This window comes from Molothrus ater, chromosome 2, assembly GCF_012460135.2.
Source record: "Molothrus ater isolate BHLD 08-10-18 breed brown headed cowbird chromosome 2, BPBGC_Mater_1.1, whole genome shotgun sequence".
Taxonomy (NCBI): Eukaryota; Metazoa; Chordata; class Aves; order Passeriformes; family Icteridae; genus Molothrus; species Molothrus ater.
In genome coordinates this window covers 89,292,916-89,412,253 of record NC_050479.2, presented here as the reverse complement: position 1 = coordinate 89,412,253, position 119,338 = coordinate 89,292,916, and the positions used below count along the sequence as shown (strand labels likewise).

The window sequence follows — 119,338 nt, the reverse complement described above, 5'->3', positions numbered from 1 at the left end:
CAAAACACTCCCTCCTACAATATATACAAACCTTAATAAAGTACATTGTCCCAGCAACCACTTGAGTCTTAAATACTATGGCTGTAAAGACACCACAGTTCATGCTTGCCCGGCTTTCAAACTGTGGCTTCACCTGTAAAAGAAAGGGGAAAATGATTGGCAGGTTGGTACTTAGGGATTTCTTTCATATATACCACTCCAATTTTCATCCTTCCACACATACTCCCTTAATGAAACTCCAAAAAGTGACTGAGGGTGCTCTCAAACCCTTTGTCCAAATCATCAGTAAAGATATTAAACAGGACTGGCCCCAACACTGAGCCCTGGGTGCACCACCTCTGACCAGCCAGATATAACCACCTCTCCCTGGGCCCAGCCATCCAGCCAGTTTTTTCACCCAGTGAGCAGTGCACCTGTCCAGGCTCCTTCAGTGGAATGCTGCAGGAACTGGAGTCATAGGCTTTGCTGAGGTCCAGGGAGACAACATCCATAGCCTTTCCCTCATCCACTAGGCAGGTCATGGAAAGGGATCACGTTGGTCAAGCAGAACCTGCCTTGCATGAACCCATCCTGGCTGGGCTTGAATCCCTGGTTGCCCTGCACATGCTGTGTGATGGGACTCAGGATGAGCTGTACCTTGACCTTCCCTGGCACTGAGGTCAGCCTGACAGGTCTGTAGTTCCCTGGATCCTCCTTCCTACCATTCTTGTAGATGTTCTTTTAGAGGGGCATCAAAATTAGCCAAACTCCAGTTGTGTGAGACCTCCCTGGTTCACCAGGACCACTGGTAAATCATGGACAGTGGCTTGGAGAGCTCTTCCATGAGCTCCCTCAGTAGCTTCAGGCGGATTCCATCCAGCCCCACAGATTTGCACATGTTTAAGTGGAGAAGCAGGTTACTGCTTCCTGCTGGATTGTGGGAGCTTCTTTGTGTTCCTTGTCTCTGTGTTACAGCTCAGGGAGCTGGTAGGAAAACAGGTCTGACTATTAATGACTGAGATTTAAAAGCCTTCAAGTACTCATCCTTTTCTGTATTTTTTTGTGGCAATGATTTCCTCAACATCCAGCAAATTATGGAGATTCTCCTTAGCCCTCTTTTTGTTGCTTATATATTCATAAGAACACTTTCTGTCATTGCTTTTGGCAGTCACCAGAGTTAAGGTCTAACAGGGCTTTTGCCTTTCTGACTTTCTGCATAACCTCACAACACCTTTGTTATCCTCCTGAATTGCCTGCCCCATCTTCCAAAGCTTATAAACTCTATTTTTTACCCGGGGTTCCAGCCAAAACCCTCTGTTCAGCCAGTCTTCTTCCCCACCAGCTTGTCTTTTGGCACATGGGGACACCCTGCTCTTGCACCTTTAGGATTTCCTTCTTGAAGAATGCCCAGCCTTCTTGGATCTCTCTGCCCTTCAGGACTTCCTCCCAAGGGACTCTTTCAACCAGTCTGCCAAACAGGTCAAAGTCTTCCCTCCAGAAGTCCAAGGCAGTGGTTTTGCTGTTGCCCTTCCTTACTTCTCCAAGAAATAAAAACTATCCTATTTCATGATGGCTGCATGACCACCACACAGAAAGCAGAGACACTCTCTGAGGCTGGGTGACGTGGTGCCCCTCTGCACATGACAGCCACAGCTGGTGACCAAATGCCTTACTGAGTTTGGGCAGAGGAGCAGTGTCAGTGTCAGTGCCAGCCTGCTCAGGCTGCCCTGGGCTGGGCCAGCAGCACCTCAGTGCTTCTCACCACCCACCTGTTTCACAGGAACCCACTGAATTAATTAACTTTCCTAGTATAAGCATCTACAGCTGGCTGCCACTCCCATGACATTCCTTCCTAGCAGGAAGGTCACAGAAAGCACCCAAGGAACATCCAGATCGTTTCCAAAGAGCCAGAAATTATCATCCTGTTCAGCTTCCTCATGATTTCTCACCCTGCTCTTCTGCTGAGTACCTTCCACAGGGTTTCTATCCCCAGGAACAGACAACTATTCTTTCAGCTGAGGAGCTGCTAACTCTGGCAAACCAGGGAAATTTTAATTCCCAACAACCTTCCAGCTGACAGGGGCAGGGGCCTCCTAGAATGCTCCTAAGTGGCAACTATTGGTGCATGATATTCCTCCCTCGGAACAAAACAAAACAAAGCCACTTCTCTCCAGTTTTGCTCTCTCTCCTCTGGCCACTATATTCCCCCATTTGTCATTTACAGACTGAGCCTTCAGTAAAATCAAGAAGGCAAACAGCTCCTTAATCCTCGAGTGAAAAAATTAACATTCCTAAGCTCTTATCTAAAGCATCCTAAACCCAAAACATTCCTCAGTTTTGGGCAACAGCTGTAAAACAGGGAGACCAAATAACTAACATTCCTCAGCTCACTAATTATGGCTAGAGACAAGGCACAGGTGTAAGTAAATAATTATATAATCCCATGAGCAGACAGACCTTGAGCATCCCAAGTTTTGCAAACGCTCTTCACAGCTTCACTGAAATGATAGGAGTTGCTTCTCTGCTCACCAGAGCATTAAAGCCCCCAGAATTGCTTTATGAAAGGGTGACACTTATGCTGGAAGGATAGCAGGATTTCCCCAACATAAGATTTCCATAACAATATTTTCCTTAGAGAACTATACCAAACTCTCTGCAAAGGGGGAAAGGATCAGGAAACGTTCTCTTTCCTGCTCTCAGCACAGAGCAGAAATTTCACCTTGCAGAAAATAAAGAACAAAGAACAATCTGTTTTCATTTTCCTGATGCTACTGAGAACAAAAGAACACTAAAATTAGAATCAGTCCTTTTCTGGAATCAAACAGAAACTTTGCACTATTCACATTTCAGATTCCCTGTGTGCCCTGTACTGTGGGAGCATTAGCATTGCCTGAAACCAGCATTCACATTTTCAAGTGCCTGTTCACTCACAGACACTCAAGTGCTGTGGTTTCACCTCCAATACACACTGCAAGACTTCTGATGACCCATAAATAACACAGCCCAGCATTGAAAACGAAGCTCAGTATCTGGTATAGTGCTCAAGGCATTTCACAGACTCATTAATTAAATTTCACAGCTCTCAGCTGGCCCCATCTTAAACATGAGGAAACAAGAATGGCAAATACACAAAGGTGCTACAAATCCCTTCCTAGGGTCTCCCCTCCATAGGTAAAAGGGAATTTCTGATCTCTGCAAGTGCTGCTCCTTCAAACATTCCTGCCAAAATAGAAGGAACAGTGGTACTGCTTCCAAGTAATTCAGTCAGTGCCCCCCAAACAACTGTAAATCATCCATTTCTCTTTCTGCTCTGCAGTAAATCATCTCTGACTAACCTGTTACCCCAGACTCCAGCCCTCCCTCATGTACATGTCCCCAGCTCTGGTGACCCCAGCTGTGACTGACCAATAAAGCCCTATAATGGAAGAAGGCTCAGAGGAACAGGGGCGCGTGACGTTCCACCCATGAGACTCGGAGAATAATGCAGGGTGTGACTGACCACAGCCTTTGCAAATAAGCTGACTATCTCAACACAAAGGCTGACCACAGGGTGGTTTTGATAAATACTCTGTCAGTGGAGGGGGTCACATGATGGTGCAACTCCCCCGAGTTCAGTAAGAGAAAGCGACACACCCTGAGTTAGCCAGACTAGCACGGGGGGAGTGAACACATGGCTCTGCCCAACCCTGAGTATAAAAACTAAACGGCTGGGCAAAAGAATTTTGAAGAAAACTGCTGGCTAGAGGTGACTTCAACCCACATCCCCCTTCCTAGTCACTGAGGATGCCCAGTGTGGTGACACAGAGGGTGTTGTACACCAGGAGTGCAGAACACCCCAGCATCCTCAGAGAACTGGGATTGCAGTCGCTACATTTTGCTAAGAGTAACTTAGACCTGTATCAATTTACCAGCATATTTGTATCAGTCTGCTAAATCAGACACCTCCTGTAACATGGAGTGTCTTCTAATCAGTAAACTGAATGTTAAAGTTATCCCCTCCACCAGTGGACTACAGAAAAGAGCCCTCCCAGAGTACTGGGCTGCCTGGTCTCAGCTGCAAGATCGCAGAAGCTGTGGAAGATGGTGGTGCAAACTCTGTCCTCGGTGGCACAGCAAAGAAGATACCCTGCACATCAGGTATAGCGAGCGTGCTGCAGTATTGGCCAATGCATTCAGCCCTGCTACTTCCTATTCTTGCTTCCTCAGAGTGCCGGAGTGCAATTGCCAAAGGGACAATAGCTCATCTTTCAGAGGCAGAAGGGTGGAAATGATTGGGTGGGTGGGAGCCCCTTTCATTCCTCGGGATGCATTTTATACTTTCTTTAAAAAGAGCTGCTGCACTGCAGGGCATTAGAGGATCTGCAGAGGTGCTGCTCACACAGCTGCTCTAGTTCAGGACCACTGCCTGTAACCAGCCACCTGGCAACTGGGCTCACTTAGTGGCCTGCCTTGTGCCAAGCTCATCTTGCCCCACCAGCAGCCCCTGTATCACAGCTGTGACTCTAGAAAACATATAATGCCAGCAGGAAACACAGAATTTAAAAGCTTTGTCCTGAGTACACAATTCTTTACTGCATACTAGCATGTGGTTTGTCCTGTGCAGTCCTTCACTGAGGAATGAACTCTACCTGGTACAACCTCTTCCCTTCCAGTATGCCACCTCTCGTTTCAAACAAGTGACCTCACTGCTGGCATAGCAGAGCTGGACTTGGAACTTCACACAGACATTAAGTGAAGGTAGCCAGTACCATGCCTGGCCATGGACAAAGAGGAGACACAGAAGTGGCTTTTCTCAGTCTCACCAAGGCACTTCCTACATAGAATGCTGAGAAAACACTGCCAGTCAAGGGAATTCCCACTTTTAGCATGAGCCTCTTCCAGTTTAAAACCTGGCTCAGTCTTCCAGGCTTTACACAAGCTTCAGGAATGGCCTCTTTGCACACAAGTAACTTAATCTAGAGAGGGGGTGCAACTCACCTGGTTAACAAGCTGCTGAACTTCTGGAGTAGCTGGCTTGGTGTCAGATAAGCCCCCAGGCATCATGGTGGCAGGTGACTTCTGTGAAATGATGAGTGGCTTTGAAGAGGGAAGTTCAGCGCAGTCTGAGCAGAGTCCCCAGGCATCTCACATATATACACACACACATGTGTCATGGAACCATGTGACCTGCAACACATGGAGCCTACCATTACTGAACAGGAGGAGACAAACGGGGAAAAGCAATGTAAAGCATTGGCAATATTATTAATAAATGTAAAAAGCACTTAAAGTAGTGCTTATGGTCTTCATATCCAAAAGAAAAGCAAACATCAGCCTCCAGTCACCCTCATCTTAAAGAGAGTTAGTTTGGGCTGCAGCTGGAACCTCTTGCCTCCCCACCCATGTGCAGATGACTAGGCTGAGCTCTTGGGAAACAGATCAGAGACACACCCAGTATTTCCCAACACCTTTACTGATCAGAGGAAAGGATGCAGCACTTTCCTTAGCATAGGTCCCGTTTAACTTGAAATTTTATTCTCTCAATATCCTTCTAAGTGGGGAAACTGAAGCAGATGGCATCTTACATTCAGTGACTTTCCTCTGCCTGACCAAATAGGTGGCAAGGTAAACACCAGCATCAGAAGTAGCAAATAATTCAATCCCAGATTCAAGTAACTACTGCAAATTAGGCATTTCTGCTTCTTTCCCATCAAACCAAGAGCATCATTCAAGCAATCGTAATAGCAACTGAATGTGCAATAAAATCTTTTTAACTTCAGTGCCAATTTCCTGGAAGACAAAGTACAATGAAAAAACACAAAAGCTGTCCCAATTTCAACGTACGCTGTTAAAACAGATCACATGAGAACATATAGCCAGAAGTATTCAATCTGCAGTTACAGTCACATGGCACAGTCACACTCATGAATGTGAATGTAAAAAGCTCAAATCCTACTGGGGGAAGGCTAATAACTGCTAGCAGCCTACATGGTAAGGGAGAACTAACACTTCAAGACCACAGAAAAAAATTAGTCCCTGTCAATATTTCTACCATCCCCCTCTCCAGCAAATAAGAGGAATTGTTCCAGAGCAATGACCAGAGAAGCAGAAACAGACCAGACACAATTTTTAGTCTGCAGGGGCAGGTACATGGGAGCAGGTGAAATGAGAATATATACTGCACACAGGCAATGGGCATTTCTGCTGGGATCAGCATTAGGGAATTTGCTAGGAAGAGCTGGGTTTATGGCCATAGCAACAAAATTATCTGTGTCCTATCCATACTACTGAACCTCCTCCTCACAGGTAACAAATGATGCAAGACGCTGTAAAAAGTACTTCAGATCTGACTTCAAGGCCTGGTTTTGGTACACAGCCCCTGAGATTGAGAAACTGGGGCTGCAGGGGCCCTACACTCAACAGTATTGATTAGTATTACAGCATGTTACTGAAAAAGATATTGCAGAATTTTCCAGACTTGAGCACCAGTGCTATGGAGGTGGACAAAAAGCATTTGAGGAAAAATCATTGTCCTGAGACAATATTTTTGTGAACAGAGAGAAAAATCCTTCCAGTTCTCAGGAATATAGGGAGTAACAGCTGTTAAAACTGGAATTCTGCCACTTTTACCAACTTCTCTCCAGATGAGGAGTTCCTCAGAGCCCTATTCATGGAGCTGATGACAACTCAAACCTTCTTTTGCATAAGACCCTGCTGATTCACTCAAATGCTGATCATGTTCCACCACCTGTGCCTTATTCATAGAGCAGGACAGATAAGTTAAGGAACTGGAAGAGCCAGTTCACCTTACTGAGGCCAGAAATCAGAGAATGTGTCCAACAACTGCACAGCACCAGTGCTAAAACAGGGTATTTTATAAACCTCTCCACTCACCAGGATACAGATCCTGCTAACTTCCTTGGGAAGGGATGTTAAGATTCCCCAGGGGAGCAGTACATTCCTGGAGAACCTTGATTCTGTCTAGCAACAAATACACTGAGCACAAAGTCTAGGAGGGTTCATTTATAGTCTTGGAAAGACTCTAGGTGTGAAACTAAAGATATTAATGTTGCATGGAAATCATTCACTGGACTCCATATTTCTGGGTTTGCTGGCTTTTCACTTTAAAGCATAACAACTTTTTTTTCCCCAGAATGCACAATTGTGCAGAAGGGGAAAAAAATCAAGACTAATTATCAGCAAGTTGATGCTGAAGTTCACAGAGGCAAATCAGACTGTTTCCTTTCCACGGCAGTGCTAATAGGCTGTCCCAAAATCCAATGATATTTCTAAGTCTGGGATGCAGTACTCATCCTGCACAAGTATTTCATTAAACCACTTTGAAGTGCTGACATTTCACAGACCTGTGATCAAAGATGACCAGAGGCAATTGATCAACCTTATCTGGGGCAATCCCCAACTCCACCCACCCCTCTCTACACTAAGTTTTGGATGTAATGAACCAGGATTTGGAACACTGCCTTGAAAAGAACAGCAAACCCCACGCTGACTCTTGCACAACAAGGTGAGTGTGCCCCCTGTGGTGATTGAGACGTGGCTGGTATCACGTCCCAGTCCACGCTCTCCATCAGCACAACTGGCAGCTTCCCCTCACATCACTGTGCTGCTGTTTCCTTGGAAAATCTGCTGGGACACCACCACTGGCATTTTGGACAGCTTTGAAGCTGAGTAACATCTTGCACCGTGTACCACTCCAACACAGAAGGAACAGATCTTTACCACTTGCAGGCCACTACTCCTTGGTCCTGTTTAAGCAATTTTAAGAGTGCCAAGTTATTGTTGATAAAAACACCAGTACAAAAAAAGCAGACATAATAACCTCCACCAAAATCCAAAACCCAGGGTTATGTATTTACAAGTAATTTTTAAACCAGGAATGAAGTCAGCTCTGTAGAAATGATTGTGAAAGCCAAGTCAGTAAGGTCAGTCTTCTGGTTTCACAGTAACATGTAATTGTGGCTGGGCAGGACATGTGGTCTGAATGTCTTTAAGAGTTTCTAGAGGAAAGCAGCCCTCCATGTACCAGCTGAAGATCTGTTTTCATCATCACAGGAACAACAGACTTGATTTTCAATGTGCTGGTCTGCAATAAGGGTTTCCCCTCCTGCTACCCATCCTGATTTTGAAAGATTTCTGACATTGTACATGAAAAAGGATCAACAGAAACCCGACCTTCAGCAGCACAAAGCTATCACAGCCCAGCCTATGCTGAGCCTCTTCCTCCCAGTCTGCTTCAAGACAACTGAAATCTACTGTTAAAAATATTCTATAAAGAAATTACCTGTTTCATCAGTCTTTCATGCCTACAGGCTGCAGAAGACAACAGCACTGAATGATAGAAAAAGTTCAAACAACACCTCTTTCTATTTCACAGAAGGAAAGATGCACAAGCTTGAGAGGACTTTCCAAGCATGCAGGATCTGCCCACCTCTATTCACCATTTGCAAGCAATGGGAAAGCCCCAGGAGTGGAGGCAAGGCACCCAGACTCTGGACACAGCCATCAGCTGTGCTCAAATGCCCTTACTTGCAGAAACAAAAGTTAAAACCAGGAAAAGGATGAAATTCTGCAGTTTGGAGGGTCCACTATTTGACCCCCATATGACAGCAAACAGCCCAGTAATTTTGTAACTACCTCAATGGTAACGTTGAAGCAAGGTTCAATCCCTGACTAAACCCTATCCTGGAATCCTGAGGGGACCCTAGACACAGAGTTTACCTGTGTGGCACACAGCTCACAGCGATGCCATTTGCACATGTGCCAGAACAACCCACTCCACACACACTCTGAGGCTCCCAGGAACAGCAGAGCCGTGTCCTCCTGCCCCGTGCCCCAAGCGTGGCATGCAATTCCATTTACTCACCATGTGCTCCATCGAGTTCAACAGCAACCTGAACGGCCTCTGAGCCACCTGACTGGCTGGGGACTACTGTAAGAGACACCCTCTGTGCTCAGAGCAAACCAAATAAAGCAACTCAATGTCTTCCTGCAACCCTCTGTATGCAAACATCCCAAGAAGGGATGCTGGGGGTTTGGGAGTCTTCTCAAGGTATCAGTTTTTCATACTCAGATTTGTATAGGACTACTTGCTTGGCCTTATATTCAAACTGAAAATAATTCTATGCTGGGCTGATTTTTTGGGGTTGTGGGTTTTGGGCTTTTTTAACATAGTTTCCTCATAAGTAATGCAAAAAAAAATCTGCGCATCACATCCATTTCACAGGTCATTTATCACAGCATCTGCTTAAGTGAAGAAGCTTTCCACAACAGCTGAGCAAACATCTGGATGGATAAAGGAAGACAATGATTAATTCTCGTTACAGTCTCTAGTTTATACAGAAATAAAAAATTATATTTCAAGACTATTGATCTAAGTCTATACACACATGTATCAGTTTCTATTGTAGAACTGGCTTAAAAAGAGAATTTGTCCTTGCAGTTGATCCAAGCCCTGGAGAGAGCAAATATTTTAGACACCTATACTAGAGGTCAATAATAAAGTACCAACTTTGAAATCAAAACTTACTGTTCTCAACATCTCATTAATTGACCATCATCTCCTGTTGAAATTTCATTAGTGCCAATTCAGCCCAGGTTGATGAGCATTATTTGATTTACAATGATGATGATGAACAATTATAAGAATTTAACAACTGAAGAACAAGAACAACATTTTCTGCTTTCAGAGTTGCAGAAAAACAATGAGAAATCTTCAAGAATGAGTGCTCCAACTCAAAGTTCTGCATAAAGCAGTTGCAGTATCTTGAGAAAAAAAGAGGGGAAAAAATGAAGTTTGAACATTAGGATTTATATCCTCAAAGACTTAAAATAAATTTCTACCTCATTCTCAAAAAAAGGTGAGACAAAATAACCCTGGTGCCTAAAATAAAGGCCTCCAAACAGTCTGAGTCTTTACTGCACAAACATCTATAAAACAGATGCTGCTGCACAGATCTTTGCCAGCTCTCAGTAACACAGGTACATTCCTTCATTTATTTATCCTGTTCCCTATATTTTCAAAGCTTTAGGGATTGGAGAGTATGTCCAGTAATTTCACTGCTGTTGCTGAATTCCCAAGTGTTTGCAAGACAGGGATTTTTAGGGCTCTGTTCAAGGTCAGTGGTTCTTAAGATCATCTCAGCTGGCAACCACACAGACCTTGTCACTTGACTGTCAGCCTGAGATAAATACAAAATAAAAAGTAAAAAGTAAAATACACAGTTGTAATTGCAGCAATTCAGCTTTCCTCCTACTCATCTGCCTTTAAATGCTGTGGTACTGCAGGGGTGCTGCATTCAAGCTTTCTAAACACAACATCATGGCCAGGATCAGCAGGATCAGGTATGCACAGCTGTTTCCTCAGCTCAAACACAACTCACCTTTAGAACTACTCTTAAATATTCAGAGGGAGGGACAAAAAAGGGTCCCTGGACAGTCTCATTCCCAAATGAGACACATCTTCAGCTCCAACCCAAAGTGGTTTAAATCGACACCATATTCCCTATATAAAGGAAAACTCCAGAACTTGGAAACACAGACCAAAGGGCAGTAAGCAACAGATGCTGCCTGTCAGCATTGCAGCAGCAATGGCAAACCTGTACCCACACACAGCTCTGAGCCACTGCTGCTCGTGTTGAGCAGTTCAGAACAAGGCTGGTAACTTCTTACTTTCAGAGATGCTGAACATACTACACTTGCTGATCAGTCTGCAATCTTTATTTCCTTTCAGACTTCAGCAGATTATTTCCACAAAAAGACCATGTTCACTGATATTTTAGCAGGCACCAGTTCAGGGAGAGCCTTCTCCTCCCTGCTCAGGATAGGTTTTACTCTTTCTTCCCCTCTGGGATCACTGAAGCTGTGGAAGTTCAAGAAAGATGCCAGTTTTGCATTCCGATTGAAAATTGTTTTAATACTATAAAACTCATTTGTTCACATATTTTGTACAAAAGATTAGTTGTTTTCTCTTAATTACAGGAGGATCATTTCAAGCTTGAGAATTCAGCTAAGTAGGTCCAAAACAAAACAAGACTGGGTTCTACTGGTTCTGGAGGGTCCCAATTCAGCTCACCCAAGGTCTCTTTCCAGTTTGGCTCTCACAGTTATGGACCACCTTGATGGAAAATGCCTCACATCATCATTGACTCTTCGGAGGCTTGTAGTGAATTCGGCACCTCTCATTAAATACCTGAGACACCAAAACAGAAGAGCAAAAGTGAATCAACCCCATCCAGGAAATGAGCAGAACTTCACAGACAGTTCAGGCAACTACCTCAACTACCTGGACACCCATCTCAATCTGCCCAGTTCTGAGGTATCAATAAATGATACTTACCAAGACATCCATCTCCATTCACCTTCACTCCTGGCTTTAGTAAATCCAAAGTTTGCAGCCTGATGTTGGGAGACTGCACAGCACTAAGTGTTCTCCCTCAGAAAATGCAGACTCTTAATCCTGGCAGGCTGTTATCATAAAAAATGCTGATGCCTTTTTGTTTTTAAAAGAGAGGGAAATAATCATGGGAAGGCTCCTGAATAGTTGTGTTCTGTTAGGTTCACTCTGGCATTCAAACCTGGGTGCTGTATTCCTGTCTTTCCTGAGCAGGCACATTTTACATTGGCATGACAGCCAAGAAGAGGGGCAAGGGCTCCTGAAAGCCAGGTACACACTTCCAGCACTCTGCCTGCCTGTGCCAATGCTGCCAGTACTCCCTGCAAAGGGCACAGCACTCCTGCCTCACTCACCTCTGACACCTTCTCTGGGTAAAATTTAGCCTCCAGAACTGGATACTGAGGATCATGTATATTTAGCTTGAACTGCCGCCAGCCTGCCCTAAGGAGGGCCAAGAAACGTGACTATGTAAAGTAAGGTAGCCTGAATCCAAAGCAAAACACACAGGCTCCCACCAAGGCTGCAAGTGCTCTTCACAAGCCATTTAGTTATTTATCAGTTTTTATCCCAACTTGTCCAGCACAAGTCCTGAAAGCAACACAAGCACCACCTGACACCAAGCTGAGGCTCTGGCAGGTGTTGGTTGTCCCACCAGCATTCCCACAAGAGCATATTTTGCCAAGCTGTCCAGGGATTTGGCAGACCCAAATGCCTGTGATCATCAGGATATGAAGCTTCATGAACTCTCCCATTGGCTTTATGTGCAGAGTGAGTGATCTTGTAATTTTGGGGAAGTTATCCAACACTTTATATAAATACACAATTTCAAGTTCTATCTTCCTAGAATCTTCTACAGCAGATCTTACTCACAGTTCAGAACCTATGGCAACTTCAGCAAAAGTGAAGCCTGGAGCACACATTAGTTACTGCATTGCTTTTCAATAATTTTGGAGCAATTTTCAACTACCTTTCAAATTTAATTTATTTAAAGAAATAGACATGGATTACAAACTGCTTCATACTGCAGAAACAAAAGCTGTGATATAGTTTCTTTCACACACAGAAATGTGCAGCCATTATGTTGCCACATGGAATGGACACCTCTGGAAGAGTTCAGCTGAGTTAAAGGTTTGAGATCAGTGACAGGAGAAATTAAGAGCAACAGCATCAAGTCCAATACAGAAACATTTTACTACTAAACAAATGGAACTGGTTTTTGTCCATCATCTGTTAATGACATTTTAATAGTATATATGTCTAAAAGAGTATATATGTCTAAAAGGGAAATACTCTCTAAAGCACTGCAAGGGTCTGTAGCATCAAACAATGCCAGCTTGCTTGCTATCATGCTAAATTTCAAATTATCTTCAACAGTAACTCCACAGCCTGTGGCAGGATGATCAACACTGCAGTCTTACTAACACTGCCTCCTACTTTTAGGATCATGGGCTCACAGATCTCAGTGTGTTACTCGGGCCACTTAAATCCACTGGTCTACCTATGAAGTGCTATTCTCATTTTTCACACATTTTTCAGGAAAAGCAATGGCTGAGAAACCTTAAAATTTATGTTACTAGTCAAAAGTTTAATTTTTCTGGCTTTTACGTATTTGTATAAACCACTCCAACAATAAATTCCAATTTGGAGGTGCCGGACAGAGACTAATGCAAGTGTCTTGTTTGAAAGTCAATTCCTTGTTTGGTATCATCCAAATTCCACATGCATTTCTCTAAAGTAGCATCCATCTGTATGCCACTATTGCTACAGTCAGCCAGTGTTTAAAAATCTGTTTCCTAATCAGATTTTTCCAATTAGTTTTTGGTTGTTCAGGATTAATGGAAATACACAAGTATACTTCCCAACCAGAAGTCTACAAAAGTAAAACACCAGCCTGCACACCAATAATCACTTCTATGTAACAAATTGCATTCAGTCTGCAACCATGACTGGCTCTAACTGACATTTTAACACGCAGCTAAAAGAGACATTTATTATTGTGAATATTCAGAGCACAGTACAGCAGAGCTGGAGATAAAACCCAGAAATATTTATCTCTTCAAGCTCCACTCTGAACATTGGCTGAGGAATACACTAGCAGGCTAAAGTACCCCTGCACCATGCATACCTCACTCTTTCTAAACTCTCCATCTTCAGGAAAAATAAGACAGTTCTGTCACCAGTAAAAGCTTAATGCAGCTACAAGAAACCTCTGGGATCATTACTAAATTTGGTGCTTCAGAATGAAGAGTAGGCTGGGGGCTGTTCCCCTGTAGCAGAGTTGCTGTGAAATATTTGCCCCTGGTGACCTGCAGGATGTTGCTGGTAAGGCTGTGGCATTGATTAGTCAGATCTGAGTGGGTTTAAAATTAAACTGAAGTGCATGCTTCGCTTTTTTGGGACAGTACAGAGGTGTGCTGATGGCAAAGCATATGCAGGAAACTGTAAATGCTCATTTCATCAGCCTGCACTGAGGTTACTGACAAACACCCAAGACATAAAGCTGCATTGGTTTTACACTGGTGCAATCTAGGGGACTAAAATCATGAAGTAGTGATTTAAAAGGAAGGTGCAGCTAGTACTGGCTATTTGCAAAATTCCTTTTTGCATTTAGAGAGGGAGAGAGGTTCTCTGCAGTATTGAAAGCTCTGAAAAGCTACATCAAACCAGAAAAGGATGCCAGGTGTGAAACGCTGCAGTGGCACAATACAGCCACCTCAGAATTTAAGCTCAGTGGACAGACTTCGGGCCATCAGTCCAGAGGGTGATCTGCACCCTCTGCTGACACAGGGAGAGCAACAGCAAGGCTGCCCTTTGCACCAGGGAGTGTCTGTTCAGGCCTGAAGAAACTCCATCAGGAAAAGGTTCAGCTTCTACAGCTTCACCCTCTCCTGAGCTCTGCTGAGTTGTGATCAGCACCAGATACAGGCAAATGTGAAAAACCCTTCTCTCTGACATTGTTAGAGGCCCTAAAAAGCTTTTCAGAGAAGTCACCACAGAAAAGCCTACAAAGTGCTCAGCCCCTAGCAAGGAGGAGAAAGGGACACAGGGAATAATCCACACTCCTTCCTCCATGCTAAATCAGATACTTTTCTTCCCCTGGCAGTGAAACTGAAAAGTTTTGATCTCTGCATCCAGAACTGGGAAAATGACTGACTTGAAGCATCTCCCCCAGCAGTGCCCTCATCTATTTCTAGTTAAGCTGCTTCACAAGGCACCAGTCCCACCCCTCCAGTGCAGGACTGTCTGTTGGGACAGAACATCATCACTATTAAATGACTGAGTACCTTCCAGCTTCTGTCGTTTACCACTTCTTCAACATTGAGCTCCGACTGCATCAGTTTCAACTGCAGAAAATAAGAGATACAAGGGTTATTGTCAAACAGGTCTCCCTGCAGCCTTCAGTATTTATTACAAGTGCAACTTTCCAGCTCCCAACCCCAGCACCAGGTGCACACCTCCTGTGATGGTGCAAACCAAAGGGCACGATATGTAATCACCCTGGGAGCCTGGCCCTTCTCAGGGCACACACAGGTCTGCAAGGGCACAGTGAAGGCAGACTCACAAAGCAAGCCTGGCAGTAGATCCTCATTACTCATGCTCTATTCCTAAATAATGCCCATCCAGATTTGCTAGTAATTAACTGATTAACACTGATGGCTTCACAGGCACAAATAACTGCACCTAATGCAAGCACTGAGCACAGGGAATTCCAGGGCTGGGGTTAGCTCTGCAGCCTTGAGTTACCACTCTTGCATTATTAGAGTCATATATGAAGCTGGCAGCAAAGCTAGGAATCCAGCTAGGATTCTGGATTTAAAACTGAGGTTATCTCTCTGCTTCATTTGCTATCTACTCAGTGCACTGACCAAAAAGGGTCTGCAGTCCGATCATGTGTTGTTCATGCCGTCTGAACCAGTTAATATTTCATGTCATCACTGCAGGACAAACCAGCTCTACACAGATGCAAAAGCTCTGGCAAGAACTACCACCAATACACAGTTCTTGAACACTCACTTGACCTGTGAGAAGAGTAAGATTCTCTCTGTTTCACACCTATTAGAAACCCCAAGGGCCAGGTGTGACAGTTGTGTTCGGGTAATTTGGTCCTGAGGCAATAGTAGGAGATTTAAGAACCATCTGCCATTTTGCCCAAATTTAGGATGTATTCTTGTTGGAGTCTTTAACACAACAGACAAAGAGTCAGAGTTTATGCATTTTCAATACATGGTTCCAATTAGAGGCCTGGTGAATAGGTGCAAGCCAAGACAGCAATCCCACTAAAAACCTTCCAAGTAAGATATCCAGGGACACAGAGTTGCTACAGCTGTTGGATGCACCTTCCCCAACTCAACAGGACTTCAATCTGTTTGAAATAAGAATCCAGCATCCAGAGTGACTGGATGACCAGGATAGTCTCTATAAAATAAACACTCAGAGGATCTTTAGTAGTTCAAAGAAAATACTACTCCAAGTTTTCTCATTCAGTGACCCAGAAGTAATAATTTTGCATGAACTCCTCCAAGTTGTACAACTAGCAGGATCAGAGAAACACACATAACAAGGGAAAAGAGATCTGTACTGCAAGCAAGTGAAGAGATATTTGAAATTCCCACTCTTAAAACTAGGATGTGCTCTGTCAAGATAGCTTTTCTGACTTGTAGAAAAAACATGACTCTCTGTGTTTTGGAGAGCCAACAAAAAAAAAAAAAAGCAGGGGGGATCACACCTCCTATGGTCCAAGTACAAATCTGAGGTGATCTCATAAAAAACTCTGAGATGTTTCTAAGTCAATGAATGCTTTCAACATTTGAAGTCACCCCCAATCATTAAACACTTTCATTGTGATCTTCCCAGTGTTTTCAGAGATAGATTTTGGTCTCAGTAACTAAATGATTTAAAGAACTGGCTCTGCTAACAAAATTTGTAGAAAATACTAAGCAACCACTCCAGTTTTCCAGACTAATATCCATGCTTGTTAGCAGCTCAGTAAGTGAGGCTTTAAGAATAAAACTGCTTGTCTGCCACATGCTTCTCTCAGTATCCTTTTCCTTACAAAAGGGGCCCTGGAAGTGAGGTGAGAACTTCAATGGGGCTCCTTTATCCGCTTCTGATACTCAATCCCCTCTGGTCACCTGTGGTAAAATATTTCCCACCGACAGGCCAGAAGGTTGAGAGGGCATTTGCACATTAGAATTCTGTATACAAACCCAGAAGTCTCTCTCTCACACCATCACAAGGTACTCCAAATATTAATCCAAGAAATACCAAACAGCAAAAAGGTTGTATAAGTGGAATTCAAGGTTGCCTGGGAGCATCTTGTAGAGAACAAACATCTTGTAGGAAAAGTTAAGCTGTGCTTCAGTGGTGTCAGTCAGTGAAGGTTAGAATCCACCATGGGAAAGAATATGTGTTTTTCTACAGCATTCATGTAGAAGAATCTCAGGAAATGCTCCAGTTGCAGGATAAAAGTAGCTCTCTGCCTTTGGGGAGACTTTGGGAAAATAATTCTCACAAGACCCAACGAGAACCTTGGAAAAGACTGCTTGACTCAGGATCCACTTCAGGTTCTCTCCATCACACTGGTCCTTCCTTTCCTATTTGGGAAAGATACCCACTTCTTCTTCCTCTATAAGTGATCTCTCAAAGGTTCCACCCACCACTCACCTTTGTCTGCTCTTTCCTGAGTTGCTTTAATAATGCTGCATCTTCATGGGCCTTTTCCCTCTCTTCTTTGAGGGTTTTCACTACAGCAGAAGTCTGAGAGATGCAGTTTTTGATGATTCTTTCTCTCTTGGTGTGAGCATCCATCAACTAAGTGGGGAGAAGAAGAAAGTCACAGTGACTCATCAGAGAATAAAAACCTCCCAGTTGTAAGTTTAAAGACTTTTCTAGAGTCATGGTATTGCTGTGCCAACAGAAATCCCTTTGAATTCATAACCTACATGTGGGAAACAACACTGCTTTGAGCAGCAGCTACTCTCAATTTAGACTATCCTGTCATCCTTGCTCTTACCAAGTTGATCAAAAGTCAAAGGTAAACATGACTAGTCTTGCAGAGCAGCAGGAAAAGCAAGCACCTTTTTTAAAAGATTCCCGAAGGATTGGTATTGCAGAACAAAGAACTCCAAGCAGTGCATGGAGATGTTGAGCAGGACAGCTAGGAATACACAAAGCAGGATCTACCAAGGCAGTGTCTTCCTCAGACCCTGAGGATGTTTCAGTGGCCACTGCACACAACAAAGCAGTGGGAAGGGAGCTGAAAGTGGAAGGTGAGCACACTCACAGACTCGTACAGCTCTTTACATGTCTGGCCAGGATCAACTTTCCCCACAAAGGAAGCTGTTGGAATCGTAGTGTTTAATTCATGAACAATTCTATCATCGATTGTCCTCATCACCCTGAGCAGCTCCTGTATTAAAAGAGAGAGAGAGATACTTGGTTATATCTCTCAGAAAAGCCTATGACAAAAAATTTGCATAGTCAAGCATTTTAATAGAAAGTAAATAGGATTCCTTACAAAGAGTGGGAAGTGCACCAAAGGAACAATCCCACATGCAGGAGTATGTGCTGCAAACCACGGAGTTTCCTTGGCAGCAAAGGCCAGAGCAGGGGTGAGTTACTGATGCCCCCTGAAGCCCCCTGGCCCTGCAGGCAGCATGGACAGGCTGAAGAGCCTCTGCCCAAGTCCCCGTCCCCACTTCCACACAGGAAACCGGGCACAACCTGCACCAAAACGGCAAACTTTGAATAAAACCCCCCATCATTCCGGGGGGCGTGAAGCTGAGCTGGGGGAGGTTTAGGTTGGGTTTCAAGAAAAAGTTTTTCTCACAGAGAGTGGCAGAGCACTGGAACAGGCTCCTCGGGGCAGCGGTCACAGCACCAGGCCCGACAAGTTCAAGATGTGTTTGGACAACACCCTCAGGCAGCTGGTGTGACCCTTGGGGTGTCCTGTGCAGGGTCGGGAGCTGGACTCGGTATTCCTGAGGGTCCCGAGCTACTCAGGATATTCTGGGATTCCGTGTTGGAGGCACCGGCCGGTTCCCACGGCCCCGCCGGCCTGGGCCCCGCTCGCAGCGCCGAAGACACGGGTGGCAGCCCCGCTCCCTCAAACGCCGCGGAGGCGCCCGCGGAGCTCCCGCCGCCCGCGTGGCTCCCGCGCCGCGAGCGCTCCGTCCCGGGAAGGGGACCTGCGGGGAAGGGGAGGTGTCCGGCCCCGCTGCTGCCGGAGGGAAGAGGGAAGGGGAAGGAAGGGGGGGGGGGGGAAGGCCGGACCCTGCTCCCTTCCCGCCGCATCCCGCCGGCCGCCAGGAGCGGGGTGACCTCGCGCGCGGGGCGCGCGCTCCCGCGGGGCCGTTCGCCGGGAGGCGGCGGGAGCGCGCGGGGCGCGGGAGGCGGCGGCGGTGGAGGCAGCGCCCGGCCCGGCCCGGCCCGGCCCGGCCCGGTCTGGCTCGGCCCCGCCCGCCCCGCGCGGCTCACCTGGAACTCGGCGAAGTCCTCGCAGCTCGCGGCTCCACTGGGCGCCGCCATCCTGGATCGGCCGAGGGAGCCGCGGCGCCCAATCCGGCGGGGAGCCGGGATGACGCGCGGGGCGGAGCGGGGCGGGACCCGCCGGAGCGCGGCCCCCGGCGCAGCGGCCCCCAGTCGGGCATCTCCACCGGCAGCGGCCTCGCGGCCCCTTCGCCTCCTGCAGCCGCTGCCAGAGCTCCGGCCGCCCCCACCGGAGGCGGTGCCGGCCCCGCGGGCCCCGGGCGCCCCGCGGCGCGGCTCCCTCCAATCGCGGGCCCGGGGCGGGGCCCAGCGGTGACATTGAGCGGCGCCCAGCGGGACCGAGGCAGCGCCATGTGGGGCCGCGCCGGTGAGTGAGGCGGGCAGGGAGAGACCCAGCCCCGCGGCCGGGCCCGGGCTGCCGCCGCTTCGCCGCCTCCCCGCCTCCCCGGGAGGCCGAGCGGCCGGGCCCGGAGCGCGGAGAGGCGGCCCCGGCCGGTGCTGCGGCGGGAGCGGAGCCGAGCGTGAGGGGCCGTGTCTGATGGACTGGCGTCCGAAACAGTACAAGAGCGGGGCTGTGCCCCGGGTTCTCCAAAGAGCTTGAAAAGGGGCCGGTTTCACTGGGGGTGTAGCCCGTAAATGTAAATTACTGGTTTTTCAGAGCGGGAGTGTATTATTCCTCGAAAGTAAAGGGCCGTAGGAGAGACATTTTCAGACAGTAAAACTAAGTAAAAAATAACTCATGTTAGGTTTTTTAAAGTGCCCCTTTTGCGTTTCTGAGTTAGTTTGGTTGGTTTTTTTTCCCCCGAACTTTTTCATTCTATTAATTAATGCATTGGAAGCGCCTTCTTTGAAGTATGTGTTCGTATATAAGTGCTCTTGCCTTTTCTAATGCGCTACAAAGTAGTTACCTCTCAGTGTAAATATTCTGCCTTCTTGACTTGACTCTGTCAATGCTTTTGGGATGTGACAAGGTTGGTAGAATGCTGATGTGCAGTCCTCGAAATAGCACCATCCTAAGTGTATCTAAAGCATATGTACAAATTAGTTTCTGGAAATTGTAATGTGTTTCAGAAATTGCTGGCAGGACATTATCTTGCTTTTGTTGTTTTTTTTTTTTTTTCCTAAATTAGTTTAATTGCATTCACATTTTTCTACATAAGATTACTGAGCAAGCTCAAGGCATACCTTATAATCAAGCTTTCATTTCTTTGGTGGGCTATTACAACTAAAACTGGTATTTCTTGGGTTCATTTTTACCTATTGGTTTTCTTTCTTTTTTTCCTCTTGTGTTAAAAAAAACCACCCTGAAATGCTTCCATTGCAAAGCTGGTTTCTACTGCTCTGAGTTAAATTTGGCCTCTTGGCTTCCTCTGTTTTCTCTCCCAGATAGGGCTGTTAAAGTGCTGGGAAGAAACATTCCCTTGGTTCTGAGGATGACTGAGGGAGTGGACCCACAGATAAGCAGAAGGCTGTGTGTTAAACCCCGGCAAGACCTTCAGACAAAGAGTAAGAGTCTTTGATAAAGTCATGGAATGCTTCATACTATGGAATACTCACATATCCATGCTGCAATCATCTGAACAGGAATTTGGCTGACACCGGTGGTCATATCCCTGATTTTGTAAGAGTTCTGGTCTCTAGACTGAAAAATGGAGCATTAAATTTGGTTGATTCTTGTTTTCTAACAAAAAGCCAGGGGTCAATGTTTCCACTTGTGGCGGTCACACAGCATTCACTTTGTAGCAGATCACCAGAGCCTTATCTAGTGCACACTCCTACACTGAGGCTCCTCAGCTCTGCTCTGGAACTACCTGTTCAGCCCCACTGTAAACTGTTCATGTTTAGGAATGTTGTGTGAGCTAAAAGACTTTTGCAGTTTTTCGGAGTGCAGCCAGCTCCAGCTGTTCCAAAAACTGAATGTGCCCTGCAGGGAAGAGTCTGAATTGTTCATGTTTAAGGGTGGAGCTGGTCAGGGAAAGCTCAGGCCATGAAACATTTTTTCACTATATTTGGGACAGTTTCTGTGCTCCTTGTATCACAGGTTCCTTATGGCCCACCCATGCAGGAGAAAAGGAGCACACAGATGTGAAGCATTTGGCAGGACTCTGTGTTAAACACATGGATCAGCTGCTCTGGGTAGGACAAAAGGTCTCCTTAAAAGTGTGATGTCTCCAGCAGGGACTAGTAAAGGAAGTCCCTTATGCTTTTGTGAAGTGGGAATGGTGACCTACAGCAAGAACCTAAGGAAGAGAATAGGAAGAGGATTCCTCTATACCACTGCCCCAGAGGTGGCATCTTGGTGTTTAATAATCCTCACTAGATTTTTTTTTCCCCCCACAAATTTGCCCAGTTTCCTGAAGCTGGATGTATTTTTAGCATCCACATTCTCTAAGAATGTGGATGTTAAAATTCCCTAAGAATTTCTTCTCTAAGAAATTCCTCAGCTACAGTCTTGTGTTTATTTTTTAACCCAATGTGCACTGTTTTATAATCTGATTTTCCTTTATTCAGTACCCCTTCCAAACCAAGACCTCATTATAATCCACACTCCCAATGCCTCTTGTAATGCCCTGCTGGGCTGAAGAGAGCTTCAGTCACTGCTTTCCAGGCCAAAGGGTCTCAGTCTGTGACACAGTTTCTTACATGGTGAGCATTCCATACCTGTGCCTGTTTCTATTTCAGCCCCCTCTAAGTCTTTCCCATGCCATTCAAAAAGCTGGAGTCACAGTTTTACACAGAGGCACAGTAATGCTGTTGTGTTGGCCTGAGTTCCTGCTGTTTTCCTTTCTGTCACTTGCCAAAACCACTGTGGAACCCCAAGGCCTTGCCCAGGCCTAGGTAATGATTTATAAGTGAGGGCAGAGTCTGTCACTTGTGTGTGAACTGGAATTGCTTCCTGTTTATGGACAAGGGAGTTCCCAGGCCAATTCATTCACTCTGGGTTCTAAAGCTCTGTGCATTTTGGGCTCAGCCCTCTTCTTTATGTTTTTGAATAACCCGGTGTTGTCAGCACACTGTATCCACCCCACTCCCTAGGTAATTCAGGAATCCATGAGGGAGAACATGGCCATACAGGATACTGCCTATTGTTTTAAAGGAAGAAGCTGTCAATCTTTGCACTTTGTTTCTTAGATTTTAATGGTGTGTTATATATGAAAAGCTTCCCCTGTTACATTATGAATATTTTGTTCCTGGCGTTTGAAAGACTGACCTGAAAATTCTGTGTCCAGTCTTTGCCTATGGTCATCTGTTTATTTATACCTTCAGATAACTTTTTCAGGCAATGTAAGTTTTTAACATTCTGTGATGCTACACTGGCTTTTATTGTTATTGTGCAGCATGTTGACTTTTCTATAGCTGTTCCATTTGATTTCTTTTTTTGTAACCTTTTTTAAATAAAATATAAAAACAGTACCTTAGGAACCTTAGATGCTGGAGCAGCTTTTGCATATTTAGACCTGCAGATACAGAGGTTTTGAGAAGGATTTGGCTTTCCTTACGTGGCTTCAGTTTCACCCATATTCACACGTTTGTTAATCTGTGATACAGTTTTCATTCTCTAACTACCTCTAGCAATCATATTTAGAGTTGTGCATTGCTCACCCTAACTGGTTTTGTTACAGCTCTGACCATCCAGCCTGACTGTTGTTTTTGGTGTTGTTTTGTTGTTGTGTCTTTGTGTGTTCTGTTGGGGATTTTTTAGGTCGATCTGCTTCGGGAGTGCCTGGACACAGGCCTACACCCTGGGAGAGAAGGTGTTTGTTGTGGGCAGGCCATTACAAAAAGCCAGAGGATATTCCAGAGACTGTCTCGTAAGTTTTGCTCTTGAAACTGTAAAAGAGACTTGCATGACTTCTGTCTATGCAGAAATAAGTTACTTGCATGCAACTCCAGAGTAACTTCTGTCTATGCAGAAATAAGTTACTTGCATGCAACTCCAGAGTAACTTCTCTAAAAAGGAATGGGTTTGCACAGCTGAAAAACCTTACCCTGCTGTGTTTGCTTTATCATCCTTGTAGATTAAATGACTTCAGCAATTCTCTTGTGCTAAGATAATGTATCCCTCTTGATTTTTTTTCCTTTTTTTGCAAAGGGTTGACCAGCATTTATCAGTTGTTTCATTAGAAAACCATGTCACATCATTTCATTTTTACTCTTCTCTCACAATTAGAAAGCTTTTTTCAAACATTAGGGTGAGCTTTTTCTAGTGTTTTTCATTATATGTCAGTCTCTTGTGGGAAACTTTCATATACGGCTATAAAATAACTGAAACTCGTTTAAGTACTTATTAATGAATACCTAAAGGGCATGGGCCAACTTCCTTTACTGTTGGAATTTAAACTAACAAACAGTGTTAAGGCTCCCTAACTATATATAGTCAAAATTTTCGTGTTGCTGCTGAGTTCAAATGTCAAAAGCTTTGTCCCGTGTGAAAAGCAGAAAATAAAATGTTTTGGTTTGCACACCAAAAATAAAGATCAAACTTATCAGCAATAGACAACTGTTAGTTTAAAAAACATTCCTAGTATAGTTATCTTTTAAAACATGCTCGTAATGGTTTTAAGTACATGTATTTATTTAAATTAAAAAGAAACAGTAAATCTTGCACTACTTGAGTAAGAAAATGATGTAGCTGCCCTCTTACATATTTTCTGTTTGTTTGGATGCACCATGTAGGAATTGAAAATCCACCCCTGTATCTGAATTTATCACAAGAATGAATTTTGTTAAAAGTGGAATCCTTCCATTTTGTATTGAATCATTTTTCTTAAAGCTACATTTGAAATACATACAGGAGTAAATTATTAAAACTTACTATCACTTCATATATTTTTGCATACCAAACACTTGTTATGAGTGTTTTTAAGAAAACAGAGTTAGCAGAGTGATTGTTTTCAGTAGTTTATTGAAAGGACAAACCAACTTCTGATAAAAGCTGACCATTTCTGCAAGTGCATAGGGAATTCTTTTTATTTAGACAAATAATTCAGCCAAATCTGAGAAGACAATTGAGAACTATAAAAGCACAAAAACTTGTTTTCCTGTTCTGAGATTAATTAATTAATCTGAGATTAATTATGTGTTGTAAGGACTTGTGCTATAACTCAGTAATCTCGTAAAATGTGGTGAAGCAACCCATTTATTAAACAAATGTTAAACTTAGCAACTGAACTGATTTAAAATGCAAGTTGTGTTGAGATATCTACCTTTTGCTCTTGTAAATTCTTAGCACATCTAAGTTATTTCCAAAATTAACTAGCAAACTTTTTAAAATCCTACTGCTGTGCATTTCAGCTTAATTGCAGCCTGCACTCAAGGCTTTCACTGCAGATTATTAGCAGAAGCAAATAACCTGGATGCTAAAATTAACCATTAGTTTCATTGTAGATGGATGTGTTTGTTCCCTATGATCAGAAATCTTGTACTCAAATCAATGCTCTGACAAAAACAAGAACAAAACTTCCCAGCTCTCAGGTCCTGTGTGATTTACCATGCTGAACTACCATGGATCCTGAAGTACCTTTTTTTTTCTTCCAAATGTAAGGATCAAAATGTAGTAAGATTCCATGTAATTTCCCAGTTCCATTAAATCCATTCTCCACATTAGTTTTGGGGTATAATTAACCTAGTTTGATGCATTTAGTCTTTTCATTACACAGTGTTGGTGCTTCTCCAGTCTTCTGGAATTTTGTCATGTGCCAAATATAATCAGTGTATCAGCCCTCCTTGAGAAGGGAGTTATCTGCCCTAAATTCTGCAAGGAGAGTTAAATATACAGGGTGTAGGTCTTTGGTTATTATGGACAGCACTTGTAAAAAGCATTAATGCTTCACTGGCCCTTCTTGCATTGTTCTCTCTAACACAGACTGAAAACCTGCTGTAACCAAGATGCCATTTGAGTAGAATGATCTTCAGAGTTAACTCAGGAAAATATGATCTTTTGTTTTTACTCTCTACACAGCTGGAAGGTGTCAATAGCTGCTACTCTTCTGGTGGAAGACTTCTGGTTTTTCAAACAGCAGAGTAGGCAACAGGTTTCCCAAAAGGATGGTATAGCTACTGGTGTGGCTAGCTAAGCCCCCTAAAATGAATAAAAAAAAAATTTAAAGAGTTCCTCTATCCAGAGCTGATGTAGGAAAGCTTACAATCCTCCACACCTCCTTTGTTTCTCAGGGAAGCAGATCACTTTAGGATTATTTACTCCAGCAGGAGTAGGGACCACTGGTCTTTTACAAAGTCGTGTTCAGAATTTCTGAGTGCTGCATTCAGCAGCTTGTGTGTCACTTATTGCACTTTCAAGTCCTGAAGCAGAGGAAGCACCTTGCTGGGAAATAAGACTGCATCATAAATGAAATCACTGAAGTTCAGGCAGAAGAAATTGCAAAGCTGTGCTAATGCTTCCCTCTGCCCAATGAACTCTCAACTGTTAAAACACCATGTTTTGGGTTTTACCAGACTTCTGCTATTGAGAGAAAAATTTGTGTTTTACTATGTTAAATACATCACAGTTATAACACAGCTGAGTTCTCCCTGGCTTTGCAGATATTGGAAGGTGGTAGTGAGCACAGAGGGAGCTGACAGTAAGAAAAGTACAGTATTGGTTAAACCATTCCTCTCTTTTCCCTGTTCTTTCCACAATGAACAAACACACCTAAATCCTGCAGCCTTCCTCCTTTGCACTGCAGTCAAGTGGTCTGCAAAGGCAGTATTTTAATAGTAGAAAAAGCTAAGATTAAAAAGTTGGGCTTGTTTCCAGCTTTGAGAGTAATGCCTCTGTTACCATGTATCTCTCAAGGTACTTAGAGATCATCAGCCTTTCCTGTTGGAAAACTTTTTTTCTGCACAGAGCCAAGTGCTGTTAGCATTCCACAAAACTACCAAGACAGCACACTAGAAGAAATTAAATAATTAGCCAAGTGAATTATTTGGGTCTCTGATAACAAGTGTGTTCTTTTGTTCTTTCTTGAGGCTTGACACAGTGAGAGCAGCACAGACCACCCTGCGTGTGAAGTTCAGCTATGTCATGATTGCCTTGACAATAGTGGGATGCATCATCATGGTGATCAGAGGGAAGCAGGTAAGCACAGAATTTGGGCTGATGAGGGCAAATAAACCTTCATTTAAACAACTTAGCTCCTCTAGGGATTTTTAGTACTGTCTAGCTTTGGGGGTTTGAAGTTTTTTGTTTGTTTTGGGGTTTTTTGTCATTTTATCACCAAACAAAATTTTACTAAGTCCTCCTGGTTCCCCAGAAGTGACCCTCATTGACTAATTCTCCTCAGAAAAGGATGATGTCGCCATTAAGATGCTTCCTTTAAACAAAAAACCCTGAGCTTGAAGTGTCTGCGTGGCAGAAGAGCCTTACTTGCTATGCTGCCTCTCTTCTGATGACAATGCTCAGGTCTGGTTTCTATGGACTGCTGTGTTCTAGAGAAACCTTACAAGTAGTGACAGTCTTAACCCCAGCACTGTGAGCTACTGAGTGTCACCTGACATTTTCTATCAGAATTTGTCTATTACAATGAAAAAGATGCAGCACTCTGAAATGAAACAGTGGGAGGATTTTTTCCTGGCTTTAACAGCAGAGATCAAACACTGATGATTCCCAGAGCATTTTCCTTTGTACTGGAGAAGTATGAATGCAAGTACCAGGAAGAGAGGACAGCTACTTTGGAATCCTTGTTTTCAAAGCAGCTGGAATTATTTATGTTTCCTGAGATGAGCTCAGTTGGCCAGAGAATGGTGCTAATAATGCCAAGATTATAAGTTTGATCCCCCAGTGCGCCATTCAGTGAAGAGCTGGAATTGATGATCCAAGTGGTCCCTTCCATCTCAAAATATTCTGTGAGTCTGTGATTATGTTTAACTTTTGATTTGTTTCTCTGTCTCATGAAAATCAGATCAGTATTAAATACTGACCAGAAGCACAGAATATATCTCCTAGTGCCTTGAAAAAAGGTTTAATTTATTCCCAGAGAAGTAATTACCTTCAGCCAAAATAACCTCTCAATATTTTATTTTAACCCTCTTGGCTTCCTGGCATTAAAGCTGACAGAACTGTGCCTTGGTAAGGATAGGTCAGGTAAGTTATTGATTCAAGTTTCAACTCTGTGGTCCTTCAGGTGATGACTGATGATGTTATTACATTGTAGGCTATGAAAAGACATGAATCTCTTACAACCATAAACCTGGAGAAGAAAGCCAAGTTGAGAGAAGAAGGTGCATCTGCTAAACCATAGAGGAGGAAATGAAGAGATCAAGGCCTGGGGTAGAAAGGCAAAGACCCTTTCAGCACTGACAGGAGGATATCATCACATCTGTCCTGTATATTAGTTCTGTACACCCGTGTCCAAGAAAGAATGAATATGCTGGCTGTAGTCAATAAAACCAGAAATACCTATTTGCTTTTCCTTATAACGGGTCCTTTCTTCCAAACTCTTTTCTTCACAGTTAGTGGGACAGGACACATGAGCACAGTGGATAAGCAATGTAATTGTTTCCCACATGCTGTGCACCAGAGCATCTTTTGAAGTACTGCAGGACCTGTACCTGCATTCTTGGTACCAAACCCTTGCATGAAGTCTCATGTTCTTACTTACCACTTACAGAAAGGTAACTGTAACACAAAAGAAGGGTCCATTTGGTTTCCACTTGCACAAACAAAATACCTTCACTAGCCATCAGGTTTCCTCAGCAAGAATGGAACTGTATTTATTCTGTATTGGTACTGGCTACTTCAAGTAATCCACATGTTCCTCTTTGTGCAAGACAGAACAATTATTAAGGGAGCCCTTGAGCCAAAACTGCATGTCTGACCTGCATTGACATCAGCAAAATGATCCTAAGGTACTAGAAAGCCTAATTCCCTGGTCCAGGTCCTGTTATTCTGCCTGAATTTGTTTAAGTGAGGGGTAACTTCCTGTGAAGAGTTGCCTGTCTTCAAGAAAATGAGGAAGGAGATGAAGAGTGAAATAGCATTCCAGAGAACCACACAGTGTGGCAGCTGACACCTAAGAGTGGTCCAAGCAGAGCTGTGAAAATGAGGAAACAGAGATGACTGTTTTGAGGAATACTGAGCAACTGCTTCAACCTCTACTGTAAGATTTACTATTTAGAGGCACACGAGTATGACAAAATCAATCAGGCATTCTTGCTCTCTGCTACTAAGCTCTTTATGAATCTTTAGATTTATATGGATTTTGCTCTTTTGCATTGTTGTCTGTGCTTTCATCATACTAGGCCCTCCTAGAGATCACCTGCCTCAAGAGTCCTATTTCTGGCATTGAGCCCAGTCACACGCTATTCATGTTGAAGAGCCCACAGCAACCCAGGGAAGTATTTTCCTCCCTCCTTTACCTTCATCTGGAAGGAAATGTAGATTGGAAGTGTCAGGACTGATCAAAATGTCACTGCCCTGCTGACTGGCCCTGGGGACTCCAAAACCAAAAGAGACATACCAGCATAACAAAATTAGTTTGTGAACTTTCTCAGAGTGAGAGGGAGATTATTTTTGTTACATCCCTAAAAATTAGCAGTATTGCCAAATAATTAAAAGCCCTACAGAAATGCAGGGTAAATCTTCACTAGCAGATGCAGTTCCATCTATGAATTGCATTTCTGAGTACCACAGTGAGATGTAACCTATCAGAAAAGCTGTGTAGTCAATTCCATCACAGAAGTCACAACCTTCAGGTGATACAATGACCTGTCATCAGATTCTCTGGATGGAAATGATCATAAGTACACTGTCAATTAAGCAGAGCAGGATTGTACAGATTTGTCCACTTAATTAGCACTGAATGCAAGGCATATTTAATTTCACTGCAGGTATGTGAACAGATTTTCCATGACAATTCTGGTCCTTTGCCACACCAGCAGGCACACAGGTGGCAACCAAAACAAAATCTTGCCCAATTACATGCCTGTGGTCATGTATGTACTAAATGACACCAGAAAAGAGAACGTGCATTTCAGGTTTCCTTGTGATTTATGCTTGGTGATGGCAAAGCCTAAAACTGTGCATCTCAAAAATATCACCCTTTCAACACACCTCTGAGTGCACTTTGTGAACAGAACTGGCAGGTACCTCTCCTAGTTTTGGAAATAAAACTATTTGGACTCATCCAGCTGGTAAAGTACTTCAAATATAAAAATATGCAAAACACCACTTCAAAAGCAACACTTCAGAGCATCAACAGTAACCAGTTTTTCATTTTACTTAAATTTCTATAAGCTTTATGCCATTTACACAAAAACTGAAGTCTGGTCTAGTGGTTTGACAAAAGCTCCACATATCCTTCTGTGACCCTGCTATCTCCACCATTTCAAAATCTGGCATAAAGACTCCGCATCACTGCCCAACTTGGTGTTTTCTTTCAGCTTCTGCATAGGCTCAAGTCTCAAACCAAAGCCCAGGACAACGCGTGTTGTATGGTCTCCAGCTTGCTCCCAACCACTGCACTGTTTTCTTTGCAAGTAGCTGGGCACTATAAAATGATGGAAATCTTTCTCAGCAAGGCAGTGAAAGGAACCACCTCTTCCCTGGTGTGATGGCTTCCAAGAAGCACTTCTGAACAGGGACAGTGGTTAGAAAACCAACACACCTTTCTGGCCAAAGCAGCCAGTCCTGCTGACAGGAGAACTTAACACCCCTCAGATCACTGAGAGCTCACAGCTTCAGCCCAAAGCCTTTCAAGAGTGCACAATGGAAGGAACATACTAAGCCTGAAATGGTACCTCATTTTCTTTCTTGGGCTTGGTCTGTAACACCATTCCCATTTATCCAGAAGAGTCCAGTTTATCAATCCCATACCGTTTGCCTTATTGCTGTACCTGGTCCAGAGGCAACTGAAGCTTCCCAAGGCAGCAATCACCTGACAACTCCAACACTGCTTCAGTGGAACATGCAGGAGGCACAGCAGGACACGGCCATAGCAGTACACAAAGAGGTCTTGCTTACTTTTCTAAGACTCAGGCACCTGAAGAAAGACCTTCACAAGTCTAAAACAGGCATGGCAGAGTACCAATGGTGCGTTGTGCCAATTTCCAGAAGCAAAAAAAAAAAAAAAACATACCGGAAGAGATGCGGATTTACTTTAAGCTGACATAGAGATCAAAGTGCACAGAGGTAAGACAGCTGTTGTGGAAGACCCCAGAGAAGCAGAGATGTGTATTGCCAGGAGCACTGTCACACGTAGGACCATGTGGTGAAATCTAATCCTTCAACAGTCTTGGGTGCTGACAGTAAAAAAAACAAAAGCAGGTCCAAGAACATGTAGGTCCAGGGTCATTGCCTTCTTCCCTTCTTCTAACATTAGGCAAAGGGTCTTGAACCACCTGTGTTTGGTTGGCATCAAGGAACAAACAGGAACGGGCTGAAGTCTCTAGGCAGCAGTTCCCTCAAATGATTGTGTGATACCTTCCCAGGAGCCCCAAGTGCTGGCCCTGGCTTAGTTACTGAGCTTTCAGTAACCTGCTCCATCATCCTTTGTACCCTCCTGAGTCCAAGACACTGACCTTGCCTGCCATGTTCCACTGGGAATTTTACCAACAGAAAGAATGATGGCTCCTGTTTGCTGCCCAAACAAAACCACAACTTTAATGGCATTACAGATCAGATCTGCTGGACTGCTAGATAGCAATTCCAGGCAGTCCTGCATCTTCCTTTCTCTAACACCCAGTTTAAAACAGACATTGTTAAAATCTCAGTGCAGTGCTTCCACCTCCTTCCTGATGTTTCAAAAAAAAAGCAATGAATTCTCATTACCAGCCTGTGGGGCTTTTGGAAGACGCTTAGATGGGATCTCCACAAGCAGACAGAAACCAATGCGTGTATTTTAATTTTGAAGAAAATATGAGACACTTTTCTAGTGTTACATGCTGCCTGACAAAGCTAAGAGAAGAACACAAGAATTCCAAAAACTCCCTCACCTACCCTCTACATGAGACCATGCTGCCTCTTATTTAGACACAAAACAACAACAGATCATTCAAAACACAGCGTGACCTTCACAAAAGTGGCAGCTAGAGGCATTCTCTGAGATGGTCCCTATCTGAGCACATCCTTCAGGAGAGCAGAGAATTCAATGCTTCTAGCAGGGGACACAGCCAACAGAACTGCGTTAGGAAGCAGTGTTCAAGCAATATGATATAATGATCCTCAAACTTTCACTGGCACTTTCCTCCAAAACAGAGTCCTTCATCTGTGGCCTGACTGTTAGTTATTAGATGGTAACGTTACACTACATGTTTGGCTCTGTTAAATGCAGGTAGTTTACTTGCCCTTGGCTTAGCAAGTAATTCTGGTCAGTCTGTATCAGTGAGCTTTTCCTTTTATAATTCACAAGTCTGATCTCCCTTCTGTACCTATTTAATGTGCAGCCTTTGTTCAAAGTAGATTTTGTTTCTTTTCAACCTATTAATAAGGCTAAGTAAAGCAATGCCAAGAACTGGTTGCTGGAAGATCCTGATGGAAATACACTCAATTAAGCACCATTTAAAATTACATTGAGACCTATGAGTTAGCCGCATTTTAATCCATTTAATGTGTGCCATGTTGATTCTTCTAGTGGTGTGGTTTTCACTCAAAATATTATGCAGTACCAGTCAAATGCCTTACACAGTCTAAGTATTTAGGACAACAATATTACCTGCGTCAACCAGGCCTGTCATTTCAAACAAACATACCAAGTTTAAAGATTTATACTTATCTGCTCTGAATTCACATATCCACGGCAAAAGTAACAAATACTGGCCAGGCTCCTTACACAGGAAGGCACACCAGTCAGCTTAAATGGACTCTTTTTTAATTCACTCATTTAGAGGCAATTGTCATTACTTTCTTGGGGGGCAGGGGAGGGAAACGCCAATGCACCACATTGTTTTCACTAGCCTGGAAGAGAAAACACTAATATATATAGATATATAGGTATGTATATATATACACACACTTTATGCGTGTGTGTATATATATGTGTGTGTGTATATATGTATATATACACGCTAGTGTATATATACACAGAATATACATATATGAATATACAGAATATATGCACACACACTTTGCTCAGATTTGTTTACAAAATATGTAGCATTTTTATACCATCCAATAAGAGGTACATGGTTTTAAACAAATCTTATAGAAATGACATGTTATTGGAAATTTACACGTAAAAAAATCCAGCACAAAAAAATCCAAAAGCTAAAACAAGATTTTGCTACTAATCAGTGCTTCTATCACCCTTCAAGAAAAGAGAAACACAGTTATTTATATGTGATGTAAAGGCAACATTGAGGGGTTTTTTTGCTTTTTTAAATTAACCACCAAATTTAACCCCCTAAAATTACAAAGAATTGAAGTCCATTTACAGATCAAGTGCAGTAAACTAAATGTTCCTTCAGCACAAAGCAGCACTAGAGAAAATAACTGGGAGATGGAAAGTGGAGGCCAACTGGCTTAGCTAGGGAGGCAGCAGGTGGCTGCTGCAGTGGCCACACAGGTCAGAGTCTCCATCCTGAAGCAGAGACAGAAGACTTTATTTAAATAATGGTCACACAGAGCTGATGTTCAGGCCTTTGCCTAGCTTCTTTCAGCAGTATGACAAGTGACTTATGTGTTTTTATAACTCTGTATCCAATGGGCTGGTTTTGCTTTTGCAGTGGCTTATCACTGAGAGGAGTCATGAGGATCTTGAAGACAGTTCTGCCACAAACATTTACCACAGCTACGTGACGCTGCAGTTGCCAGTGGCGATTTTGAAATGTTTACACTGGACAAATGTGTGTTCCAAGCATCCAAAATGGCTTGAAAGAACATAGCCTGATGCAGGGGGGAGCGGACGGCCTAGGGAATCCATTGCATTCTCCAAAATGGAACTGCCACTTTGAATCAGGCGGCATCTCCCCAGATGTGTGAAGTTTGGTGCCAGTGTCAGCTGAACTCAGTGAGGAGTGGCTGGCCTTTGCATCAGAGGTTTGTGATCCAAGCAGGTTGCAGAGCCAAGAACATGCTGCTAGCAGAAGGGCAGTCTCCAGCTGTGCGGCAGCTGCCATGCAGTCAACGATGCCTTACAGATGTCATCTGGAGGAACCATGCGTTCCACGCTAATTCACCTGAAGTCTCATCAACAGCAAAAGGGAAAAGTGAAATGAGAAGGCCAGGTGGATCCAGATGTAATAGTACTATCCTGTGAATGTAGTGTCATTTTAGTTAAATAAGGGCCTTGGCCAGGAGGACTGTATTCCATCAGGTGAGCTGGAGAGGAAGCTCCTGTCTTGTGAAAATGAAAAGGAGATCTAACACTCCTTGTGCCAAGTTTTACAAATTAAGAATTCTGTATTCAGAAGTTAACTTTTCAGAAGACAAATCTGTTCAAGTCACGCTGTGTAAAAATGTAAAGAGGCAGACAGAGGAACTTTTCAGCCATAACTAGAATACCAGGGACCAGACTCTGGAGCATGGAGCCAGAAAGGGCTTGATCTTTAAGGAAGGCCCAGCTGGATCATACTGTGGCTGGCAAGCAGAAGTGGGGGCAGTTTCTCCATTCTAGAAGCTGTTTTGGAAAGTCATTTCTGGGGAGGTGTTAAGAGTAACCTATTCACAGGTTCTTTTTTTGTGGAGGGAGAGTTAAAACTGGAAAGGTATACAAATCTCCACAGTGGTCTGCAATCCAACTTGGGAGCTCAGTGTTGAGACAGGATGGGGCCAGATGTGTTCAGTATTCCCAAGAACCACAAAACATGTCCATTGCAGCCTGTTGTTGCAGGGGCCAGAGAACTTACTCCATTGTTTGTAACATGTTCCTCATGCCAATAACCCCAGCTGGCACATACAGCAAGGTAGATAGAACGTGTGTGAAGGTTTAACGCATCTCTCGCAGCCGTCCAAAGAGGCATCCAGGGGAGAACATGAGGGATGAATTCAGCTACGTTCTCAGAAAGGCTGAATGTCTCCCTGGACTGCAGGCACACTCTGCAGCAAATACAAGAGAAAGGCAGCCTTCTCTTGGATGCCAGAAGTGGGGGGCCAAGTGGAGGAGGGATTACTTTCCTGTAATAGGAACAGGGAATATCTCAAAGTATAGAAAGGTGCCTCAACTCCACAAAGATGACAGTGGAGAGATTCAGAATCTAGAGGAGAAGGGTGATTCTGGCGACCCCTTGCCAAGGAGGGGACATCCTGCCACGGAGAGCCAAAAGTTTTCCAGACGTATGTAAGAGCATGTGCACAAGGCAAGCGAATGAGCGCAAACAGGGTTATGGAAAACATTGAGAGAATCACTCCACGGGTGGCTTGTGGCTCGACAACAGGATTGGCTAGGTAGAGGAGCACACAGCACAGGGGCACCTCAAAGCTGGAAGCCTTCCATGGGAGCCTCACACTGCTGGAAGATGTATTGTTGCTGGTTGATATCCACTTGTGGGGCAATGCTGCTGTCTTCATCTTCTGTTCCAAAGTAGTGCTCAATCAGATCAAAGGCCTTCTGATAAATCTCTTGATTCTCATGGCTCTGCAGAAATTCAATCTTGTCCAGGCCTGCAGAGAAAAGCAGTACATAAAAGTTACAGCTCAGTCAAAGGATATGACCATGACAATTTTCAGTCTGTTTCATTATTCCCTCCCACCTTCAGAAAGAACAGGCTTCTCTATGGAGACCTGTATCCAACTTGTACTCTCCAGAACCAAGGAAAGCCAGTTTGAACTACAGAGATCTCTGTAACTGTGTTATGTGTTTCGTACCTTCTGTCTGCCTTTACCCTTTCACTCAAAAATTAAATCAACAAGCTTGAATGGGTAAAGAACAAGGCCTCAAACTCTAAGACTTTTAGGGCTGTATTTCCTAAAAGCATGTTTACAGTGCTTTCTTTATGAAGACTGTGACTACAGAATCACCTACGTGTAAGCTGAAATAAACTTCTGATAATCATCTGGTCCAACCTGCAGCCCATCCCAGCAGTACTAATCAACACCAGATAAGATCTGATGTTGTGTCTGGACAAGTGTTCCAAACTTCTAAGGATGGAGACTCCATTTCCTAACCTGTATAATATATATGTATACAATGCAGTTAAACTCAGACAACCAGTTTTTGGGCAGGCTTTAAAGGACACGGGCAAACTCAAGCCTTGAAGTCAGATACAAAGAAAAATAATACAGCAGGGAATGATGCTATAATGAAATCCAAATGTTAGCAATTCTAGTAAATCTCTACTGCTGGGAATTGTAGTGGTTTTCTTCTAACACCTTTTATTCTGTACGAATCAAGAAAAGAAGATCTGCACATTCTTCTCCAATCGATACACAGACAAAGATAATGTAGAAGATGGAATACTCTGTAGACGTATCAAAGAACAGATTATTTTCAGTCACAGTGATAAGGGAACTAACAGAACTGGGCTGCTGAGACTCCAGTGAGTTTGTGACCATGTCAGTATCCCCTGATTTCCCCAGGTGTTTTGCCCATACCATATGCTTCTTCAATAAGAGCGCAGTAAGGATTAATGCCACTGCCACTGCGTTTGGATTCCTGCTCTCCAAGCCTCAGGATGTTCTCCAGCCCATTCAGAGCTACTTGCACAATCTTGGAGTCCATTACTGTCAGGAGGTCACAGAGTGGTTTGATGCATCCCAGTTCTACTAAGTATCTGAAAAATATCACATGGAATCCAGTAAATTGTCTGCAAAATTATAATTGGTGTAGCCATTTAAGCACTTAGTATGAAGGTCAAACAAATCAAAACAATCAATCAGATGAAGTATCAACTTGACTGGAAAAATTAGAGAAATTAAAGACATCTATTTCTATCTAGTCAATTCTGTTGAAACAATGAAAATAACTTTAAAATCCTTTCTCTGTCTCACTCTCTCCATATAGCTCTGAAATAATAATTTATTTTTTGTACCATAAACTGTATTTCTATAATAGTAACTTCTAAATATTTTCTATAAGGAGCAATTATATTAATTTAACATGTTTGTAAAGCCTTTATTTTTATTTTATACAAAACTGCATATAAGCATAATGGACCAGTATAAGCAAAACAGGAGAAACAATGCATGTGATGCCATTGTCCAAGGAGCTGAGCTATTCCTCTCCAGACTGTTACTGCACTCTGTTACACACTACACCCCTCAGAAGTTAGTTTAAAAGCTGCATTTAGGTTTTTTTCACTTAAGACAAATGGTATAATTATGTAAATAAGTATTACAGCTGAAATACTTTTATGATTTCTCCCTGAAGGAATGAAAGGCCCATTCATAACAAGGACATGGTGACTCTGGATACAGCACTGAAAGCACAGTGAAAGCTTTCTCAGTTTCTAGGCTGATAGTTTGTTTTCTTGCACAAACACTAACTCAGTCTATTGCACTCAAAGATTTAAACCACTTCATACTTGATCTGTTCAGCAGAGCCTCCCGATGTTGCGTTTGTGATTGCCCAAGCAGCTTCCTTCCTTGTCCGAAACTCGGCCGTTTGCAAAATATTTATAAGAGCTGGGAAGATATGGGCGTCTATGACTGTCTGCAAAAACAAATGACATGGCAGGGTCATAATAAATATTAGAAATAACTTCTTTACCCTGAGTTAGTTAATGTGCATGCCCAGCACAACACATTAAACAATGAAATGTCACTTTATCAAACACCAAAACTGATAAATCAGTTTTCAGCTTTACATTCAAAACCTTAGTTATTGCTGTGGTCTGTTCTCATTCGAAATTCATTCAAGAACACATTCAGACTCTAGTGACTGCCATATCTAATGAGTTACTTAATCATCCCCTGACAACAAAAGAATGCCATCGTTTCTTTATTTTTCCAGGTAATAAACCTCTCAGCTATTAAGTCAGTAAAATATTAAGTCATTAAGATCCCTTAACTTCATAGGCCTCTGTGCCATTATACATTTCCAGTGCACAAGACAACAGAGCAAAGTTGCTCATGTAAGAACTGCTCAAAACAAGCAACCACCTGATGAAAAGACAAAGCACTGATGGTTTGGCAGTAGGGTTCTCCTGCTTAGCTCAACAAAGTGATAGAAGCCAAATGAACATTTGAGCAGCAACTTAAAGTTTCTGGTAACTCCTTCTGAAAAAAGCCTTTTGCAATAAGATGAAAATTAAACCAGTTTTGTTGCATACCTATGAAAAGGATTTGAAACATTTTGATAAGGATCATTCAACCAAGCAAGATCTCAGGATTACTTTTTTAATCTACCACTTTACAAAAAATCATCACAGAACTAACAAAGGGAAATCCAAAGAAAGCCAAAAAGATCCTTTGCACAAAGTTCTGCAGAAGAAAACAGATTACATACAGCAAAAAGCTACAGTCAATTCATAGTGTGAATGGCTAACCTGGTAAAAATAAAACAATAGTTTAATATTTCTTTTATCCTTCCTGTTTGTCTGAGTATCCACACTGCCTCGGCTTCATAAATCCATACAGCCTCTTAGTTGTACCACCCAACAGGCCCACGAACAGTCTCCTGTTCTAAAGAATCCCCACTTCTGATACAGAAAAGGAAAACTATTATCTCCATCACGCCACATTGTACTGCATTTGTACATTGCCAAGAATATTTGAAAAAGTATCCTTAACTGAAATTTTAGAACACGATGACTGAAAGTGATCGGTCATAAACAGGAGCCAGCTATTTTAAAAAATCAAAAAACATAAAAGGAAGTATCTTAAAAAAGAGATGCATTTTACCCCCTCATGTATTTTACTGCAAAAAAAACCCAGTTAATTTGTGAAATTATCACTGTAGGGTATTTGGAACATGAGAGCATCTGCTTCATTAAGGTTATCAGATCAAGGACCTTTCCAGCTCAAAGGCAGATACAAATAACAGGAAAGTAATAAATAAAACACACTGTGACACAAACCCGATAGACAAGGGATAAGGAAACAATCACAAAGAAGAAAAGGGTTCAGTCACTAATATGTCATTAAGAAACTAGAGGCAGAGAGCCAGCCTGGACTTTATAGCTGATGACAGGATCAAGTGCAACTGTGAAAAATTTAATAACAAATATTTCCTTAACTATTTTACCACATAACCACTCTCTCTGTCCCACCTGAGCACTGTAAAGGTTAGGTGAGCACGACTCACTTTGCGCCAGGAATTGGACCAGACCTCAGGAGAACCCCTTGTGTCTGTGGGGCCAGCAGCTGCAGTGGGTGGGGGTGTGTCAGCAGCAAAACGGGCCATGAAATCAGGTCCCATAAAACGTGAATTTGGGGGCAGCAACTGGTGTCAGGTCTTGGATGAAAGGGTCACCTGCAACTGGAGCAGGTGAAGGTCTCAGCATCAACCACTGGGGCAGGATCACAGCCCATAGGGTCCATGTAACTGGATGCCAGCTACTAGAGGGACTGGAGCAAAGCTTAATGAAGATCCCAGCACCTCAGCTGCAAAGGAACTGCAGGTCCCAGAACCCATTTGCCTGGGCACCTGCCCTGTGTGGTGAAGGAATTTATGTTATCCCCAAAAGCAGTGGTGGGTATGGAAGACCACAGTGTACTTAGATTGCTGGCAAACTGACTGAGTAGTAACTGGGAGGCCCAGGATCCAGGCATGGACAGAGGGTTTGTGCTGATATTCAATGGGTCTGCAAGCCTGGAGATGCCCAAGACAAACGTGTTCATTGGTTTGCCAGTGAGACTCAAGCTGAACCAGCCAGTGAGTCAAGAAAGCTCCTGATGCAGCCATGGACGGCAGCTGAGCAGAGAACCCACACTGGTACTTGGGATATCTGTGACTGTGCACCTAGAGAGTGAGAGCATAAGTGTTGTCACCAGTGAACTTCAGTTCTCATCAGATGGAGAGGAGAAAGGGGACTTGTCAGTCTACACTTTGCTTTATGTGAGTCCAGAGAATTCTATACAAGGGTGTTGTTGAGGCAGAAGCCCTAAGAAGAACAATGTGTTCCAGGAGGTCAAGCACTGCCTACTGAAAGATCTTGATACAGATCTAGGATAGGGATATTTGAGGGCATCAGGATTTTACTACTGTGGAAAAAAACAAGTAAAAAAAATCTCATTATCACTTCTTAAATCCTCTCCTCAAAACAATCCTTTTACAGGAGATTCATTTCCTTAAAAAGTGTATTCTCAAAACCAACTTCTATAATAAATACTAAAATCAGAGTATGTTACATGATAGTGTGCAACTACATCAGCACACTTTATCTGACAGGCAGTAACTAACACTTGAGTCTTCTTACTGCCAAAAAAAAAAAGTTACCTTAAAAGGTTTCAACTTAAAACTTGTAAAATAGTAAGACAATTCCAAAATAAAGGGAATTAGCAACAGGAGGGCATTTAAGTGGGAGAAACACAAAGATTGTTACTGTTTTTCTTCAGGCTCAATCAACTTTGAACTCTTTGCTTCAGTGTTTGAATGCTTCAGTTCAGTGGGTAAAATTACTTTTCTTAAGAGTGGTGAAATACACACTTGAAACTTCAGAAGAAGTTTCTGAACTTCTGAATCCAGATCTGAATCCAGATCTCACATCTCTTGGCTGAGTGCTCTTACCTCTATTTCTATTGCATAAAAGGCTATGGGGACCTTGCTTCATTTCTGCTCTACAATGAAATTGGCTATCTTTACCCAAGCAGAACAGGATAAAGCACCACAATGAAACACAGCCTCTCATAAGGCACTTCTCTGAAAGAGACTGACTCAAGAGAGGTGATTACCAGTCAATATACTTTTATGTTTTCTGCTGCCTGACAGGCAACATAAGTGTTGCCATCTCACCCTAGCAAGAGTCTGAGTGAAAGGTTCTCAACTCTCCCCTGTAACATCACAAAGCTTTTCCACTAGCACCCTCTCAAACAGTTGAAACTCTAAGAGCTCAGGTTTAAGGAAAAAAAACACATTAACTAGGTGAGAAAATGGTCTGCTTTAACCTTAACATCTTCACTAGATTTCAAAAGTCTAGTTAAGCTCAGCAAGGGCGGAAACAATAAAGTACCAATACAGAGTAAGTGCTAGGCAGCATCTATATTTACACCCTATGACTTGCAGCCTGCCCACAGCAGTTACTCTTGAAAGCACACTAGAATGCCTAAGGATTCCCATCTCTATGATATTTTATGTGGGAACAACAGTTACTGTGGAAACAGGTCATGTTTCCCTTTCAGGTAAACTTCTTTAGGTGATAAAACAGTAAATGCTAAAACAGGTGAGGGGGTTTTTAGTTGTGGGGGGGTTTTGTGGGGTAGTGAGGGGGTTTTTTGTTGTTGTTTTTTGGTTTCTTGTTTTTTAAGAAAAGCAAGACTCAGGCAGAGCAAAGCCCTAAAGAACTGTGGCAGGATGAGGCACTTAAAACTTCTAAGGACTTAGACTGGCTTAATTCAAATTACTTTACTATTTTAGCATTCCTATAATGTGTGTGCCTGATATGGAAGTGTGTTTAAGACTAAAGAAGTGTAGTGCATAGAAAATGCTCAAGATAAGTATAGCTTTCAAACAAAAGGAAGACAGTTAAGGGATTTCTGTTCAACAAGAATTCAAAAAACATGAAAGAAATAAAAATATTTTAGGCTGCCACTACTAGGCACAGAGGTGCTATCTACAAAATGCATTAGAAATCTCTTTTTTGCATAATAGGCAATCCAAAGCCCGTCCTTTAATACGTTAACCTAACACTGAAGTTTTTGCCCAGCTGCATCCATTGGTATTTGCTGGAACTGAACCCCATCTGGAGTCATAATTACAAGTCTTTCCGAAAACCAAAACTGATTTTTAACTGAAATTGAATTTTAATTGAAATATGGACTTTCAAACTTAATTTCTAATGCTCAGTACTTCAGCAAACCTGACCCTCACTTCTTAAGTGTCAACTTTTCTATGTTTGGTTTGGGGTGTGTATGTTGTTTTGGTTTGGGGTGGTTTTTTTAATAGTTGGTATCCCAGTGATATAGTCCTCTAGGAGGGTTGCATGTCTCTTGGAAACACTCCACCTATCTTATTTTAATCAAGTTTCTTCACTTCACAGGATTGGATTTTTAAAGAGTGAAGCCAGATTACAAAAATGAATTTTTCATTGCACCTGCATGGATGTTTAATCAAAATATGTTGTTAGTTGTTGTTAGGGAGGTCTTCAGCCCTAGTATATTAAATTCATATTTTGAGCCCTGTGAGAATCTGCTTCTCCCCCTTTGGGTTCCCACACCTAAATCACTTGTGATATGCAAACACACGCACACATTCAGCGTGCACATGCTGGCACCACATGCCCACATATCATTCAACACATAAATGTGAAAGCAAACAAGTCTTAGACTGTGATATTTTTCCTGCTCCTGCAACCTCTCACATTACCTTTAACAAATCAAAATAACAGTCACCATATAATTGGCAGCTGTAAATACAGCTCTACTGCTCTGATCTCCCCCTCCTAGCTGGAAATTTTAGTTCTCAGTGACTTCTTTTCCAGTTACCTTGTTTATTTATTCAATTTACAACTGCTTCATAAATAACTTAGCAAATATTTGTAAGCTGAAACTACTTCACACTATGGCATGGGTACAAAGAACACTGCCTTCCTAGAGTCAGAGAGGAAGCACTTCAGATCTCAGTTCTAATGAACCTTTATGTTGTTGACACAGACACCTAAGCCTACCCTCCAAACTGTTTGAAGCAAACTTCTAGCCAGTTTACACAAGGCTGTTATTGCCATCAGGAAGAACCTACAGTATAATGAGCAGCACCTTGTTGAGCTCTCTCCTGCTTTTGGGATCTGTCAATCTTAAAAAAACCACAACAAAGAAAGGAAAAACCAAACCGACCAACCAGCCTCCCAAAGGCAGTAACACACCACTGACTGCTGTGGGTTTCAGCCACAATACAGAAATTAAATGTACTCTAGCTCTGCTGCCCTCAATGTGGCATAAGGTATGCAGAAGCCTGAAAGCAGATTTTGTACTTAAATACAAAGTCAAACCTGAAAGAGATTAATCTTTGACTTTCTCTAGTCTGCAAACTAATATGACCTTGTCAGCAACGCTGTATTTTGCTCTTAATGAATATACTTCTTAAAGTTCTACTACCACAAACAGCATGGTAAGATTCTTAGGTTACTTATGCAAACTATGACATAAACTAAACACACTGTATATTTAAGCTAACTTGATGCCTGTATAAACCACAGCTCTGTGTGAATCATGTAACTTCTTTTCCATGTCCCCAGCACTGCTTTTGGAGTGGTCCCCAGTGGTCTTTTTGGAGAAGAGCCTCTGACAAATCTGAGCTTGTAACTTTCACCACATTTTGTAAAAATGCATTTCATTCCAGAGTTTTTACAACTGACACACAATATATCATTTGCCACATTTGCCCATGTCACTCTTCTGCAAGGTTAAGAAACTCTAGAGGAGGAAAAATATGGCACAGGTCCTGTGGCTACCATGCCTACCCATACTCAGACTTCCAGATGTTCTTGTGAAAATTTAAGGTATGTTAGAAAAGAAGTGAGAAGTTTCTTAACCTGTCAAGAGCAGAGAATTCCTATGATGTCTTCACTGTCAGACATGGAGGATTGTGTCTGAGTACTGCCCTCCATAGCTTTTCAACGGGTTGCGGAGTTAAGACACAGAACATTTTCTGAGGTATGTGATAGCCTTTCATACCCTTCAGAAGGGTCGACAGTCAGGATTAAGCTTCAGTTGTGCAGTTCTCCTTCTGACTCCCAGGAAGATGTAGTTCCCCTTCTCCCTGACTGGGGAAGCTATCCACTGAAGTACAGCAAAGCTGTATACAAACTAGGAAATTAACAAACAAAAACTATACTTAGTGACAATCACGACTGCATCAGGATATACACATCCACCCCAAACCTTGAAAGCACAGAAATAAAGAGGGGAAAGACTGCTGCATTCCACCACACTTTTCTGTTGCCTAGGCACTGTTGATAACACACTCTGAAAGGCTTTCACTTCCACCTTTGGTGGGGAAAAAACCCCATACTTCCTGTGCTTTAGTAAGAGCCACCAAAGAAAGTTCAGCACGCACTTTCACACGTTTCATGCATGTTATTTACATTGCCTTAACACTAGAAAGAGTTTACTTTTTGTGTTGGAGTGCAAATCTAATAGTGATAGGCTGCTGCTGCCTTATCTTTTAGAAGTGGCAGTGAAAGCCTTTGGAGTGTGCTACCAAACAGCATCGTAGGCAGTATGAAAGTGGAGATGAATATAAAAGTCCTTCCCTCTGACTTTATATTTCTATACTTTACAGTGGGTGGATGGAGGGAGTGTAACCCAATGCAATCTTAGACAACACTAAATATAGTTCTGTCTGTTAATACTGCTTAGGTAAAATACCTATTAGATTCATCAAAATATTTTAATGTCTTCATGGATTGCTAGATTATGGCTTGAGCACTACCCAAAGTTCCACAGCATTTTAACATCCCAACTGTTCTGAAGCAATAATCCACTAGTTGATCAGCTGGTAACTTGCAAAAATGTGGGTTACTATGCCAGGCAGATGTGAAAAAAATTATCATATGCTGAAATCATTCTTGCCTGATTTCTGGCTAAAGATTGTGCATGTTCAAAATCCAGTGAACACCACAGAGAGCGGAACAGATCTGCACCAGTTTATTACCTCTAGTAGTAACTATTGAGCAATTTATAGGGACTGAGAAGAAAGGAAAGTAAATAATTTAATTTAGAGCTGCATCTAGTATCTTAGCCTCTTAGAATTCCTACTATAAGGAAGACCAGTTCTCAAGAAGTAACGTTTTAATTCATCACAATGTGAAATTCATGTAGAGAAAGGGAAAAAAACCTACCTCAACTCACAGATGAAACAGGTTCACCCATGAACTTAATTAAATCAAGTATTCATCCGAGATGGGAATTAGCCTTTATCATCACAGAAATTAAAAACAGACTACACTTTTATTCTCCATTTTAGCATGTAACCATATTCAAGAAACATTTTACCAAACAGCATTTTTTAACTTCAGAAGTCCTTTTTTATTTAAGTGCTTTTCAGCTCAAATGTTTACAATGATTTTGCCAATAAATAGGAGTTGTCTGAAGTAATACCTCAAAGGCATTTTCAAAGAAATTCAGATTTATCAGCTCTGGAGCTGAAAGGAGGCTTCCTCACATCTTGTACCTCACACAACATTCTCCAGGTTGAGACTAGAAACTAAAGAATCAAGGGTCTTTCTGGAACTTGTTACACATCTGTGATGGTACTTTCCTTTCAACACAAGGTGATCATTGCAATCACACCTGCAATTGCCAATTTTACTTCCAAGAAACACTGACTTTGAGCTCTTCAATCAAGCATGTTGTTAGCACTCTCCACTGTGCTTTACTTCACAGCTTTCTCTAATGAGCCATTTTCTGCAGTTCCAAAAATCGAGGCCTCATGATGGACATGATTTGCAGTATGTCATCATTACCAGGATAGTTATATCCCACTCATAAGCAGAAACACTGGGTTTTAATTAATTTTTGTAACTGTCAGTATAGGGCATGCACTTAGGGCAGTCATTTTTTCACTACAGAGCAAGTGTGAGCTTGGAGTCTGAATGCAGATCAGTTACTCTGAATGGGGCCTGAGGGACTCCTAAAATACAGCTTTCACTTTTGAGAAAATGCTTCTTACATTATTTTTCCCTGGACCTGCATAACACATCAACACAGTTCCAACCTTGTCTGTGACATATCCTAAGGCAGCTACTTTTAAGCTGGATTCTTTTAAACCCACATGTATTCTAGTGATTTGTTTGACACATTTTTCTTCTTGATACAAGACTCCTGAGAAAGAGAACTTCTATGCAAATAATCACAAGTATTTTTCTATGCAGATTTAAAGGGCTTTTTTTGCACTTTTAGAGAGTCACTGCTAGAAATGAAGATGCAATACTAATGGCTCACAGCATTAATTTCCCTCTCCCTTCTGACCTCACCTTTTCAAGTCACCATGCAATTCTAATCTGTTCTCAATAGAAAGGCAGCTGATCTGTGATAAAATACCCCAAAATATTTTAAAACTGCTAAACACACACATGCATAGACTAATGATTTTGTTCAGGTAGATGAGGCAAATTCTGTTTTAACAAAGGAGAGGTTATTTTATCCTTACTCATTTTCAAACAAAGGCATGGTAACAGTTGAGAAGACCAAGGATTAGCAGGGATACAGATAAGACTCTTCAGCTAAAGCCTCACTTGTGCCTGAGTGAATACCAGGTGTATGAGTACTGAGCAAACAAGGACAGGCATCAACTCCTTCACTTGAAAACAGGACAATGTGGTACAGAGAAGTTACAAAGAAGTTACAGAAGTGAATACATTACTGAAATAGCTTCTGGTGCACTAGAATTCAAGTTACTTCTAGGACTCCTCATAACTGTATCTTCAGTAGATCAAGAATATGAAAAATAAGAGATCCCAAAGTTTTGAAAAAATGCTCTAACAACAAACTAGTTTCCATTGTCACTTCTGATATGTCATTATGGAATGAATTGTATAGGTACCTGGCTTCTTAAAGCTCTTCTTAAGTTTGGAACATCCCTATACAATTACACATCCTGAAGCAACCCTCCAACAGACTTGAGAAAAAACACAAACTTAAGACAATATATGTGGTTGAACTGTTCCTCAGAAAATACTATTAGACTTTGCAGAAAAAGCAAAAATGCCCTTCTAGAGAGAAAATACTGTATTTTGAAGGTGGGTGTTGAAGAGATAAAGAGCAAAGAAAGAAGAAGAAACACAAGAAATACAAAGGCAAAAACATTTTACCTTGGTATAAGCAGCAGTAACTACCTCCTGGGAACTGCTACTTGCACAGCCATTACAATTGCTGATGTGGGAAAAAAACCAGTGGTACAGTTGCTGATTTCACACAGCACCTTTTGTTAGAAATTCAGCTAATCCACAGATTAACACACAAACCACAATAAAAGCAGAATCAAAATTCTTGGAGCTCTACCAAGGTTAGATTGAGTAACCATATCATTCTCTGTATCTGACAAAAAACATGACCTCCAGCAGTAAAAACAAAATCCTGACCAAGAAAGCCAGAGCAAATACCACTGTAGGGGGTTCCTTTCCTCACAGTCCCACTTCCATCTTAGTCACTTCTTTACATCAAACAAGAAGGACCTACAGAGCTTTCCACCTTTCTAAGTTTTTGGGTTTTGCCTACTCATTTCCTAACATAAGGATCTCTGAATGTTAGATGAGCACTCACTCTCATTTTCAGGAATTTCAGGTATCTTATCGAAGACTGAACTATCTTTCACAAAGGTATTAACTTTATTTCCTATGCCTTCTGAGATGAAGCCCTTACTGAAGGTATTAAAGCTTTATGCTTGCCCCTTCAGCAGCTGAATGTTCTTTGCAAGGGAGAATGTAAACCAAAAAGATTCCAAGTGCCACCTGCAAAGGCTATAATACACTTATTCCTCAGGAAAATCATGCAGCCTTTTCATAGTCTTGTGCAAGTTTTCTGCAAAAAGATAAGTAGCTCCACCCCATAGGTGAAGAGAGTTAACCACTTCATGCTAATTCTGGTCACACAGAATAAATAATCCAGAGTCATCATTATAAGAGCAGCAATCAGGCTGCCTTCCAAGGGAAACAGAGACAACAAGTACACCTTGGCTACTTTTGCCAATATATTAAGAGGTTTGGTTCACTTTCTGTGTAAACATTGTTTCTTCCAGGTTATTAAATAATATTAAATTAATTTAATTAATTAATTAATTTAATTAAATAATTGTGTAAGACAAGTATTTCCAGAGTCTAATATTTCTGACATTTATTGCCATGCCTCAAAGAATAAATGTCTCCAGCCAGACCTTCATTTACCCTTTGCAATCTCTGAAAATACTTTATGTATCCAATGAGGGAAAAAAGAATTGAAAAACATAACCTCAGAACTAAGTTTGATTTATATGAGATTGTTATTCAACTGCCTTGATAGAAACACTTGTATTTATCAGATAAAGCCTGGTTTCAGGGCAGGTTGGATAGGGCCATGTGCAACTTGACCTGGTGAATGGCATCCCTGCCCACGGCAGAGGGGCTGAAACTAGATGATCTTTAAGGTCCCTTCCAAACTAAGCCTTCATGATTCTATTATTCACTACAATCTCTTTTCCCAACACCTCTGCAAAAGAGAAGGAATGAGGCAATACTCTTTGTATTGGGTGTGCATGGCAAGGTTTTGGCAGCAGTGGGAGGAGCTACAGGACCAGCTTCTGAGAAAAGCTGCAAGAAGCTTCCCCCCTGTCCGACAGAGCCAACGCCAGCTGGCTCCAAGATGGACCTGCAACTGGCCAAGGCTGAGCCCAGCAGAGACTGTAACAGCAGTTCTGTGATAACTCATTTAAGAGGGGAAAAAAATATTGGGCAAAAGTAATTGCAGCCAGAGAAGAGAGGAGTGTGAATATGTGAGAGAATCAGCCCTGCAGACACCAAGGTCAGTGCAGGAGGAAGGGCAGGAGGTGCTCCAGGTGCCAGAACACAGATTCCCCTGCAGACACCAAGGTTGGTGCAGAAGGAAGGGCAGGAGGTGCTCCAGGTGCCAGAACACAGATTCCCCTGCAGCCCCATGGTGCAGCCCATGGTGAGGCAGGACACTCCTGCAGCCCATGGAGGTCCATGGTGGAGCAGAGATGCACCTGCAGCCCATGGAGAACCTCAGGCTGAAGCAGGTGGATGCCTGATGGAGACTGTGACCCCATGGGAAGCCCACACCAGAGCAGAATCTTGGTTGGACTTGTGGCCCTGTGGAGAGAGAAGCCCACCCTGGAGCAGGTTTGCTGGTGGGACTGGTGACCCCAGAGGGAACCCATGCTGGAGCAGGCAAAGAACTTCCCTCCCCAAGGAGGAAGCAGCAGCAGAAACAACCTGTGAAGAACTGATTGTGTTCTGCACTGCCAAGGAGAGGAGGAAAAGAATCAGGGATAAAGTTAAGTCCAGAAAGGAGGGAGGGGTGGGGGAAAGGTGCTTTCAAGATTAGTTTTACTTCTCATTATCCCACTCTGATTTTGACTGGTAATAAATTCTAATAATTTCTCAAATTGAGTCTGAATTTGCCTATGACAGTAATCGGTGAGTGACCTCTCCCTGTCCTTAACCTCAACTCATGAAACTTCCCTTTTTTTTTCTCTCTCCTGACCAGTAGAGGAGTCACAGAGCAGCTTTGGGGGACACCTGACATCCCACCAGGTCAAACCACATCCCTTAAAAACAAGCAAAACATTCCCTAGTACAGCTGCTCTTGAACAAAACTTGATATTCAGGGAAAACAAAACATATTGAGCTGTTTCTTCTTCATCTAGCCAAAGACTTTTCTCTGAGGAAAAGATATTCCATCTCTCATTTATACCACCTGGAGACAAGGTCTGAGAATTCTTCCTGATGGCTGACACTCAGTCCAGACTCAGAACAATGATTTAATCTTCTGGAGCCTAATTGTAATGACTGACGTAAGGGAGTGGGACTCATTTGCTTCTGTGTGCTATCACTTAATATGAAGGGATTACAACATTTAGTGTAATCAGAAAGGACAAATCCCAGGACAACATGTTAGATAGCCCCCATTACTGTTCAGTTTTATAAACAGCAGATTTAGATTTGGTTAAGCACACATGCCTACAATGGGGTATTGTAAGGCCTATTTATGGAAATTATAAAAGGAATTATAAAGAAATATTAACAGAAATAAAGTACTTTCAAATGTATGTCTGTGTCCAATGGTGAAACCAAGAAATATGTGAAATTATTTGATTCTCAAAGTTTGTAGCCTATTCTTTTCATACTTGAGAATTTCTGTATCTTCGTGACTTTCAAAAGCACAAAGCAAATTATTTATGACAAAATTTTCTTGAGCTCAGCCACGTTTTGGCCTTTTCTACCATGACTGTCTTCTCCTCCCTTATAATGTGTAGAGGATTAGAAAATTAAATTATTTGAATTTGGAGATGACTGGGTCATTGAAATATTCTAATTACACACAGTAATATACTTCTTGTATGCAATTATGTATCTGTGACAATGCATTAACACAAATATGCACTTTATGCACAAAAAAATCACCCGTGTCCCTTCTAGTCTGCAGGACAAAAATTACTGATGATAGCTGAAAAGATTACCTGGATCTGGGCTTTGTTTCCAGCTGTTATATTAGATATTGTCCAGCATGCTTCCTTTTTGATAGATTCTTTGGGGCTGCTTAGCAAGTGCAGCAAACTCTGCAGAGCTGAACAATTCAGAATTACCTGAATACAACAGGAAAAACAAAACACATCATAGAAGAAATTTAGGATACAGAATCACAGGAACAAGGAGTACAATGTCTTGAAAATATAAAAAGCATACCCCATTAGATGATCAAAGTTTAAAAAAAAAAAAAAACAACACTAAATATACACATGCACCAAAAAAACCCACAGCAAGAATTAATAAATAAATTTTGCAGGAAAAACTACCAAGTTTTTCAGGTAAGAGATTACATCTTCATAATGATTTCAGTGTCATCTGAAAACAAGAAGATATTAAGCACATTATGACCAAAAAAAATTAAAATTATGGTATTTTCCTGTATTTTTGTACAGTTGTAAGCACCAACTACTTCTGTTTCCACATCTGCTGGCACTGTGGCGCAGAGTGTAATCAGAGTTGTATGCAGTGACATTACAAACAAACAACTCTTATTTAAAAATTTACAAAAATTGCAATAGCCCTACAATTTTACAGCGCAGAAAAATTGCAACAAAATTTCCTAAATGACCGAAGTACAACAGAAAATGCCCCAGAACTTGGATGTTACAAGACAGAACCCTTGATTATGTCATGTGTGATAGTGAAGGACTTTTTGACCTGCTAAAAGGGCATAATAAGATTCAAAAAACAAAAACAAACAATCTTTTTTTTTTTAATTCAATTCTAACTTCTAACGATGAAGCCAAAAACTGGGAGAGTACACCAAGAAGCACAGTATTTTGCCTTGTGTGGCAAAAGCAGCACCTTGGAAAGAACAGTGTGGTACAGAATTTTATGAGAAATACTCCAGTCAAGTTGAATTACGGTCATGACTTGTGATCATGGAATCTGAGGAATTAATTCCCTTGCTTGCATCTCCCCTGCTCCATACTCTTAAAACCTGTGTACTCCCCACTAAGATTAAAAAAGCAAAGATTATGGTCCAGGATTTTATCAGGTGTCTGCTGGGACAGAATTTTTTTTTCTTCTTGCATACTATCTATGGTTTTAGCTATGTTCAAGCACTGCCAATTGTCAATAGTAGAAAATGAAAGAAAAAGTAAAAGCAAGTTTGTGCCCCAAGGTTTTACAGAGACATTCTTGAAGAACCTGTACCTTGCATTCACATCCAGAAATGTATCAGCTTTCAAAGCTGGGCTTTTCTTTCTGATTACTGATTTTTACATGCATCCTGTATCATTTTTTAGCATACAGCACAATCTGCAGGCAGGACTATCAAACTATCCTACCTATATAGCTCTCTAGAATTTTAGGAAAGCTCATGGTATGCTCCTCAGAAAAAATCATGCACAACAAAAACATTTAAACTATTTTTTAATTAAAATCTAAGATTCATGCAATATTTAATAACCAGTATTGTATGGGAATTAGTGATCCCTTGTGGTTTTATCTTAAATGAAATTATGAAATCCCACCTCAATAATTCTTTATGACTGATCAGCAAAACAAATGCCACTGAAAAAAAACCACAACAATGCCTCTGCAATTCAGCTAAACAAAATATATTTTAACAATCAAAAAATCATGTTATCTTCCTCCTAGGAATAAGATACTGAAACAGTGCCCTGATGCTGCTAACTCATCTTTAACTCCGGTCTCAGAGTCACAGAACTACAGAAGCGTCCCAGTGACAACCTAGTGCCTCTGAAGCACAGTTTCCTGCCTTCCAGTTTATTCCAATACAGGGGTGGGAGTCACTGCCTCCTACCTATGCTTCTCTAAATAAATGCCCAGACACAGCTACACGTTACCCAAAATATGAGCAGACACTTGGTTTTCATCATAAATATGACATATTTTCATCATATATATGATAGATTCATCACAGATTGGCAACAGCACTGAATGTGACAGGCCTTTGATGGCAGTACCAGTCTACATCACGTAGCACAAAATTCAGCCTAAGAGACAGATTTGCTTGAAATAAATCAAAAACAGGGGTATTGCACAGCTGCCCACAAGTCCCAGACACAGCTACCTAAGAACCATCAGCAGTTCAGGACTGAACAGAAAAACGGAAAACCACCACACTTTGAAGCAATTAGTGTCATCAATCTTCACTTTCAAACTTCAAAAGGAACAAGAGGAGGTGCTTGTGAACAGGTTACCACAATTAACACAAAGATGAACTGCAGTACAACACAAGAGAAAGTTCATCCATACTTGGGTCTGGATATCATCTCCTGTAACGATGTTTCCCACAGCTCGTAAGGCAGGAGATACAACTTTGTAGTCATTGTGCCTAAAATTGACAAAGAAAAATGTTAAGTATTAACCTTCCCAAAGCACCTCCAGCTTCACATTCTCAAGGAAGGGGCATCTATGAGCCAGGGGAAAACTTCCCTGATAAATCTGACTTTCACTACATAAATAAACAATCTGATTTTAAACTAGTGGCAAGACTTTCTAGGGTTTCTAAATATTTAGACCTTTAGATCAGTCAGCAGCACAAAAATAAAATACTAAAAGAATAAAAGGACCTCAGAGTACTTCCAAGCATCCTTGGGAGGAAAAAGTAATTATCTTTAACTACAAAATACACTTAATGCAGCACGCACAAAGGCCATGAATGAGACAGAAGAACAGGGATAGAAGTTGTGTGTATAACCCATCAAACCCTGTTTATTATCTTCCATCATCATATGCATCCCTTCATCATCATTGTTAAATCAGAACTGGAATACGAAAGGTGAAGTAAGGAATGTTTTTCTCAAATCAAAACTTCTTTATAAAAAGCCACTTAGAGGCAATATGTTCCATTCATTAATCCAGCAACACATTTGCTGTAACATTAGAGGCCTTAATTGTCTTTTTATTTACATCACTGAAAACCATTATTCCTTGTTCTTAGGCCATGTCCTGAGCTTGGATGTGAAACAATGGCTTTGAACAAGGCTAGTCTCTGTGACCCCAACTCTCACAGCTACACTATTCTGACCGAAGTGTGCATCTACTCTTCTACAGTAAGGGTTGAAGAAATTACTTGTATTTCAAGCCCGTGGTACTGTCAATTCTAGTAAAATGAACTATTCCTTATATTTTTATCTTTGGTATCCTTTAGGTAATTTCCTTGTTAAGTAACTATAATATGGACTTCAATGACACAAGGAAAATTCCAATGTATGTTAGAGATTTTACAAAAATGTATCTCTTAGGTGCAGGAAAATATCTCAGGAAACAGCAAAATTAGTACAAGAAAAATTCCATTGCTTTTGTTACTCATGACAAATAGAGAACACTGAACAGACAAGTAAAATTAAAACTCAAATCTTGCTCTTTGGAAATCACAACATTTCAAGACCTATTTAATTAAACTCCTTATTGTTATAATCTTGATGTCAGGGAAAAGAGTGACGCTTGCTTGCAACAGATTTCTTACATCAGCAGTTCCACAAGTCTTCTGCAGACTCCTGCATCAATCACAGCCTGGATTTTATCATTGGGGCCATCAGACAAATAGGACAAAGCCCAGCAGGCATCAGCTAATACATCTGTATCATTGACAAAGAGCAGCCAGGAAAGCACACTAAGACAAGGTGAAACCTGTAAGACATTAAGAGCAGATACATAAAATTAAAATGGCCAGAAGATCTATTATTATGTCAGCTGATTTTGTATGTCATTATTGGATTTGGTACTGGCATCTTAAGATTCAATACTCAGATAATTTCAGACCTAGCTAGCACTTCTGTGCATGAGTGCAGCTATACAAGCATGGAGAAGCATGTCTCCAGAAAAGCAGCACAGCAACTCTTCAGCCTCTACAGAACAACGTCTGCCAATAAAACTCAGACTTGTCCACTAAGATGTTACTTGTTACTAAGATGTGCCAGGTGCTGCTCTACAGCAGCCAAGATGTGCAGAGTTTTCTTCTGCCATGGGACAGTCGTCTCCAGTATACAAACAGTGCAGCCATGTTAAAACAGTGGTTGTGCATGTCTGCCCAAAGGACTAAACAAAAACTTAAAAAAACTTCATCTGGAAGATGGCAATCAAATATTTCAGAATTTCTCTGATGAAGCATTCCTTCTGTTTAGTTTAAGTTTCACCACCTTAAACTAATAATTTGTTTATCACCACTTCACAATACATTTTCTTTCAAGCATCTCTTACCTTGGCAAAATCAGGAGGAGGATTTTTCCCTCTGCAGAGGTTGGACAGAGCCCATACAGCATTTCGGGTCATAGTGAGACGATTCTGTTTTGAAAGCAATCTAAAACAAACCAAGAAAAAAATAAAACCTTTGCTTTAAAAAAAATCAAAGCCAGGCAACCCTGTTAACTGTGTGAACCATCAAATCAAACTCTTTTTAACATACACCAGGGCAAAATATGATAGTTTTTTCCTATGAAAACACATCCTAAAGAAAATCATCCTTGATGGCTACTAATATACATGCTAGACACAGGAACCTAGTATCCCAACAAGAACAGTAAACATTACACTAAATTTCACTCAAATGCTTGGATACTGACGTGGCAAATTAACAGTCAAAAGAGGTGCAGGAATTGTGACAAAATTATTCTGAGGAGGACATGCAGGTAGTTTGAAGAGAATTCTTGTAGCCAAACTGCATTTTTATGTCAGTCTCAGACTATGAGTCCCACTTTGGCTGAAAGTCAAATGCAGAAAGTCAAGACCTAATCTTCCCACAAGCGTAACAATTCAGTTTCTTTTTCTCACAGCCATCTCCCACTGTACCAATGTCTTTATGAGAGTAATGGAGAATTCCCCTGCTGCAGACCACCACAAGTCTGCAAAGGACAGAGACTGAGTAATTGTAATTTGGACATGACAACACAAGATGGTGTCACTGGTTCAGCAATAATATGCTTCTTAAGCAGAGGATCACCAAGATAATTAGCAGACTACAGAAATGACACGCAGTGGGACGTCAGTGACCTGGATTTGCTCAGCCTTAGAAGGAGATGGTGCGAGAGGAGATACAACTGCTGCTAGCAGCACTTTAACAGGTGGATACAGAAAACAGGAAGGCAGATCCTTCTCAAAAATGCAAAGTGACAGGACAAGAGGCATTATCAGGAGGCAACACACAGAAAATTCTTATGAGGTACCAGAACACTGCGTTTCACCATGCCATGGTCAAATACTGCAACAGGTTACCCCGGGTAGTTACGGAATCTACTTTTGATGTTCCAAATTTGACTGGTTAAGTAGTTGAGCAATCTAATCTGATCTCACCTGCTATGAAGAAAGGCTTTGACTAGATGACCTCCAAAGGTGCCTTTCAATTTAAATTATTCTGTGACTCTAAAATAAGCCCAGACATCCACCCACACTGTAGAATAAAATAGTTCCAGCTTAGCTGCTTCTAAAACATGTTTGCATTTTAGCTTCATTAAAAAAGTAGCTCAGGAGTCCCCTTTAATAGCTGTGATTAGTCCACAGTAAAAGAAAACAGTATTATTATTCTTCAAGGCAAACCCCAAATTTCAGTCATATAAGGCACTCAAGCAAAATTCTGAAAAACATATTAAAACAAACTTACTGCAATAAAGGGGGCAAGATATTACAGTCCAAAACATAGTCTCTGCACATAGTGCTGTCTCCAGCAATGTTGCCAAGAGCCCATACTGCCTGCAAGGAAAAACAGAATAATAATTGCTTTTATTCTCAAAATTCTACCAGTTTAACATATGTATTAGAGTTGGGAGATAATCTGTTCTCTCTCTTAGGTCCCAGACAATGTACAGAAGGGAAATGCATTCTGATTGCATATTCCATGTATACAGCTCATTATATGATTCAGGAATATTTGTGGATATCTAAGAAGAACACCATAACAGCAAATATGTATGTCTCCAAAGATTGTGCAGGCAGACATACCTTTGCTCTGTCCACAATGTAAGAGATGAGCTCACCTCCACAGGCTTAGGAACATTCTAATTCTATCCTCCTTGTTCACACCTAATTTAAAACCAGATGTTTGTAGCACAGGTAAAGCCTGTACAAGTCTGTATCTACCCAAAAATGTTTGTGTGGAACAGCCACACATACTAGTATTTACTACAAAGTCATAATAATATTATATATATAATAATATTATATATATATATATATATATATATATATATATATATATATATATATATATATATATATATATATATACATATATATATATATATATATATACACATACATATATACATACTATAGAAATATAAAAATATATATTGTTTACACAGTCATAGATAAAAATGAGAATCTATGTTCAAGATAAGTCAATATTCAGAATCAAAGAGTTCAGGTGGGCCAGGACAAATTCTTTAAAATAAAACTATATGGACAGAACCAGTGTTGCTGATTAAGTCATATGCATGGCAAAATGTAATGGCTTGGGCATCAGTACTACCCCTAACTTCATTTTGAGAAGATCAAAAATACCAGAATTAAAGCAGCCTGAAATCCATCTTTTATAATATGATGAGAATAAAAGATTTAACTGGTTTTGATTTATACATTTGGGCCAAATGGTGTTTTATATAACACTGTCCACTAGTATGAGAGCTATAGACTTGAAATTAGAAATAGTCTATGTCAAGTATAAAAGCAATTTTATGAATTCCATGCAAATTACAATATTTTGTCACATAAGAAAGCTTATGAAGTTCACATTTGCCATTTACTTCAAGTTAGCAGAAGATTAAGTGTCATATCAAATAGATACATGTATCTGTTTATTTGGTTGGCTTATGGCTTTAGACACATATATCTACACAGCCACTGAAGTACTCCGAATTCTACATACAGAGGACAAAAGCAATGCTGTTTGTCATGGATAGCAGCTGAATGTCGTCCCCAAATTTCTCTTCAGTTGAAGGCTATGTATTTAGCTGCAGTAAAATGAGTTATATAGCGCATAACTATTTCTCCAATTGAACAACGCAAGTTCCTCACGCAAAATAAACATGTTCTTCCCTCTCTCTATACCTATTTAAAATAAAATGCTCCTCTAAAAAAACAGACAGAATTGCCAAATTTTTTACCTAAAGGAAATTTGTGGATAATCTGAAATAAACGTATTTATTCATTTTCAATATGGTGTCAATTAATTCAAGGCATTAGGTTTTTCCTTTAAGATGTTTTTAAATGGTGGCAAAAATATGCTACTTTAAAAAACAAGACTCCAACCACTCTAATGCACTGGCAAACCCTGCAAAATGAATACAGCTAAGACCACAGGTATATACTGAATGTCGATAGAGATGTCAGCTTGCTAGATACAAAATAAAAAGACTTCACCTCTGTACCAGTACTACCAACACCAGCATAGGATCAGAGCCATTAAACTGCAAGTTGTGAAGAGAGTAGGCGACTGTTCTGGGGAAGGATTAGTTTGCTTTGTTTTCTACTCTGTTCCAGGCTTCTGCTGTCAGCCACAGTCAGAGGCAGGGCACGAGACTTTACTGACCTGTGCCATGAAACAGCACGGCCATTATAACTACACAATGTTTTCCCAAAACTGATCATCATCATTTTTCATTCTATCTCTTATTCTTTTTACAACTATTGTGACAATAGTTTATCTAAAAAGTATAACTTTGATTTGGCAGCCTCTTGGACTCAACACACAGAAGAGAGCTACCAGAAGAATCTAGCTTAAGAGACAGAATATATGCCACCTCCTGCAAAATGTCACTCATGTCAGAACTTTAAGGAGCCACACCTGTTGTTCACTCCAATACTTGCATTTCTACAGCAAGGAGAAGCCTGAGGAATGAACCAAAGATTTCAGACAGTCATAAGTAAATTTGTGAATCTTCTGAAAACACTTGGGGGGGGGAGGGGGGGGGGAGGGGAGCGGGGAAGAATAATTCTCTTTCACTGAAGATGTGAGTGATTTTGTATGAAGGCACAGTTTCCTTGCCTGGACACCTTACACAGGTAAAAAAACAAGGAAGCCCTATTTCATTTGTCTGTGGTCTTTGTTTCTGCCATTATAGCAATATCTATTTTTAAGGTTGACAAGAGTGATAATCACTTAATCCAAGAATCCATTCTGACCCTGAATGACTGACTGGTTTTGCAACAGCAAATCTCACATCAAAAAGTCAGACCAGAGAAGTCAAATAGCACCTCTGCTTTCCCATTCTTCGTTGTTTTTAAGGCAGGGAAAGTCTGGCTGTGTAGTCTGGTGTCACAGGAGCTGGTAAGAGAAGATGTTGCAACAAATCCTTTTAATGCTAATCACTGATAGGACACAAGATGCCAATTAATTGAAATGTCCTGGGGTGACTTTGGAAAAATATGCAATGTTTCATTCAATAAGGAAGATGTCTCTCCTTAGGGAATTACTTTAGCTCTTCAGATAAGTAAGGAACAGAACTCAAGCTCATTTAAATTCTTCTCACCAAATACTGCCATAAATACAAAGCTCTGTCATGGTTTCCACAAACACATGAACAATGACAAGTTTCTTCAGGGTTTGTTTGTCAGAATAATGTTCAATGATTTCCATTTCTTCTTTTGTGCACTCCTCAAGATGCAAATATTTGCCACAACACTTTGGCTTTGGCTTCATTCTACACAACTTAAATGTTTTCATGTGCATTCCATTTTAGAGCTTATTCAATTAAAAAAATATTTCAGTAAAAAAATCCATTTCAGTACCTTCTACTATCTAAATCCCAACTTAAAGATTACATTAATTTTAAGATTTATAGCCTGATTTTTTTAACCCACATTTTAGGTAGAAAGCTGTGTGCAAGCTGGAAGTACAAATGTTGCCTTGTTAATTGACAGCACCTATTTTTACACTTGTATAAATTTCCATTTATTGCTAACAGCAGAGTAGGGTTTGCTGTAAATTTTCCATTTATTTTACTCATCACTGAGCTCATGTTTTTTCCTGCAGTGCTGGACAACTTCAGTAGTCAGTAAAAGTAAAGTGCAAGTCTTGTAGAGTACTGTTGAACCACATGGTACCTTCTGTGAATAATCCATGTGCTTTTTGACAACTCTCCACTATCCCCTGGATTCTGAAGATTCTCAGCAATTATTTCTTTGGGTATTTAAACTAAGTGCTTAACCAATCACCAAGAGTGTGCAGAGTTTGTCTCTCAGTGGAGAAGAAATATTACAAAGAATCACCCCTTCCTCGACATCTGGGTGCTGACTTGGGAAAAGGATCCAATGCTGAAATGAAGATGGTGAAGATTAGCTTGCATGCAAGTGTGATTGGCTAAGTAAACACAAGGAAGGATACCAGAAGGACACATTCCTAGGAGATGACTGCTACTATGTCCTAACACAGAAAACATCTTTCTTTCAGTGGCTGGGGTAGTTACAGCTCCTCCTTCTCATATCTCATCTGACAAACAGAGAAAGCAGCTCATCCTCACACCTTGACTGTTTGTCCTGATTTTGATTACCAAGCACTTATTAACAGGACTGCTGATGTAAAAGCCAAACAGAGCCTGGACAGCAGACTTACAGGTCAGCTCTGCCAAGCAAGTGATGGTTACCAAAAGGAACAGCAATACACCTAGAAATGGAAAAACACTGAGGGATAAACATACTGGTTGCCTCAGCTGAAAATGCAACTTTCCCAAAGGGGAACAGGGCAGCAGGGGATGCTCATGCCACCGTGTGTCCAGCAGAGCACAGTGACACACACCTGTCACTGTGAGACATTCACGATCCTCCTCGACAGGCAGCACAACGCCTTACATGGGTTTTGAAGGCAATTCCATGTCCATCAAGGAAACCCAAGCTGACATCTGGGTTTTAAGTACCACAGCAGGGAAAGTCAGGAAAGAACTGCAGCTAACACACTGCTGAAGCCACATCAACCTTAAGCATGTCATAAGGGCTTTGATGGAATCTTTCAATATAAATAATTTCAGGCAGGTAGATCAAAATTTCTAGATGTCTTTTGGAAGGAAAAAACTGTGATAAGTGGAAAAGGACTAGGACATATACCACTAACGAAACATAAAAATTAGTATGGAAATGAGGAGAGAAGGGAGATGTAGCCAATGTTTTTCCTAAATAATGCAGATGTAGATTCTGTGATAAATTCAATTTCTCTGATGGGAAAAATGTATGCTAAATGGTTTGACCACTGACCACAGAGGAAGACTGACACAATACAAGCAATGAAAGAGTTAAAGGACAGTGGCTAATTGAATGAGGCCTGCACAACTTAATGGGAAACAGATCTTGTAAAAAGATGTAAGGAATCATTTCATTAACATACATGTTATACATGTTGCTTATTAAATATAGCTATAAAGATTCCCTCACAGACTTCTATAAAACAGCTGATTTAGACTCTTCACTAGACTCAGAAACTAGCATATGCAAAGGAAAAAAGTGTAAAATTAAAACTGGCATATAGATATGAAAAATACATGGTGGGAACATTGTGATCAAAAGATAAGGTACACTGATATCTGTTCCTGAGCTATTGCTAAGAGAAGCTAGAAATAAAAGACAAAGTAAACACATAAATCTTTAAAATTGACTTCCCGTAAAACAAAAACAGTGGATAATGACTAGCCAATAAGTAAGATATTATACATATTTTTTGCTTATGCCATGCTACATATTCAAAATAATGTTATCACCTAACATTTCCTTCTAAAGAATTGCTATCTTAATTAGAACACAGCCTTCAATACTTCTTTCTCTCTTCATCTTATACTATATAATTACAGGGTTAGCTTCTGACCTCTGCCCTGAACACGTTGTTGTATTTTCTGTATTTTCCTGGATTTTTGTAATTTGTTGCAAATGCAGTTGCTTGAAAATAATAATCTTCACAGTACTACTGTGAGACATAATTAGGGTGATCATTTCAGGAGAAAATTGTAGCCAAATATCACCCAGTTTCAGAAGTCCAACTTGAGAACTCCAGGATCAGACCTGCTCAAAACACAGGCCTAACTATAAAAATCACTGCTGAGTTGTCCTCAACTACAAAATGAAAAAGAAATATTTCACCTAGAGCATTTAAAAACCCCAGAACAAGTATCCACTTACTGAAAACTGAGAGAAGGAAATCGTCCCACATCAGACACTAAGCAGTAGAAACATTTTTCTCACAAACCTACTATGGGGCTTAATTGTAAGAATTTCTTCCCTATTCTCCTCCATGCACTACAATTTGTTCCAACTTTAACAAACAGGGTCATAGAGTGACAAATAAAGGCCTCCTTTACTACCCACTCATCTGTTACCAGGGCAACAATCTGTGCATATACTGAATGAGACAAGAGTCATCTGGAAAAATACTATTCAATCGTGTACTACTGCTATCTTGTAATACAGAAGTACAGGAGCTAACTTCTCAGGGCTTATATGCTCCTAATTTTTGTTTCAGAGGATACTATGGTGAAGCACTTGGGGTTTTTTAAATCTGTTGGGTAAAAAAGCAGAATTCCTCTTTTGTTGGCTAGCATTAAACCCCATGTCAGCTGTGAGCAGGGCTGCAATCTCCAGAGCTGCAGCAGAGAAACCCATGATGAAACAGTGTAACACTTTGCCATGGTACATTTTCCTTCTTCAGCACAGCTTACTAGGGAGCAATTTGTAACTCGTACTTTGAGAATGCTAGAGAGAGATGGTGAATTTGGCAGCACTTGAACAGTATGGAAGTATTACTGAATATTTTTCAGTAATGACAACCAAGCCACTCTGCCTGCCTGCAATCTGAATTTTAATATGTCAGCAGTTTATTGGGAGGCAGGGAGGGGGGAAGGAGCCAGATAAACTACTTAACTGTGGCCCCTAAGCTCTTCCGTTAATTCACCCATTTAAAGATTGAAAGCTGCACAACTTAATCTAAACAGGTTTGCTCTTCCCACCTGCTCTCTGAACATCAGCAGGGATGATAACAACCTAACAAAGAAAGCAACTTAGCTCTTGCACAGAAGATCAATCATTAGGAGAAAAATAAGAAAAAGCAGCCTTGACTATATACAGAGCACCAATCATTCTGCAGGAACAGCACTCTTCAAGTGATGGCTGAATTTGGAAAGCAATGCTACCCAGCTCAACCCCCAAAATACAAATCTGAAAGGATCCATATAGCTAAGTCTGGATGGATTTTCACACAGGCAGAACACAGCATTTATCTGCCATTTTGGCAAGTTCCCTATCACATTTCTAATTTCTACAATGACAGCAGACTCAGCTCCTCAAAGCTAAAGTAATGGACAAAAAATACTTCGTATTTTATTTAACATTTTTTCAAACACCTGAATTCCATTCCTCTTTAAAAGCCTTCTCAACAATAATACAGTCTGAGACAGAACACTGAAAATGGAAAGATACAAAGTGGAGTAACTTGAAAGCTACAAGCAACTAAGAAAAAAATCTGTCTTGTGAAAAATGTTAGGCAACCTTAAGTACAGGTGGTAGATTCTGAGCCAGCTACAGAAAGAAAGGCAAGTTACACAAAGCAGTCCAATGTCTATGAGTTGGGACTCCTCCAATCATGCATCTCAATTCAGCCAAATGCAAGGTCAGATATCTAGGAACACAGAACAGAGGTTACACTTACAGGATGGAGAACTGAACCTGGAAGTCAATGACTCTAAAAAGAACAATGGATCATACTGGATAATCAGCTTAACCTGAGCTCACAGCCAGCTTCTGTGGCAAGGAGTCCACAAAGACACTGGATATTTACACATCAAAGTATTGAGCAAAAGTGAAAATGAGGCACTAACTCTGCAAACAACAGTGCTGAAAGAGTGCTACTGGAATAGCCAGTGCTTGTCATTTCATCACCACAAAAAGATACTGAAACTAAGAAATATTCAGAAAAAGGTTGCCAAAAAACAAACCAACCCCACAGAAACGTTCTCAAAATGAGAATTCAGTGCTTAATTTCATTTACTCAAGTAAAGCCTAAGCCATGGTCTGCAAGTAGCTATAGGAAAAAACACAGAGCTTAGTAATGGAGTAAAGAATGTAACAAAAGCAACACCTGACCCAAAGCTAGTCAAATTTGTATAGCAAAGGTACATACTTTCAAGGTAGGATTAATATTGGCTGAAACTAAATTTGTTAACATCATTAATATTTCATCACCCTAAGTCTTCAAAGCAAGATTATATGTCTGAAGTACATCCTTGTTTAAATACAGGTTACAGACTTCAAATGGAAACTACTGAATCAGATGTTTGGTCTGTGCTTTATACTGATCCCTGTGGGCCTTGAAGAATATTCATCTATGCCGTAAGGAGCTTGGAGAACAAACTATAATTTCTACTCATGCTTTAACTTCAGGAGAAACAGGCACGACTTTTCATATCTAAAGCAATTACTCAAACAAGACTCCCTGAATTCCTCAATAGACAGAAATATACCAACCTGTTAGAGAACAAAATTAATTACCTCATTAACTATGGTTAAGTATATAATTTCCAGAAAGAGAAAAATACAATACTTGCTTAGGTAACTTAACACATACTAAGCACAAAGCAACTGTTGTGTGTAATTTCCATATACTGCATTTTCTCTAAAGGCTTTCTTACAGGATAGCCTTGTTCCTTTCCAGAGAAGGGAAAAAAAAACCCCAACAAAACACCAAACAAACAAAACAAACAAAAAGTCAAACAAAAAAGCCTCCAATTCCATAAATTAACATGCACACAAAATTCAACATTGTTCTCAATCTTTACCTGTTCCTGTACATCTTCAAACTCTGAACTAAGCAGCTCTATGAAGATGGGGACAGCTCCTGCTTGGATCACTATTCGAGTCTGAAGGGAATTTCCCGAGGCAATATTTGTCAGCACCCACGCAGCTTCGAACTAGAAACAAAATAAAAGTCAGTTTACTAGGAGCTTTCTATGCCACATCAAACATGGACACTAAATGTCTTCTAAAACCAGAGAGATCTGGCAGATTTGGCATAGGGAAAACATGAGATATTACCAATTAACAGACAATTTGCAAAGAACCAGAATCATGTATTTAAGAGTTATCACTATCACTTGAAACAAAAATTTGCAGCATTTCCTTATGAGAACATTGAGTTTGCTGTGGCTTTTCAAATCTTTTTTTTTTTTTTTTGCTGTGCATTTATGTTACCTTTGCCTTTCTTACTGGCTAAGAACCTGTACACTAAACAATGTGCTTTCCCATGACATGACACCTGCATTCACTGAATCACCAGTGATATTCCTGAAGATGCAGAAGACATTGTTTGACAAAACTTCATGGATATGAAGCAAATAAATGATCTAAAAGAGAATTAAAAAACCCAAACAAATAAAAACAGATTTCTAAAAAACAACACAAAGAACTTCTCTCCAACTCTGGTGATCAGTACTGATGCCAAATGCTATTAGTGTATGGTGTTTTTATTCACAACTTAAAGAAAAAGTGAGATCCCAAACACTTTGCATTTTCAACTGTTTTTGTCATTTATTCTTTTAATGTCAACTTGCAAAAGCATTAACTTTTTAAGATGAAATGCAAATTTTAACCCTACCTGAGACCTCAGGCCTCAGAAAACACAGATTCCAGAAATCCATGTTTGAGTAGGTTTCTGCATGCCTTCAGCCCAAAGATTATTACACTACTCTAGCAAATTTACATCCTATTAGGTACATTCAGAATCTGTAGAATTAAGACTGCTAAAAGTTGAATGAAAAGTAAAAACGAACAAACAGTAAAAATGGAAAGTTGTAAGCTATAAATGAATGACTTTGATATTATCAAAAGATGCTGATCCAGCAGTATTCCAGTGGAAATACTGACATACCTTCAAAAACTGTCTGAAGAGATAGAACAAGGACTTATATTTAGGGTTTAGTTACAAAAACAACTCCTGCTAAGGAGTTGCACCAAATCCTGAAATGTGCCTGAAATAAGAACTCAAGAATTAAGCCTAGACTTCTAAGGCTTTTCATTTCTAAGTGCTGTTAAAGACTTTGGTTTTGAAAATACAATTAATTAATACAACTAATACAATACAATTAATCCTGCCCTTCTGATCAACTGAACATTCTAGTAAGATATGATCAGAATAAACAATTTCAAAATACAGCACTGCAATGCACAAGGAGTATGGGCTGCAAAATAAAGTAGAAACAGACAAAGTCAAAACTGCAAGATTCATCATTAATGAACAAGAAGCAAAGCAGTGTGACCAGAACCTAAGGCCAACATAAAATGTTGCTTTCCTATAATTCTCCTTTCTCTGAAGTGAGTATCCAGTGTTCTGGGGTACATTATAACATAACTGTTACTCATCTTTCTACCACAGAGGTCTCTTATCCATATATAAAGTTTGTCCTCCACCTTCCTGCTGGTACCACCAGCTTGAACAATTCTCAGCTTGGAGACTCACACGGTCTCCAGTGTAAGTCACAGAAAGGTTAGAGAGTGACAGTTTCTCTCCTCCTTCTTCTCTGTGGACACCTGATGCTCCAGGATGTATAAACTAAGGAACAGTCACACATTAATGGCAAAGACATCTTTGTGGTGCCATTCTTTTTCAAGATTCCTCTCTCCACATGAGAAAAATGTATTTGTTCATATACGGCTGAAGCAACCCTGGAGAACAGGGGAGATTTTAAAGTCTTCCATTTACCTTGAGTAAAAATAGGACAGAGGAATTCCTAACAAATTAGGCCTTCCTATCACTGATCTCAGAGGCCTAGATTTACAGGATATTCCATTGACAACACAAAAGAAGAACAGACCATAAATTCCCATTAAGTTCCAAGTTCATGAACATGGAAGTTGCCATATTCAATCCACCATACAAGCAGCTATAAATTATACTTCACTGTCTCAGAACGAGTTGAAAATCCTTTCCTTCTAGGCTAGGTTACAGTTAGAAACCCTAGAATGCCAAGCCCAAATGAATATTTTTGGAAACAATGAGAGAGCAAATAAAAACATTAGAAGGTGAGTTCCAGAGAACTTCTTAGCTGATCACAGCAAAAAATTCTACCTACAGAAACTAAATTGCCAAGCAGGCAGAGAGATTTGGCAAGATGGAGGAAAATTACCCAGGTAGAATGGAGTATTAAGAGCAACATGCTCAAGCTTTTATTTTCACTGCTTTCCTACAAACTCCTTAGGAAAAGCTTGCACATTTCCACTCTGACTGACTTTTCCCATTTCCATGTAAAAATCAATAAATGCCACAACCAATAGGGCCACAAGAATTGCTTCTATTTATCTGCCTGTCTTGGGTTTCTATGCATGACCCCAATAAGTAATAAAAGGTATTCTTTTTTTTTTTTTAACAACACATAGTTCATAAATATTCCACTGGAATTGCAAACCAACCAGCTTAAATCTGATACATACTCTCAGTTACTGCCCCCAGACTCCTGAAAAGAAGCTAACAGACCTCTGGAATTCTGTGGATAACAATCTGAAAAGCAATACCTGTAAATGCTTTCTCTAATGTGTAAAAAAACTAATTTTTTGCATATTTCCAGTCAACAAAATTTGGATTTCACATGACATTCACAAACCTGTTGTCTTATGCATTTTAAAAGAAAGAACACTGATTCTAATCTAAGTGTTGTATTTAATGTTACATGTTAACATATTTTTTCCTTAACCAGGTAATAGTTTTCCTTCACTTTTTATTAGCCAAGAAAGACTGACCAGAAAAATATACAGCTGAAAATAATACAAAGGTCAAGAAAAATTAACCATTGTAGCACATATAATTCCATTTTTTCAAACCACAGTAAGGTTTCCAGCTTTCTATGCTTCTCACTACAGATTGTATTTATTTCTAATTCCAAACTTTTTTTTTACTTTAATCAAAAATTTACATCCTAATTCTTAAGATTTAAAACTGCCTTCAATTTGTACAAAGAAGACAAACATCAAAGTTTTAATAGCTTCTCATCTGTTGAGCTCCAAATTTCAAACTCTGTATTTGCTGAAGTCTGAAAACCTCACCCTATCAGTCACTCAATGCATGTCAGACATCTCTCACTCTCTCTCTCTCTCTTTCTCCTGTCCTCCACCCAGAGGTCTTGCCAGAAATTCTGAAGATAAAATAGCTTTTTTAACACAGTGAAGAAAGAGAGGAAGTAGAGCTGAACAAATCACTAATTTTTTTCCTATCTAATTTGCATCACCAAATGCCTTCCTAAACTAGGAAGGCAGATACATTTATATTTTTATACCTGTAATGTACAGTTTTCTTTCCGTTTCAGGAACTCCACAAACCTGGCCACGACTCCTTGTGTGCTTATGACTTCATCTATTGGAGGATTTGGTTCTGTTTAAAATAAGAAGTTATGTTAGATACACTCATTTCTTTGTAAGGAAATTCTGAAATTACTGCATCAAAACAATATCCAGTGACATAATGACTGCTCTTTTCTTGGAGTGTGCTCTTTTTCTACAATACTTCACTAAAAGGCAATGGATTCCTATCTGTCAACATAAAAAAAACTCCAGAGTTTTGAGGTAATAAGATAACATGATTCAGAGCACTGATGCACTCAGTAGTTTAGGCAGGCTGATTTTGGAGCAGCAGTTCTGTGCAGTCACTCTGGCATGCACATGTGCAGAGGACCTTTGGTATATCAGCATGTTTGGGCCACAGAGACACTGCCTAAAACATGTGAACTTACAACCAAGAGGAGATCTCACATCTGCAACACTCAGTACACATTTCAAGAGAAGAAGTGACTATTACATACATCAAGCTGACATTGTGTTAAGCAGAGCTTTGACCCTGAAATTTCAGTGTGAAACTCAATTTTTATTGCTGTCAAAGTAAAACCACATGTTAGGGAGGCTTCCACATTTTTCTCTAAGTAATTTCAGCCCTTACCTTTAGAAAGCAGCTTTCGGAACTTCTGGGTGGCCGAGAGCTGCTGCTCTGGACTATTGGAGAAAATCATCTCAATCATATCAGCAGTGATGACTGCACTCTAGGATTTACATGGGGAAACAGAATGGGGGTGAGAGAGCAAAAGGGGAAAAAATCTGGAATTAGCAACATACAGGTTACATTCGCTAAACCAGTATAAAGTTTATTTCTTACTGAATAAAAACTTAGGTAAAACCATTATGGACAACATAGGAATCATTATATATGAACATCTACATAAGGCAGCATCATTCTCAAATGCAACTTTGCTCTACTGAAAGCCAAAATTCAAATTTTCCACAAGATATGGTAAGAAAATTCCTTTTCAGAATTTTTCACTGGTATTCTCTCCCTTCCTCTAAATTAAATGTAAAATTGTCTGCTTTAACAAAAAATAATTATGTTAGCATTTAGATTTCCCTAACATGTACATTTTGACTTACTCTCTTACACCAAAATGTATAGGACCTCTCATTTCTAGAAGAATCAACAAACTCTAATGCTTGTTATCAACCTCTAGTAGAGGTATTAAATTTTCCATAATACTGATGGTTTCCAATAATATGAATAAACTAAATCAGCAACCTTTCTTATGCTAGGTAAAATCTGACATTCTGTTCACCACACATGTACCCATGTAAAGAAGCATAAGGAAAGTCAGATTTTTTTTCCTCCACTTCTAATCTAATCTTCAGATCCATCTGAACCCAACCCTTAGACAGACAGGGAGACAGATGACAGTGCTGAAAATACTAAGTGTTGTCTGTAACAGCCAACAGCTCCAACTGTTAAGAGCCTGAAATTAATGGCATTTAACATAGCAAACTGTATAATGACACTATCTATCAATTAGGCAAAAGCCTTTCCTTAGTTTTATTCTCTATTTGTTTAATATAAGCTTCCACACAAATGATTAATGGTATTGAAGACTTGCCCAATATTTGAATACTATCTTGAAGAGTAAAACCATATATTCTATTATTGATCTACCACACTGTTTATAAGCATTTCTCTGTTTCCCAGTAATTTTCAAGGCTCATATAACCATCAATAGCTCAGCCTGATTTCTATGGAAACATCACTTGCATACTCTGAACACAGACACTGTGAAGATCAGCAAGACTTTTAAGTGAGAACTGCACTTTCCTTAAGCTTTTCTGTTGTAGAACTGAAACCTTTACCATTTTTCATTCCAGAGAGAAAGTAAAAAAGTCTAATTTCCACAAGAAGTATTCTTCTGTAGTTTTAAATTCTAGCACAGAAAGGGGTTCAAGGCCTCATGCAGACAGTTAAACTAGGTCTAGCAGGGTTTCCAATACTTAGGTTAAAAATTGTGCCACTTGAAAGTCTGCTAAGAAAGCTTTCCACTGAGCCCCTTATTAACTTTGTAAATTGCAATAACACACTGCCTGATTTGTATTTTTAGGCTTCAAGCAGTATGAATTTCAGATTATAAAAACTCTGGGCAACAGTTGATAGAATCACCCATAATGGTGAGCACTAAATCCAGGAAGTGATCAGCCTGCCAGGACAATGACATTTTATTTCATTTTCTTGAGCACATATCCTCTGAAAAAACACTTGCTATATATTCCTGGCATTTTTCTCTCAAGTAATCTGTTTCAGGGTGGTTCATTGACATGGGTGTTTCAGAGTTGTCCATCTCTGAATGCATTCTTCATATCATTCTGGAATTTCATTTCCATCATGTCACTGCACAACAGACTTGCCCAGCTTCAACCAACACTATTCATTTCTCATCACTTACAGAAGTCATCTCCATGTTGTTCATCTGAGCCTCATGGAAGCCCCCATCTGACATCACTTCTTCCTCTGCTTCTTCCTCAGCCGTTGCAACATTTCGGCGTTTAAACAACTAAAGAGAGAAAATATTTAACATATATATAAAATATTTAACATATATATGTATATTTAATATATATTATACAGCCAATATATACACAGCATATTGCATCAAGCTGCTATAAAAACTACACATGCTATCACCTGAGAGAAGGCAGTACACTGGCTACAGAACTTCAACTGACAGCACATGGAGAAAGCTCAGCCATGGAGTAAATGAAAACAGCAATGTGCTAAAATATTGGTTCCTAACAGTTCTGGAAAACTGTTCACTGATGTCCCCTTCTCTTCTTCACCATCTGCCTCTATCTACAAGCTCTCTAGCTTCCACACCATTTCCTTCTTGCAGAGGATGCTGGGGTTCAGAGACCCGATAAATTCCTGTGTGTTACACGTCTTCACGGAACCTGCAGGGGCTCTGACAGTCGAGTTACAGTGGCAAAGAGGGTTTTGGAGGATGATCATACATAGGTTATTATACTGGGATGAGCAGAATTTGGTCGCTATGACTTAGAGAAGGTACCCAGTTTAAGATGACCTGAGAAGAGCTGGAGCGGCTACAGCTACTGGTCAGACAGTTTTGTCTGACCCTCAAGCTGCTCTGGCCAATGTTACACTTGAGTGAATGAGGAGCACTCACTCTATGTCTTGCAGAGCCTGCAGAGGAGGCAGTGAAGTGTGCAAGTGATTCTGATTTCAGACTGACTGCGTATGAATTTGGAGGGCAGGAACAACTAAGAAGGGGTTTGGGAGAAACAGAGAGTCAGAGCCGCTGCAAGACAGGACTGTTTAAGGATTGATCACAGATATCTCAACTGCTGTGTGTTACCTGCTCCTCTCTCTTTTGCTTCCGTAGCTGAAGACCCTCTTCCTCCCGCCTGCGACGCATCTCGTCAGGGTTTAGAGATTTGTTCTTGTAGCTCTTCAGCCGGAAATTCTCTTTTCCTGAGGTCGTCATGATTCCTTCACAATGCAATTTAAAAAAGAAGATAAAATTACTCTTCAACAACACATCCTTTTATATTATGTCCACTCCTTAAACTCTGTAACCATGAACTTCCAGCCAGTGCCCCCCTGTATTCCATCACCTAACTTCTAATAAAATTTAGAAGGTGGAAAGCAAAATTTCACAGAATTGTCACTTCGGTGTGTCAGTTCTTAAATAAACTTTTATTTTATCATTTTGAGGCACTCACTGGAGAGTAAGTAAAATATTTTACTAAGAACAAAGGTCTATAAGCCAGAGTATATAGCCTGGGCGAAAAAGAAAACTATGCTAAAAAATTTTAACGTTTCTCCACACAGAGAATTAGCCAAATTACATACTCCTGTTTTTACTCAAAAGTGAAGGTGTCCTAGCTGCTTTTTATCTTAATTTACTTTGCCTGTCAGTACAGGGGCTTTTTTTTTTGCACTTCATATCCAACATTTTAAGCTAATTCAACACAACCCTGTTGAAGAAACTTTAAGAAACTCTGTGTTCTTCCTATACAGACAAGGCCTACAAGGAAATTGAAATAAAAATTTTAGGTGAAGATGGTTTAACCATTGAAAATGCTCAGTCCTGCAAACAAAGCAGTGCTATTGTTCCCCTCCTCCCCACCCCCAATCCCTAATCCTGCCACTGTTTATGCAGAGGGGCCTTTTTTCAGTCTGTGATTTCCATCTGTCTTATGTAACTCAGTGGGTCGGCATTTATAGCTGCCCATGATGATTTGCACATGTACAACACCACACTTTGGAGTCACTTAGCATAAAGCAGTGATGGAGAACTGTGTGGAAAGAACTCATTCTCCTGAAAGCAATGGGTGTGGATCAGGTCTCCACTCTTAGTGCTCCATTCTGCTGCTACTTCTCTCCTTACATCATCCCTTTAAATCCAAAAGAGTTTGGGAATCAAATTCTCAACACGTCAGTGTTTCCATGCATCTTCACAGAGATGCAGAGTCTCCAACATATTGCAAATCCTGTAATACAGAATTTAGAAAGCTGCACTTTATAAAAAGTTACTCTACAGGACTTTTAAAGGTCTCTTTCAAATGCTCTAATGTGTGGTATTAAATAAGCTACTCACTTCAAATTCCATAAGCACAGAATCACCAGATGATAAATGATCTCCTGTGCATTTTCTACTTTAAAATTAAGCAACATGAGTCTGTACAGATTCTCAACAGCTTAGGTTTCCTCTTTAAAATACATCAAATGTATATTGAGTCTACTCTAACAGCTCTTCTTTCAGTTAGCACAGAGTTGTAAGATAATAATAATAAAAAAAAAGATACTCAAATATGCTTCTTGCTAGAGCCTCTTTTTAAGTTGCTACTACCTGACAACCATTTATAAGAATTCTGATGATCAGAACTGACTTTCACAGAAAACATTTTGGACATCACTTCAAGTGTTACTGTATTCTGACAACTTTTTAAAAATTTTAAGATTTTTTTAAATGCTCAGGGACACAGAACTACTACATTGATTGTCAGTCAATCACATGTTGCACCAAATGCAACATTAGCAACCTGAGCATATAGGTAAGCAATTCAGCAGCCTAATTTTGCTGAAAAGGCTCTCCTGAAACAGCCTTTTTTTTAATAAAGGTACGACAAAAAGATAAATCCCACAGCACCAGAAGTTCCCTACATCTTTTTTAACAGCTTTGAGACCCCTTGCTTCCTGTGTTTACATGTCTGAGCTTCAAGTGTTCATGATTCCTACAGTATGCTTAGCAATTATATGTTCTTTGCATTTTTAGTTTAAGTGACTACTACACACATACTATTTGAATAAGCCTGGAATTTTAACTGTAAAAAGAAGTTCAGTCAGCAAACACTCAAAATTTCTGTAATTCCTAAAATATTTTGAACAAAGTATTTTATATATTTTAGAATAAGCAAGTTGAACTCAAACACCAAGTGGACAACCATGAGCTAGAAGGACATTCCTAACATGAAAATGGCTTTGCAGACACTCTGGTCATTCAGCCCCTGACCACGAATAAACACAGGCATACACTACAGCCCAGATAACATCTTGGGCCTTCCACAGTGTTATTAAAAATTCTCCATTTTTGTCTGAAGTCTGTCTTCTCCAACTCATATGACCATATTTGCCTTTAATTGGGATTTCAGGACTTTGTTAACTCCTTTGATAAACTCCTGTGGTCATTTCACACCTTCACTTTCAATACCTAAAAGCCCTTAATTAAATTGAATTCTTGACAGGGAACATCTTCAACCCTTGATACTGAATTTTATTTAACTTCTATTATGCAGCTTCCATATAATGTTCCAATGTTTCTAAATATCAATGACACAACCAACTTCATCATAAGTAAGTTTCCTTAAGTGTATTCTTCCTCACTGTGCTTATTAACGTAGTTTCCCCCTTCATCCCACGTTCGCACACTGATCTTCTTTCAGTTAATTTTGCTTCTGTCTTTAAGGTAATAATTTCCATCTTCCTCTCAGAGTTCTCTTAGCCCCTCCTGTTGTACCCTTAACCATTGTTTCACTTATTGAAAATACAGGTACAGGGTTTACTTGAATTCTTTCTCTGACTTTACTGCAAGCCCTCTACCCAACAGCTTCACAGGTATTATCTTTCTTATACCCTCTGCAAGCTGTAGCTGCAGGTTTTGACTATGCTTATTTCTGACTTTCAAGACAGCTCACTTGGCTGACTAACCCTTTCCTCTATTTCATGAGTAAACTGTACACTTAAAATCCTTTCAAAATAGTATATTGTCTTTTATCTGGGAGTACAAACACCTACCACCAAATGACTAGGAAGAAAGTTTCTTCATTAAAGGTGAAAAGATTAAATTCTCTTCATCACTGAGAAGTTACCAATCCAACTAGAGATGGGTTCAATACCTTATTTTATGCTAGGCTGTCACTGGTAGTAAATAAAATGCCAGCACAAAGCCACACACCTATTTTATACACCTGTTTGTCTAATCTCTATAACTGTTAAACCCATAGTTATTTTCTAGAAGTAATTCTTACTTCCTGAAGGTATCTTAAAATCAATTCTTTCTTTACCATTCTTTTATTGGTTTCCTGACTACTGGTGAAAAATTCAACGAGTGTATCAAGGATTCCATCCAGCCCACACATACTGACAGCATCTTTGGACCTATTCAAATGTGTGAGCACACAATGGCTTTTTAGGATTAAAAATGTAACAACTCTATCTTAGTTGTTACAGTCATCCAAGGACTGTTTGCTATAAAAAATCTCCTCCTCCATTTTTGAGGATGTAGCTTTTTCCCCAGACTAAACCGCAGAAGCAAAACAACTTCAAATTGTCTCTCTGGTCTTCAGCAGCTTTGGTGTGACTTCGCTGAAAATCTTTCAGTGGTTACTTCAAGTTCACCCTTGCAGCAAACAGCAAACCCTGGATCTTCTCTGCATTGTCAAAATTAACGCTACTTCTGGAGAAAATCTGTGGTGGTTGTCATGGAAATGTTCCACCCATCTTTTCTTTCCTAAAGATAGCACAGCATTGTCCACATTTTTGATACTCCTGGCTACAGCTAAAAACCTCTGGAGACCTGGTAAGGAATTTTCATGGTGTATTTCTTGGGCTTTTGTGCAACACCACTCAAGCCCTATATGACACTTTCTCCTTCTCAATTTTTCTGCATAACACAAATTTTAGCAAAATTAAACCCACTATTCAGGGATGTCTGCATTTCCATAGGGCAAACATGATCCCAAATCTTTTCCTGATTAAGACAAGAACCGTACCGAATGTGGATGTATTCTAAGCATACATTTTTAGGGGAAATAAGAAGTTCTGCATTTCTCCTTGCTCATCAAGTCAAAGAAACTCTGAAGCACTGGGAAATACAGAGTCACTTACTGCCATGACCTACCTTGTCCCAAGCAATCATCTAGATAGGAATAAAAATGAACTCCCTGCCTTCTTAAATCAGCTATCACTGCCTCTAGACTTAAGGGCTTTGCCAGAAGGAATACCTTGTGACTAATACTCTTGGATATTTCACACGTCAGAGGTACAGAGATGTAAAAATAAAGCCCTTACAAATCAAGAGCTGTATAATTATATATATATATATATTTATATAAAAATATAAATTTCATTTTTTTACACATGTAATAGCATATATGTACCACGTATACATAATTTAAAAAAGATTACCAAATACACTCCTGATATTAAAGACTATTAGAGACAGACTTTCCTTCTTTGGAAATAGGGACAAGAATATGAAAAAAAATGTGTTTCAGAAGAGTAGATCTATACGTGACATTCTACCTCACAATGGGAATAGGTCAGAAGGGGAAGACTTGAAAATTAAGGCAGAATATGAGTTTGAAGAGAAACAGTGTGGTAAAAAATTATCAAAATACCCATGATTTGCCATATTATGAAAGTACATTTCCTAACTAAGGTGGCTGTCAGAAGGAAAGCAGTCACTGGAGGCAGACTTGGGAGCTCTGTTGTGCTGTCACACTGCTGTCTCTCCTCTAGATTGCTGCCAGAGAGACACGGAAAAGACACAAAAGGCACCATCAGCTCTGAAAGGACAACTCGTGTTAGTAACAGCACTGTCAAGCAGTGAGAGGAGCTGGAATTATTCAAGGGAAGAAATGCACAAAAGCTTTACTTCCAAGGAGATTTTAGTTTGTTTACTGGCTCTGCCATGAGATTCTAGAGAAGTTTCCTTACAATCACACTTCTTGACATCAAGCCAAATACCTACAGCACAGCCTGGACAGATGTTTGAGCAATTCACTGAGCTCTGATTACAGGATACATCACCTTCTGACACTCTTCCATGTGAGACTAGAAAACCTATCCAATTTAAAAAGCCAACCTGAAACTTGGTCATTCATTGCCCTCATGAACACATTCTCAAAAAAAAAAAAAAAAAAAAAAAATCTGTATATCAGTATTTTGGCCACAAATATGTCTGGGTTTTTTTCCCTACAAAGTGTAGATTCTGCAAAGTCTTTCTGATTTGCTTTTTGCTAATTCACAGGCAACCAGTCAGGATGCTAACAGAACTATTTAAATCCTGGGGAAGTAAATGGTCAGCTTTCTTGGAGAGGACAGACAACAAAAACCCTTCATAATAAAACCATGAATAAAACAGGGCATAGAATGATAAAAGTATCACCTGGGATTAATGTTATTTCCCTGGAAAAACTTCTAGAGCAAAATCCTACATTTGGCATCATCCTACAGAGATGAAAACACATCCACCAAGTCTCTATACTGTTGACAGTGTTATGTGAGAGAAAAAGAAAAATAAAGGAAATCAACAGATTGACTTCTCTCTTCACTGCTGTCTCCTGTTTTTCAAAAGCCAGCTCAGCCAGATAAACACTTTGATGAGGTTGTACCAACTTCAAATGCAAAACTGTTTGAAAAACCATGCTTACAGGGGTCTGTGGGAATGCCCATCAGTAGAAGCACCCATACTATCTGAGGGACAGGGGTTTCACTTTCTCTCTGTCCTCAGACTCTTGTAAAGCTCAGGACATATACAAGAAAGGATATTTAATCATCTCAACTACAAAAAGCTATTGTTCAAGCAAAGCACAGCCAATTTCCAAGACTTCTGCTTACCTTTCTCTAGCTGTAAAAGAGGACTGGGAAACACGTCTCACAGTCTCTATAAAATCAGCAGTTACAGTATTTGTAAAGACCTGTAAAGTAAGTTTTGCTCCAGCCCTAACAAGGAAACAAAACAATCCTATGAATTCCATTTTCTGTGATTTATGAAAGCTGCAACAGCCCAACAGCAGGGATCCACAGTCCTAGGGCAACCAGCATACAAGAACAATGGAGAAGAAAAGGAATCACCACCCTCTGCTATCCAAAAAGCCAGAAGATTAAAGGAGCTTCAAATGCAACATAAGAATGGTAGCCACACATGAATAGAATGTATAGCCTTGAAATGTTCAGACTTTAAGAGACTTTCTGTTAAAAAATTGAATTAAGAAGTGGATTTCTTCATGGAACTGCTGCCCATTTCCATATCTTTCAAATCTGCTTTATTTTGCAGGCTTCCTTGTCCTCTTACGGTTTCTCCCTGCCCATTGGTAAGCCTTAATTCACAATTGTTTCTGTTCTAGCACTTTTATAACCCTGTGAAATAGCAAAACAAGTACTAACCCACCTAATCTATGGCTAAGTTGGCATGTTCTAGCTCTAGACCACTTGGCAAGTTGGATTGGTTCTTGCTTAAAAATAAGAATACCCCTAAAATAATTAATACAAAACCTAAAAGACAAAAAACATTGCACAACATGGAATATGATATTACAGAAAAATTACAAACATTAACATTGCTCAAAGGCAAAGAAAAAGGGGCAGAACACATTGCGTGCTATCTGAACAATGTTGAGACACCTCTGTCAAATGTGCAGGGATGTCACAATGTCACATTTCACACCTCATCCTGACTTTCCTATCCACAAACAAAAAAAAAGGGCTGAAAAGTTGGCTAAAGTAAAGACAAACAACTACCACATCAAAGGAGGTATCTCTGCAAAATTACTGATCTTGAAGGGTACACTGATTATATCTCCAGGTAACTCAGAAAGATCTTCTGTCCTTACAAAAAAAGTACATACTTTTTTTAAGAGATGTACTTAAAACCAGGCCAACATCAGCTTGCCAGACTCCTGATCTTCTTTACACTACAAAAAAAAACCAACCACCATAGGGAATAAAAAACAAGTAAGTATATTTCTGGTTGCATAAAGAAACCAACCACTAACAGAAACAGAATTACCTAGAATTGGTGCTACCTGAGAAACTGATCTGGCACATCAGCCTGTATTACTAGTTAAACCCACTGACAGCCACAGAGCTGGACACTTAATTTTTAAAAGTTTGAGGATTATGTGCTTTTTTATCCTCTCTTTTTTATAGAAACATTGCTGAACAGATTAAGAAGTAATGCATTTACAACGTTTATTGGACAACAGTTTTAGAAGGCAACATGCGCAATAAAAGATTATATAGTGTGTATTTAGCACTTCACCATACATTTACTACCATGAAGATATTTACAACATGTTTTGAGCTCTATTTTTAAAAGGTCCATTTTGACTTAACAAGGCAGCAGATAGTTTTCAAAGTTCCAGAAAGCTTTTAACTTGAGTGAGAAGGTAAAAAAACTGACTGTCAAAGCCAGGTCAATTTAAAATGAAAACATCTTCAAATTTGTTAACTGAGACTTTCTGACTTGAGTTGAAAACACAAAATTCCTTTACTGTGTTCAAAGACACAACAGTGCAATAAATCTGTTTAAATTGAAAAATCCTCACCTTCATTTCTATGACCCCACAGTCCACAATCAACTGAAACCAAAAGGTCCCACAAGTCATAACACAAAGAAGCAAGTGATGAGGAATTAAACTATTCAGCCACACAGGATTATACTGACATTAAAAAAAAAAATAACCTCACGTAAATGTGTCCATCCATATGAAACTACAGAAGTGATTATTCCTGTATGCCAAATGAAAATGTAATCTGTTTTTCTTTTGAAGAAGAGATACATTTGAATTTTGATCAAGATTGCAGCACATGCTCCCTGCACTCACAGGATAGGCTGGCCAACTATATCTTTTCTGTAATGTCATATCCAAAAGAGGGACTGCTTGAAAAACCACATTTGACAGTCATCTGTCAGAAAAAAAAGATCACCCTCACATCTCCAAAATCCTAACTTGCCCTAAACATTATTTATGAGTGAACAAGAGTGCACCTTTCAGAATTTCACACAATGAAAAGAAGTCGTCTCTGGCAGTTTAAAACAAATTAAGTTAAAAATAAACTAAATTAATAATTAAGTTGACTTTGTAGTTTCAAGCAGCTTTTGTTTAGGGTTGGAAATATCAGAAGGCACTGAAAGCAAAGCTACCTCATGCTTCCCGTGACAAATCTGCCTGCCACAATTGTATCATTTGCTGTGACTCAGCACTATGGAAGATACGTGTGCAAACCAACAAAATAACAGTAAGTCAAAATTCTACTGATTTCATCCTAGCTTTGGACATCAGCAATGAAGGAGTCACACAGCACTGAGCTAACACAGCCACATCAAGCCAAAACCCACAGGCACTTCAAAGCTTAGTTCAGTTGAAGAAAGGATCATGTGGAAGCTCTACAAAGAATCTCTGTGTCTTTTAAGATGCAATCTCACCCTACTTCAGACAAAAACCACAACAACCTAATGTTAATCACAACATTACTACTGGACTTTACTTACAGATACTTACAGTTTGTGATCCACTAATAGGTGGCTTGTTTGCCCATTTTCATAATTCAACAGGTGAATTTGCTTTCAAGTGTTACCTCAGCACTAAATTTGATAGCTTACAAAGCCTTGTTTCAAGATATGTTCAGGATGTTTAGCCACAGGGTATTTGTTTTATGGTTTTAGAAGCAGCACATCACTTATATATAATCTCAACTTTATATAAAATAAAGATCTGTGTGTGTCAAACCAGTTGGTATCACAGAACATATGAATCCTTCTGCTGAGCCTGACAAGCACTCTGAACTACCAACAAAAACAGAAAAACAGAGAAAATAAATACTGTGGATCACAAGGAAGCTGTTGGCAGCAGGTGACTGACTAAATCTTGTCTTATGTCACACTCTGAAAGCCCAGAGTCCATAACACTCTACACACACCCAGAACAGTCGTATTTCTTTCAGTTCCAATGAGCTTTAGCGCCTGTCTCCCCATGACACTAAGCAATAATTATGCTTCAATAAAGTGTTCACGTTATTCCAAACCAGATTTCTTCTGTCACTGAACTCCATTTATTCCTGTCTAACATGAAGAGACCAGCAGAAGTGACCCTGTGATGTGCAGTCTACCACAACTTTCTAACACTTTTTCATACCTTCCTGCTACTAACATCCTTTATAAATCAATTCTGGTGAAACAAAATTTACTGACACCTGTCTTAGACTACATCTACTTTTTCTCCTCAAAATGAATTATAAAGGCTGCACAATGTTTAATGCAATTTAAGACATTCAGGAGGTGGCATAATATCATTTCCAGTCCTGCTGGTCTACAGATTTCATATTCAGTGGAGGTTTTTAGAGTGTTTAGCTTAAAATTACCTCTTCTGTTTTTCCACAGTCCCTTTACCTTGTCCATAATAATTTAAAAGTACTGATATTTCTACAGGCCTTGCATTCCACTGCTGGCTTGAAAACCCCATACTTATTCTTGGAAATAACACCGAGCAGTTTAATCCACTTACTTGCTTAACAGACTTTAAAAACTGTAACAGACGAGGGTTTTTTTTCTTCATAGTAGAAAAAAAGTGACTTGCTATCATAATGCTGCCTCTATTCTCTGCAATTTACATCAGCATTTCTTTATTAGTATTATTATATTATTTAAACAAGTACATCCATTATGCTTTCACCCCTTAGTACGAGGCTGAATAATTTTTCTATCAGTTCAGCTTCCACTTGTTCTCTGAGAAAGAGGTGGTCTGGTCTTTCTAACTTGTTTGCCCATTACATCATTCCAGAACCTCCAGTACAGATATTTCAGCCACTCAGAATATTTCATCAAGTGTGTAATTCCTTTAATGTCTTTTATTTTTCTTGACTTGCTCAGAGCCTACCAGGCTCACTCACTATTCCCTTTGGCCTTCAGAAGTATTTAAACAAACACAATAAATTAAGCTATTTGCTGCTGCACTTCTATCTCTCTTATGTTGCAAATTAACATTAAAGCCCCTAGCCCTAAATCACATCACTCAGGTTTTTTTATGTGCTATATGCTATTTTGGAAAAACTAGATTTCAGTTTTTCAGGGAGGCACTGGTTTACATCCATCAACCTCTTGCCATAGAAGTTACATTTTGCAACTTAGGAACTTTTTTAGTTGCCTTTAAAGGTACACTTTTTGTGCTCTTAAAGACAGAAATTAAGCCCCCTCAATAACGTGTGAAACACTTCAGAAGAAAAAATTCACAACCCAGGGGAGGGACAAACAGAAAGATTTTAAAGCAAGCCTGCAAAAACAGGACCGTAAAATAAAATGTACCATTCTATTAACATTAGCTTATTCAACAGAAGGGGAGGAAATAAAAAAATAAAAAAAATAGTAAAGAGCACTGTACAGAAACACTGAAGCTGAAATAAGACTATCAAATAACCTGCTTAAATAAACATTTATACTTAAAAGTTTCTATAAAGAACCTTTCAGAAACTGCTACAACTGACTGTAGGAGTTTTTAGTTCTCGTGGTGACTTGGGCCAGTGCTGCTGCCATGGGCTGCCTTTCCCTTTCCAAATGGACTAAACTGGGACTTCTCCAGGAGCCAGCACTCAGCTGAATATACAGGACCACATGAGCATGCCAGCTCTGAAGTCATCAACACAGAGAAGACAACATCAGAAAAAATCAGCACATGGCAGGGACACTGACAGCAAGAGGTGAACACCCTGGTACGGTGTCAGGGTGAGAGATGGGACGTAACAAAGACTCTGCTTTGAAGTTGGGGGTCGGTGGGGGATGCCAAGGGCCCAAAACAGTCACATCTCTCAGAAGTGAAGCATCACTGAATCTGTTTGAAAGACTGTGACAAGAAAATCCATGATGAGAAAAATCTCCACTTCATGTGTCATCTAAAGTTAGGGTGCCTCAAGCTACGATTCCTTTCCCCTGTGCCTATGGGTATGTCTAAAGGGTAATTAAAAGGTGCAACCACAGCTCAAGTAGAAACTTCAAAACTTGTTTTGAATGAGTTAGTTCACATGTCAATGCAGGTGGTAACACTGAAAGGAGAACACAATGAAGTTACAATAAAAACAAGGCCAAATACACAAAAGATCAGCTTGATACAATCTATTAATTTACACAGTGCTTCATTAACAGCTGGGGGGAATTCTACGCTAACTACTAACTGCCAGAGGTATATCCAAAATAGCATTAAAATAAAGACCTTCTGAGGATAAAGTTGCAATCCCATTTCCTGACAGCTCATTGACATATCCCAACTTTGTTAAGTCTGTCATTAACATCAAGCAGTCAGAGCAGAAAATACGCCAGCAAACAAAAAAATCCAGAGGAACAGCAGCTTGAATAAAGGATAAAGGGACCATTAAACACCACCATTCAGCACCATTTGGGAATTCTGCAGAAACAGCAGCCCGCTATTTTCACAGCTCATGACGTATCTTTTCAGCCCGGTGTTTCATTTTCATGAAACGCCCTCAAGAGGCAAAGTTTAAAATCATTGTTACAGAGACCGCGCTACGGGCAACACAGATTTAGAGACTATGAATGGGACAAGTTTCTGTTGCATACAAAGTCTCTGGAACAGGACAACTGGAAACGGCCACCCAGCGCTAACCTTCCATCGTATACAGGCAGCCAAAGAAATAACATTTTAGGTGACATAATGCGAGGCTACGGGGTGATATTTGCAGGGAGATGGCAGAGCTTTTTTAAATCAACTAACACCACATGGGAAAAAAAAAAAAAAAAAGCTTGGAAGATCCAGGAGAAAGTTTCCCTTCCCCTCCACGGAATCGATCAGGTTGGAAAAGACCTCTCAGATCACCGAGTCCAACTGTGACCCAACACCACCATGCTAAACAGACAACGGCACTCAGTGCCACATCCAGTCCTTCCTCAAAGACCTCCAGGGACGGTGACTCCACCATCTCCTTGAGCAGCCCATTCCAATGCTTAACCACGTTTCTCCTGAAGAGATTCCTCCTGATGTCCAAGCTAAACCTCCCCTGGCTCAGCTTACGACGATGTCCTCTCGTCCAGCCGATGCCCTGCCTCTACTCGCAGCCCGTCCCGCGGTGGGAGCAGCGGCACCGGGGCCATCCCGTCCCCGCGGCACGGAGTTGTCCGACTCCGCGCAGCCCACCACGGTCACTTCCGAAGCCGGCGCTTTGGAAGCCAAAGAGAGTCCCTCCAGCCACGAGGAGCCTGTCCCCGGGCAGAGCAGCACCGGCCCGCCTCTCCCCAGTTCCCCCGCCAGCTGCGGGTCCGGGTCCGGTCCCGGTCCCGTCCGGCCCACGCGCGCGCCGCTCCCGCCGCGCCGGCCCCAGCCCCGGCCCGGCCCCGCCCCGCGCGCGGCCCCCGCGCGCCTGTTGCACGCGCGCGCGCGCCCGGGCCGGGGGTTCGCGAGAGGGCTCCCGCCGCGCGCGGCACCCCCGGCCCGGGCCTCCCCTCCCCCCCCGCCACAACCCGAGCCGCCGGCAGCCGATCCCCGCCCGGTCCCTCCTCCCGCGGGGACGCGGCCCCGCGCACCGCCCGGCTGCCGTCACGCTCGCTCCGCCGGAGCCGAGGTAACAGGCCTCCCCCCCGCCCCCGTACCTGCTGCCGGCCCGGCGCGGCACCGCGCTGTCTCCTCTCGGGCCCGAGGCGCGCGAGCGCCGCTCCCTCCCTGCCTCCCTCCTTCCCTCCCTGCCTGCCCGGCGCTGGCTGGCAGCGGCACTGCGCACGCGCGGGGCGCGCCGCGGCGCCCTCTGGGAGGAAGAGCCCTTCCGGCGAGGCCGGCCGGCGGCGGCGGCGCCCTCCTCAGGACGGCGCGGCCCCGAAGGAAAGACTACGGCTCCCGGCAAGCAGCGCGCGCCCCCGCGCGGGCGCGCCTCTCCCGCCACGGAGCACGCCGGGAGTTGTAGTGCGACGGGCGGTGGCGCCGTGCCCGGGAGGGTTTGGGGAGAGGGGAGGAGGCGCCCCGTCCCTTCCCCGCCTGAGGGGCGGTGGCGGCGGCCGCCCGGGAGTGTCGTGTGCTGGGACACGGAGGTGGCGGTGGCTATGGCGCAGCAGCCGCCAATGTCACCGCGGTGTTAGGCCCCAACGCGCCGCCCTCCGCGCCGCCGCCAGGGAGCTGAAGCGCTGAAAGGGGCAGGGATGTTCCCGGGGCTGTTACGGCCCAGGATAGTGCAGCGGGCTGATGGTTCCACTTTAATTAATGCAGGTCCCCTAGCGGTGGCCTCGGTGCCACCGCAGACCGCGTCACTGCGGGTGCGGCAAGCAGCGGAGCCATTTCGCTGTGCCACGGGCGATGCCGCGGCCGCCTCGGACACAGCGGCGGCCGCGGGCCGGACAGGCTCCTGGTCAGCCACGGTGTACGGTGCGACAGACACGTACATGAGATTGTGTGGCACCAGCGGGCCCGCACACCCTCAGAGGAGCACAGGGTGACGATGGCAGGAGGGGGAGCCCAAGCAGCACCCGCCAGGCTGCTTCCAGGCCCATTTCGAGGGGCACAGGAGCACAGTGGCGGGTGGGAACCCAAATTAAGGACTCAAGAGAAAGGAACACCCTGTCCAGCCCCATCCCAGGAGCCTCAGCCCCTGAGCACCTTTAGGATTAGGGGTGTAGCTGTCTTCAGAAGTGTGGGACACAGGACAAGATGCAGGGGAAGAGCATTTGGGGATTGCACGGGACTCATTAGGGAATGATTAGGGCAGGAACCAGGGGTGATCTAGGTCACACAGAGAAACAAATATAGCATACAGGAATAAAAAGGGCCAGTCATGTGTCAATGGTTTGTGATGATTTGTCCACGTCCTGCACCTGATCAGTGCAGCCTGTCGGGTCTTCTCATTAAACTCCTTTTGCACTTTGCCCTGCGTGAGGAACTCGTGGTCAGAGCACCACAGGGAGCTGCTGCTGGGGGCTGGAGAGGCCGGGATTGAGGGGCAGCCACTGGGCACTGCCTGAGCCCAGCTGTTGGAAGGAGACACCCTGTACACGTGTGTAAATACTTCTGTAAATACACAGAGGCTCACTAGGGCACCTCTGTCCCGCTCAGCCGTAGCAGAGAGTGGGATGAGGCTGCCAGTGCTGAGTGGGAGGGCTCTGTGTGGATGGATGTGTAATCTGTGTCCATATGCATTTGCTTAATTGGTGCATGTGTGAATTTGTGCACATGCCTGTAGGGAATACAAACTCTGTCTGGCTATTGCTTGGACATGGGCATGGGGCTGCAGCAGCCTCACCTCTCTCAGGCTACCAGATCTCAGATCATTTTGCCACATCAATAGATACATATATTTGTGTACATACACACACTGGTGTATTTCACGGAGCTTCATATCGAAGCACAGCATTTCTACCCATTGAATTGAGATAAGATAGATTAAAGCAGACAGGCAACAGCTTTCTCCCAAAGCATTTGCCCAAAAAAAAAAAAAAAAAAAGAAACACACCACCAAAACACCAGTTCTGCTTTTCTTTCAGGGATTTCACGTTTCTTGTACCCTACCTAAGCACATCTGTAATGCAGCAGGAGGTCTGGTTACAGTATTGGCTGGCATTCCTGATATACCTTGAATCAAATTAGCACAGTTATGGGTGGCAGCAGAGATCTTCAGGTTCTCCTGGTTTTGATGAAAGTCTGGTTTCAGGTGCAACGGAGCTAATGCAATGCAGGTACAAGGATGAATTCCTGTTTCCTGTCTCTCTGCTCTTCTGCTCCCTTCTCCCCACCAAGTACATATTTTCAGTCAGGATAACTATGTTCATTCTCCATGTCTTGTGATAACCTACCTAACAGTCACCACAGATGACTCCTTTTTGGATCACAGTCATCACCTGCAGGCAAGGATTTGCAAAACTTGTGTGGGGTGAGGCTGTGAGGTAGCCTACCAGAGAGAGAGGCAGGTCTAGGCTGTCTGGGTCTGTGTGGTCACAGAGCAAGGCATGGAAACAGCAAAAAGCACCACCAGAGTTCCAGCTGTCTGAAAGCAGAGATACCTGAGACCAGGCTGACATCAGGTGCAGGTAAAATTAAGACAGAAGGTAGCTTCATTTCTGACAACAACTTCTGAAGCCCTGAGAGTTTTTGTAATCTGAGTTAATTCAGCTGGAGGGAATTTACTCTTAAACCAATACACAATTTTGAGCAGAATTTTTCTTCATGCAAAAGCGAGGCACACCCTCAGCATGTTTTTAAACACAGCCTGAAAAGATGACAACAACAGTGAAGGCTGACAAATGACCCTGAGCTGCGGGAGGAAGAGTGGAAGTGGACAGAGTAAACAGATCAGCCATCATGCTGTGATTGGGTTAAATTTGAGTTTAGGCAAAATACCCCTGGCTCTTGTTTTCCCCAGTGCAATGGGATGCCAGAAAATGGTATCACGATAATGCAGCCCTTTCTAAAAAAGGCCACGGAGCCAGACTGCTGACCATATTTAGCTCTACTAAGTTGCAATTGGCACCAGCAAGCCTTGGTTGTCACCCACTGACATTTTGTTCAGCCCTAAAAATGAAAACAGTTGCCTGCAATGTTTCAAGCCATGAGAGTCACTGAGGACTCACAGATGGGAAAGAGAAAGATAAGGCAAAGTATCAAGTTCATCATGATTTAGGATCTCAAGGCCACCACAGCCAAAAGGGTTGTTCTGTGTTTCTGAGGCGGTGAGAGGTAGCAGCAAACAGCAGCAGGGTCACAAGGGATGTCTGCAGCCACATGGGGTGAGCACCCACCAGGGAGGAGCAGCACCTGCCCCATCTGCACCCCTGAACCTCCCTGGCATGGAGGACCTGTCCATACTCACCATCAGTATGAAGTGCTCACCATGGGAGTCACTGTGAAATGCTTTGATGGGTCCATGCCTGCAGTAAAGCTCCACTGCTCTCCTTTGCTTTGCCAGGTTTGGCTGAGGAAGGGTGGTGCTGGGAGCTCTACCCTCGGGCTTACTCTTGGTGGCTGGTGGGACTTTTTCACTGTGCAGTGGAGAGATTGAAGCCTGGGAGTCTCCTGGGGGTCCCTAGAAGGAGGGCAGGCACCTTTGCCCAGCTGCTCAAGTCTGGGCCATTCCCACTTTCCTCTCCTTGTGTCCACCCTGTCTGGACAGATCAGAAAACCACCACTGCTGTCTGTGCCAGCTGCTGCATCCAGTGACAATGGGAACTGGGTGACAATTCCAACTGCAGAAACCACAAACTGGTGTGAGCACCAAGAGGAGTTAAGTTGTCAAGGGCAAACCTCCATCAGAGAGCAGCAGGAAGCTGATACAGGGCTGGGGAAGGGGTTTGATCTTTTCCTCTCATGCAGGGGACACAGACTGCTATTGGTTCTGCCTCTCCACTTGTCTGCAAAGTATCACTCCAGGAGTGACAGAGTTAACAAATACAGTGGAGGAGACAGCTCTGTAAGCTGAGCTACGTGGTCACATGCACAGGTTTTATTTTTAACATCCCAAAACTACTTGATGTTTCTGCCTGGGCTTGCTCCGTGTCCTTCTGTTCTCTTCTCTTTCTTTGTGTGCAGTTCTCCCTCACCCACCTCGCTTCAGCCCAGCTGAGCACAACCAGGAGAGAAGTGTTTGGTACGTGCACAGGGGCTCTATGATCAAGGTAAGGCTTTGTAAATAGAGTTGGAGGTTTTTTTGGACAAACCTTGATGGAATGTAATGGTTACTATAGCAAGCTATAAAAATCAAGACATCTTCAAAACAGCCTTAGTAATTAAGATGAAATAGAATAATCATGAGATGTCTTAAATGACACTCTAAAACAGAGGCAGCTGGTAACTGTGAGCACTTCTGTGACATACTACTCTAAAAAAAAAAACCCTCCATAATATATTCAGTGAATTAGCTGTAGTTTGCAGCACTGCATGCAGGATTTTAAAAAAACTAAAATGATTGTAAGATGGGAGCTTCAGCAGCAGATCAGATGATAAATCAAAAATTCAATTTCTGTTATTTTCAGGAAACTCAGAATACAAGAACATACAGTAAGGGTCAGAGGAAAGGCAAGAGCAATCTTATGGCAAAAGTGCTTATACTTAAAATTAAATGAGTTTTGTAGATTGAGACTGCAAACTTTATGTTGGAAATCTAGACTGAATGAATGATGGAGTAAGAATTGCAAGAGTTAAAGGTACTACTGTACTATTTAGTCACTATGTAGACTGCTTAGCAATTTTTATTCATTAATCTCTTTTATTTTTATTTTATGACTTAGATCTTAACCAGTAGCTCTGAGTTTCTTTATACTGGGCACCTTTCAGAAAAGTATGTTAATGAGATTGTTACCAGAGCATAAAATAGAACCCGAGCCCAAAGAGAAAAAAAACATGGTTTGGACCATTACCCTCCTTTTTTTTTTTTTTCCTTAAACTGCAGCCAAACTGGACCTATTCTTTTAAAGCACCTGTTGAACTCAAACCAAGACCAAACCCATTTCCTAGTTACCAATGCAAAGTGAAATTTTGCTTGACTGTGTCTACCAAGGACAGCACAGGGACCCCTGCCAGTTCTGAGGAGCAGCAGAGCAGCTCCATGTCACAGCCTGCTGATATGCCTGTCTCCCACAGGACTCCCCAGCAAGCCCAGCACATGATGCTGGTGCTGAGCTATCCTGCACTATGCCACCAGCCCAGGGGACCATTTCAGCACCTGGAATTTTTGGGTGGGATTCTCTCAGATGAGCTATGGCTACATTGCACCAGGTAGGGAGGAGCAAGAAACATTGCTGATCCAGGTGTTTTAGTGGGGAATGCAGTGCAGGGTTCCCACCAGCAGTGCCCTGTGTTACCTGTGCCTCACTGCTCTGAAGTCTCCCTGCTCCTCCTGTAACAGCTTTAGTGCATTTCACCATACAGAAATTGCACAAGCAAATTTTGGTGCCACTTTACTGCCTGTGTGCAGCACAGATTTTCCAGGCAAGGGGGAGGCCTGATGGTGCAACAGCTTCTCTTGATCTCCGTGGTCCTGCATGTCAGGTGTAGGGAGCTGAGGAGAAGCTGATGTGCTGTTCTAAGAACCTAAGCAACAGGCATGCTCCAGAAGATAGGCAAAGAACATGAATTGAAGTCCTTGCCCAACTGCTGCACTATACTGTGGATTTATTTTTTCAGTACAAAGCAATTCCAACTTGTTCAGCAACTCTGAAATAGTGTTTATTGCCATGAAACACCACAGCCTCATCCAGATGATACCCAGAAGGAAATACAGGCAGTAGCTCCCTAATTGTCACAGCTTCATCCTTCCATTGTTGGGCTTATCCAACAAGTCAGTTGTTTCACAGAAAATCTTACTCCTCCTCATGTCTTATGCTAAGGATTTGAAGTTCACCAGGATTGCTCTGGAATCAAAGTGCCCCTGTAAAATCCATGTGAACTTGTTCAAGATCACCTCAAAAGCAGATCTTGTTTATGCTCACTATTAGTCTTATTGCTGAAGATTTCATCTACACCTTTAATTCTCCCTTTCCACCTGCCGTGAGCCGTGCCATACTCACTGCCTCATTTAAAGCTTGGCTGGCAGTGAGTATTGTACAAGGTCAGTCTGAAATGGCAACTGCAGAGCAGGAGTGCCATCAAGGACAGTGACCCACTGTGCTGAGTGCCAAGGGGGTCACCCAAGCTGTAGCTGACCCTGCTGTGGGTGTTGAGGTGTCGAGTTTGACTTATTTAGAGGTCCCCACGATTCCAGGTGGCATTCTTGGATTTGCTTTTTATTTTGTGTCTAAGGAGAGGACTTAAGAAAACTTGGGCTCCTAGGATTCATGTACAAATGCAGTGCATTATGGTTTCCAATGGCATAGTGATTTTGTCCTCACCTCTAAGAAATATAAATATCTATTTAGCAAAAGGAGACCCAAGCCTGATTTCTTGACAAGGTTGTTAAGCAAGTAGTGATTGAGGAAGAGCAGTGCATGAAAGGAAAAGAAAATCACTAGTTAAAGAAGACTTACTTGGTGTCCTAGAAAATGTGATTCTACAGCTGGCTCTGCCAAAGTTTTTGTGCAGGAGGCATGCAACTGCAAGTGAAACATAAGAACCTGAGCATCTCTATGCTTGGCATTTTTGTCTGGCATTTACATATTTGTATAAAATACCATCTTTAATTCTATATCTTTTTATCTTTCTAAACTTTATTTCTACATCTGCCAAATAGAAGCAATAGTATTTTTCAACCTCAAGTGCTTCTCTAGTATTGTAAAGATAAATTCATTATTGTGAACACGATCAGATCTAAGATAGTAAATATACTGACATGAAAATTCCTATATGGTAAGACAATTCCCCTCAAGATTTCAGTATAATAAAGATGAGATAAACGCTATATATTGGGGAACAAGGATTAAAAGAAATAGAGAACATTGCCTATCTGCCCTATAGACTTCACCAAAAGTATTCACATTCCTTCTGGTGTAACATTATATATAACTTCAACATTCTTGGCTCCAGTATTTGGATGTGAACTTTCGTGAGATTTTTTTAGGAGCTTGTTATCATGATGTAAAATTTAGAAATTGTTTTGTGTTCATTTGCAATCTCATCTCTGAGGCACTCTTTAGGTTCATTATCTGGGATTCTGGTGGCCCTCTTTGATGTTTCTTCAAACTGGGAGGTATCTCTTGATTCTGTGCAAAGAGCTCAGGTACAATATATGACCTTAGTATGTCAAATGGTCAATCACATACCAAATGAGAAAATACTTGTATTATTTTGGCTCATTGACTGCAAATTAATTAAATGTCTCCTGAAAATAAATTTTAATTGGTTTATAAACTGTAAGTTATTATCACTGAACTGGCCCACTCCAGACACAGACATAGCTGCAGTTAAAATAGCAGCTGTATATTTTTAAACCTTACTTGATTTGCTGTCATTATGGTCTAAAAATATGTACCAAAGTGGACATTCTTTTCTTACACAGTAGCTTGAACATGATTGAAGTAATCATTTCTGGTTTGTTTGGTTTTTTTTGTTTCCTAACCCAGACCTGGAGAAATTTTGCAAGTTGCAGGGAATCAAGAAGTGTACAAGTTTAGAGAAATGTTTTGTCACCTGACTTATCTATGTGTCACCTGCCTCTGGATGTTACGTATCAAACCTACTGAGGCAAAATTTGTAAACTTTCTGCTGAGTGATTTGAGTTTATAATTTGTGTACTTGCAATAATACCATCAACTAAACCTTAGCCAACTAAATTATCAATTAAAATACAGAGCTCCTGATTACTGGCATGTCAGAATAGAAGAAGCATTCAAACCCTGATAAATATCAGAAAGAAACTCTCTGTCCCTTCTTCCTGTCCTCTATGTTCACAGATTTGACAATGAGAACAGAGAAATAGATATCTTTTGTCTGAAAAGAACAGCATATACAAGTTAGAGATGAGGTAAACTAAACTAAAAAATGCCTGAATAATGAGGAAGACTGATTCTGCATCTGAATGCTGTGATATGGTCACTTTTCATAAACAAAGCATGTCTTTTCCTTCTCTACACATGATTTGGACGGGGTTCATTTCAGCACACAGCAATGTGAAAGCAAGTTTCTCTGCAGAAACTTTGCCATCAGTCCTTTCTGTGTTTTGGAGAACAAGAAGGCCTATGCCTCTAATGTAGGGGGGGTTTTTATCAACTATTTCTCCCCAAGAGTTACTTTTGCAGTGGAAAGTATTGTTCACACAGTCATGTTTTTATTGCAGTGTAATGTACCCAGCCTTCCTCTGACCTTATGCAAGTCATGGCTGGGACTATTTTTAGAGATTATATTTGCAGCAAAATGCTACAAGAATGAGAGCAGCAAGGATGCCGCCAGTGTGAAATAAATCCATCTGTATCTCCTGCTTCTCTGAACTGCATAAAAGTAGATGTAACTAAGCAGCCGAAAGCAGGACAGGTGCCACCCCAAACCACATGTATTTAAGGGCTTGGTGTGGCTGAGGCCACCCTGGCTAGCACCCTGGTGTCACCTCTGTGCAGAAGCCAGCATTTCCTAAGGCAAGGCAGGGATGTTATAAAGGGAAGGGTTTATTTTCTGCATTGCTGTCTTGAGCTCTTTCCTTGCAAAGGTGGTGGTACCTTATACTTGAGTTCAAGTTTGTCTCTGAGTAAAGGGACCACCAAGGGTGTGCGTTCCTTTACTCTGCAGGGCCAAGAAGGAATGGGGTTGATTCATTAGGAGGTGTAAGTAGGTATTGATCAGCACTGGAAATTGCAAAAGAACAAAGTTGTGTTGAGCAATTAATGCACATCAAATTTCCAAATGTGAGTGTTGGTATTTAGTGCAGAGACCCACAAGCATTGCCTTTCCCAGACGTCTTTCCTTCTCCAGTGTTGTTCATGGCTTCCACTGCTAGGGTGTAAAGGTGTGAAAGATATGAAGTTAAGAGAACACCTTCAAGAAAGACAGAGGAAGTTCTTCACATAGAATCTCTTTCCCTCAGCCTCAGCCCACTTCCTCTGCAGCACACCTCTCCCCACAGCTAGGTCACTTAACCCTGGGTTTGCAAAAGAAAAGCATCTAGGTAAACACTACTTTTCTTGAACTTGTTTTCTTTAACCTAAGAAAAATAATACAAAGTCTAAATTATTTTACTACCAATTCCTGTCTTTTCTCAGAGCCAAGTGAGAGTCTACTGGGGCTATGATAGTTCTTACTGCATGAAATGGCAGGGGGGGAAAATCTGTCAAAATTTTTTTCCTATTTTCACATAAAAAAGAAAAGCACCCTGGGTCCTGTTTAAAAACAAAACTCGTGTTCTTCCTTATCGTTAGCTTTTTCTTTCAACAAAGATTCACAGTGATTCCAGAACCAGGTGGAATGCAGCTCCTATAGTAAGGAGCAGGAAGTCAAAAGCTGGGATGTTTCTACTTGCAGCAGGTCTTCTATGGGCCAAGTTACTGATACCATTTGAAGGTATCCAGGGAAGTAGTGACTGAGCAGCCTCTAGTTCTGTAAGCTAACAATTGGAGTGTGAGGGTAAATCAGGAAAGCAGAGTAAAGAAGGCCAAGGAAACTAGCTCTTACCCAGGCTGTTTTCCACACTGGAATAATCCTGAAGATAATCCTCACTCTTGACCTTGGTGGTTAGAGCAAAGGGAGGTTCACTGTGCAACAGTCATGTCTTTGTGGGGAGATGAGAAGAGGCCTAGGCCAAATCTAGAGAGGAAAAAAGAATATAATTTTTCCTACTCAGTGTTGAGGAAGTGGGATGCTCCTTCACTGTGCCCCTAGCAGTCTTGATTTCAGCAGCCTGGTGAAATGCTGGGACAGAAAACAGCTCATACCCTGGCTGCCTGAGCTAAGGAGTAAAGACCTTGTCTGTGTCTGTGCTCTACCAGGCCAGGCTGTACTGTGGGGCTCAGAGGTGATATGTGACTGCATGGAGCTGGCAGTCACTTTCTCACAGCCTCATTCCCACCAGAAGTGCATGTTAACACCTCATGTGTGGAAACCAGCTATGGGCATGGAGGGTCTGTGGCCCTCCTCGTTCCTTCAGACAGTAACTCTTGTCTCCTTGTCTTTGCCACACACAGCACCAGGCCCAGAAAGCTCCCCCTGGGCAACACAGGCACTGTGAGCGATGTTTCAGCCGGCACTGCCGCGCACCCATTGAGATCTCCGTGTCCTGCATGGTGATCAGCTGCCGCCTCCATTGCGGGGCCACCTTCCACATGTGCAAGGAGGAGGAGCACAAATTGCTCTGCCCCTTGGAGCAGGTGTCCTGCCTCAACTCAGCCTATGGCTGCCCTTTCTCCATGGCCCGCTTCAAGCTGGGGAAGCACCTCCAGGTCTGTCCAGCCAGTGTTGTCTGCTGCTCAATGGAGTGGAACCGTTGGCCAAACGTGGATTCAGATACAACACTGCACAAGAATATTATGAAAGAGACCTTGAATGAAGAATGTCTGGACACAGCTTTGGCACTCAGAGACCAGAAGATACTTTTCAGGGCTTTGAAAGTAGCTGAATTATTTCCAGAGTGGAGGAAAAAGGATGAACTGGAAGAACTAATGGATCAAGCCATGGGTGGGGAAGCAGGTGCTGTGGGAGGAGCTGCCTGTGGTTCCCAAGAGGGCAATGACCAGTCTGAGCTCAGCCAACGTGAGCGGGAAGATTTGGCAAAGGACAAAGAGGGAATGGATCTGGGGAGTTACAAAACATGGGAGAACATTTTCAGCAAAGAGCTTCTGGCTTGCCAGGTAACAGGCTCAGCAACCAGCACAGGACAAAAGACAGAGGAGGCTTCCAAGAAAACAGCAGCAGCCTCCCGTGCTGCCAGCTCCACAGAGAAGGCAAAGGAAGGACCTGATGGTGCAGAAGAGGGAAAGGGCCAAAAGTCTGAACAAGTAACACCAAGTAGAGAACTGAATGGACTGGCTCCCTGGCAAGAAGGGGTCCTGGAAAGGCTGAAGAAGGAAGTCGGTGTAGCGGATTACAACATGTATCTGGTCCATCACGGGGGAATGCTCATCCGCTTTGGCCAGATGGCTGCTTGCACTCCCAGAGAAAAAGATTTTGTCTATGGGAACTTGGAAGCCCAGGAGGTGAAGACTGTCTACACCTTCAAAGTGCCAGTTAGTTATTGTGGCAAAAGAGCACGACTAGGAGATGCACTGGGCCACAAGATGCCAACTTCAGACAAGTCAGTGGATACCTCAGAACTGGGAATAAACATAGAAGAACTACCTAAGACAAATATAGTTGAAGCCACACTGCTGTGTGCTCTGGAGAAAGAGCTGAAAGGCCATGAGATCTCTGAAGCAAGAGGTATTGATGGACTCTTTGTGGATTTTGCAACACAGACATACAGCTTTCCTTTGGAGCCCTTCTCCTCCAGCGCAGTTCTAGCAGATATTCTGGATGAAAACAGCCCACCAGAACTGCACATGGAGCTCTACACTGAATGTGTAACCAGAAGACACAACAAAAGCAGTTCAGCTTTCACATTCACTTGCAGTCATTTCTTTAGGAGGGATGAGTTCCCATTCCACTTCAAGAATGTGCACGCTGATATCCAGTCGTGCCTGGATGGATGGTTCCAGCATCGCTGCCCACTGGCCTACTTGGGATGTCCTTTTGTCCAAAATCACTTCCGCCCCGAGGGACTTAAGGCCAAGGTTATTTACAGCAAGCCTCTCAAGACATTTGCTATTAAGCCAGAGGTGGACACCCTTCTTGCTGAACCGGGCAAGTGCAATTTCATAGTGGATAGTCGAGGGAGAAGCAAGGACTTGCTGAGCAGCCTCCCAGTGGAAGTGCTCAAGTACATTGCAGGATTCCTGGACAGCTTCAGTTTATCTCAGCTATCACAAGTGTCAGTGCTCATGAGGGACATATGTGCCACTCTTCTTCAAGAGAGGGGAATGGTTCTGCTTGTGTGGGAGAAAAAAAGATATTCCCATGGTGGTACTTCTTGGAGAGCTCGCAAAAAGGCAAGTGACTGTGACACTAGGAAAAAGAGTCATGAGTTCTCTTCAGATAAAACATGGGGATGACAAGAAAAGCTGCATATAAATATGCAGATGTGGGGAAGGTTCATGAGGTTGTGAATTTGCACAGGGGTTTGTTGTCAGGGCCCAGGGCTGTAGGGTGCAGTACATCTAACAAAAGGATGAAGGTATAACTAGACATTTTCTGAAAGTCCCCACCCAAGCTCATCTTGGGTAACCCATTTGCATGTGCACCATTTCTAGGCACTGAGAACTAAGAATTCCTGATATTTAAGTACTACCATCCCCATTAAAAATGGCAGGTGATAACTAAAGCAGCAAAACCAGCAAGTATGAAGTACACAACAATACAGACCCATTTTCACTTGCTATGCCAGCCCTGCACCATCAGACGTTCATTGCAGTGTCCAGAGTGAGTAATGCACACCCATTGTAAGCATAGACAGACATTTAAAGTCCTCATTTTCTCTTCCCAATTCCTATCCCCTCTCTTGCATTAGATCTGGCAGTTCAGCAGCCTGTTCTCCAGAGTTCACAACTGGCAGCGCAGCGATGTCCCGAGCATGTCGGAGCACCTGAGGAATTGTCCCTTCTACCAGGCGGAGCACAGGACAGACCCCGTGCTGCTGACGGGCATGAGCGAGTCTCAGGAGCAGACTCGAAAGACTTTGGTCTCTACTTTCAAGCACAGAGTCTGAACAACTTACTTCCCCTCTGCCATGCTCCCTTCAGGGCTCTGAGATGAAGATTTGGGGATTCAGGTGTAAAGATTGTTGCTTCCAGCTCTTCTTTGGACATACAAAATTGGCTTCTCCCCAGCTGCATTTGAAACCTCTGCATTTTTTTCCCCTACATTAATTTTTTAAAGCTTCGACCACTGCATACTAACTTCACATGCTTTCGGTTTTCTGTTCCTGGTTTAATACAACATCCTGAAGAAAGCAATGAGGATCTTATTTGAAAACAGCATTTTTACATCCTTGAAGGTAGGCTGCTGCTCCTTTACCATGTGCCTGAGATAAGCAAGAGCAGTTAATGTACTTAGCTCAAATAGATCTGAGACACCTTAGTTTTGTCTGAAAAGCCAAGTTCTCGGAGCACAAGTAGGTGCCCTCCTGCCTGGCAGACCTAGGGACTGCTAACCTGCTCTGAGACGTGGGCAGAAGAAAAGGACACCCCAAAATTACATGAATTAATTAAAACTCCAGTGACAACTTGGGAATTCACTGTGCAGCCACAGACCATCATTTAGGACCCTAAGGCAAGCATACCTAGTTGAGTGCAAGCCTAAGGCTGAGCTCATGGGAGCATTCAAACGAAACCAAAGCAAGCAAACTTGTTCTTTGTTAGAAGTAACCAAGTGGCAAATAATTTCAGAGACTCAATTGACTTTTTATATTTTAAAGTAACAACTTTCTGTGTTTTATCTGAAAATTCATTAAAGCCATTAAAGAATATTTGAAGTCATTTTCAGAACACCTTACCAACTCAGTTTTACAGATTCTAATTGTAAGCAACTGAAAACAGGATGTCAAAGAAATAATATTCTTTTCTATAAAAGAAAAGTAACTCAGTAACCCATTCAGTAACTGTATGGATAATGTTTGCTTCAGTTGAATGGTCTGGAGCATAGAATCTTTTTTTACAGAGCAGAAGACTGGTTAGGATTTGGTTTATCTTTTCATAAATACAATAACCAAAACCAGAATGGGCTTGCTGAGGCAACGGATGAGAGGGAACAGACATGTTACCAGCAGTGTCTGTCTCATTATACTGCTTGAAACCATTCCAGTGGTGCTAGTCAGAAATGCCATGGATGTGATGGTGGGTGAGATTCCTCTGAAACAGCTGTAAATTTGTCAGCTTAGGACAGTTTCCAGCCACTGCACAGCCACAGGGTGCTGACTCACCCCCTTTCTTTTTTAAGTTCTTAGCCAGAAGTGTGAGCTCAGGACTGAGGTCTGTCTTTCATCCCTCTGTCTCAGGCAGGAGAACCTTGCTGGGAGCTGGGATATTTGCTGGCCTGGAGCACTGCTCTTCTCACCTGTGCTGGCCAGGTGCAAGCTGGCTCAGGCAGATGGAGGATATGTGCTGCCCTTGCCATTCTTGACCTCACTGCAGATGTGGGATGAGGTGGCCATGCAAGAAGGAGCCCTCTCTTATCCAGAGAGGTTTCTGATGCACCTGAGCTGAGTGCTTGGTAACCAAAGGCATGAATTGCATGGTGACCCAAACCACCCTAAGTACAGCTCAGCCTTGCCTACACTTGCAGCTTAAGTGGTCCCTGTGAGATTTTTAACCATATGAGGATGTTTTCATCTCCAGACACACACCCTCAGGGGCATACAGTCTGAGCTGTGAGGACAGTGGAATGGTCCCAGGAACAGGAAAAGCAGCACTTCTTTTTTCTTTTTCTTTTTCTTTTTCTTTTTCTTTTTCTTTTTCTTTTTCTTTTTCTTTTTCTTTTTCTTTTTCTTTTTCTCTTTTTCTCTTTTTCTTTTTTCTTCTTTTCTTTTATGCTACTCTATTTTCTGCCCCTAGAGATCCTTTCTGGGAAGTCTCACAATGCTTTAGACACGAAAATTAACTTCTCTGCACAGGTATCCTGCAGAAAACACAAGTAGCATCCCAGGTTTATAAAGAGGAAATGGAAGGAAATGAGCACAGGAAACCTAAGCTGGGCCAGGAGCAGTTAGAACCACTCTGATCCTTCATCCTGAGGCTTAAGCCACTGCACAAAAACAAACTGTCCATCCTTTAAAGCTGCTTACAAAAACTCACATGTCTTCAAAACATTCCATAACATGAGCTGCCCAATATTATCTCCTTGTTTCACCCAGCAAAGTTGACAGATGTGAAAACATACAGCCAGAATTCCTAACTTCCTAGGTCTCTAGGAATACCTAAGAGACCTAGAATTCCTAGGTCTCTACATCAGGGACTCATTCTTCACTTACCATGTATCTGATTTTGAAGGATGCTGAGCACCCAACTGTAGCTGCAGACCACAATATCTGCAAATGCATGTCCAAAAATTGGGTGCCAGAATCTATGCTGGGTGCTTGAAAATGGAGCCACTTACTTTTATGGATAATTTGGGGAGGGTGGAAAAAAAGATTGCTTAAATAATAAGGTCTCAGAGTAAGTCAGTGTTCAAGGCTGGCAGGAGGCGATGAAAAATTTCAGCCTGTGAACAATCTCTCACATGATCAGCCACTTTAGCTGCTGTAAAGTGCTGTGGCTGCCCTGAAATTTTGGCCTATGTTAGGTGTGAATTTGGCTCATTTTACTTTTAGTGCCAGTGTCACCAGCACCGCTGCCATTCTGCTCCTGGCTGCCTTCTGTCAGTTCCAGAAGATTTTGTTCTTGCCACTCCCTGCTCCTGGAGATGGCACAACTTCAGTTCCAGCCTTATTAAAATGGATTCTGCTTATTCCCTCCACAGGGAATGCCTGAGTCAGACTTCAGGGGGATGCAACCTTTGGAAATACGATTGTTGAGGTCAGAGTTAGGAATATTGCAACCCTTACCTTGTGGGATCAGCCAGGGTGTGCATAGAACATCCAGGAGACTGGATCATTTCCCTTCTGGCTCATTTCCCTTCTTCCCTACAGGGCATGCTGGAGAGACACAGAGTGTCCATTCATAGAGAGACATATTTGCTCCTGTGAATATATAGGTGTATTTCTGAAAAACTGTAAATTTGATTAAGTAACCTTCAGCATATCCAGTCAAAGCTGAAAATCCACAGCCAAAATCTTCAGGTTAGTCTGGTCAACCTGATCTGGGAGAGGCAAAGCTGTACAGGGACGGGAAGATCACCCTTGCATTTCTGCATACTCACCTGGCCAATGTCAGCAGGGAGCTGCTTCTCACTTCATCCCAGCCTTACCAGGGGTGGAGAGCTGTGGGCTGGTGTCAGATGCAGTTTTACTAATCTCAGGGTCATGCCAAGCTAGCTCAGTGTTGGTGGTCCTGCCATTAGCAGAGTCAGCAGAAGATTTAGGAGCTGGAGGGAACTGAATTTTCCTGCACTGTGTGTCTTGGTGAGCACAATGCTGGCTTATTTAAAAGGTGAGAGGCTTTGGTTTGGGTTCAGCAAGTCCTTAGCTGCTGGTTTGAGTCTGTAATTTGGCAAAGAAAACTTTGGTTAAATCTCAGCTTGAGTAATTTGATTAGAAGAAACTGATCATGTGGTGTCTTTCAAAATAGTCTATTGTTTTGGCAGGGTCTGAACTGGAAAAGGGGATCCAATTCCAGCAGAGCATTGAGGTTGCTCTCAGTCCAGCCCCCACACTCTGGATCTTCATGACTTTGATCTTGTTTGTGCTGTCCTCAAGTCCTGTGAAGTGCAAGAGCAATACTCCACACACTCCAGGCTGATGTGTCTTGCAGTGTTTCCTCTCACTGGAAAAGTGGAAATGAAATGAAGGCATCGTGGAAATCAGAAATGTCAGAGCAGGGCAAAAAAACTCATGACAAGAGAAGACAGGAACCAGAAAAGGTAATGGGTTTGGATAGAGAGACCTGCCTCTTTGTAGGTGGTGTGAGGAGGGGCAAGAGGAGACAGGTGAAAGGGCACAGGAATGAAAGGAGTTGGGATGTGCTGCCAAAACCAGAGGTTTTCTGGATAGAAGGATTTCCTTGAGAAAGACTCTGGAAGTTCCAAACTGGTGCTATACAGTAACATGGGGCAGAAGATAATTTTTAAGGGGTGAAAGGGCAAGTGACCTGCTGACATGTATCCTAAGTCTGGGTTGAGGGAAGGAATTTTTTGATGGACCTCCAACTCCCAAAACTGAGAGACCACAGATCAGGTGAAGTTTATCTGAACAGTGCCTGTTATTTTGTGAAACTCTGTAACTCCTTGTTGCATTCTTAGGAATAAAAATTATTATGGTATTAAAAAATCCATTCAAATTCAGGTCCTAGATTGTTTTCTTGACTTCATCACATAAATGTATGTTTTGCCTTCAAACGAGGTGTGGCAGTTCCTGTAGTCTCATATTCATTATGCTCCTGTCCTCTGCTCTGCTCTTCACTATCATTTTCCTGGTTGAAGACTTTTATTTATATATGTTTTATATTTATTTAATTTTAACAAATATTTTTAGGTTTGACCTCACCTTCTTTACACAGCCACTTTCTCCTTCCTGATTCAGTTATTTACTTAAATGAAAAACTATCTCTTCTTTTAAAAATCCATTTTCCAGATTCCAGATTCCAGATGTACATTATATCTACAAACATATGAAGAAAATTTTTCTCCTTACCCTTCATCTTGTGGTTGTTCATCCAGGTAGTTACAGAGGGGCTTTTGCTTCTTTGCTTTGCATGTTCCAGAGATACTGCACATCTCTGTCAGAAATTCTGAGCATCTTTCACATACAGTTTCCTTACCACTGCGTTCTGCACTAAAGATTCTCAAATTCCTTGGGGTTTAATTTCTTTTGAAACAAAACATGCATAAGCAGTGCAGGTTTATTCTTATTTATCTTCCCACTGAATTTATATGTAAGGAAATTATGATCACACACTCCAAATTTATTTTTGATGGCCACCTGCTCTATGACTTAATTGCTATTTACAGCTAACAAATCTTTTGTAAGTTCAGTGATGGTTTGGTGAAGGAATTTGTCATGTCATGCTGAGAATCACAGGCCTGAGGCCCATTATGATGATGAGAGATGATTCACTGGTCCATAACTCTGAAGTTATTTTCCCCATGTTAGCAGAGTTCTTACTGGGGTTTATCTCTTTTAATATTTGCTCTCTCCCTACATATCCAGGTATGAACTCGAGCAGTTCATGGATGACACTGAGCTGCACCACAGAAAAGCCTCTTTTAGCTTTCTGAGTTCCATCTAAACAACCTGTAACATCATACATGTGGTATTAATGAACTGGTTTTGTTTTCCTTTCTACCAGCCCTGAACAGCAGAATGTTTTACACCGGGGATGACTGTTAAGCTACCATGTTGCTGGTACTTGCCTGGTACCTAGTTTACACCCTATATTGTTTCCTACTGATATCTAGAAGGTGGTTACAAAGATAATGGAGCCAAGGCCTTCTCAATAGTACCAGGTGATGTATCAAGGGACAGTGGCAACAAAATGAAACTTTGTAGGTTGAGGCTGAACCTCAGGAACGACTTTTTTACCAGAAGGGCAAAAAAGCCCCACTGGGACAGGTCCCTAGAAAGGTGGCAGTATCTACACTCTTGGAGGGTTTCCAGATTTGGACAAAATTATGGTGACCTGAGTGAGTCAGAGGTTGGACCAGAGACCCCTGGAGGTCTCCTCCCAGCATCACTTCTCTGATCCCATAGCATCACTTGAGATTCTCTCAGTGCCACCCTGGCCTCACCTGCTTCCCTTGGCTGAACTAGATGGTTCTTTGGCTGCTGCTTTTTTCTGCTGCTGCTTCTCTCATCACAAGGAGTGTATTCTTTACCCTTGATGTCTAGGCCTCTGCTCATTGATACCTCTTATCTGTCATCACATAGTGATTTTACAGGTTTTCATCTCCCTGAGTAGGAAAACAGATCCACAGCACTCTCCCAGCAGCTGCAGCACCACTGAATAGCTCCCTTGAACTCGATGCCTTCATGGTAAAGCTGTGCTTTGTTGGAATATGTGGGTGCCCCTCTGAGAGCATGGGTAATGCTGGACAATAACCTGTAGGGCCAGGGGAGCACAGGTGAGTGCATCTCAGACTGGCAGGGACTCACAGGATGTGCTGGTAGGTGTGTGTGATCTTAGCCTGGAGAGACAGAGGGAGCACCAGGCAGAGCAGCTGGCTACATCTGACAGCTCATGGCTCCTGAGCATAGCTTCTGCAGGAAGAGTTTATATTCCTTGTAAGGCTTTTCCAAGCAGGACTCAACTGGTGGGTGAGGATGGGACTGGGATGCAGAGGGTAAGGCTGTATCCAGACCTCTGAACTGTGTCTGGTGCTTATCATGGTTTCCTGCAGGTGTGTATCCATGATTTCAGCTGCCCACAGCAAGGGTGAGCTCTGTTACTGTGAGGAGAGGAAACAGGCCCGCAGAGAAGCAGTCAACTTCTCCCCGTGTGTTTGAAAGACAGAGAAAAGGCAGCAGTTAAACACCCTCAGAGCTCATCCATTTCCTTTCTCACAGCTTCTTTTATCCCCAGTGACTTCTTCCTGCAAAGCCAGGGCTAAATTGGCAGCTGCTGGTGGCACTGCACTCCCACGGGGCTAAAGGGGAGCTGGAGCTGGCTCTGCCACTGCAGAGCAACTATCTTCTTTCCAGCTGAAGAAGGTTTTGCAGGGAAAGAAAAAGAAGAAAAAGAAAAAGAGAAAAAGAAACCCACTTTGGCCTCCAAGTATTTCACAAAGATAAAGTAGGCTAAGAAGCAAGTATGCAGAGAGGTGACTGTTTTCAAACACTGCAGGTTGGGAAGGGCTCCTCAACACCAGTGGTTGTGCCTCATTTCCCTGCTGCTTCCAGGCTCCCAAGCTTGGTGCAGGAAGAGTTAATAGGTTTAAATGTAGGGAGTTTTTTTCCCTGTAGCTTTGTCAGAGTGAAAGTGAAGCAGCTCTGGTAGTCAGTGTGGGGCTTCTCCTGCACCCCCACCCCTGTAGTGAAGGTCACCCAGTGAAAACAGGGTCCTCCCAAAGCTGAATGCTCTTCCAGAGGGGAAAATGGTGCAGGGTGAGAGGGGTCCACTGACAGTCAGTATCCATCCCCCATGCAGAATCCCTGCTGTGTATGGTCTAGGATGGGGAGGAGGTGGATCCTGAGATCCCCACACACAGCTTTCAGCAGGCTGGTGAGGGCCCTGCCTTACATCCTGGCTCACTCTGTGGTTCTCCAGCAGGGTCAGCACTGCCCTGCTGCTCAGAAAAACCCACTGCAGCAGCCAAGGAGGGAACAGTGCTGACTACAGGTGGCCAGGTGGCCAAAAGTCCATGTGGATGTATCAAAGCTGCTAGGAAGTGGGGACCCATCCCTTGGCTGCAAGGACTGAGCCTGGGAGACGAGAGATGCAGCATTTGTTTGTGTGTCCACCCCCACAGGCCCAGCAATCACCCAGCTGTGTTTGGCCAGTGAGGAGGGGAAGTGCCTGGGGGCAGCAGGAGTCCCCTGTCCTCAGGCACTGACGCTGCCCTGCACCCTCCTACCACTGCTCCCAACACCCATTGTCACAGCTGCTCAATTTCTTTCCCTTGTCACTGTACTGTGCTATCAATAAATCAATTCCCTATTTACCTCCTCCAGGACTTCCTAGAGTTCCTTTCATTCCAGCAGTGGCATCATTCAAGAGAGATGTGAAGACTAGTCTGACCTGCCCCAACACAGAAATTCCTCTCCCAAACACACATTTCTCCAGTCACTGGCAAAGCTGAGATGGCCCCTCCATCATCACCTCCTGCCTCAGCAGCAGCTCAGTCCCAATGCAGGCACAGCCACCTAGAGCTGTCCTGGCAGAGCCCATCTCAGGGAGTACCCATCTCACCAAGGCACCAGGTAGCTGTCAGGGGCAGAGAGACAAGTCCTTCATCCTGCCCAGACCTCCTCGCACCTCATCTACCCACCTTGGGGATCAAAACCTCTGAGTCACTCCACATCTTCCTGGTTCCCCATGCTTTCTTTCTGGTGTCCTCTCAGACCCATTCTCTCTGCCCTCCTCTACCCTTTCACTTCTTCAACTTTTATTCCACTCCCTGAGGTTCTGAGGGAGCAAACAGCTCATTTCCTTCAGAGGAAAAGAGATTTTATGACTGAAGGTGAAGCAACAGAACAAAAGTCTGTAGCAAGTGCACAGGCACAAGAAAGCACCCATGCCCCAGAGTTGGGCACACAGCTGGACCCAATGTTCAGCTGGAGGCTGAAGCTACTAGAGAGCTCTATTAAAAAATGCTTCCCCCTGTTGGAGCTGCTGGGGTTCACACTCTCCTTGCTGATGTCACATCGCTCCTGTGTCTCCTTGTGACCCAGCAGGGAACAGCAGCAAGCTATACCTGCAGTTTAACGAGTTATGACACATCAGTGCAGCCAGCACACCCGACCCCGGGTCTGTGTGGCTTTGGCTCACTTGTTTCCTGTCACATGTGTGACAAGAGCAGCACACATGGCCAGCTGTGGGGTTGTTCAGCTGTGACAACTCATTGGGTACTCTGCTGCTCCAGGCAACACAAGATCACTGACCCTTCTCCTCCTCTGCAGAGCAAGGGACAGGAGGGGGATTTTATTGCTGCTCTCTTCATCCCAAGGACAGGAGGGGGGTGTTATTGCTGCTGTCTTCATCACTGACCTCTTCACTGTGCTCAGGAGAGGAACAGGTGGGAGTTCAAAAGGCTGAGGCTCTGCCCTCGTAGTGGAGATGCAGAGAAGAGCAGCATCTGCCTCTCCCCTGCACTGCTGCTGAAGAGAGATGGAGGGCAGAATATCCCAGGATCCTGCAGGGAGAGGCAGGGAGTGGATGAGCTGGAGACTCATTTCTGGTGGAAAGCAGTATGAGGTGATGTTTTGCACTGCTTTGGTCTTACTGCATTTTACCTCTTTTATTGTTTCTCTCTCCTTTTCAGATAAACCAAAGCCTCAGTAATGTCCAAGGGCTTCAGAATAGAGGACACCTTAGTGCCACTCACCTACAGCATTTTGCCTCCTGTCCCTTGACACATCCTGCTCAGAAAAACCAGCCCTGTCCAAATATTAACAGAGTGCTTGGTTGCTATGGGGGGGGGGAGGGCTGCCCTTGGTGGAGGAGCTGAGTGACCATTCAGGGATGGACTCACAGAAAAACACATCTTCATCCAGGGAGGGCAGCCTGGGCAGCCTCAGCTCTGTGCTGCATGGCTGTGTTACAGGTAACAGGCACACACTTTGAGAAATGCCTCTTCTCTGGTTCCAGAGAAAAATACATTGCATAGAGGTGTGTCTGTACAACTGCATGTATGATGTGGAAATGCAGGTACCTGCATGTATGTGTACGTGATATAGTACATGTATACAGATGTGTACCTGTAGATGTATAGAAGTACACTTAGTCAATGCCTACAAGCCATTAACCAAGATCTTTATGTATTTATGCATTTTATGTGTGAGGCTGAGCATATACATAGGCAAAAATTGGTATTTCAAAATGGTAAATCCTCAAGCAGGGGAAGTTACGAGTTAAACTGATGGGAAATCAAGCAATCAGAAAAATAGGACTCCCCAGGAGAAAGCTGCAATAAAATTTTTACTAATAGACATTTTACTGCTGGGAGTTTACAAGATGAAGAAGATCTGTGTCTCTGTAGTTGTGAAAAAAAAAAAAGGACACAATTCAGCCCTTTTCTGCCCTAACAGGGAATTTGAAGGTTAACACTTAGAAATCTTGTATAAAACCAACAGGGAAAAAAAAAAAGCAGAAGGAAGTGGTATGGAAAGGAGGTATATGGCACACAATAAAAGTGAGAATTTATGAAGCATACAAGGTGATAAGGAGTGTTCAAAATAATCTGGAAAAACTGGATTGCTGTAAGTGCTAACGGCACTTGGAAGCAGTTTTTTCAAAATACATTGAAAACTAAGAAATAGCAGTGAGAGCCTAGGCTCTTACTGGGTGGATATAGGTAAAACTGTTGGTAGTGATGACTTTTTTGGAGGCTTTTTGATACAGAAAAGTTAGTTGTTTGCAAAACAAAAAGAAATGGATTTGTGTATTCATGCTACAAGAGGATAGTAAAAAATTTCATCTTTCTGCAAAGTCAGGAAAGTTTTAACAGCATCTATTAAGCATAAGTATTTTCAGATCAGTAGCCAAGCAAATTTCCATCTCAAAATCATAGAAAAAATTTACTGAAGAGGCACGTGACCCAATAGAATTTGGTATTTAAAAATCCTGATGTACTAGAGAAGTCCCAAGGTCGTGGAAAAACATGTGCCAGTGTCCAGAGACAGAAAGTGAGATGACACCTGACTGTTAGATGGTTCTGTTGTAATAATCATAGGTAAGAGAGTGTGAAGTTACTACAAGTTAGCTAGCAGATGTTCCAACAATTAAAATAGTTTTTATAATTTAGTATTTTAAAAAGTTGGGGGAAACAAACCTGACTTCATTCTTTGACAAAATAATACATTTGGTTGATGAAAGCACTGGTGCAAACAAATGAAGAAACTTGTAAATTCTGAAGAAAAAACGGGTAGCATCTGGATACATCACAATGATTATGCATCACATGGATTAATTAGCAGCTAACAGGCAAAACTTCATTGTCCAAAAAGAAGCACCAATCACTGCTGAAAATGTGTGTCTCTTTGCAAGAACTGTGCAGTTTAATAATTGCACCAGAAGATACAACTGTAAAAAACACTGTTGATAAAGTTTGCAAATGTCAAGGTCAGCAGCTAAAGGAAAGGGAGTCCTTCAGATGAGCACGAGTCACCTGGCCAGGTGAACATGCTCAGCCAGGACAGGATGCTCAGGGGTGTTGGTGGAGTCTCTTCAGGTCCTGCACCACCACGCTCCCCCAGTGCTGCTGATCCTTGAATCCCCCCGAATTGTCTGACCTGTGGGAACACCTAAGAGTGACCAGGGGCAGAGTGTAACTGCTGGTGGAAGCAGTTTCTGCTCAAACCCTTTACTCTTCACTTTTGATGCTGCTGCTCTGGCTCAGGACTCACGAAGCTTCATGGGTGGCCCACTGGAGTTGGACGCCCTCGGACACACCCAGGTGGGTGAGTGACCACTGGCTGCTGTACAGACAGCGAGGAAGGACAAGCTGCCAAGAGAGGAGCCTCGCTGGCAGCCACTGGAGAAGTCACCGTCACCTGTGACCAACAGTGCGGAGCTGAAAGCCCAGCAAAGCCTGCAGCTGCAGCACCCACCCACAGAGCAGCCGCCCACACGGCTCCTTGTTATCCCCAAAGCCTGGAGAGGGTTCAGAGCAAAATGACAGGAGCAATTAGGAAGGTCAGACAATGCCTGACAGGGAACATGCTGAGCCATTGCTCTGGTCTAGCTAAACCAGAATCTCTCAGTCACAGCAGAGAAAACACAGAGTGCTGGTGGCACCTTCACCTGCAGAGAAAGGCACAGTGAGAATCAACCACTGCGAGTTTAATGCAGGCACCTTCAGAGCAGAATAAGACATCACATCCCCAGCAGTGAGGGTGACTGTCCTAGCTAGCAGGCAGTCAGAGGGGCAGACTGTCTTTCAAGGTATTCAAATAAAGGTCAGGATAGTTTTTTCAAGCTGTCCTTTTGTAACAATAATAATTTTTTTTAAAAATTAATTACATCAGTGAAAAGAGACACTGGGTAAAATTCCAAGGGCTGTGTTACATCGGAAATGAGAGCTGTCAGTTTGTCTGCTTTTTGGCCCATAAACTGACTTGGAAGGAAGGAAAAATAATGGAGATATGGAAGAAATGCATTAGGAGTGGTCGTATTCCTCATAAGGAGAAATATACCATGGCATTTTATTTTATTTGACTACCTGCTCTCTGATACTCCCCACTAGAGTCTGCAATTACTGCATCCCTGAAGGTCTCAGGCTGGTTCTAAATCACAAAAACAAGTGAAGTAGATACTCTGAAGCAGAAAAAAGTAATACTCACTGATAAACAAGGTGACCTTGTGCTTAACAGCAATATTCATTCCACTTTAAATATAAAACACTTATAACAGAAAATGTCACTGAGACTAAGAGTGCATCAAATATAAACTTGATTGCATTAAGAAGACAGGGATAAATAATATTAGTCCTTCTGCTTCTCTGGGAGACAGCCATGCTGCCTTCCAAGGTCAAATGTGCCGTGGCCAAGTGCCACATGGCATCACTGCCTGGCCACGTGGATCGAGGAGCAGGATTCTGGTCATCATCTGATTAGCTGCTGGGCACACCAGCCCATTGTAAGGCACACTGTGTCAGTGCAAATAAATATTAAATTTAGGCATTTAAAACTAACTATTTAGTAGAATTGTTGGATATAAGATACAAAATTTTATACATGTTTTGTCAACCTGCAAAACAAAAGATTAAGTTCTTTGCACTTGAGCCAACAAGATTACTTGGAGGCTGTGGCTGCATTGTTTTGTGGATACGGACAAGCCAGAAGGTCTAAGGTGGTATTAAAAGAGCAGATATTTTTCAAAGAATAAAGCATAGCTCAGGATTATATTTTCCCCATAGGTTCTGCTTGTTTGATTATGCCTCTGCTCATTCAATTTTATTTAGCAAAATAGATTCAGCAGTTTAACTACATTGGTTTAAAAGCACTTTATGAACAGAGCTGAAGCTCAGCTGCCTCCAAGAAAGCATACACTGACCAGAGGTGCATCACTTAAATATACTGTGTTTGCTTCAACCTCACATTATATCACAGCCACACATTCTGCAGTGCTTCCAAAGCTCTGGACTTGGTTTCTCCAGCACAGGTACAGCAGCACAGGCACTGTGCTCAGCCAAAGCCCTTTTCTGGAGCATGGCAGACACAGGAACGGGAGAGGCCACTCCCAGCCCTCCAGGTCAGTGTGCTGGCCCCCACCAGCCACGCACCTGCACCTCTGAGACACTGGAATTCAGTGTATGTGCACCACAGGAAAGACATGGCTTACCAAGGATTGCTTTTTAAGCCTAGAGATGTCACTCCAGAAACACGTGAGAATGCTGGATGGAGCTCTGAGCAACCTGGCCCAGCGAAAGGTGACCCTGCCCAATGGGCTGGAACTAGATAATCTTTAAGGTCCCTGACAAACCTTTCTCTGATTCTTGGCATCTCTGAAAATGTCAGAAGCCTTGAGAGTTGTGCTCACCTTCACATGTAATTGCCAAGTTCATCACAGATCAGACAACGAAGAACCCTTTATTGGGTCTGAAGGGTTACAAGGATACAACTCCCTGAGGAGTACAAAATGCTGACCAAAGACATGTCCTCACTAGTGCTGCGTGTTTGCTTCTCCTGGTGACACCAATCTTCTGCACTGAACACTCTCTCTGATGTGTCCTTCACCTGAACTTCAGTAACATGAGCACTGATAAGCTACAATGGACAACAAAGTGCCTGTAAAATTTCCTATTCTCTGTCTCTCAAAAAACCCACAAACAAACAGAAACCACACACACACACAAAAAAAAAAAAAAGAACAAAAGGAGAAAGAAGAAAAGGGAAAAGGATCAGTCTTTTTGTTTCTCAAGGCCTCCAGCTCTGAATTGTGTCCCAGACAAAACACGGGATCATGCTTCCCTCCAGAGCATGATGTGTAACATTAAGTCAGTCCAGCTCCCACCCACTGCAAAAACATGCTCCTCCTCCCAGGTCAGTTGAAAATTCCACTTCTCCCAGCACACCCAGGTGGGTTCCCATGCATTTCCTTCAATGAGCGATGAGCAGATGCTGAAAAATTGCAGATATTCTCTCCAGATGAAAAATTATCTGAGAAGTTCAAAAAGCCCATCTGGAGTCGAGAAGGCTGATTTCAGGCTTCAGCACCAGCAGCAGTTGGCAGCAGCCCCTGATGAGGAGATAGCAGAGGAATGGAGACCATCCCCACCCATGTCCTCAGGAAGGTGGCAGCATGGGGAGCTCCTTCTCCTGAATCGGGAAAGGAGAAAGGAGAGGAAAGAGACACAAACACATCCCTCTGTCACTGCTGCTGTCTCCTTCACCAGGGTCAAAGCACCTGGACCACCATATCCCTTATGTCCTGCAGCAAGAGCCAACCACTCCACCAGTCCTGCCTGGCTGCAGTACCACAGGCAGCATTCATCCAAGCATGCATCCAAACCCTCAGGAGGTGGACCAGAGCACACATACTGTCAGGTTGGCAGAGGACAGCATGGATGTCCTGCTGGGGACATAAGCACCATGGAGTGGTGTTCCAGGCTGCTCCAGAGCCTCTTAGTCTCTAGCTGTACTAATCTCTCATCTTTTTATTCATGTTATCTTCATCTGAAGCCCAAACAAGCCCCAGAAACTTTCCACCACCTGCCCCTGGCCAAACTGGGGCATCACCTTCAGCCCTTTCCCCTCCTGAGGTCCCACACTGGGGGTGAACATGGGGTTACACACTGCTTGGAGCAGTTTCAGCCATTTTACTCCGGAGATCCTTTAAGACTCTTGGACAAGTGCCATTGCTCCCGGCAAATTGTTACTGTTTGCTTTGTCAGTGTGTAGAGCAGCGCTTCGGTTTCAGACACGTTCGCTGGCAGACCCCACCCTGCTGAAGAATGGGTTCTGCCACCCTGATCTCATCACTCAGCACTTAGGCTGCAGAGGTGTCTGTGATCGCCTTATCTCTGCTGGGCACTCCCTGCCCAGCCTGATCACTGTTTTGCCCTTCAGAACATCTGGCAGGTGCCCGATGCGTTTCAAGAGAGATCTGTTAGTTTTGATTCCTTTTGCTAGCCATTCCTCGTTTGACCTGACTTGCTGCCTTTCCATATGCAACATTACAAAATTTCTCTAGTTTTCCAGTTGTAGACAACTTCGGATGCTTTTTGGAACTTCCCTTACCCCACTGGACAATTGTTTCTGTAGCCCACAAGAAAAGGTGTTCACCCCGTTTTTCAGCCCATGAGCGTGCCTAGTCACCAAGGATGGCAAAGTGTGACAGGAGTGAATTCAGGCAATGAAAATGTGAAATGGGCACACAGCAGAAAGCAGTTGGGGCAGGTGCTGTTATAGGTCATCAGTGCTGGCCACTGGAATGTCACAGAGAGAGGAGTAAGAGGGAACATCAAGGCTGCCCCAGCAGGTACAGCGGTGTGGTGACAAGAGGAAGCAAAAGGGGTTTGGGATAAATGAAGAGTAGTAGCAGAGGGATGTATGGGGTGGTAACACTGATTTCCCACCATATCCAGGTGCAGCTTGCAGAGAAGGAGGGCACAACTTTCTTCTCTTTTTCAGTTATTTTACTACTGTTCTTTCCATTCAGCTCCCTCTCCTTCCCTTGTTTTCAACCCTACTTTTTATAATTTAATTTTCTGTCTTTTAAAAACAGTTCTGAAGCCCTGTGTTTGTTTAGTATTGGCTTCTTTACAAATTGCTGGTTTTCCCTTCTTTAATATTTCTGTACATACCTAAATCATCCTCACAGACCCATCCTCCCATGAAATAACATTAACATCTTAATAAGTCCTTAGCATGAAAGTTAATTTGCCTCAGCTGATAAACATGCATATTCTCATACCAGGAGCAAATACTTTGACATTCTTTACTGGCAGGGGATATGAAAGACAAAAAGCCTGAGACCCCTTGAAGTAGACCATTTTTCAAGGTACAGAGTAAGATTCTTTCTCTAAAAAAACAATCTATGTGTCTCACTTGATGAAAACCCCTTCCCAACCCCAAAATTCACCCAGAAGTAGAAATTTCTTGGTAGGTGAGATGTATCTGAGATAGCTGAAATCTTGATATAGAGTTAAAAGAAGAAATGACAGAATGGGACAGTGACTGTAATGAAGAAATCTCACTCTTCTCAGTATCACTGGAAGTAGTCACATGGCTTGACTAAGATTCAGGTTTTGTTGGCCAAACTTTTCTGCTTAAAAGGAAGAGTGAAACAAACAAACAAAAAAATTAATATATGAATCCAGATATTCTGAGTCCTACAGACGACAAACCTCAGATTACTTGATTATAAAAAACAAGACAACACCAAAGAGTATCTTGTAACCTAAAGCTTCACTTGAATTTAGCAAGCTACACCTTGAACAAAATTTAGGCTCTTTGCCTCCTGGGCCATTTCAGACCTTTCAGACCATTTCCAGACCATTGCGTCACTGCCAGCCTAAGATCTTGCAAGGGAAGACATAAAACCTCTCAAGCAGAAGCATGAATTGAACATTGGAACAAACAAAAGGGAGACTGGAAAGTGGGGGTGATGCCTTCTGCTCCTCCTTTGGAGAAGGGTGTGGTGGGAGGTGCTCCCTTGGGCCATTTGGCTATGAAATCTGGCCTTGCCCATAAAAGAATCAGGATTTATAGATTGACTTTTCTTCTTAAGGGCTTAATTACATTTGGATTCCCTTTTCAAGGGTATAGGTTTTGGCTTGTATTCCAGAGGAGAGATCACCATCAGCAAAGCAGAGTCGAGAAGCAGAAGCAACATGAAACCACTGGGATGGGAGTGCCTGGGGAGGGCATTTGGAGAATCACATGAGGCAGTGTCAAAAATCAAGCTAAACACAAGCAAGGCTGTCGTGTCACCAGGTCTGGTAAAGCTGCAGGCAGGCAGCAGGGAGCACCTGCATCCACGGAGCTGTGCCGAGGCAGGTGCTGCCCTGGGCTCGCAGGGGACCAGCCCCAGCCCTGCCATCCCTCTTGGCTGGGGAGCAGCAGCTGCCGGATGAAAAACTGGTCTGAGTTGGCTGCTTCTGCCTCTGATCTCCAGGAACAGGCAGGAGAGATCAGGAAAGGGGTGGGGACAGAGAGCCAGGGAGTCATGTGGCTGTGATAATGTTTATATTGTTCGGGCTGGAATGAGGAAATTGAAGATTTCACCTGGGGAGAGCAGGGGAGGGTGGGGGGACGTCAAAGAGGCTCCATCTTGATTGCCCACTTATTAATTGCCCCTCAGGACAAGGCAGATGCAGAACCAGTCCTATAGGTTTGCTGGCTGCTGTTCCAGCCTGGACTGTCCACCCAGCCTCCAGATGTGTGTTAGCTTAGCTGTGCCAGTGGGTGGGAATTTTCATCTGGTTTCCACACTTGGTCCCATAGCAGCAGGACTGGAATGAGATCAGTGCCTGTGGAGCTGTGGATCTGGCTGAGAGATCCTCCATGAGGGAATCTGCAGCAGAGGTAGAGCTTGGTGACTCTGATTCTCTCGTGCAAGGCAACAGGTCACAAGTAATGAAGATGGCAGCTGGCTTGGACACAAAGGTGTGTGGCTAAAGGGTCTGGGTCACTGGGCTTCTTCAGCACTCTCTCTGATACACCATTTCCAGGAAACAATATCCCTTACCCTGAAATATGGACAACAGATGGGAGTCAGCTACATTTGGGAGTCAGCTACATTTGGGAGTCAGCTAACAGATGGGAGTTAGCTAGATTACAGCAGCTAATTCAGGTTTCCCAGATGAGTCTTCTGGGGTCCACTCACCTTGAATTAATTCTCCTAGGAAGAGAGACTGGGTTCCCTCCACCCAGTCTCCAGCAGGACTTTCTCAGTCCTACAATATTTTATTTCCACGATTCTGCCCAGTAGTCTCCCATCTTTTCATGCTGAAAGGTACAGATAACACACAGAGCTTCAATTTTCCCCTGGGGCTCCCTTTTGCTTCACCAGAGTGGCTCTCTGCAGCCACTCTGCCCTACAACATACAAATGAAGACATGCACTGGAAGCCAGCGTCCTGGGGACATGAAAGAGTGGAAGTGTGTACATGGACATGCTGCTTATTTGGGACAGACACCACTGCTGCCTGGCAAGTTACATCAGTAGCAAGGGAGAAGGCATTCAACAGCCCAGTAGATTGGTTAGCAAATCCCTGATGGCTTTTTAATAATGACCCTCTCTGGAGATCACCCCCAGGAGTCCCCTGGACCCTGGGGAAACACCTCCCTGCTGAAGACAGCAGCCACTCAATGTGCAGCCTCACACCCACCCTTCTTTGGCACCTACTGTGCTGGGGCTTCTTTGGCTAAACAAACTTACAGCAACACCCATGATGCTATTCCTTGACTGTTTGGATCACTAGTTTTAATGCAGAAAAATATAAGCAGCTGCAAATCATCCAGAAATAATCCCAAAATAATCACTGGCTTTTGCTTTGTAGCAGAAGGAAAGTACAATTGCGTTTACAGATATACGAAAGAATTAAATGGATCAAAGGTCTTAGAAGTAGTTCAAAAACAAGTATAATTTGTTGCACTTGGAATCCATACCAGTCAGGGAGAGATTTGTCTTTTTCTTTTCTTTTTTTTTTTTTTTCCCATGACAGCAGGGACAGTAGCAGTGTGTAAAAAACAAGCTTGTTCTATTTTAAAATGTTGTGTGTACTACAGATCATTATCAAATTCCTACCTGGGCAGATAATCTGCGTAGCTGGTAAGGAAACATTTCAAATTTGGTGCCATAAAGAGTGATTCATGTTTACTCAAAGGTTGTTCAGTAGCAATAAAAAGCAATCATGCATTCAGAGCTTGTGAAGATGAAATATACAGAAGCACTGCCCAGAACAACAGGGCGCTTCCCATTTCACAAGAAAAGGAACTAATGACAAGGATCTTCTCAGCACAAAGCTCCTTGGATTTAAAATGTTGTTAGAGGTGGAGTAAATATGATGAACCAAAACTTCCAAAGATGATTTGTAGTGCCTGATGGAAGATCTTTCATCCTGTTGCAAGACTTGGGATTTCAGAAAACAAATTATCCCATAATTGCTGAGCCTGAATGGCAGTGAGGGTAATAACCATCAGTGTCAAAACCAGTTCCATCAGGTGTGACTCACCTTGATAGGTCAATACCTCTGGATGGAAATATCCAGAAAGCTTTGGATGGGCAAAATGCTCAGGAGACTCTTGTGTGAGGAGAGCTTGAGGAAGGAGTGAACCTAATCACCTAAATCAACAGGAGTTGCTTTTGCAAACTGCACCAACAACTTCTTGCCACTGTCTTCTGTTACAGTGCAGTGTGCCTGAGGAAATGATGGTCACAAGGTACCACTTGTGACTGACAATCTGAGTGATAAAATGGTCACTTCAGTGATCTACTTCATGTACACACTAGAGAAAAAAAAGAAAAACAAAAAACAGCACAAACTGGGAAGATGTAAGTAATAATTAAAAACCCAACCCTGAAGAGTTAGCAAATTCTAATCTTCTTCTGATGGAGATTGAGACTGGCAGCTGAGCTGGCAACAGATTTGTTGTCTGTCTCTAAAGTATTTGAGGAATCAAGTGGTAATTGTGGCAATGTTAAAGATAAATTTTTGGTCCCCTTGTGCATTGGCAGTCAATCTGCAGCACGCCTGTGTGACCATGGGGACGTAGGCACTTTTACAGAGCCACAGCCAAAGGTGAGATTCTCATGATTGAAGCAACTGGAAGTCACCTCAGGGCTGATACCTGCTCCAAGGTGTGCCACAGCAGCAGATAATGCACAGCAGCTGAGCAGCACACTGTGGGGAGAAAGAGGGAAAGGGGAATTACTCAGAGCACAGCTGTCACAGCCACTGGAAATGGTCAAAGGGCCAGTAAGGGGCTTTTTAATTCTTAAAAAAACACCAAACAACACATGGATAAAATCTTCTAAAAAATAAGTTTAGGTGTGTATGTGTATAGAGAGATACACAGATACATGGGTATTAGCATTATCTGCTATTCTTGTCTAAATCTGGTCAAAGGCCAAAAGTTCTCCCAAACAACATGGTCATGGAAATTGTCAGCTATGGCAAAATGCTGAAAAAAAATTGCTTTAGACGTCATTTGGTTACAGCACATCAGTCCAGATGTTTGAGGTCTTAATTATTCCTCAAGTCAAAAGAAAACAAAAAATCTAAGTTACCTTTGTCTCATACTAACAAAGAGAACCATATTTCTGAAGTAATTTGCAAAGTTCAGTTGAAGACAATTTAAAATCCATTTAGATACTGTGGAAATCAGACAATGCCTACGGGTTACCAAATTTGTCTGTAGTTGCTAGGTGGGTGCTGTTAACTTAAATGAGTATAAAAGATGCTCATTTATAAAAGGCATTTTCAGGGGCAAAGTAATTTCTGTTACTCCAGCAAGACAGAGGCACAATTCCAGTAAGACAGAGTCACAATTCCAGGAAGAGAGAGGTGGTACTGGAAGATCAGTCCATTACTGTAACAGTAACTTCAGGAAATTGTGATAATAAAAGTTACACAAGTTTCTCTCTGTGAAGCAACTGGATTGCATCTCCATAGGTCCCAGTGGTAATTGTAAGCACGTATGCTGCTTAATTCCCAGTCTCCATATCTGTCTGAGCACATGAAACTTGCAAGTGGCACCAGTCAGAAGAGCTCATGTTCCTCCACTGTGACATCTCCTGCTGGCACTGCCCAAGATGAGGTACTAATGGTGGACACAGGACTGACACTGAAGATGGTGGCAAGCATCAAAAGCCCACTTTATTGCAAAAACCAGGCTTTTCTAGCAGTTAGCTGCTTATCAGTTTACATAGTTTTAAGGCACATCAAGCCCAAGTCAACCAACCACCATACACCACAACGTGGACACACAGCAGTCTCCACAGCACATCTCTCATATCCCTGTATCCCTGTTCTAGCTGAGTCCCTCTCCCATAGTCCTCTTCTATTTAGCCAAAGTAGCAGGCCTGAGCCATGATTTCACAAGGGCAACAAGGCTGACAATTTCATCAGGCTGACAATTTCATCAGGCTTCACCTATATACAACAATTCCCCCTTTTCTGTTTTCTATGCAAAGGGTTTGTGTACCCTGATGTTAAAACAGTTTGCACTTGTAAGGCCATTATCTTATTAAGAGTATTACTGGTCATCTGCTGGACACAGGATGAGACACATGGAATATAGATCACAATCAATAAAAACCCATTAAATACAACCATGCCACTGACAAAGAGACTCACAGTATAGAAGAATGAAAGGATAATGCCCAAGGTCTCCTAGGAAGTGGAAATCAAAGGCTACTGTTCTAAAGTCCATATGGTTGGAGTTCAGGGGCCATGCTGTTTAGGCAGGAGGAAGTCCATTAGCTGGAAATGTTGACTTTGACATCACTGAATGTCTGTTTGGAAGCCTGGAACAGGGAATAACTGCAGAAGGTTAGTAGGAACACAATACCATGATGATGACATAAGGCCTCTGTTGGCAGGCGGCCCCTGTAAGTCTCCAGACACAGCCATGCTCTGGCAGTCCTTCTCCTGCTCCTGCCTTGGCCACAAGAGCTGGATGCTGATGAGGTCACTTTTCTTTTCACTGGGCCTCATCCTCTCGGAGGCAATCGATGTTTGTCCAGACGAGCAGGCAGCCACCTTCGACCTGCTGGCAATTAAACACGTGCACACCTTCTCCCTAGGTCAGTAAATCAGCTGGGCCTTGCCACTGCACATCCAGTTGGGATTCTTTATGTAGAAGCTTTTAGAAATTAGTTCTGTACATGCAAATCTTCAAAGCAGTATCGCTCTGCTGGGGATTAAATTTGATGATTTGTTTTCAAAACTTCTAGTGTAAATATTGCATAATCTAAATGTTCTTGAAGAGCCCTATGCCTTTCTTGGTTTGTTTTTTTTTTTGCAACATGCACATTTCTCACTATGAACATGAAGGCAACATGAAAGTAAAACAATACACGTGGTAAAGCAACAAACTCACACTAAGCAGACATAGGCAAGGAAATACACAAAATCAGTAGCACACAAGAGATAGGATGGTAATTAAAAATGATATATTATCAATTTCCTAAATACTCTACTATCACCCAGAGGCTGCAACAGCTGGCAAGCCTCGTTTTTAGTGAGGACTTGGAGAACCATTCCCAGGTAAGGTTTCCAAGTTCACTTTAGAAGAAGTGTCATGAGTCCAAACTGGCAAGTCAAAGTGACTGGAGTATTGTTTTTATGCAGAAAACACTTGGGTTTGTTGGTGTACTGCCCAACCAGACAGAGCCACGGCTTGGTCAGAGCCAAGGCCTCAACTGGAAGGGCCTCCTTAACATACCTTAAAAACAAGCCTCTCCTTAGCAGCAGCTAGGAAAGTTTCCTAAAATGATGGGAATTTTGCAGATAGTTATACAAAGATATGTTAAAGCTCATAAAGCAGGCAGCTTTGTCATTTATCCTCAGTTAAATAGTATCTTCTGGACAATACCTCTCATAAGGAGTCAGTGGATTCATGTTATGACATTAAAACAGAATAAAAGTTAAAGAAAGAAACTACTAAACAGCTTACAACTAATAACAGTCATAATCTGGAATTGTTACTCATTCTTCAGTGTTACCTATGGAAGATAAAACAGCAGCGATTGTTAAAAATAATTATTTCAATTAATCAGTGTGAAACATTTACATTCATAAAATCCTTGATGAAATTAAGGATTTAAGAAACCGTATCTTCACATATTTTACACAATTTCCTAACTTATATTTTTAAACAAGTGGCTACTAATGCTTCATCAGTTATTTCAGTTGGTTTTATCTGATCTCCATAACAAAATAGCTGTGTCTTGTAATTCAAATGAACAGATATTAACAGAAATTAATCTTAACAGAAATTAGCAGAACTTAAATTTAACAGAACCTTAACCTGCCAGAACTTAAATGTAACAGAACTTCAAAGTAACAACATGAAGGCAAACAACTGCTTTGTAACTAAAACAGCAGTAACATGGATTTACTGGAGACATTATAAAAGTCTGCCAAACATGTTGTGATTTTATGCATTTGTAGCAAAGATATTTCTGGTGTAAGTAACTCTTTGCTAGAGTTTTGGTTTTGTTTTGTTTTTTAAGTGCAGCTTTGCTCAGAAAAGTGACAACAGTGTAGTTTTTGGCAAGTTGCCCTGCAAACCTGTAGCTTTTTGAGATTGCCTATACAATAGATTTGAGCTTGGCCTTATAAAGGTCAATGGGATATAAATATTCAAGGCTAAAACAATAAGAACTTAGTTATATAATAATGCCATGAGTTTTACACAAGTAACTTGGTTACTTTAGTGGGTGTGTAAGACTGATAAACTGTTTTGATACCAAGAGATTCACAATAAAATTATCTCATTAAAGCTGTGAGGTAAAAAGGAAGCAAACTGGCAACGCTGGGATAAGTTTGTCTGCCTTTGCAGAGGAATTTCACATTGTAATTATAACTAAGTCTCGAACAGCTACTGCAGATAAAGTTCAAGATTTGCCTGGAATGTGAGCAAAAGAATGTCTAATTTATGACTTGTGCCAACTGCAGGCTTGAAAGTTAATTGCTGTTCGTTAACATCGACCTAAAATATTTGCAAGGAGGGATCTCCCGAATTTTCTAAGGATGCACTGTGTCTTACAAATATGAACCTTCTTGTCCACAAACTGAAACATTACCCACTTGCAAATATTTTTCCAGGTATGTAAATTTTTTATTACCGTGGTAATAGCTAACACCATTATAACTTAGCAAAGAATCAGTGTCAATTCAGTTCAATCAGACTTCAAATCAAAATTCCTGAAAAGGGAGCACACACTCCACAGGGCAAACTCCACCAATCATGCAATATATCAGTGTCTCTGCCAAAGAACCCAGATCCTGCCATGACACCCATGTGCAGCTCAGCAAGTGCAAGGTGGGGTGGCTGTACCAACCAGGGGCCCAAGAGGGGACAGGGGAGCTCTGATGAGTTGAGGGGGCTCATGAGAGCTCCCCTGTCAGGGAGATCAGGGGATCCAGGTCCCAGAGCCAGTGAGGTTCCATCAATGCCATCCCAGACATGGAGGCAGCACGATGGTGGCCACTGCGGCTGCAAGGCCTGGTGCTACTGTGGGGCTGCGCCATGGGCAGGGGGATCAACCCATTCCCAGGATCCTTGTCCTGGATCCATGCCCAGAGTTCATTATCTGTATCTGTCTAGCACTCCCTGCCGCAGGTGCACACAGGAATTTTAAAATCAAGGTCTCTCTCATTTAGGAAAAAGGTACAGGGTTTTCTAACCTGTAACAAAAGCTGCTCCAATGTGGAGAAATGACTGTAATATCTGTAAGGGTCTGCCTTGCCAAGCCACTGTCCATCCTGTCATTGCAATCCAGCATCCCTGTGCCTTGGGTCTGCAGGGCTTTGTTGTTGGCCCCAGACCTCTTCCTCACCATAATCCTGTCTCCTGTGGTTCGTGGGCAGAGGAAGATAGAGTGAGTTTTGGAACTTTGCAATGAGTTTTGGAAGGGGGGCTATTAAACAGAGGAGCTCTCATGAGCTGGGCAGTGACAACAGCAGCAGCAACCGCTGCCTCTCTATTGACTTTTAATCACAGCAATGAGTCATAAATCAAGCACCACATTGTTAGCCATCTTCCAGCTATTTCATCCCCCTTTGTAGCTGCTTCCCATAACACCTGCCCTGCTTCCTCCCATCTTTCAACAAAAAAGGCAGTCTGTACATCCACTCTCACCCATTTCTTTTGCACCAAATGAGCAAGGGGCATAGCGCTCACTTCTCATAATGGATACCTCTCTTCTGCAATATTCACAACAGAATGCTCAAAACAGATTTTTCTTCTGCTGATATTTGAGCCCCCATGTCTCTGTTCCCATTCACTCACCTGGAGTCAGGTGTCTCTGCTTTCTTAAATCATCCAGACTTTCAGGCTCTCAGGTCCGTCTGTTCTGCTTGACTGAGCTCCACCGCTGGCTGCTCTCAGGTCTGCAGTCCTGACCCTAAC

At 42.2% G+C, this 119,338-nt stretch overlaps 4 protein-coding genes across 4 annotated transcripts; 2 read left to right on the top strand and 2 right to left on the bottom strand.

The window, feature by feature from the left end:
- Positions 1–9,190: 9,190 nt before the first annotated feature.
- On the bottom strand, positions 9,191–19,029 carry MIX23 (mitochondrial matrix import factor 23). The gene is made up of 5 exons (XM_036380495.2): positions 18,848–19,029; positions 17,655–17,780; positions 17,036–17,182; positions 14,656–14,715; positions 9,191–11,167 (listed from the first exon to the last, which is right to left on the bottom strand). Exons 1-5 carry the CDS (start codon positions 18,896–18,898, stop codon positions 11,117–11,119), a joined length of 435 nt encoding a protein of 144 aa, XP_036236388.1. The 5' UTR covers positions 18,899–19,029; the 3' UTR covers positions 9,191–11,116.
- Positions 19,030–19,096: 67 nt separating this feature from the next.
- Positions 19,097–27,260, top strand: FAM162A (family with sequence similarity 162 member A). The gene is made up of 5 exons (XM_036380291.2): positions 19,097–19,226; positions 20,246–20,365; positions 22,563–22,671; positions 25,829–25,937; positions 27,013–27,260. The coding sequence occupies exons 1-5, from the start codon at positions 19,211–19,213 to the stop codon at positions 27,097–27,099; spliced, it is 441 nt and encodes a 146-aa protein (XP_036236184.1). The 5' UTR covers positions 19,097–19,210; the 3' UTR covers positions 27,100–27,260.
- Positions 23,415–82,285, bottom strand: KPNA1 (karyopherin subunit alpha 1). Its single transcript, XM_036380166.1, has 14 exons — positions 82,183–82,285; positions 69,658–69,791; positions 68,734–68,841; positions 66,927–67,026; positions 66,271–66,365; positions 62,785–62,916; positions 54,639–54,727; positions 53,243–53,342; positions 52,509–52,672; positions 51,293–51,371; positions 49,000–49,125; positions 36,254–36,381; positions 35,325–35,503; positions 23,415–34,394 (listed from the first exon to the last, which is right to left on the bottom strand). Exons 2-14 carry the CDS (start codon positions 69,784–69,786, stop codon positions 34,207–34,209), a joined length of 1,617 nt encoding a protein of 538 aa, XP_036236059.1. The 5' UTR covers positions 69,787–69,791; positions 82,183–82,285; the 3' UTR covers positions 23,415–34,206.
- On the top strand, positions 82,106–98,944 carry FBXO40 (F-box protein 40). The gene is made up of 5 exons (XM_036379948.1): positions 82,106–82,154; positions 86,096–86,181; positions 92,107–94,002; positions 94,521–95,006; positions 98,249–98,944. The coding sequence occupies exons 2-4, from the start codon at positions 86,173–86,175 to the stop codon at positions 94,716–94,718; spliced, it is 2,103 nt and encodes a 700-aa protein (XP_036235841.1). The 5' UTR covers positions 82,106–82,154; positions 86,096–86,172; the 3' UTR covers positions 94,719–95,006; positions 98,249–98,944.
- The last annotated feature ends 20,394 nt before the right edge of the window (positions 98,945–119,338 follow it).

Excerpts from the sequence above, each read along its gene's own strand:
- MIX23 (XM_036380495.2), bottom strand. The coding sequence starts at position 18,898 with ATGGCGGCGCCCAGTGGAGCCGCGAGCTGCGAGGACTTCGCCGAGTTC. Across the intron at positions 17,183-17,654 it reads GTAAAGAGCTGTACGAGTCT|TTGATGGATGCTCACACCAA; the intron begins GTGAGTGTGCTC and ends CTCCCCACTTAG. Across the intron at positions 14,716-17,035 it reads TCAGGAAAGAGCAGACAAAG|TTGAAACTGATGCAGTCGGA; the intron begins GTGAGTGGTGGG and ends TATTTTCTGCAG.
- FAM162A (XM_036380291.2), top strand. Across the intron at positions 22,672-25,828 it reads GATATTCCAGAGACTGTCTC|GCTTGACACAGTGAGAGCAG; the intron begins GTAAGTTTTGCT and ends TTCTTTCTTGAG. Across the intron at positions 25,938-27,012 it reads TGGTGATCAGAGGGAAGCAG|GCTATGAAAAGACATGAATC; the intron begins GTAAGCACAGAA and ends ATTACATTGTAG.
- KPNA1 (XM_036380166.1), bottom strand. The coding sequence starts at position 69,786 with ATGACGACCTCAGGAAAAGAGAATTTCCGGCTGAAGAGCTACAAGAAC. Across the intron at positions 53,343-54,638 it reads ATCTTGCCCCCTTTATTGCA|ATTGCTTTCAAAACAGAATC; the intron begins GTAAGTTTGTTT and ends GGTTTGTTTTAG. Across the intron at positions 36,382-48,999 it reads GAAACAAAGCCCAGATCCAG|ACAGTCATAGACGCCCATAT; the intron begins GTAATCTTTTCA and ends TTGTTTTTGCAG.
- FBXO40 (XM_036379948.1), top strand. Across the intron at positions 94,003-94,520 it reads CTTGGAGAGCTCGCAAAAAG|ATCTGGCAGTTCAGCAGCCT; the intron begins GCAAGTGACTGT and ends CTCTTGCATTAG.